Source organism: Tauraco erythrolophus, chromosome 11 (assembly GCF_009769465.1).
Source record: "Tauraco erythrolophus isolate bTauEry1 chromosome 11, bTauEry1.pri, whole genome shotgun sequence".
NCBI lineage: Eukaryota > Metazoa > Chordata > Aves > Musophagiformes > Musophagidae > Tauraco > Tauraco erythrolophus.
In genome coordinates, this window is record NC_141475.1 from 30262041 (window position 1) to 30404744 (window position 142704).

At 41.6% G+C, this 142704-nt stretch overlaps 6 protein-coding genes and 2 long non-coding RNA genes across 11 annotated transcripts; 5 read left to right on the plus strand and 3 right to left on the minus strand.

The window, feature by feature from the left end:
* Positions 1 to 437: 437 nt before the first annotated feature.
* Positions 438 to 5243, plus strand: LOC104382588 (transmembrane 4 L6 family member 1). The gene is given in 5 exon segments (XM_086618647.1): positions 438 to 614; positions 2345 to 2434; positions 2521 to 2669; positions 4064 to 4345; positions 5210 to 5243. Coding segments are annotated over 5 exon segments (732 nt in total).
* Positions 5244 to 9385: 4142 nt separating this feature from the next.
* Positions 9386 to 15123, plus strand: TM4SF18 (transmembrane 4 L six family member 18). The gene is made up of 5 exons (XM_009990570.1): positions 9386 to 9562; positions 11185 to 11274; positions 11948 to 12090; positions 13609 to 13806; positions 15006 to 15123. Exons 1-5 carry the CDS (start codon positions 9386 to 9388, stop codon positions 15121 to 15123), a joined length of 726 nt encoding a protein of 241 aa, XP_009988872.1.
* Positions 15124 to 20499: 5376 nt separating this feature from the next.
* On the plus strand, positions 20500 to 39400 carry CP (ceruloplasmin). The gene is made up of 19 exons (XM_086618354.1): positions 20500 to 20654; positions 23558 to 23802; positions 24999 to 25211; positions 25738 to 25911; positions 26507 to 26761; positions 27987 to 28152; positions 28670 to 28809; positions 29388 to 29528; positions 29653 to 29864; positions 30433 to 30583; positions 32220 to 32432; positions 32809 to 33016; positions 34255 to 34394; positions 34882 to 35007; positions 35575 to 35681; positions 36414 to 36630; positions 37267 to 37406; positions 37845 to 38023; positions 39051 to 39400. Exons 1-19 carry the CDS (start codon positions 20500 to 20502, stop codon positions 39112 to 39114), a joined length of 3246 nt encoding a protein of 1081 aa, XP_086474480.1. The 3' UTR covers positions 39115 to 39400.
* Positions 39401 to 40920: 1520 nt separating this feature from the next.
* On the minus strand, positions 40921 to 60667 carry HPS3 (HPS3 biogenesis of lysosomal organelles complex 2 subunit 1). 4 transcript variants are annotated; one of them, XM_086618356.1, is made up of 17 exons: positions 60445 to 60667; positions 59434 to 59928; positions 58171 to 58348; positions 55632 to 55717; positions 54325 to 54517; positions 53985 to 54066; positions 51710 to 51864; positions 50230 to 50338; positions 49838 to 50019; positions 49315 to 49492; positions 48467 to 48697; positions 46602 to 46787; positions 44795 to 44983; positions 44139 to 44246; positions 43576 to 43782; positions 42147 to 42237; positions 40921 to 41082 (listed from the first exon to the last, which is right to left on the minus strand). In XM_086618356.1, exons 1-17 carry the CDS (start codon positions 60665 to 60667, stop codon positions 40955 to 40957), a joined length of 3021 nt encoding a protein of 1006 aa, XP_086474482.1. In that variant the 3' UTR covers positions 40921 to 40954. The 4 variants fall into 4 exon arrangements, with proteins under 4 accessions (XP_086474482.1, XP_086474481.1, XP_086474484.1 ...); XM_086618355.1 differs by having other exon boundaries at positions 58171 to 58357; XM_086618358.1 differs by lacking the exon at positions 59434 to 59928 and having other exon boundaries at positions 58171 to 58357.
* Positions 60668 to 62112: 1445 nt separating this feature from the next.
* HLTF (helicase like transcription factor) lies at positions 62113 to 91517 on the plus strand. The gene is given in 25 exon segments (XM_086618650.1): positions 62113 to 62234; positions 62911 to 63034; positions 64566 to 64732; positions 65199 to 65332; positions 66316 to 66413; positions 67175 to 67249; positions 67463 to 67654; positions 67773 to 67868; positions 68707 to 68755; positions 69950 to 70037; positions 71101 to 71180; positions 72040 to 72126; positions 74888 to 74985; positions 76316 to 76453; positions 77258 to 77396; positions 78115 to 78250; positions 78556 to 78735; positions 79196 to 79320; positions 80543 to 80721; positions 83885 to 84013; positions 85429 to 85541; positions 85839 to 86019; positions 90221 to 90301; positions 90999 to 91020; positions 91023 to 91517. Coding segments are annotated over 25 exon segments (2961 nt in total). The 3' UTR covers positions 91151 to 91517.
* A 5056-nt stretch (positions 91518 to 96573) lies between these two features.
* GYG1 (glycogenin 1) lies at positions 96574 to 111611 on the minus strand. Its single transcript, XM_086618651.1, is given in 14 exon segments — positions 96574 to 96774; positions 96985 to 97035; positions 97691 to 97855; positions 97857 to 97886; positions 97888 to 97912; positions 101063 to 101192; positions 104935 to 105097; positions 105500 to 105522; positions 105525 to 105576; positions 105578 to 105671; positions 107559 to 107574; positions 107577 to 107600; positions 107603 to 107706; positions 111169 to 111611. Coding segments are annotated over 14 exon segments (1491 nt in total). The 3' UTR covers positions 96574 to 96603.
* A 20656-nt stretch (positions 111612 to 132267) lies between these two features.
* On the plus strand, positions 132268 to 134647 carry LOC147528143 (uncharacterized). The gene is made up of 3 exons (XR_015222407.1): positions 132268 to 132356; positions 133049 to 133100; positions 134441 to 134647. It is a non-coding gene; the product is annotated as an uncharacterized LOC147528143 (long non-coding RNA).
* A 282-nt stretch (positions 134648 to 134929) lies between these two features.
* Positions 134930 to 138189, minus strand: LOC147528144 (uncharacterized). The gene is made up of 3 exons (XR_015222406.1): positions 137290 to 138189; positions 135943 to 136186; positions 134930 to 135071 (listed from the first exon to the last, which is right to left on the minus strand). It is a non-coding gene; the product is annotated as an uncharacterized LOC147528144 (long non-coding RNA).
* Between the last annotated feature and the right edge of the window lie 4515 nt (positions 138190 to 142704).

A 142704-nucleotide genomic window follows, 5' to 3' on the forward strand; every position in this document is an offset into this window, starting at 1 on the left:
GGGTTGTCCTGAATCAGTCTATAAACCTAAAAGTCAAAGGCGCTTCTAACAAAGAAAACAAAACCTTTTTCCGTCAGTTCCTAACAGGACTTCTGTTGTGGTTTAAGCCTGTTGTTCATGTCTAATCATGTTCACTGGTGATCCATCCAAGCATCATATATTAGAGTGAAATAACCTAGTATTCAATACTTCCTTGATTGCGTTTGGTTTGTCAACAATTATTGCATTTTAAAAGGGTGTTGGCGTTCCGCCATACCCGTTCCCTCCCTCTGCAATTGGGAATGGGAGTTATGAAGAGGTGTAAATGTCATCCAGGTAGCTAGGTAGCCCTGAGTATTTAAGGAAGTGAGAATAAAGGCTGATCTTCTTTTAGGTGTGGACCGGTATGAGAGAGGTTGGTTTGGACTAGAGAAAGAAGGATTTGTAAAGCTGAGGACATGTGTTTTGGAAGGTGTGCTAGGTGTGTTGGTTATAAGTTGCTCATCCTTGCCTTGCTCAGCATCGTGGCCAACATTTTACTTTATTTTCCTAATGGTGAAACAAGATTTGCTTCGGAGCATCATCTCGGCAAATACGTGGAGTGCCTTCATGGCATTCTAGGTGGAGGCTTTTTGGTAAGTAATGAGCTAGTGGTTTCTTTCATGTTTATTTTGGAGCTACTTGGTATTACGGTTTCTTTACCAGTTTCATTAATTTGTTGATCAAATATCTCATCAGCAGGAATCTCTGGAGTTGTATATATTTTTTAAAAAGCTATATTACTCCACAGGTATTATTAGTTACTACTTGATTATCTTATCTGCAACATTATGTCACTTTAGAGCTGAGAAAATCATAGGGTTTGGGTCGCGGAATCCAAATGCAAAACTGGAATGCAAGCCTCTTGGTGGGTTGTGATTTGCATAAAGAGTTAAATCTTACATTTTTGTTATATTATTGAACTACTCTCTTTTAAATGTCCCCTAGCATTTAGTTACAATTCCTTAACTTCTATTATCTGAGATGTTGACAGTTATTTCTCTGGCTTAGTTCTTTAATCAGAGGAATCGAATGGCAGTTATCAAAGCTTTGCTTTTGAGTAACAGCAAAGGATGAAGAATTGAGTATGTTCATTATAAGATATTGTTAATCTGAAGCTACTATTTTCTAGCTTTTCAATTTTGTAGACCACATTGTAGCATATTTAAGTTTCCTGACTCCAGGCTTCCTTTTTAATTTGCTCTTAAAAGTCCTTTTAGAAATAGGCTACAGATCTCAAGGTGCCTGCAAACCACAGGTTGAAAATGATTCCGTGATAAGGCCCTCTGTCTTGTGAGAGGTGCTTGCAGCTGTGTTACAGCCCCATTGGAACCTAGAGTGGGATTTGCAAAGACTAGGCTTTACACACGGACTAATACAAGTAAAATCAGTGGAACTGCTCCTGGAACACGCTTGTACAACCTCTTCCAGAGCTGCAGCATCAGGGCTGAGCAATAGGTTTGAGTAAGGGCTGACAAGTATGTGACACTACAACTGGGTAGGGTTTTTTTTAGTGTCTTGTTAAGTAGGTCAGTGCAGTGTGAAGATAACGCTTTGCTCTTTCTTTATGGTTTTCCAAGGTACTCTTGAGTGTAGAGTCTTTGTAAGTGTGAACTATTATTGAGTCCTGTTAGTGCTGATGGGGAGGATACTCTGTTTAAATCGACTCTATTCCTTCCTGATTTCATGCTAAAATGGACGACTTATGTTTCTTACAGATAACTTCTGCTTTGTTACTTTGCATTTCCATCACTGGAAACTGGTTGTGAAAACCTAGAAAAAGCGAGGTGTTTAATGAGATGTTTGCCTGAATTGGGCAAAGTATTCCTCGGCTTTCTACTCTAGTCAGACTGGTTTGTCACGCAGTCACTGGTGACTGCTCTTCAGTAACTAGTATTTTGGTGGTAGTTGTTTGGGTTTTATTAACGAATAAAGAGACTTACCTGGTAGTCTTTATTTGGCAGAAAGTGAATACATATTTTTGCAAAGCATTTTATTTGCAGGATACAGCCTTTGACATGAACAAAAACTTTTAAAGTTGAAGTACTTTAAATAGCAGCAGCGCCACAGCCGGCTCTTGATTGACAGGCTCTTTGTGCACTTAAGTGCTGTGTATACACAAAGCAGAAATAGAAATATCCCTGTCCTGGTGTTGGTGCTGCTGCTATCAGTAGTGAGATGCCTACTGTGTTAAATAGGAGCCAAACTGACTAATCTACACAGGCTGCCCTCCGCTTCCCTGCCAAGAAGCAATATGAGGACTGTGTTTTATCTGCCCCATCCGTGCCATGATAACAGAAGTGTGGTTTGTTTGCTCCGGACCCAGGTGCTCATTCCAGCTGCAGTATTCATTGGGCTCCACAATGACGACTGCTGTGGGTGCTTCGGCCATGAGGACTGTGGGAAAGGCTGTGCGGTAAGTGAGCCTTTGTGCTCCATCCCAGATAACACCGAAGACAAGGTGATGCCTGTGCTGAAAGTTCCTGTCTGTTTGCTGTGCAGATGCTGTCCTCGGTTCTGGCAGCCCTTGTTGGGATCCTCGGTTCTGGATACTGTATAATCATTTCAGCGCTGGGCTTGTCTCATGGGCCATATTGTTTTACTCACCTAGAAAGAAACTGGATCTATCCTTTCACTGACTCCTCTGGAGGGTAAGTTTTCTGTTCGTGAGTGTGTGATATATTCCCTCATGTACACATTGCTGAAAGGTACCGGAATAAAGCCCATATCCAGTAACCATATGCTGAGATCCATTCATAAGTTTGATTCTCTCGCTGAGAACCAAACAGATGGTATCAGTTATCCATGCTGCTATAGTCTAAACCCAAAGCAATGTAAATCCTTCGCCCTACAAAAAGGGATCTGAACACCTATCCATCTGTCTTATATATGTCATAATATCTACGTGCCACATACTGTTCATGTCCATCAACATCTCTAACAAAGTGTAAAGTTGCAGGACTTCGGGGGATTTACAAACTATGAATAGCGATTGTTATGAGATTTGTCTTCTCATTTGTGTTACTCTGGTTTGTGAGGCTTGCTTCCGAAGTTGCTTTGTGTCAGTGCAAACTGGCGTGGTACCTTCATTCATGAGAACATCATAGAACCTTTGGAAATGAAACTAGAAAAGGCTTATAAGAATCTTTGTATGCTGCAAGGCAGGGAGGGCCAGAAGCTCTTAATTATTCCTAATTAGGGTTCTCCAGCAAACCAAGCCTATTTAGCTGACTTGTGTGCTATTCCCTATTAATCCTCACAAATCCTGTACGTTGAAAGAGGATTTGCTTTGGATCATGACATGCTTTTACGTTGTCTGTATGATTGGCAACCTCGAGGCTGTTTCTAGTAACAGTTGATGGCTGTTGCCAGACTAGAGGCACTTTGAGTACTGAGAAGCCACATAGAGCTCCTGTGCAGCAGTGTTCGAATTTTCTGTTTTGGTTACATCTCTCTGAAGAGGGGGTGTTCCTCCACCCCATCCCCCCAACTGTGGCTGAATACAGAACCACTGAGTTAAGGCCTTACGGAGGGCTCATCGGTGCTGGTGTTCTGAAGGTGTGGGTGAGGAGTAACAGCTGGAATACCACAGCACCCCTCTGAATTTGTTCTGTGCCTGGCTTTTCCAGAGTAGGCATGTGAGGGCCCAAAGACAGCAGTGCAAGATAGGAAGTGACTCGTTAGCTTCAGATCAGTAATTGCTGTCCTTAGAGTAAAGACCCGTCCTTAAAAGCTCTGTGGTTGTTCTGAGAAGTAGCTTTGCTCTTTCAGCTTTCTTGAGCTTGTGTCTCACTTTAATCGGTAATAGAAGATTCTGCCTTTATAGCTTAGATTTATTTTTTTTTAAAGAAATTAAGACTTAAAAATGTATGGTTGATAGTGTAACATGCTTTCAAACAGAGCGAACTTTGCACGGAATAAATCATTGCGTTTTCTATTCCCTTTATCCTCGATGCAGTTACAGACTAGGCATAGTTTGATTCTAGTGTATGGTAAGCATCCCACTCTGTCACAATGTTAATGTGCTTTTAATTGCTGTGTACAGGTACTTGTTTGAGTATAACAAGTGGTCTGAATGTCAGGAACCTCAGAACATCGTGCAGTGGAACGTCACCCTCTTTTCCATCCTCCTTGTCTTGGGAGGAATAGAGTTCATTCTGTGCTTCATACAGATAATCAATGGCATTCTTGGAGGACTCTGTGGGTTGTGCTGCAGCCACGAGGAGGTAAGCCATTTGTAGTAGTTACAACCATGCTTCTCAGATGAACATGAAATGCTATTGTTACTGATGCTACTGTGGAGTCTTACTCAGCAGCTATTTTTTAGGTATGCTTAAACAACTATTCAGTATATGACTTTTTTTATAGCCCTGTTACATTTGGCATTTTCATGTAGTATTTGACCACACGCTTTCAGCTGATGCCACAGCTGTCACAGTGACGTTAGTCTGCACAGAAGCTGGAAGGCTGCTTTTTCCCCCCCTGCTTTTTTCCTTTCGCTATGGCACATGTGGTCATCAGCACTGTATAGGTGATATAACTGAAACACAAATCTCCTGGTGGTGTTGCCACAGCCTAAACCGTTGTTGCATGGTGTGATGCAGTTCTGTGGTAAGCTGCTTGTTCTAACTATATTGCTTTGGCCTTGTTTTTTGCTCATAGCAGCTGATAGACTACTGAGAATGCACTGTATGTAGTGAAAACTGCAGCATCCTGGCCTTGCTTAGTAAAAGTAGGAGAAGAGAAGGAATTAAATTGCACATAGCTAACAAAACCTGTAGATGGATCTGAAGGGTTTTCTGAAGATGGGTTTTTTTTGAGTGAGGAAGGGGAATTTCCTCTGAACTTCTTTAGAGTCTTGTTAAATAGTTTGAGCATGTTGTTAAAATCAGAATCGTAGTGGTAGAGTTGGAATTGCAATGGCTTAAGGTATGAACCAGATATTCTTAGCCATAATGTCTGTGTGATATAAATCATGTGTTTCACACTTAATTGAAAATGAGTCCCAACATTGAACTATGTCAAAACTATTACTGTCTTCTCACTCCTGTCTTCCATGCTGTAACTGCAGTATCGGAGAGCCATGCTATGGTTGTCTCAGCATGGTCAGGTGGATTTCAGCTCTTATAGTTGGATACTGTATTACCATTCTTCCCCTTAATACGTGTTTTTCTTTTTGTTCTCCTTACAGACGTATGCTTGCTAGAAACCTGACAATGCATTGACGTTGGTGCATGTGTGGTATATTGAGTGTTCTGTGGGTTTTTTATATTCCATGCATACTAAAGTATACAGTTTGTTGTCAAACCGTGGTGTTGCCGTCAATTTAACTGACCTGGGGACAGCCTTTGTTGGAGTCACACGCAGGTTTTCCACTCACCTGCCTGTATCTAAAGGCAAAATAGATCCTGAATTTCTTTGGTTCATTTCATCTTAGTGCAGGCAACTGCCTGAACATGTCACTAAATACACTTTTTCTTTCTGACACAAAAGCTCTGTAATTTATGTGGCTTTCCCAATAAAGTTGCACTTTCATTCTGGTGTTGGAATGAACACGAACCAAATCTAGTCTGGCCTGGATATAAATGAATACTCAGCTGGAAACAAAGCAGCAGTAAAATGTGGATGATCAAGGTGATATGTGCACTTCACCTTTTCAGGATTTTTCTGGACTTCTCCTGTATTTCACAAATAAAGATTTGTATTAAAAACACCCAGCAGGTGTCAGCGATTCTTTCCCTGCCTGTGCTGAAACACTGCTTGCCTGGCCTTAGCGTAAAGGGCAGTGGTGGAAGGAGAATGTGGACATAAAGCAGTCAGGTTATAACCTGCTCTGTCGCAGTGGGATCTGCTTCACTCTTCACGTTTACCTAAGCCAGACAATCGTGCATCAACAAGGGTGTGATAGTTCAATGACAGCGCTGACAGATACAGCTGCGTACGTGGAGTCTCAGCCCTGCGTCTTGGCTCGTGCTTTGCTGCTGGCGGCTGCTCCAGGGCCTGGGGGAGGTTCCTGCAGAGATGAGCCACAGCTCTGTCCCTTCTGCGGTTCTCCTGAGGAGAGCTGCCCTCCTGGCTGCTTAGTTTCAAAACAAATAAAAATGTGAGTCTGGGTCCTGTTTTCACCTCACCCGGCAGACCCTCAGGTGTAGCAGTGTTCAGAAAATGTAGTGGAACCTCAAGTCAGCAGGGATAGATTGATCTGAAATATTCGGCCTCACCAGTAAGTGGCCAGAGGTAGTGTTCTTAGGTCCTGTGCAAGAACCTCTGAAGTGTAGCTTGTAGCATAAGACAGTGAACTTTTTTAGCAGAAGGTAAAGTAAATCTGAATGATGTGCTGCCAACGGCATTGCTGGCAAGGTCGGTATGCTATGACAATGCCATGTTTCAGGTGAAAAGTGAAATGCGATGTGCTGTTTATCTCAAAGAAATGAGGCTGATTACTATTATTGCTCAGTTTTGAATCTGATGGTTACTGTTGTCTTTGAAAACGGGCAAGTAATTTTCTGTTTATGGGAGGAAAAGAATTTCCCCTGGGTGCTAGTGTGTACTTAGTACTACTTGTAACTAGGAGGGTGGTCTTAGAAGTAGCCAGAAACTTGAGGTGTACCTCAGGCTCTCCTCACAGCCAAATCCTCCCAGTACAAACACATATCTGAAAAAAAAAAAACAACCAACCACACCTGTGAAAATGAAATTGCACGCACACATCCACAGCAGCAAAAGAATTCACAGATGGGAAGAGTTTATTAGGATGTCTGCTTCTTGTAATACCATTTATTCATACGTAAATACATAGATGTAGTGGAAGGCAGTCTTTAACACTGTTTCTGCTGGTTGTGTTTATCTTTGTCTTACCCTGCTATGGGAGGGAAGAGAATATGTGTGTGCATGTGTATATACATGCACAAAATTCCTTGCTGCTGTGCAATATGGTGCCTTTGTATGTGAAAAAGCACTGTTAGAAAAAAAGGATCTGCAAGTTTAAATTAAGTGGGGAGTGAGAAGAGGAGGAAAGAAGAGTCTCGATGGAACAGGGTATAATTCCCATGCAGCTTACAGATTTTTGCTTTTACGCTTGTGTAACTGTTGCTTGTCTTTCTGGTACACCCAACTAACCGAAGAACTGAAGCAATTTTAGAAATTCCAATGGACAGAATGATTCGGCTAGAGACTCGAATTAAAACTTTAGCTCAGATCCATGTAGCACTAAGGCATAGCATTACTTCTCACTGTTTGTGTTGTCATTTAAAAAAAGACAGTTTGAATTCCTTTGTTGCCTGATGTGTAAGGTAGTGTTTTGGGAGTTTTTTTCAGTTACATTGCAAAGAAGCAGTTGTTTTAGGTTAAATTCATTTCAGCTAACAGAGGAATTTTACTGATGGGCATGGCATCAACTTGTGGATATCAACAGAAACAGGAAAGCGGTTCTTGCAACACTTGGTAAGATATTTGAGAAACTGGTTGCCAGGTTTGCTTAATGCTTAGTATAAAATGATTTCTTCCTGTTCTAGCAGTACAGTGTGCCAGCAAGTAAAGCACACCTTGATTTGGTACTTGCAGAACTTAGTTTAAATACAAAATAAGTAATGATGCAGACTGCTGTACTGCAGAATGAATGCTGTTTCCGATGTTTCCCAGGTAAGTTTCTTCTAATCAGAACAGGTTACTATGGGAAGTAGCAGCAAATTTTATTATAAACTAAGCTGCTCACTAATAATTTGGTACTTTGCTTTTAGAAAAAATATATTTCAGCCTATTACATGATCTGAGTTTTGTAACCAAAAATGAGTCCTGGGGATGTGATGTGCCTGCTTGTGATTCAGCTGTTCTCTGAGCTGTAAGGCGCAGCGGTGACGATAGGAGCTCTCTCCGTGCCTGGAAGCCTGTGAAGGGAGGTTTGCTGCTAATCTTGGTTAGAGGGAGGCCTGAAAAAAGTGTCTGTAGTGATTAGGGAGTAAAACAGGAAACACGGGAAGATTCTCAGCATAAAGTCTGAGGACTTCACAATGAAACTTCTTAGAAAAAGAAGGGGAGAGTCACAGCAGAGAACGGTAGAAGAATGGTGTAACCATGTGAGTGCCCGTTTCCCTGGGTGATCTCGTTCAAAAAAACAGGAAGGAATCAGTTACAACAGGCAACACAAACAGCTTTTATGAGATCATGAGAGAAGCCTCATGTGTGCAGAGCCTAAAACAGCTGATGAGGAGACAGAAGGATATGTAATGACATCATTGCTTCTAAAATCAGCCTTTTCGTTTTTGATAGAGCCCCCAATTTTTTGTTCTCTGACTACGACTTTCCTGTTGAGTAAACCCTGAGCTCGTTCTTGGGTTACTTTTCTGATGACTCACAGGGGCATGGGAAGAAGGCTTGGGTCGTGCTGTGAGCATTCAAACGACTCCAGCTCTGTTACTGGCACGGATGTTTAGTTGCTCAGGGCTTAGGGAATGATGACACATGAGAATGGAGAACTGTCTGGCTTTGGCTTTGCACAATGCAAAACGGCAGGCATTTCAAAAAAAAAGGCCAGACCTTTTGTCCACTAGAAGAAGTCACGTGTACTTAGATCGGATCTGTAGCTGTGCACACTCAGCTGTAAGCACAGAATAAAACAAGTGGAGAAGTAGCAGGATTTAATTTGTGAAACAGTTGAGCTGCATAGTGCTGCAGAAAAGAGTAATGAATTAAGGCGTGACAGTTAGTCTGCCTGGCAGTTTCTAACCGATGTCGTTGGGGCTTCTGCACTCCCTGCGAGGTGGCTGAGATCAGCTCGGTGCTCCTGCGAGGCTGCCGCAAGCCAGCAGCGACTGCTGGTTCGCCCTTAGGGCTGTGCGTGCCAAAGCTCTGCTGTTAATTCTCTGTGGCGGGAGGTAACGGGTGGCCTTCGGTACCGGGACTGGACATATTTGTCATTTGACAGCCTCCTTCCCCGTGTAAGGTAGAAAAAACGTTGAGCTGCAACAAGGCTGAGCAACCTGCCTTGTGTCGCACAATATCTGCATCGCGACCCGTGTCCTCGGGAGGAGTGTATTTCTAAACAGTCACTAGGAAATGAGATTTTTGAACTTCCTTCCTGAGTCTGGCTTCTAGCCTTATTTCATTCGGAAGATCTCAAAGGAGGATCTTTTAGAAGGGAAACTGCTACTTAAAGACATACGCCTAGAAAGGACAATGCGTTCAGAAAGCAATATTCATCTGTTGTTCTGCTGTTAAGCACTCCTCTCCCTGCACTCGTACCCCGTCACCAGCTCCTGTGAATATGAAATGACTGAATCAAACTGAGGCGGCCAAAACATTTTTCATGTTTAAAACCTTGTAACCTTTTGTTAGCTTAGAAGAGCAAAACTTCTGAAGTTCTTGAGAGATGGCTTTAGAGACATGTGGAAGCTGTCTGAGTTGTCTGCTGATACCTCTTGCACTTTGGAGTATTGTTGTTAACGTTCTATTATATTTCCCAAATGGAAAAGCTTCACATGCTGCCAGTTACCAGCTTCCCAACTACGTGTGGTATTTTGAAGGGATCTGTTTCTCAGGTGTGATGGTAAGTGCTGATTCTATAGATTTTGAATTAATTGCATTCTACTGCAAATAATATCGGGTTCCTGTGCAGCAACGTAATTCTGCTAATTGCGCTTTTAAAGAGAATATGGAGTACTTTGGCAAAAATATTGCAGGCAGAAAAACTCGATCAAACTGAAAAAATATGAATGTACTGAATGATATGCTATGTATACTATTTAATTTCATTTAACTGATTTTTGTAGGATTGATTTTTTTTTTTTTTCTGCTGGCTTTTTGTTCATGTGTCATTGATGCTTATATTAGGGAGGCAGGCACTATGTTGATTTAATCCTCTACAGAGGATTGAATTAGAGTTCTTTTAGCAAAATGAAACAAAAATTGAAAAACTTCTCATAACTGTTTAGATGTTTTGAAGAGCTGTATGCAGGCCCGTATTTAGAGGACTGGTTACAGTTCACAATGCATCGAGTACCACTGTTGTTAGGCTAACTATGGAAGATTGTCTCACTGTGGTTGGCATGGTAGGATTTTCTCCTTTACATTTGTAATGTGCTCATCTGTGGTAATAAACTAACAGAGTTGGCCACTGCTCATAATCTTCACCATGCTCACAAAGAACTGTAGCCTCGGGGACAGAAAGCAGTCGTGTAATAAAGGTGCGCACACAATCAGTGTTTAAAAAGGTCTCATCTGCATAACTAAGATGTTTTTATTAAGGTGCTGAACAGAGAGTTGTTAAAACATGAGACATTCTTTTGAAATTGTGTATTCTTTCTAAAGCAGTAAAACCTAGTCTTTTCTAGCAGAAGAAAAAACTATCAGGCAGAGAATTTGAACAGAAAAACGTAGTTGAAAATTTGGGGAAAAGTTAACTGCAACAATGACATTTGTATTATGAAGCATTTTCAGCCTTAGGAGCATTACTGATTTATTAAAAACATATATATTATCCTGTTACAAACAGAGCAGCAGCATGTGAGAGGATCGTTCTGTGATTCAGAAACATTCCCTTTTCATATTTCCCCTTTCAAAGCAATGCCTTTCTGAGTGGCAGTTTGCGGTCCTGGAGTCCAAACCTTATTTATTGAAATTGTTCTAGTACTAGTATCAGGTTTAAATGATCCAATAGTCTGAGAAAAACAGTATGGATACTTGGCAGAGGAAGTAAACGAAAGTCCAGGTGAATTTAATGAAAAGCTGGTACTACTGGCGACTTCTAGCATAACTGCATTGGTGAGGAAGATGACACCCTGATCGGTGTAACTGTGTCAGCAAGAAGCTGTTGAACTGATGTGGCTATATCAATAAAATATCTTTCCTTTCATTGATATTGATTCTTTTCCTTGTGAGCTTGGTCTTACTCCTTCAGCTTCACTGGTATAGCTGTGTCCGTGCTGGTAACACTTTGCTGTGGCAGGAGACACCGTACTCTTGTCTTTCAAGTACAGGAAACTGCTCCCCCGACAGCCTGATGAAAACAGTCCCGGTCCATGGCGCACCTTGAGTGACGGTGCTGTCCTACTGCGCGGCTTTAACATCTCAGCAGAGCATAACAGATGCAGTCACCACCTTCCACAGGCAGAGGAGACCTTGGCTGAATACCTGCAGTCATTTCACTGACCTTATCATGTCCCCTTATAGATCCTTCTGCTGGCAGTAGTTCTAATAACACTGGAGCGCAGCGTGTTCTATCGGTGCTGCCAGAGCGAGAGCTGCAACAGCACCTACAGGGTGAGTCTGTGGTTTATTTTTGTGCATCTCCTTAGCATTTGTTCGGAGTGCCTTCCTGCTCCTGTGTTTCCAGCACATCCTTCTGCCCTCTCTGCTGCTCTGTTTCCGCGTCCTTTCACAGAGGAGGACTCTAGGTCAGGTTCAGAGGTCACAGAAAGTGTAGCTCCTTCCTTCTGATGCATAAACAGGATGAAAGAAACAAACAAACAAACAAAAACTATTAAAAAATCCTTGTAAAATAAAATAAGAACATAGATGGCCTGAGAATTTCAAGAAAGTGCCTGAACTAAATACCCCAATCCCCTTGCTTGTATTATTTGGAAGTTGTTGTTTCCAGTAACAGCTCAATACACACTATCTGGGTTGCACACGTTTAATGCATTCCTCTAGCATTCTGGGAAACAATTTTGCAAAACTGCCAGTTTAAAAGAAAAAAAAAATCCCCAAACAATATTTAGCTGAGACTTGTGAAGCTGTCTTAAACTCTGTCTTAATCTTTATTTTGTGTGTGTATGCTCACTATTCTTTACCTGGAATTTTTCTTCCTGAATTTTGAATATTGGGACAATCAAATGTGAAATTCAACCCAAAGGAGGTAGCTAGGCAGCCTGAGTAACTCTATTTGCTGCACACACTGTCTCCACACAGTAACAGTTTTCTCTCTTTAATTCAGAGTTTTATTTCAATTGTGCTATCCCTGCTTGGAGTTGCTTTCTCTGGATACAGCTGCATCATTTTTACCTTGGGGTTGATCCAAGGCCCTTTCTGCAATTCAGCAGGCGGATGGGATTATATCTTCAAAGACACTGCTGGAGGGTAAGAAACGTCAGTGTAACTCTACAGGAATAAACTGTTCATCAAAACGATAGTCAGACGGGTTCTCTCAGAGTTTTACACAAAATGGCACAGTCTCCTGAACACAGACCTATGTTGACGAGAGAGGTTTTTCAACTTCTTGAATGAGCATCAGAATCCTCAAAGAAAGATATTTGCCTCCTTTTAAGGAACGATTAAATGTAAGACTCTTTGTACGGACCAGCCCTGGAGGTCCATCTAGCTAAGTGCCCCTTACCTGGTGGCGGTCACAATCGCATGTGTAGTAAAGAATGTAAGATTAGGGTGAGTGCAGGTGGGTGCTTTCTCAGAATAGTCTGTCATACTCCTCAAGTTTTTAGTTCAAAGGTTATAGATGACATTTTTATTTTTAATAACTCAGCAGGCTTAACTTTAACTCCTAACGCTCAATGAAGCCTGTGGTTTGATCGCTGGTGGTTTTTGCATACGGCGAGGTAGACAAAGCGTTGTCTGTGTCCCAGCCTCCCAGAGGCAGGAAAGGTTTGATTCAGATCTGTAACCTGAGGCTGCTTTTGCAAGATTTTACATTCTCTCTTTAAAAGATCAAAGTTTTATGAGACTCGAATATTTCAAGTCACGTAATGCCAAGCTCTTCCAGCTACATTTGAATGCACCAAGGATTAAATTTGTCAGAGGATCACAAGTTCCTTCAGCATCCAACAGGAATAGTTCCTAAACCATGGGGCCTTCTCTGACTTAAGTCAGCTTATTTTAAAACACTGAAGTGCATCCTGCAATCTCTGCTACGTATCACCAGCATTGCCATCCGATTTGGAAATATGGAAATGAGCATTTCAGTTCAACAGAAAGGGCCAGATGCTGAATAATGTGCTCCAGATTTGGCTCAAAGCATTTCAGTTATGAATATTTAGAAAAAAAGCAACTGACACTGAGCGAGTGAGTCTAACCAAGGTTCTTGCAATTAACTTCCAGGCTATAGCATGTCTCACAGTTAAAAGGGCACAGCTGGCACACGTCAGTTGTGCACATTGTGATCCTCAAGGACGCAAAGCATGGCTCTGGAACCACTGGAAACTGCATGCAGTGACACCTGTGTTCTGCCATTTAGGTTGCATGCACTGGCTAGAATGACGGTGTTGGGGTGTTCCTGCTCGCTGCACGGTACTGATGTCAGCTGGATTTAACCTAAGCTGAAATTAAATCAATAAAAGGAAAAATCCCATTTTAAATTTAGCTTCTGCCATTTGAAAAAATGTCTTTCTAGTGCTTGGGTGTCTAACAGAGAAACTAATGAAGCAGATGTATTTGAGAAAAATGAGTCTTTTCACTCTACTGAGTTTTGCAAACCTATGCAGGAGTTATGCTGCTGTAAAGAAAAACTAGTCTGGCTCCCAAACTTGAAGCATATAAAGCCCAATATGGCTTTTCTATATATTATAGATAAAACGATATGTATTTAAATTGAATTGCACCCACCCACCACATTTCATTTACTTCACATTACTCTTTCTCTGACAGGTACCTCACAGATTACTCTGCTTGGTCTCGGTGCACCGAACCTGTTAACATAGTGGAGTGGAACATCATTTTACTCTCTGTTCTGATAGCTCTGAGCGGACTGCAGTTGATCATCTGTTTTCTCAAAGTGGCTGCTGTGTTGAAGCGGACACTCTGTGGGACCTATTCTGTTTTTGTCCAGGTAACAAAATATCTGAGGTAATTTCTTCAGCATCCCCAAGTCAGTTTAGCTTCAGCAGTTTCTCTCAATTGAGGACCTACCCTTTTGGCTTATGCATTCTCTACACTACTGCATTTTTATTACCAGAGGATATGTACTGGTAATAAAGCTATGTGTTCGATTCATACACTAATCCCTTGTGTTATATAGGGACTGGTGACCGCACACTCTGAACCTTAAGGCTAGGATTGAGAAGAAAAAAAGTGCAGCTGGGAATTCGACACCAATGCTGAGTCCATTACTCCTATGTCAGCAGAGGTTTCTGAACACCTTCTAGCATTAAGTTTAAAGTCGTTCTTATCAATGTGTGTGTTTCACAGCGAAAGGATGTGAGAGGTAATATGCAGCGATTGTGATCAAGGCATCAGTTTTTACCACGTTTTCAGTAGGTTATTGAAACAATAACTGAGAGGGCTCTGCTTTGGGCAGAAGAATTAGTTGGAACCCCAGAGCTCAAGTGACCAGTGCTGCTAACCTGCACGCTGGTGTGAAGTGGTGCAGTTGAGTGTGGCGTTCAGTTTCCCCAGCTTTGGAAGCAGGGTGAAATCACACACGCTTACCTTCCTGTCCATCTGCACTGGGATCAAGCACCCCTCAGGGCTGGTCTCAGTAATGACAGTACGTTTGAGAGCGATTTCTAATTAGGAGAGGCATGCGTGCACACCCACGTGCATGTACGCACATGTATGTATATGTGCACCTGCGCGCACGCACACAGTAGGGTTAGTTCTGTCAGGTACTTGGGAAACATTGGGAGGGAAGAGCAGGTAGGATGGCAGTGCCTCTGCAGCACAAAGTCTCCTGACCAGTGCTGGCCAGCCAGGGCAGGGGAGCTGCAGTGCTGCGGAGGGCCCTGGGCAAACAGGCAAGGGGGCACTTCTGTAGGAATCTGCTGTTACAGCAGCCTGCGATAAGGTCAAGGCCCGAGGCAATTTCTCTCAAAAATACGTTCTGCTTGACAGTGAAAGAGCCTCATCAGCCTGGGACCCTGCCCAGCTTCCAGTGGAGTCAAAAGCGATACCATCAGCTTGTCCCTGGGCACGGGCAGGGTCACCTCTGGAGCTCTCAGTGTGTGCTGGATTCAGACTGGGCATGGATATTGAACAGTTGAACAACTTCCATATCAACTCGAGTTTAAATACGGAGGGCAATTCCTTCCTTCCTTTTTTATTTGCAGGCTGGGATTCTTTGACAACGGCAAGGAAATCTTCACGGCTGCTCCTCCACCACAGAAAAAGAGAAGTGGCTCCTCTGACACTTACGATGGTAGATTTGGGTGCTGCAAAGACAAATGAAACCCTTGTCTTACATCTTTGTCTCTCACACCTCTCTATTCTGGATGAAGTTATTTGAACTGTTTGACATCAACATCTTTCTAGTTGATTTCTAATGGTTGTCCTTGGCAGTGATTCTTCATTTTTTTAAACCCTCCAGCTCGTTCTGACAATAGGGAGGTTTGAATACCATGGAACTGCTTTTGTATTGAAATCACCTTTTTTTTAAATAAATTACTGTAAAACTGCTATCGAGCTGCTTTTAAACTCCCCTCTCTCTAGAACATAGGAGTGTTTGTTGTTCCAAAAGGGTCTGGTTCAAAGCCCAGTGTGTCAGAAGGTGCTGTTCCCTTGAGAGTTAGCCCACTGGATGAAGCCATGGTTTCTAAATGAAAAAATTTTAGTTACAGACAGACCATGAGGGTCACGAAAGGCAGCAGCCTGTCCTGCTCATACTGGCTTGGAAGTTCTTAACTGCACAAAGCAATTACTGAAAAAAGTCTGTCGAGTCTTCCTGTGGTAAAGCTTTTAGAGAGGCATCCAGGCCTGATTGAAAGATTAGATACACAGCTCTGAAGTCAGCTGTGCTAATTAGTACACGTTAATAGCTGCACTGGATTCCTTCTTATTTTATACTCAGAGGAATGTTTTTTTTTTTTAAATTGAGTATCATACGACTTGGGGGAATATATGAGGGAACCTTGTGAGCACCCAGTGCTGGCTTATTAATACTCTTCTAAATTCCCTGACCTTGCTGCAATGGAAGACTCACTTTCTTGGCAATAATAATCAGATGAAAAAGAATTATCTGTTTTAAATTAGCAGGTAAAAGTCCTTTTAATTTCATAAAGAATTATTATTTCATTCCCAGTGGAAATTCAGGGATTCACAATAAAGTGGACATATGGCTCATTTCCAGCTGCGTGGGCAACATCTGGCTGTATTCAGCTCTCTGGCTTTGAGAGAATGAACACCTAGAAGAAAGCAAAAAATATGTACTTCAGCCTTGCAGTAATGCAGATAACCCTATTACGTCAGAAATAGTGGGATTCAGCTGTATCAACATCTAATATTAGACACTGTTAGAACTGCAAAACCATACAACAAGTGGCAGCTGTGGGCTGGATATTTAGAAAAAATACAGTGTATCAGTCATTTAATTCTGTTTCAAGACAGTATTGAGATTTTGTCTTGATATTCCTTTATCAGATTGTTTTGAAAAGCTGATGTCTTCCTGTAGGATTTCAAGAATGCATCTAAATTTTTAATTGCTTAGTTTCTATTAAGTTGCAAGAAGTACTAAAGAAATTAATGATGTTTAAGAATGGGGCTAGTCATTTGGGAGATGGGTGGCATGGATGTTAGAGATGCATGACAAACATGCATGATAGTAAAATGGGGACTGTTTGCAACTGCACACTTGTTTCTCCCTGCGCTTAAATACACATCACATCGTATGTCAGCTTAAATTATAATCCTGCATTCTTATGGATTTGTGGATATTCTTTGCAGATAGAAGGAAAAGTAAGAAAACTTAACATCAATTGCTCCTACCAAATATCTTCAAGAATCTTGCTAACTTAATGCCTGCAACCCATGGAGTTATTTTGAAAATGTTAGAAATTTTTGAAAAAAGGTTTTTGTTATTTGGATGAAAAATAGGATGTGTGCGGTAGACATTCAAAGCAGAAATCTCCTAGAACTGCTAAATATTCCTAAAGTGAATGGCACCATTTCACTGGGGAAGGCAAACAAACAGGGTATTCTATTCAGATTCCAGCTCAGCCATAGGGAAAATACAGGCTTATCTTTAGGCTGACAGGGTCTATTGAGATAGATTTTGCTATGCTGGATGAGAGCAATGAAATACTTCAAAGTTGCACCTGGAAACTCTTAACCCTTTATCTTGCTGCTGTATGTGTCCTTTCCACTTTACAGTAACTTCTGTCTCTGATCTTGGAAAATCTTGAGCTTGGCAGGCAGGAGACACGGAGAACAGTATCTAGTTTGACAGCTTTTGCCATAGTAATCTTGTTAGTGTCTGTACCCAACTGCTGGCAAGGCTTGGCTGTCTTTAATGAGTCCTTTTTTTTGACAATTATGTTTTGTGAATTTACATTTACGCTATACCACGGGCTTATATCTCCTATTTTAGTGGCTTAAATCAGAGAAAGAGGTGTGTAATTTAGTTCTTGTTGGACATACTGGTTCTGCAACCCCCTTTATCCATAATCCAGATACTGGCATCTCCATTGCCAGACAACTGTGACTTGAAGACTCAGTTTTTAAACGGACAATTTATTAATTTGACATTAGTGGTAGGAATACTAAAGGCTAAGAGCGGGTTCCATTTACAAATTGTTTCACACGGGGCTTTTGGATGTAAGGCAAAGATAAACTTCATCTAATCAGCTTAAGTCCTGATCCAATCCTAAATACTGTGTCTCTAACAAGAGGTGCTATGAACTGTGTCTGGTATGTCTGGTAGCAAAACCAAGACTCCTGTAAGGAACATTGACTGCCTTGAAGTCTAGACATAACCAGCAATTCTGATGGTGGTCTTGGAGGCAACGTGTCCGTTTGGGTCTCCAGCTGCAGAACACAGCCCTTGTTCCGGTGACAGCAGGGAGAAGTGGGCCGCAGAGCCAGGACTGAGCTCACACCGCTCTGGCATATGAGAAACCTTCTTTTGAGGAAGTGTTCCTGAACCCAAAGTGCATGTGCTGCCTGCTGAAATCCACCTGTAAAATGCACTGGGCACACCTGGAAGAAAGCTGCAGATTTGAGTGTAAGTGAGGTGTTAATGCTGAAATCTAAAAGTAAGAGTTCCAGCATTATTTGTGCTGAACAGCCAATGCGTTTTGCCAGAGTATTATGAAGCTGTGCCTGGAACAGGAATGCCATTAATTTGAAACACTGCAACTGGAAGCAGCTGTAGAGACTCCATTTTGACCACAAGTAATTGTAGGCAGAGATTTGTAGTAAAATACTGTGGAGCCCCATCCACGTTTGCGTTTTGGGGTGTATTATTCCTTGCGTAGGTAAAAGTGAGTCTGACTGAAATACAATCTCCTGATTGCTAATTCTTCACATATTGGATGGAGTTTTTTTCCACATTGAAAAAGAAAAGGGTGGCAGAGGACAAATGGAGCTCCTGAGAACTTTACAGAGTGTTGACATGCGAAGGTTTGCAGGAGGTTAGAACAGTTCCTTAAGAGAAAGATAACGGGAGTGTGAGCAGGTACATGAAATATCTTATTGTTTGAGTGAGGCACAATTAAAAGTGGTAATGGAAAAATGGTGTATGTCAGAAGTTTTCTCAAGAAAACAACAAGAAATACATTGCATTTCTTTTACAAATCAAGAAAGAGTAATTTAGACAAGTCAAGGGACTAAGGCAAAGAAATACCCGTGGTTTTACTCTCAAATAAATGTGGATATTTCAAAGATACTGCTTGTGTGGGTTTTTTCTCTTCCTCAGTCCAATGGAAATGTGAATGAAAATAAACCAAGCAGTCTACATATACAATATTAAGGAATGACTTTGAGTTTAAGTAGTATAAAAGGAGGTAAACATTTTCTCATTTTTACCTCAGCTAATTTACAGATGGACTATATGCAACCCGTACAAGCTGATCTTTCCACTGAACTGCTGACCTTCATCCATGGCAAAGAAAAAAAATCTCTACAGAAATCATTTGAGCATGTGACACCAACCTGGGAAACTCCAGAATTTCATCATAGGTTCGGTCGGATTTCGAAAACTTGGCTTTGGCCACAGTCATTTAGACAGAGGCAGAATTCTCCATTTAATGTAGCTATGTAGAAGGTTCCAAAAGGCGGGATTATGAACTTCACTACTCTGGCAATGCCTGAAATTTTTGATATGAATAGTGATTAAAATCGATAATTTATCTATATACCACAGATATGTCCTGGTAAATAGAGTTTACATTTGTATGTCATTAAAGGAAACTTGTCGTACTTCATTTATGTTCTGAATCTTAGTCTTCCATCCAAAATAGTCATAATTTTTCTGACCATTGAGAAAATAGCTTCAAAGAAGATTGTAGTGATTACAGGTATTTTTAAGTTGCCATACAATGAAAAATGTCATTTAGAATGGGTGTGGCTGTCAGTGCTGAGAGCGCAGAAGTGATTTTTTTTAAGAATTCCCAAGTGACTGAAGATATAATTGTTTAATAGAAGGTCTTTACAATTTGCAAGTTTACAGGTGGCTGTGTATGTCGAAAGCATCAGACACCACCACGATGTAATGTATGCTTGAAAAAAAAAAGTGATTACAAACCTTAGCTAGATGTTTTTTAAACACCCCATGTTTAACCTCCAATTTTGTTCTTCTTTTTCAGTGAGACTAAGATACAAAATGCTTACAGAACTTGAATAAAGCAAAAATATAGCTCTCTGCACTGGGTAGTACCTTTAGGTAATCTATTAAGATTATCTGGAGCTTTATACATCTATTATGCTTTTAATCATTGAAGAATGTGGCTTATCCTGTCTGGTGATAGACTCGGAGGAAGATAACTCGGGGAGTTCATTCTGTGGAATTTTTGACCCTTATTTCCATTTGGGCGATACTGAAACTGCTTGGAAATGAGATGCAAGCATCCCTTCCCCTCTTCATCCATGAACAGCCAGTCCTTTCCATTTCTGGCTATACACGCCACGCTTTGTGCTGAAATCCCATTTCCAAGGGAGCAGTGGTGGGTTGGCAGAGCTTGCCCACCCGTGCATCGGTGCGTAAGTGCTGCCCCGGTTCCAGCGACCTCAGTCCTCCCTCCTCGGCTGGTGTCACACCAGTCCCACAGCTGCTGTGCCGGGGGCAGCAGCGGACCCGCGGACCCCTCCCTCACCCAGAGAGCCCTCCGGCCTTCCCTTCCCTTCCGGCAGAGACACGGGGAAAACGGGCATCTCAGGAGCTTTTCACAGCGTGCCTGAGAAGTTGTGTTCTGGTGCTGCATGTCACAGCAATTGTTTTCTCAGTAGGATGCAAGCCATAGAGAGAGTCCTAAAGATAGTGAAGAACATGATTAAGCATAAGTCTGCAAATCCATTTAAATCTACTTTTGCTTCAGCTACAAGATTAGCGACCCCATAACAGTCTGAATGGTAATTTGCGTGATAGTGGGTTGGCAGAAATTGAAAAAATTTCTTTGAAGATTATCTGAACTGACGAGGTTACCAGAATCTTTTGTTTACTCTTAACACACAGAGACATTGTGCAACGTTTATTGTGTTCACCAAAGCAAACAGCAGCAGGAGGGGGGAGGTAAGGAGGGGGGGGCGGGAGAGACAAGAACATATAAGGGGAAATTACACGCGCCTGTCCTGAGGTTTTATTTCACGTTTTCCACGACATTCACGAATGGAAAAATGAAGCTGTTCTTCTTAAGTTGCTTGCTGGTTTCTTGCTGTTGCAGAGTCGGGGCGGTGAACAGGGAGTACTACATCGGCATCGTAGAGACAGTGTGGAACTATGCGCCGGGCAATACCAATATCCTGTCTGGGCAGCTTTTTGCAGAAGAAGAGTAAGTAAAACAGTTTACACTGGTTGAGTTTGATTTTGCAGCATTGCTTGCTTTAGATACGAGGTCCAGACTGAAAACCTGGAAGTGAAGGCAGTGAAATGAATTATGTTGGTATCAGTAGAATTTCTGTCAGACATGTAAGAGAATTTTGATTTTTTTTCTTGGTTTGCTTGAGAGTTGTATTCCAATGCACTGCTGATTAAAATCATAGGAATACATAGGGTTTTTTGTGAATTTGTTGCAATGACATGTTTGCTAAGTAGAGACTAGAGAAAGACCCTGCATGTCTAATGATGTTTAATTTTGAATGGCTAAGGTGCCAGTGCTGAAGAGAAGGCTTCTGCTGTTCTATTTTTAAGCGCAGAAGTTTGACACTTTTAACACTTTTCTATCGGGCACAGGTTTCCTTTTTAGATATTCATTGTTGGCAGTGGTCATTTTCACCAGTGCAGCAGCACAGCTGGGTCCTTCCACCCACGGTGCAGCAGCTGCATTTCTTGTTTACAAGGCAAAGAGTGTCCTGTGCAGAGTGAGAGCGTATAGGATGAGGATAAGTATGGCGAGGAGAAGGGGAACACCCTGAAGATATAAATAATCAATAAAGAAAGCTCAGATATAAAAGGCATCAGAAAAATATTTGAGATAGAAAAAATGTTCCTTCCTGTTTTTTTCAGTGCCTTTAAAAGGTAGTAGGACTATACTAAAATAAAAACAGTAAAGAGAGAAACCACAAATTAGAAAAAAAAATCTCAAAAATATATTTCTCATTTAGTGTGTAGATGAGGGGTTAGAAGATTTCCTGTGGTTTGTTTTCTCTAGTGAGAGCCAACAATATCTCAGCCATAATCTGCCACTTCATCAGGCATGAGAAGCAGTCAACATTTTTTTTTTTGTCTCATAAACTGAGTGACGTGTAAGACGCTGCCAGTGATTCAGCAGGCCTGTGGTTCTGGCACACGGTGGGAGCAGGGCATCTGGTCTGAAAATTGCAGAGCAGTGTGTAATACAACGAGCCACCACCATTCACTGCAGTCACTGCTTTTCTCTGCTCTGTGACAACCTGCAGCATGCTAAATTAGTTCCAGTTTTTCAGTGGCTGTATTTTCAGTGTCTCTCATTCTTCTTCTCCTCCTGAACCCTTCAACTATGAGGCTGTGTTTGTACGGAGATTGCTATTTATAGAGGCAGGGAAGAGCTGGAGAAGGGAAGAGTGCAGTGTACTCGCTAGGTGGAATACTGTACAATTACATGGTGGCTGTTTAAACAGTGCAGGAAGAGCCATACCATATTTGTTTGATTTAACTTGTGGCTAAAATCTTCATGCACTCAGATTTCCAGTAAGTGAGCCTTTACAATGAAGTTTGTGCTCTCCAAGTTTCCTGGAGCTCTGAATTGGCATTTTAATTACGCTTCAGATTTGTGCTTGCCAGAGTACAAACAATTCCTTCTCCACATGCTCAAACAACACTCAGCCTTGTGGGAAATACTTTGCATTTTTGGGCAGTATTAACTTGCTTCACAGTATGGCCTGCTGGGAGCATGGAACTAAGTTGGCTTGCTTGCTCATCACATGAGACGAGAAATCAGGAGGCTGTTGAACTTCAGGCAGTGTTGCCCTGTCTCCCGGAATTGCCTCCTCCTGGAGTAGGTTTACTTTCACAGCTAGTCCTCCCTAAATGGGCAGGGAAATGTGCAGGAGGATTTGTTGTTAAAGAGACTCTAGAGTTTGGGCCAACAGTATTGGCCAACAGTAGCACTACTGGTTTGAGCAGCCAGCACTGGCAGTTTCTCTCACCACTGTAGTTAGTGAACATAAGCACTTTTTCCACAAACGTAACTCTTCTCGGAGACTGAAATATTTCACAAAAGATACCTGACTCAGCACAGGTGAAGGCTGCTCCAAAGCCCTTCCCACCTGATAGTTCTCAGAGACATGTGCTGACCCCTCGGCTGCAGCTGGTGGTGCTTGGGCAGCGTATTCGTGATGGCTACACGGTTCAGAGGTACCGATACCATGTGTAGGAAACACCATCTCCATCGGTCTTGGTTTAGCTCATGGACTAGACTCTTTCCTTGCTAATCAATCTCTCATTTTTTAATGTGTTTCATTAATTGAGAGGAGCAATGCTCCAATAGTCAAGGCATTTACTTAGTGACTGAGGAGGTCATTGCTAATTCCCTGCTCTCATATAACCTGTTTGTATAGTCTTGGACTGAATCTGTAAAACTTATTAGGGTAAATAATAGGTAATAATATTAGGGTAAATAAATAGGACTCTATTCAGGTAAATCCATATCAAGTTCCTAGGCTGTGATGCTTCTTCATCTATGACTGGTGAGCAAGCTGAGGTCTCGGTCTCACTCGTTTCAGCACTCTGCATACCCCTGCTTTCTCCATGCACATACTGCATGTTATCAGCACCTTGTAGTTTCACTGAAGTCTGGGCATCTTAAACGTATTTTACAGCTGAAATATCTGCTCCTCATTGCAACGGAGCAAGGACTATGCAGTCAGCATAACAGCATGATGATGGAAATTATTATTTTTAACATGCCATGGAAAATTACGCAGCAATTGAAGCATGCAAGTACAAAAGTTTTGAGCAATAGGAACTATTATTTGCCTTGTCCACATGGTCTCAAATTTGCCTGAAATTGTATCAAATACCCTTATCTTCAGTCTACAAAATAGGTAGAAAAAAAATCCAGTTTGATGCATAATATTTAATCTCTGTATTGGTGCCTAACTCTTTATGATAAGAGAGAGATTTGCTCTTAAACAGATAAAGCTGTGCACAGTGCCACGGAGGCCTGGTCTTTATTTGAGACCCTACTAGTCAACACCATTCGGATGTGAAACGAGTATCTGGCCCTACAGATGTGTGTGTGTGTTTTCTTTACAGGCAGGCTGGAGTCTTTCTCAAAAGAGGCCCACATAGGGTAGGAAGCACTTACAAGAAGGCTGTCTACGTTCAGTACACCAATCATTTCTATGATGTGGTAGTTGACAAACCTTCCTGGCTGGGTTTCTTAGGCCCTATCATTAAGGGAGAAGTTGGAGATTCCATTATTATTCACTTGAAAAACTTTGCTTCCAAAAGCTACACGCTGCATCCACACGGTGTGAGATACACAAAGGAGAATGAAGGTAAGCTTGAGTCCATTCTGTGCCAGAGTGTATCAAAAGTTAATCACTCCTCTGAGCGTAAGATTCTCTTGTCAAAGAGAGGACTGGTCAAGCAAATAAAGATTTAAAACAGGAGCTAAGAAGTTTGAATACTTTTTCAAGAGCGAAATACAAATCCAAAAATGGAATTCATAAACAAGGTGATTTTTGATCAACTTTTCACCTGAAATAAGGGTATTTATATTTCACTTGAAATACGTGTGTAAAGGTATATAAGAGATGCAGATATTGAGGATATCTAAAGGAAAAAATTATGCTGTTGTGAAGAAGATATTGTTAACAGTGATAACTTACGGTTCCAAATTCTTAACACTGAATTTGTATATGTTGTATATAAGATTCACAAGAATTTCTTAAAATGGAGAAACAGCTACTGCTTAGTAATAAATCAGTGAGATAAAAGTCTGATGTTTTAAGATGTGTTGTAGGGATGCTGTTGGGATTAGCGATGATGTGCGCTTGCAACACTGGTCTTGCCACACTCAGGCGACGGGATTTTCTGCACCAGGCGGCACCAGAATACGGCTGTTGAAAGCTTGTTAGTGGGCCTCACAAACAGTGTGACAGTTGTTGAGAATACGATGTTGTCTCAAAAGCAGTCTTTAAACATTTTTCATTGGAATGATTTAGGAAGTATCAGCCTAACTTCTAATATTTTGTGAAGTTTTCCGTTGCAACCAATATATGGCTTGATACAGACACGTTCTGTGGGAGCAGAACAGTGTGTCACATAGCAGTATATGCACTTTTTGGAACAGTGTTTAAATTATTCTTTTCTGTTGCTCTAATTCTAGCAACACCTATATTCCTTGAGGACATATGCAATATTTTAGAACATTTCCAAGATTAATATTTAACAAATATTTGAATTGTTTTCTTTTAAGCAGAAGTACATAGTGTGCTCCTAATAAATTAAGGACTAAATTTGATGTGCCATTAATTGAAGCGCTCCCATGGAATTCAAAGGCAAATGAAGAGTATCCTAAAGAGAAGGAAAAGATGTACTCACCTAATTTTAAAGATTTTTTTTTAACCTGTACAGAGATGTTCGGTCTGTGTTGCTGCAACATGTAGTCAACTTTAAAGCATGGCAGGTGCGACCCTGACACCGTATCGTGAATGTGTTGTCTTAATGGTGGCTGCATGGCATTCTTCAGGTGCTTTCTATCCTGACAACACCAAAGATTTGCAAAAGAGAGATGATGCTGTGGAGCCTGGAGGCCAGTACACTTATACATGGGACGTGACAGAAGATCAAGGTCCAGCTAAGGGAGATGCAGACTGCATAACCAGGGTTTACCACTCCCACGTAGATGCTCCAAGAGATGTTGCCTCGGGGCTTGTTGGGCCTTTAATAATTTGCAGGAAAGGTAAACCATAAATAATTAAGTAAACAAATACATAGGCAAGGTGATTGATAATAGTTGTTGATAAATAGCAGTGAAATAATTTACTGGAAGAGGAGAAGGTTACAGTTAATTCTGAAATAGCAGCTTTTTGTCTCCTCAACTAGCTCCTTTTATAGCATAGGAAGTAGTTTGATTTTGTATATATGAGAGCGAATATAGTTTGCAGAATACCTTGTCCACAAATCCATATGCGTGAGATGTGTTCATGCTAGTAATACAAAAGGATGTGTAAATACTGATATGAGAAACAGGTTTACTGTAATCTTATCACATGCAATATTTACTCTTAGCAGAGTTATTTTGCAGTATCTATCGAAACCGATTTTGTTTTCTGAGCGTGTCTGTATGTTTATGTGTACACTCACACTCAAGAAAAGTTGCAAAATATGAAGCAAATAGTGACCAGCCCTACTCATTCTGTACTTAAAACTGATGAAAAGATAATGTCAGTTGCCAAAGACTTTGAATATACCGCTTTCTTTTTCAGATACAATGAATAAGAGCAGTGATAAACACTTTGATGATGAATTTATCCTTATGTTTTCTGTGATGGATGAAAATCTCAGTTGGTATCTAGAGGATAATATCAGGACCTACTGTTCTGAGCCTTCTGAAGTTGACAAAGATGACGAGGACTTCCAGGAAAGCAATAAAATGCATTGTGAGAGAACATTATATTAATGTTGCTTGTCATTGGTATGGTGCAGTAATATTTTTATATTACTCTCTTTTTAAAGATGAACTGTAGATAATTTCTTTTTTTAAGCAGAGCTTTCTCTTGGAGGATAAAGAAAGATCTTTTAAATGAAAGGAAAAAATTTAAAAAGTGATGGCAAGTATTGTACAATGAAACCTTTGATGCTGTGATATAAAGTTCTTCGGGGCCAAGAATCTCTTTGCCAGCATAATTTCCCAGGCACATTAAACAGAGTTGTGTTACTTTGTTCTTTTTCTTAGTCCTGAGCTGTGTACTATAATACCTCAGTTTAGAAAAAGTTTTCACTGTTAGTGTCAACAAAGAAGATACCTTTGGCTCTGACATGGGTTCCAGAATCATAGCAGGAACTGCCGGCCGTGCAGGTCGTTGTGCAGAGGAAGTGTGTGTGTCTGATGTTGGCTCGCTTTCAAAGGTGCAGAGTTTTGTTTCAAGCCTCTTTCTGTTTTGAAGAATAGAGCAATGGTTGTATGACACCTGCTTTTGAAGAAAAGGTCCTAAGGTCTGTGAAGGTAACTGTAATAAATAACATTTCTTTTAGCAATCAACGGGTACATGTATGGATACCTCCCAAACCTCACAATGTGTGTGGAAGATAAGGTGAAATGGCATCTTTTTGGCATGGGTAACGAAGCTGATATCCATTCAGCCTACTTTCATGGCCAGACCTTAATAGAAAGACATCATCGAGTTGACACCATCAACCTCTTCCCAGCCACGTTTGTTGATGCTGTCATGATACCAAGGAGTCCTGGGGAGTGGCTGCTCAGCTGCCAGGTGAATGACCATATCGAAGGTACAGAATAAGTTCCAGTCATCAGAATCTTTTTGAGCTTGAGCTAACAGTTTACTGAGTCTCTTTAGCATTACTCCTGACCCGGTTATATGCCAGATGATATTCTCCTCTAGGTAACAAAACTCTCATAGTAATTGAAATGCCTGGAAGTGCATTAGATGGGCTCGAGCACGTAGCCACGGAAATCAAGGAAATTCTTGTCTGTAATGGAAATTGTTATCAGTTTTGCAAGCCTCAGTTTTAGACAAACAATGACATGATGTTTACCTCTTACTGAAGGTAATTAATCACCATTTTCTGTCTGCCAACAAAAAAATTGGGGCTCATTCCATGTTTGGGCCAGGGACACAAGTCACACAGGCTAACTTGCCTGCTGACAGACATGTTCTGAAAAGCGCATTGGCTTGTAAGCAGAGATGATCGGTATTTCTCTTCCCTGTATTTTCACGTATCTCCCGTGTTTGTTAACCATATTAAATGCTTAGAAGCTGATTCCACACTTTTTCATGCTCTATTTCCCTCTAAGTGAGTTAGAAGGGTAATTTGTCACAGGAGTAGGAAGGAATACAGAACTCAAAATCATTCTCCAAGATTTAAGAATTCTGATATAAAAAGGAGGATGTTTAACCTACAGATTTAAGTACACAGAGGTTATAAATTTTGAAATAGCTATCGTGACAAGCAGCACTCTGATGTGGTTGAAGCATCCTAGGCAAGACTTAAATCCTACAAATTTGCCTAATCCATAGCTGTAAAAGTGCTCTCTTTGTTATATTATTTGTATCTCCAGCAAGCAGATTTGCTAACAGACCTTTCTCCTAGGGTGCAGAGACCCAGGAGTTTTGCAAGTAGGCTTTTGATTAGATTTAGAGGGAAAATAGTCAGTCTGGTAGCACCTGGCCTTGACTGAAGTGCTAAGTGGCAGTACTGTTTCCACTCCACCCTAATCTTCTTTGTAACTACCTGTCAGCTGCAGCTTCACAAGCTGAATGTGCTTCACTACAGCTGTCTGCCTACTGTAAATACCATGGTCGTGTTTCTACATCCCAGCTCAGCTGGCATGCATTCCTTTGTACCATTTGTCTTCCTTTTCCTCTGTGATTTGCATATCCATCAATGGTGTGGGAATTCTCCAGGGAAGAGAAGAGCTGTTGGAAGAAGCGAAAGAGGAAACAAAAGTGTGGTTCCTTCTCCCTAGTTTTCTCTACCTTCTCATTTTTTACAGGTGGTATGCAGGCCCTCTTTCAAGTAAAAGAATGTAGGAAGGCCACAACAGATCACAATGAGAACACAAATATAAGACAGTACTTCATTGCTGCTGAAGAGATCATCTGGAATTATGGCCCATCTGCAATGAATCATTTTACAGGACAAGAATTAACCACTGACAGGTAAATGCTAATTAACGAAGTTTCACTTTCCTAGCAGAATTGATATAAACATGCTAAATAAGGTAAGCCATGTGGTAGAACTGACTTTTAAGCAGAATATTTCATTGTCCTCACCTCTGCTTAAATAATAATGCCACGATAAGTATTAAATCCAAATTAGGTCTATTGTTTTCCTTGCATTCTTACTATGGATTTTGCTGTAACTTTAGTAAATTTCACTGGGATGAAGATGAACTGTAATGTCATATGTAGGCAGTGAGCTCTGATGATTCATCATGGTTGATTATTCAGAATGAGAGAGAGAGCTAGAGAACAAAGCTAGGAATTCATGATGATCTCTTAAGGTAATGAAAACCACACCGATGGCATCTTAGCTACCAAACAACTTGCATGAGGTAGCTTTGACCTTTGCTTTCACATCATACCTCAGAAAACAGGTTTGAGGTCCTGGCTGCCTTTGTAAAGCTGAGCATTATGACTTGAACTCTTTGTATCTGTTGCAATTTCTTTTACACAGTGAATCTCGCGTATTTTTTGAACAAAGCGAGACAAGAATCGGTGGCTCTTATAAAAAAGCCGTTTATAAAGAATACACAGATGGTTCTTTCACTGAACATAAAAGAAGACTCACAGAGGAAGCACATCTTGGACTCTTAGGTAAGATATCTAAAATTATTTCATGTCAAAGGCTCAGGAGAGTAAACTGTCATTTCCACTGGCTAGCTAGCTGACAGTGCCCCTCCACCTCCAAGGAAGGGGCTCTTGGCTCTCCCTGCCTCCTGCCAATGTTAGTGCCTGTGGCTTCCTCCAAGATACACCCCAGACTGTGAGAAAGCTCTTGAAGGCAATGCTGTGGTGGTCCAAACCTGCCTGTGGGAGCACGCCAGGGTCTCTGAAGGTCAGGCTCTGAATTGCAAGGCCAGGGTAGATGGGTCTACCCTAGTCATGACCCAGCTGCTTCTGACGTGGCTCCGGACTGAGCTTGGGGTTGGCGCTAATGTCTGTGGGTCCCCAAAGGAAGGAACTGTCCCACGTGCCATTGGGCCTCCATGAGAAATTGGGAATGACGTGGTCCAGTTGCTGCCGGGCTGCCGTGTGATTCAGGCCACGCAGTCCCAGGGGCAGCTCCCCACGCAGTGGGAAGAGCGTCCAGCCGCTGCCTGCTCTAAGCTTGTGGTGATCTGTGTGTTGCTGGACAGAAATGTCTTGTCAGTAGACCTCGTGCTCCTTTCTAGGACCTGTGATCAAGGCTGAAGTGGGCGAGAGCATCAGGGTGACCTTCCGAAACAATGCCAGCCGCCCGTTCAGCATCCAGGCCCACGGCGTGCGCTACCGCAAGAGCGACGAGGGAGCGTCCTACGGCGCGGCCTCCGGAGGTGCGTCTGTGGATAGGGATCCTGCCAGCGCCAGGAAACCCGCTGCCACGCGTGTTGGTGCGCTAAAGGGGACAAAATAACCAGCCTTCACCAGGCGCAATTCCTACCGTTGATTCTATCGTAGGTACTGAGTCTCCAGCCTCTCATGTGAGTCCTGGTGCTACGTTTACATACGAGTGGAACGTGCCAGAAGATGTGGGCCCCACAGACCAAGATCCGGACTGTTTAACCTGGCTGTATTACTCGGCCGTGGATGCCGTCAGGGACACCAGCTCTGGCCTTGTGGGTCCTCTCCTGGTGTGCAGGAAAGGAGCTCTGCTTCCTTCGGGGAAACAGGTCAGTCGAAGAAGAAAAACGAAAGCGTTCGCATCGCTGTAGCTGGATCTGCTTTCCCTTGCTGGGCTGTGCCCCCAGGGCCTGCTGCCTGCCACAGTACCCACTGCTCAGCACCACCTCCTCTCCACATCAGTCTCACCTGTGTGCCGAGGGGAATAAAAAAAGTGGGTTGTGGGTTTTTTTGGGGTTTTTTGGGTTTTTTTATAAAGCAAAACCAGTCTGACTAGATAAACAGACACTGTATTGTGAAATCGCCAACCCAGTGAGCAACCACTGCCATTCAAGTCTCAGCTGGGATGAGAACGACTGGAAAAATGTAGAGACTTTAAAGGCCAAAACATACATTCGTATCTGGAGGTGGTTCCTGCTGGTAGAAAGAGCATTAGCTGCAGGTATCTAGTCACCATATACAGCAATTAGAGAACTCTGAGATTATCAGAATGAAGTATCAATGTATACACCTCTCCTACTTTGTGAATTATACTCATAAATTATGATGCCCATTTTTTTTCCTCATGTTTTCTGTTCACTCATTTCTACTTTCCTTTGTGCTATTTCTTCTCAACAGAAATATGTGAACATGGAGTTTTTTCTACTTGCCACAGTATTTGATGAGAATCTGAGCTGGTACTTGGATGACAATATTTTGATGTTTACACTAAACCCTAATAAAATTGACAAAGATGACGAGGACTTCCAAGAATCTAACAAAATGCACTGTAAGAAAATTATTAGTTAGCCAAATATTCATTCCTACATTAAGGTTTTTACTTTCATGTTCTTATGTTGGAGACTGGGAAACTGTGGAGCAGCAGAGATGTTTCATTCCTTTCCAATGGAAACAAACCCATGTTTGAATGCAATTCAATTTCAGCTAAATGTCAAATGCCAGCTGTTGTGGCTTGCATGGCAGTTGCACATTTAGCACTATTATGTACCGGGAGGAATTACATCTGTAGCCCATGTGTAACCCCTATGAAGGCAACCAAGCAGCAAGAAAAAAATTACCTCTGGCCTACAGATGTTGTAGTTGAAAGGAGGTTTTTCACAGAATCATGGACTGGTTGAGGTTGGGAGGGACCTCTGGAGGCCGTCTGGTCCAACCCCTGCCCAAGCAGGGCCACTCAGTGCTGGTTGCCCAGGACTGTGTCCAGAGGGCTCCTGTATAGGATGGTGAGTCCACCCCCTCCCTGGGCAACCTGTGCCCATGCTCAGTCACCCTCACAGTGAAAAAGTGTTTCTGGATGTTCAGAGGGAACCCCCTGTGTCCTGTTGCCTCTGGCTTTGTCCTTGAGCACCAGGAAAGAACCCAGCTCCATCTTCTTCGTGCTCTCCCTTCAGGAATTTGTATGCACTGATGAGATCCCTCTGAGCCTTCTCTTCGCTGGGCTGAACAGTCCCAGCACTCTCAGCCTTTCCTTACAGCAGTGACGCTTTCTTGTCCCTTCATCGCCCTCGTGGTGCTTTGTTGGACTCTCTCCAGTATGTCCCTTGCTCTCTTGTACTGGGGAGGCCGTCACCAGACACAGCCCTCCAGGTGTGGCCTCCCCAGTGCTGCTAGTGGGGCAGGATCCCTCCCCTACCTGCTGGCGATGCTTTGCCTGATGCAGCCCAGGATACCATTCACCTTCTTTTCCACGAGGCCACGTTGCTGGCTGGTGTTCAACTCAGTGTTTACCAGGACTCCCAGGTCCTTTCCTGACGAGCTGCTTTCCAGCTCAATTTGTCTGAAGCACTTTCCCAACAGCAGCTGCAATCTCCCTCCATAACCTGCCCTGCGGCATCACTCTGGATGCAGCCCAAGAATAGCAGCGCTGCCTTTGTGGCACAGGCGCGTTGTGTGCCCGTGGCTGAGTCTGGACTCCTTTACCAGCACTGTGGCCCCCTTAGAATGAAAATCTTTGCTTCTCTAATAGGGTACGGCTGAGGTCCAGCCTTTGGAAGTTTTGCACAGGAGTAGCTAGAAAGGACTAGTAATTCAAACAACAAAACACTTCAGACATTGTCTCCGCAGCGAGGCTGGAGAGTCTCGCAGGGTATAAAGCAGGATGCTTCATGCATCCTGCATATGTGATAGGCATAAAGCAGTGGAAGTTCTAGTTGGTCAAGTCAACTACCTGTGCTTTAGACATTGGAAAGGAGAACAGTTAGAAATTGTTTTAAACACTGGGTTTTAAAAGTTGTTTTGCCTGAACTGCTTGTCTAGTTTTGCTGATGTGATAAACTATTTTATTACTGATATTTCTGTCAGTCTAAGGCATCACATTAGATCTGATGTGTGTATATTTAATTTGTATTGCAGAATTAAGTAATATGTTAATCAAGGTGGGTTTTGCTTCCTCAAATCTTCTACAGCCATTAATGGTTATATGTATGGAAATCAACCTGGTCTTGAGATGTGTAAAGGAAGTGTGGTTTCCTGGCATTTGATGGGCTTGGGGTCAGAAGTCGATGTTCATGGGATATACTTTTCAGAAAACACATTCGTAACTAAAGGAACAAGAAAGGATACGGCAAATCTGTTTCCACATACGTTTCTTACAGCCGTTATGAAGCCTGATTCTGAAGGTAAAAATCTTGTGTAAAAATACTGTTACTAGTTTAGAAACTGATTACCTGTGAACATTTCATGCCTAGAGACAGGCCTTAAATAGCTGTTTTGATCCTTCGGGTGCTAACACTGTGTACAGGTGTGTTTGAAGGGCAGCAAGCTCATGGTCATAGGATGTAAGCGCTTAATGCTAAAGCCTCGATTTTTCTAGCTTCTATGTATACTGAGTTTTATTACTACAAGTAGCCATACTACACAAATAATTTGGATCTTATACAAGCAGCAGCCTGTGTCTCAGTCTCTCAACACTAAATCAACAGAGATAATACATTCTCAGGATCTACTAGTAACAGATTTTTGTCCTCAAGTCTTTGTTTCTTGTGTGACCTCTAGGAGTTTTTGAAGTGTCGTGCCTGACAACAGATCACTACACAGCGGGCATGAAACAGAATTACAAAGTGAAACAATGCCACTGGTGGAACGTGGATCTGTCTATGTATTTGCATGAAAAGACTTACTACATTGCTGCAGTGGAAGTTGAATGGGACTATTCGCCTTACAGGACATGGGAATTTGAGCGGCATCAATATCATGAGGAAAGGTACTTGGGAATATACACAAGGGAAAAAATGCAAAAAAGCAAAGGTGCAACTCACTTATTCTCTGAACTCTTTCCTTCTCGGGGCATATCTAGACATGCTTCTTTGCATGTGTATTTTCAGGGCTCACTTGGATTTGTGGTCTTTCTCCAGTAACATTGCCATGTAACTGTGAGCCAGACAGCATGATGTTCGTGAAATGGTCCAGCACAGAGCTTCTGTGAGGCAGCTGCAGATTTTCGTGAATCTGGGATAGTGCATGTGCATTTATTATTTACTGATGTTGGTACAGTCCTTGATGTGGAAAGTTTAAAATGTTCATTAAATTGTAGGTACGATGACTACTTTGTCCTGATATTTGATAACTTACAATATGGAAGATGTCTTTGTCTCGTGTTCATCTGTACTCTGAGTAATGTTCTTTTTTTCACTCCTCTCAGTTTCATTAACTTACACAAGTCCATGACCGAATCCATTCACTCGGAAGCTTGTTGCCTTGGTGTTTTATTCCCTGTGTTTGGATCTCAATGAGAGAGAACTGATTGGATCAAATAACTCATGTCAATTAGCAGAAGAGGCTAAACAATGAACTGATGAATTTCTATGTGTTCCAACCATGCAACTTCATTTGAGGTTAAAGCAGTAGATTGTAACTGCCTATCTTTTTTTACTGACTTAATTTCATTTTCTTCTTTTTCCTCAGCTTGATAGCACATTCCCTTGCCCTGCACACCACAGTGGATTCTGTCATAGTCCTAAGCACAAGTAATACGGACTACGCTGTTATCAGACTTTTTTTCCCCCACTGCCTCCAGCCCCCATGAACTCAGCAGAGAATCAGTCCCTCATGTTTTATTTCAGCAAGGCACTTAAGCTTTATAAGTTTTAGGCTTCATTTCAGATCTACAGAAATCACTGAGGGCTCTCTTTTTCAGTATGCAAGTTGCTGGATGACTTCTTGCAATTTGAAATATCTGCCAGGCCGAGCACTCAGCATTCTCTCAAACACTATATAGACTTGATCTAATTATAGTGGGTTTTTAAACTTCCAGGTTAAGAGAAACCTCCCAGCTTAACAAGAACGTTTTCATGTTGAAGATATCAGTGGTCTATGATGTTACTGTTTCACTGAACTGTTTTTTGTTTGATGGTTAATCGACATTCCTTGAAATAGAAGTTTTAAAATACATGAAGAAATGTACAACATATTCTTATCTCTTTTTTTTTTTTTTCCCTGCAGCCCTGGCAATCCATTTTTAAATAAAGATCACAAATTCATTGGCTCAAAATACAAAAAGGTAGTATATCGTGAGTATACTGATCAGACATTCAGTACTCCCAAAAACAGAGCAGAGGAGCAGCAGCACCTGGAAATTCAAGGTATAGACACCACAAAGTTCGGTTTTGAAACCGGGAAAAATGCAGTGAAACAAAACGAGAAGATACTATCTGAATAATACTGAGTATAGTCCTACCCATACAAAGTGCCTAAGCCTACATGGAATTGATATTCTTATTGTGGGGCTTTCCTTGCAAGACTACATTGCTTGCTTTACAAGAAAAAAAACCCACCTTCTGGTTTGCTGCCTGATCACCGATCAGTATTTTCAAAGTCAGCATCAAACTGGGCAGCAACATCCAAACTGACTTCAAACACAAAGCAGGTGCTCAGAGCTTTGGAAACTTAGGCCTCTACTTACATGCCCAACTTCAGCTGCTCACGCTGGCGTCTTGTCGTGAGTGACGTTATCCGCGTGTAGTTCTTAGTTGAATTACTACCCAATGTTGTTGTGTATTTGAACACAAAGAACTCTCTCTGCTCTGATCTTTTGTAATACCAAGTTAATCTTTCTTTTCAATCCAACAGGGCCACTGCTTACGTCAAATATTGGAGATAAAATTATAATAGTTTTTAAGAACTTGGCATCAAGACCTTATTCTATACACGCCCACGGAGTGAAAACAGACAGTCCTGTTGCTGTAACTAACCCAGGTATCAAAGCATCCTTGTTTTTTTCTGGCAGGCAACACCAAGCCTTCTAGTAAGGTTTAACAAGCTTTCATTTTAGGATAGCAGGAAAGACTTCATTTTTGTTTTTACCTCAGAGTTCTTAAATTTTTGATGCTATGACAAATATTTCTACAATTCAAATTACTCTACTAACTATTGTTATGTATCTTAGCCCATAACAAATGAGTAATTTTTTGATGCAGCGTGGCTGCACCTTTCATGACAGCAAACAGATTTGGCTATACAGGGAGAGCATAGCTTATGCTAGCCATTATTTCAGAAGTTCCTCTGTGATCCTTACAAAAGATACAATTGTTTTTATTAAGTATGGTAAACTGGACAGTGCAGCCACACAAAAAAAAACACTGGCAAGAAGAATCAGGGATTCGCAGAAGGGAAATAACAATAAGCTAGCCAGTGCAGTAATTGGGAAGAGGAAGTTCAAGACAAATATAAGCTGTAAATGGAGACAACATCTGTTTCAGGAAGACCTCTTATAGGTCAGCACACAGACAACAACTAAAATTCATCTATATTTATTTAATTCAGGTGAAACAAAAACGTATGTCTGGAAAATCCCAGAAAGATCTAGTTCTGAGAGAGGAGGTCCACATTGTATTGCATGGGCATACCATTCAACAGTGGACATCGTTAAGGTATGTTATCAGTACCCATCTTAAGGGTTTTGTCCATGACTTCAACACAGATACACGTATAGCAAAAGGGAGATGAGTTTGAAACTCTTTCTGCTTTCTCTGTCAAATCATTTGCCCCAGTATGATACCTTTTGAGTTTAAATGTCTCCTGAACGCAGAATTTGAGAGTCACAGACCTTCATGATCTTGCGCTCTGGTTCTTTGGCTGCATAGATCACCTCATTCAGATTTAATTCTTAAAGCTGACACTTTATAGCTTGCTCAAGACCTAATCAGTCATGTGTGGGAAAACTAATATGCAACTGTGGAACACAAATCTGCCATTTTTGTACAAGTACTCATTAACTTAACATGACTAATCATTTTTAATGGAAATTAATGTATTCTTTCCTTCATGTCTCAGCAAACACAAATAAAAAAGTGTCAAGAAGTATATTTTGAATACAAACCAAGCTCAAAATCCTAAAAAGAATTTGGAAAAAAGACGACGAGTAAGAAATTAAAATGGAATACATGTTTATTTATAGCAAGAGATGAAAAAGAGGCAGTTACTCTTCATAGTCCATTGAACTTGATCCATGGGTAGCATGTAACTTGTTTGCCTGACACTGGCTGCCTTTATCCCCAGATACTGACAGCTGTGAAAACAGTAAGAGCATTCATGTCTGGTATTAAAAGTGCTTCAGCTTAGTCACATCTTGTAATTATATGATTTTTCATTTGTAATTTCAGGACACTTACAGTGGATTAATAGGCACACTTGTTGTGTGTCATAGACATTATTTGCCATCATTTCATACTAAAAAGAAAGTTCAGTTTGCTCTTCTTTTTATGGTTTTTGATGAAAATGAGTCATGGTACTTGGATGAAAACATTAAAACCTATTCTACCAACCCGCACCTTGTTGACAAAGAGGATGAAGAATTCCTTGAAAGTAATAAAATGCATGGTATGTTTCCCAATTTAGTTAATGTAAATCTGGAAATTCTAAAAAATTATGTACTTGAAAGTAACGCATATAAATTTGACTTTCTCATGCCCTCTGAATTTCCAGTTCCAGGGCAGAAGGCCTGAAAAATTTCACTCAAATTATTTGAAAATACTGTTAATGTCACTGAATGACTTTTTTTTTTCTTTAAAAAAACAAAACCAAAACCAAAACCAAACACTATGAAAAAATGATCCCACTTTGACATTTTGAGGAGAGAAAGAAAAAAACGAAATTTGAAATTTTCATTTGATGTCAGCAAACAACTGTTCTGGATAAGTCGGAAAGACAATGTGCATCCTGAAAGCATGCCCTGGTAAAGCTTACCAAGTGCTGCAAGAAATGCAGATCTTTAAGAACTGCAATATTAGCAATGGTGTACAGTAAAGAACTTTTAACTACATCTTACTTTCTAGTTAAATATAGAATATAATGAGACCTATTCACAATATGCTGTCCTATTGTTTTATTTTTATATACCATTCAAAGCTGTTCCTTTTGCCTGGCATTGTGTTCTTGTATTCTATTAAAGTTTAGAGAATAGCGATACACAAAATCTAATTTGTTTCCTGTGTCTTGCTCTTTCCCTCTTTCTAGCCATTAATGGAAAGGTGTTTGGAAATTTACATGGTCTGACTATGCATGTTGGAGATAAAGTAAGCTGGTATTTGATGGGAATGGGCAACGAAATAGACATTCACACAGCACACTTCCATGGCCACAGCTTTGAGTACAAGGTAACATGTCCTTTCCACTCGTTCTCGCTGTGTTAAGAATGAGCGGTAGATCAAATACCAAGGACTGTAATCTCTAATGAAAAGTCAGATGTTACAATATTAAGCAGGACTAGTAATTTGACTGCAAAGTTTTTATGCCCCAAACCTGTACTTGATCAACATACAAGAGACAGAGACTATCTGCCAGTAGCATCTGCTCACTGGTTACCTCACAAGTTGCTTTGACAAGGTGTCTGGGAATTTTCATGGCTTTGTTAAAACAACAGCTATAGTCTTCCTTCATTTCCACTGAGTTGCTAGTTTATTTATCTTTCAAGCATGAAGTGGATGTACAGTTCCAGAGCTTCTGTTTGGTGGGAATATGCATAAAAGGCACCTTAAATTACTGCCATCTGGTAGTGCCAGACTCTTTAACCACTGTTTCTTTTTGTCCTGAAGCAAACAGAGGTTTATCGGGCAGATGTCTTCGATCTGTTCCCTGGGACGTTTCAGACTGTGGAAATGACCCCACAGAACCCTGGAACCTGGCTGTTACACTGTCATGTCACTGACCACATCCATGCAGGCATGGAAGCAACCTACACAGTGCTCCCAAAGGAAGGTAGGAGCTTATCTATGTTCATTATGTTTAAAGATGCAGAATAGGGCTCACAGCCAGGCCAGCATACTCGGAACCAGGTCAGGCAGCCGGCAATATGTCATGGCTTTAATACTGATGTCTGGAGGGCAGAATGTTGCAAGCCACCAGTCATACTTGCCTCTGCACTGCTGTTCAGAAAACAGAAATAGCTAAAGGACTGGATGTTAACTGTTGCTTCAGCTTCCTATGAATGAAATTAAAATGACAGATTTAATTTAAAAAGAATTCTTCATGAGACAGAGTATTTCTGCAGCCAAGAAGTGCCAGTAGTGTCAGACTCTCTCTCAATCTTCATTTAAAGCAAAAAGAACAGTTGGTAAATAAAGCTGAAGTCATCATACCTAACAGCTAAAGTACTGAAAAACTAAAATGGTGTTTTCTTTCTAAAGGACATGTTTTAGCTTTACAGACACTATTACCTTGCTTCAGCAATATTGCCTATGAAAAAACCTGAATCTTGAATAATTTTGAAAGTTCTTGTTTCTGCAAAGTTAATATAATTTTAAAACAACACTTTCCTGTTCTCAAAAAACAGAGCAGAATAGGTATGCTTTATAGTCAATTGTCAGAAAGAGAACAATAGGAACATTCCAAAATGTGTTTATGTATATAGAGATATACAACTATATAATGTACATGTGTATTTATACTAAAAACACAGACTGGAATATCAAACACAATCTAGTCCTATTTTATAAACCATTCTGATTTACAGAATACATTGGGCCAAACTTGCACAGATAGTAAAAAAGTTGACTAGAGTACACAGCGAGAGATGTAGAAACAGACCTGTAACTTGTAGAAGCAGTTATGTTGGATTTCTCATAATCAGTCATCTGAAGTGCATTAAAACGTACCCTTCAGTTCATTTTAAAACTGTTTTTAAACTCATGATGTCTAGAAGGTACTGGGATTGGTTGCTCTCATTTTGGACTCTGTTGTCCATATGCATAGACCATTCTTTTGATGAAATGAGTGTAACAAAAGCTTTTTCCCCCTTACAGATTGTTCCCAAGATTATTCTACCAGTTCAAGTGTAAAGGTACAGCAGGCACACTAGAACGATGAAAACGTTTTACCACAGTGATTCTCCAAGGTCTACCTTCAGTGAAGCATTTCTTAAGAAATACTATCTCCTGGATAATTCATCCTCACATATGTTTTGAAAGATTTCGTGTCGTGGCTCACAGCTAACAAAAGGGCCACAGACTAAGACAGCTGAATGGATATAATTGCTTATAAATATCTTTTTCTCTAAATAAAAATGGTATCTTGCAAGATAAACATACTCTAGGTGACACCTAATGCATGTTCTTTAACTACTGAGGAACATAGAAGAGCCAATAAACATACTTTCCTTCCTTTCTTTTTTTAAGTTTATAAATTACACTGTGTAACAGCAAAATTTGTTTTAGATATCTGCTGTCACAGTTTACTGGTCAGATATGTTAATAGTTATTGCTTGGAAAACATTAATTCAATTATCACTTTGCCCATAGGTTCACACTTAAAATATATATACTATCATACAATTGAACAGCTAATAAAATAATTCCATTATTTCCGTTGAATTATTTTGTAATTTTATCTGGTAACATCTTTCAAGATAGTGAATTTAAAAGATGCAATGGCTGAGAGACCATAGTTGACCAAGGCGGTTTTGTTTTTCTGTTATGAAAATTACAAGACAGACAAAGTGATGCTGAAATAAGCCTGATGAAATTCAGACAGTGAAGGGCAAAATTTGTAACTACTGTACTCAAGAGCTTTGTTCTGATAAGTCTTGGTTTAAGTAACATTACAGCTTCAGTGAAAATGGATTTGATAGAGTCAATGTCAGTTAATTAGACCTTTAGATGGTTATGGCATCATGGAGTCATTGTTTTATTTGTGGTAGACTCTCAAAAAAAAACCAAACTGCATTCATAAGGTCATAAACATTGTGACAGTTTATTATGACTGAATTCCAACAGAAGGAACAGAAGGATGTTTTCTGCCCAAAAGACAGACAAACATCAGCACATACATGCACAAGTACCTGACACGCTTACCAAAAAAAACTAGAAAACATTAAGAGTTTTCAGCTGGATTTGTGACCTAGCGATACCTCAAATACATGTTTGCTGACCGACTGAGTACGACAGGAGAAGAAAGAGAACAAAACCAGCAAGCAAGCAGTAGTCCGTACCTTCACTCCCCTTGGGAATACTTCTGCTTCTCTTTGATTTATGGCCTTTTTGTCTTGTGCATTGCTAAACGAAAACTTTTTCAGTGTAACACTTGTACTGGTCTGCAATTAAGATGACAAAGCGGGTGACTGGTTTTGCCAGCTGGAATTCAAGGGAATGTCTATGTTGCAAAATGAAGTAAGTGGAGCCCAATTCTACTTGGACGAGTAAGGTACTTACTTTTACTCATACAGTTAAGACACACGCCTGAGCTTGAAACTCCTCCCATTGGTCAGTGATCCAACTAACAGAAAACTGACTCCCCACTTTACTTTCAGTGAACATTGTCCTGTCCAATTGTACAGACATTTTCTAGCTGCTTTGGCCCTAAGTTCACCCTCACTCAGAAGATGGGTGATCTTGCCTCACAGTTGAACAGCTAAGTTTTTTCTAGTCCAACCACCATTCAGTTCTACCTGGCAAGAATCCTGAGGTTTTTTTAATAGAATAAAAGGTTTGCTGACTTTTGTCAGAGTGCACTAGTATTAGCTTCAAAACAGGTGTTTTGTCTCAGACAATAGCTGTCATTCAATACTTGTCATAGGGTTCAACTGAGAAATTAGGCAATTTACGTGAGGTGAGTCCCACAGTACCTTATAGGTAGTTCTACTGTTTGTTGCATTTACTTTTCTATTCCAGCACATTCTTTGTATTTGAGTGCACAGTAGACTTCCATTGTTTTAGGTCAGCTGCTTCCTCTGGCTGCAGTGAAGTAGATGTGGCAGGAAAAATGCTGCAGTTCCATCCTCTGGTAGAAGACTGAGGAAATCCCTTAGTTCCAGTTCCATTGCAACGACTGATAAAGTTTCTGCTCAGAGCAGGAGAGAAAATCTTGTTTAGGTATTTTGGTTTTAGAGCAAAGAAATGAAAAGACATTAATGATGTAATTACTAATTGAAGTCATCAAATTATCTAAATATCACAACTGGAATTAAATTTGAGACACGTCCATGTGGCACTAATGCGTATGGAAGTCTAATCCAGTACTTCACGTGCTTTGTATCAAACACAAAGGAAGCCCCAAAAACCTATACTAGTACTCTAACTCAGCACTATCTGTAAAATGGGATATTCTGCCAGCAGCCTCTCAGACTGAGCTGCATAACATTATGTTCTTAAGCAATTGTATCAGTTACGGCATGAAAACAATGTTCCAAAAGAAAAACGGCTAGCACTAGAAAGTAGAACTTTATGATGGAGCACAGCAACCTGTGCTGCAAAATGCAACCTTGTCATGCTGTTTTTCTGCTCTCAGGCATTACACTGGCATTTAAATAAAAAAAAAAAAGGTGCTTTATTCAATCTTCTCATTCTACCAAATCAAACACACTCAGCTATACACAACATTGACTTTCTACAAACATTTAACAGCAGGATTACATCAACTACCAGGGTTGGTTTCTCTACTTCTAGTAGTAACACATTGTGTTTTTTTCAGTCTATGACCTAATCATCAACACAAAATTAAACACCCACTGGGTTATCAACAGTAGCCTGTTAGCTGTCATTGCTTAGAGCCATAGAGCTACTTAGCCTAGAAAAAAAAAACGAATTACTATCTATTAGTTCTATTTAGTAACTTTTTTTAATGGTGTCTCTTCTTAATCTATATAGAAACAATATAATTCCCACAATATACTGTTTTCAATATCAAACAAATGCCACGATTTTTACATGAGGCAATACACTGTATGTTGCAGAATCCTGTGCTAATGACTAGAAAGGTTCTTGACCTCTATTAGCTTTAACTGTAGAAAAAGGTCCCCTTTTCCTTCCAAATTATCACATCAGTAGTCCTTAGCCTGAACAGTATTTAGAATGTCAGATGATGTACAAAGGCTTCTGGAGCTGAGTTGCAATCAACTGACTTACCTTTCAGTGATGAAGTAAGAACAGGGCAATCATTTCCCATAAGTCTGGTTCTCTTGCAAAGTTCAGGAAGCAGCTTGTTCCACCACACAGCCTAATCCATGAAAACCCACAGCAAAAGTGTAAATTAACATGAATTGCAATTAAGAGTATAAAAGACCTGCTAAAAATACACTGAACTAAGCTCAGATGTGTACAAATACATGTAGGTTATGATTAACTCAATAATTAATTTATATAATGCTTTGAAATGCAGTGGTTTTGCACATATTGTATTTTCAATTTTCAGTGCAATCATTTTATACTTGAAAATTTTTACATAGTGCCCTCTAGTGCCTCTATAGATAAAAGTTTGTAAAAGAATGAAGTCATATAATTAGCAAGACCAATGCAGTCAGAACATTAAGGTTTTTTTCCCTCCAAACAGCTCCATACAAAGTGGTGAATAGCATTACCATAGGAACACTGCTCTGTCCTAATCTGTCTGCTTCCAACAGCTGTAGTAGTGAATTATGCTTTGTGTATAATTTTGTTGACAAGACTGGAGAGAGGGGAATGGATTTCTCTCCTCCTTTTTTAAGTGCGGCAACTCTTTTCTTCCACCTTTGTTCAGATTCAGTACTTCAACCTCACATTCAACCCTATAGCTAACGTGGAAACAATCAAAGAAACAATTTTCAGATCTGAATAAAAAGCACAAACCTAGTTTTGAATAGAGCTCTAGTACATCCATCCTCTTCCATCTGGAAGAGGATCCGCTTTGCTGACTCTGGCCAGCAAAACTGTGTACTATTAATTGATCAACTGTGATGGGCAATGGAACTCCTGTACTCCTGGAACACTGGAATAAAATCAGTTCCAAAATTAAAACTGTAGAGAGGCTTAAGGGGAAAATGGGACAAAAAGAACATAGTCTTTCCACTAGTGCATCAGTATCATTCTGATGTTATAAGGTCAGATGATGTCACAAGACCATAGGAAGAAGATATTTAAGTGTGATTTAATCTGAAGGACCATGTTCTCTTAGCGGTTAGCTTGTCACTAAAATTTCACGTTATGCAACACCGTAAAACAATTCAGAGCACCGACTAGTGAGAAACTAGCTAGTTTTTCATTTACAGTAGTAAAAGAACATATTACGGTCCCTTTTCTGAGGCACTCTGCCATCTGAAAAGACTATGCCTTAAATTTACTAGAACGAATACAAGAAGTCACAGAAGAAACCGGAGGAATAAAAAAATCTATTAAAATTAGCAGGGACTGAGTTACGGAATTTAAATGCCAAGCAAGAGGTTCAAAGCAAGCTAAGCAATTTATTTGTCTGAAAGCTGGGATATTTGATCCATCCGGAGTCCATCTGTAAACAACAGCATTTCAGTTAGAAAAGAAACAAAACAAAAAATACGGAACAACTTTAACAAAAGTAGCTCACCCGATGGTCGTCTTTCAGCTCGTGGTGCGCGTATAAGACAGCTGCATCGGGACGCCCCTTGAGAAGCTGGTCAACGGCTTCCTCGTACTTGCCTAGACGGGTGCTGCAGAGAACACGGACAGCGAGGCCGACACTGCCAGCCTCTGTTAGAGGCTCCAGCACAGGCAGAGCCGAAGCTATATTGATTGACCGACCACATAAAAGAGACTGAAGACAAGAAGAAAGAGTATTGTTCAGATCTAAGACAAACTTTGCAAAAGAATGCTAACCATAACCCTAGAACAAAAGCCCTTACTTATCAGAATAATTTTGAAATAATATTTTAATTAATAAATGTTTCTGAAAACTGAGAAAGCACATTTAGAGTGGACTGCAAATTAAATTGTTATTGATATATCTCTTCAGAGTTTTTTTCTTCCATCATTTTAATGGGCCTTTTAGTTCAACCTGGATAGCCTAGGGGAAAGGAGGAGGGAAGTCTGCTAGAGAAAATTGTTCATACATGCAAGAACATTTGCAGAATGGATCTAAGCTGTAAACAGTAAGATTTAAGGGCTTCATACCTGTAGTTTTGAGATATCTTCACAGTAATCTTTATCAGATGGAGATCCCACTGACATTATGGAAGTTACCCATGGGAAAATTAACCCAAAATGATTACAGGAGTTTATCTACACAAGAAAGAATCAAGTTGTAATGAAAGAAATATTTCTGTTAGTGACAGTTTCATGTCAACTCAGCATCAGTGAAGAAAATTTTACTCTCAAATAGCATAATTTACAATAGCAGCTACTCTTTCTTCTGGTTCATACAAGTTATAACAAATATACTGGAAACTTCTATTTAATTCTGTATTTCAGACTTCCCATTCAGAATCCTTTAAAATTCATCATTCACACATTTTTCTCATTTAGTCAGCTTTGTAAAATCACAAACAAACTGACAAACCTGACAAACTCTCATTGTTCCATTTTAGCCCTTATTTCTGTCCAGAGCTGAGATTCTTGTTGGAAGTATATTTGCAAACGTCCCCAAAGAACAAGACTCCCCAGAGCCAGCGATACCTATTTGGTAACTGCACACTACCTTATTTGCTTTCAGTCTTGCTTCTTTTAAGAGAGAAACCATCCAGAATTAAAATCACTAAGGATAGTATTTGTATAGATTTTGGAGGGATAATGCAGTCAGTCATAAAATTTCCTCTGAGTGGTACACCTACCAGATCCTCTGTTGTTTTCAACGGCTTAGTCTCAGGAAGCTGCTTCTTTGATATTCTCCAAACATACTGAGAAGTTACCCTCAACAAAAGCTCCTGAAGTGTTTCTTCCTGAGAGCAGACTACAAGAAGAGCTTCCCAGAAATCCACCAAGAGCTGAGGAATAGTGCTTTCACCATTACTACACAACATCTAAGAACAAAAACATTAGAAGACAGCACGTTAGCTACAGTAGTTGTATTACAGTAGTACTACAATTATTAGTAGTACTACAATAACTACAGAAATTTTTAGTAGCAGAAGTCAGAAGAGACAGGAGGAAAAGTTTTTCACTTTTAGTCGAAGCATAACTTTGGTTCCTTTTTTGTCTTGATGTATTTCTAATGGATGTGATTCTACATAATACAGTGCTAGGCAAAGTAAAAAGTTCACAGAATGACTTTAAGGTCATCAATTCTAAACAATAGATTTGATTTCTTCTTCAAGATTACTGCACTGTCAGAAACGTCAGCAGACTGTCAAGTATTTACAGACTGGTAATTTGGAGGATTTAATATATGCCAATAGTCAAGCACGTGACTTAGAAAAAAAGAAACTAAAGGCCATGATAAGAGATGCTGTGTAGCTCAGTTGGGTATAATGACAGGATGCACAAGAGAGATGCTTTAAGGTCTGGTATGTCAGCGAAAAGGACTTTTATTTGCTTTCCAACTGGCTTTAAAAAACATTTGTTCTAAATTGAGTTTCATGACTTGGTATTTATGATACAGGTCTTTCACAGTAACAGAAAGGACAGTCCTATGAGGACAGGCTGAAAGAGTTGGGGCTGTTCAGCCTGGAGAAGAGGAGGCTCCGGGGTGACCTTATAGCGGTCTTCCAGTACCTCAGGGGGGCCTACAAGAAAGATGGGGAGAGGCTGTTCAGGAGGGCCAGTTGTGATAGGACAAGGGGTAATGGTTTTAAAATAGAGGGAAGTAGATTCAGGTTGGATATTAGGAAAAAATTTTTTACCATAAGAGTTGTAGAACACTGGAACAGGTTGCCCAGAGAGGTGGTGGATGCTCCATCCCTGGAGACGTTCAAGGCCCGGTTGGATGAGGCCCTGAGCAACCTGATCTAGTTGGAGATATCCCTGTTCCTTGCAGGGGGGTTGGACTAGATGACCTTTGAAGGTCCCTTCCAGCCCTAACCATTCTATGATTCTATGATTCTATATCACTGCAACATTGGGTTAAATCCGAACAATTTTATTCATTGTAGAGGAAAGAAAAAAGGTTTGTCTACTCCCAATCTAAATAAAGAAAACTTCAGTGACACCAGAAAGACTATTCTATTTATCTATCTTCTCATAAACTGCAGGACCCGTTCTTCTTTCAGAAATTTACAGAGAACGTCAGAACATTATATACCTTCATATTTAAGCCTGATTCTTTAGAAGTATGTTTCAATCCCAGTGATTTATTCAAAAGGAGCTTATAGAAGTGATTTATCTAAATTCAGTTCAATTTCAGCAGCCTTAGGAAGCCATTGAAATATCTCTAAGATCAGGTTATTCTCCATAAAAATGACAGGGTCAAAACAAAGAACGTGATGGAATATATTTTCTTCTTGATTTAATCAGCATTTCTTTCCAGAAGGTTCAGTTTCTGACTCTGTAGTCATCTATCATGACTGAAATATATCCAACCCTCATCTCTTTCTTTCTGAAGAAATGCTGAAATGTGAGTGAAGGAGCAACTGAGGCTGCTTTGCTTACCCGTAACACCACCACTATGAGAAAAATAGAAGCAAAAAATGATCACAGGCCAACCTTGAAAAAGGAATCTGCTTCTTTCAGTTCAATTTTACTGTTCTCATGTAAAGCCACAGTGGCAGCCACCAGTAAACCAGGCTGCATCTCCTTCAGGTGAACAGCAAACTCAGTTGGACTAACAATTCCTTCCTTATGCTGCATCAAGAGTTTTGGTTGCTCAATGAAGCCGCAAGCCAGTAATGTCTACAAAGATAAATCAGGTAAAGAATTCACTCCATGTATGAGTCAACTCAGCAAACTCAGTGCTTCCTCCAGCAGTGACGCTTAGACAGATGAAATGAAGGAAAGGCAAGGGAAGGAAACAAATCCTTTCTACAATTTATAGAACAGCTCTCCAGAGACCGAGCTCCAAACTGTGCTGAGCAACAGGCCATTTGCCTGAACATTGAAAGTAAAGCGCTGTTGAAATCTGGAGTTATTGTGCATGTAGGATAGATTTCACTAGGAAATCAAAGACATTCAATACACAAAAGTATTTTTAAAAATCACTGGCTGAAATTTCAATAGACTACATTGCAGGAGTATGATTTTTATTTTGAAAATACCCTTGAAGCAATGGTCAAAATAAGCTGCAATATGTGCAACAGTAAGTTGTTTCTGGATATCTAAGTGCTTTTGAATGTGAAGTGTGACAAGATACTATTTCCACTTTAAAGACAGTGGGGAAACAATGCCTAAGCAAATTAAATTAATTACACAGGAAATATAAGGCAGACCTAGGAGGAAAATTCATATTTCACCTGCTATGCACACAAACTATCTTTCCTTTCTTTATCTTTCTGAAAGTGTTATTTTTTTTCTACTTTGCAACAAAATGCTTTTTAAAGCAATAGAAGATTTATAAAATAGCTCAGATTAAAAGAAAAAAAAACCCAACCCACCCAACACCCAAACCCAGCCGCCTTATTCTCTAAATAACACCCAGGCAGTGAAACGTGTGTTTGCTTTCAACATGGCAATTTCATTTGATCGTGCTGCAAACGGTTGGAAAGCAGATGGTGCTGAGTAACATTGTCGAAACACCTCTCCACAGTTCCCACCTTGCAATTCAAAATCTGCCAACTTTGAAAGCTCTCCAGGACTTCTCCTACTGAAGTATAATATTTAACCTTGGCACAGTTATCAGTTTATTTTTAAATTTTTTAGACTTCTCTCCGTCTCAGAAAGGAATAATCAACAGTCCTGATCAACCTTAACAAGAATTAATTTATGGCTGGTCTCAGTCTAAAATCACATGCGAATATCTATGACAGAGACTGCTTCACTAACATTTTTCCCCCACTGATGTGGAATTCTTACTTTGACAGCACTGCAGTAGGTTCGGATCTGATCTTAATAAGGGTTAACTGCTTTGATTCCACATAAGGAAAACAAGAAATTGCATACAGAAACTTTAGTCTGTGTGCACCATGGACATTCTGCTTCAAGAGCAATTTTATAAGGGCTGTCTGCATACAGATGGTGTTTTCATGGGCATATCACATACTAATTACAGGTAGAGGAGTGTAAGAATGCTACTATTCAACCCTGCCATACTGCTGAAGAGCACTAGCTCTGCAGAGTTTGTTACACCCCAGTAAACAGCATTTAATTTGTCAAGAATTAAGTTTCAAAACTTTTGCTTATTTGGTAAGGCTTTGCCAAGATAAGACTACCCTACCTGCAGGGTAAACAGTACAGTCTCAGCGTATGGCAGCCCTCGATTCTACTGTTACTGCAGACGTTCAGTGGAGCCTATGCAGCATATCAGGAGGAAGAGGAGTGACTGAAAGTTTCTTTCACTATAAAGTACAGCTACAAGCCAAACCTACTGACTTGGGCTTTGCAAAACGTGAATAGCTCTTGCTTCCAGCATACTTTACCTCCTTATAGGAGTCCATCTCATGTTCATACAACGTCAGGTCTCCCATTTTCAAAGCCATGAAAGCTTTAGTGAGTGTCAGGACCACTGATGGCATAAACTTTTCTACTTTCTGGAGATACTTCACAGCTGTCAAAGGACATACGTTTCTCATGCAGGGGCTGCAGAGGATATGAGGCAGCTGCGCAGGGTCAGCAAGATAAAATATTTGGAGAACTTTATTTGCTGATTCCTGTTAAAATAAAAGCCATTTGACAGTTTAGACCTTTCCAGATATAGCGTCTTCTATGACATATTTAAGAATTGCGGTTTTGGTGGTTGTTCTTTTTATAAAACAGACAAGTACAGCTTAGCTACCAAATTACAGTGTCTTTCCTGCCTCTTTCCTCCTACTGGTAAAAGCAGAGGATCTCTAACCGGCAGCGATTCAACCCATATTCTGGGGTGCTAAGAGAACATCCACCACCACAGTGAACTGGTTTTACAATTTGGCGATGTTCAGAGAAACAGTTTGTTTTGTCACAGAAATGGGAGATGAAAGAAATTTGAGGCAGAGCTCTCCTAAAATGGAAATGTCTCCATGTGCAAGTGGGAACCAGATCATTAGTGATACACACCACTACAGCCAAATCCATACATAATATTTTGCTTGAAAGCAGCCCAAAGCATCACAGGTGCTGTCTGCTATTTTGTCAACAAAAATGGGAAAATAAAGACCATTTGAAAAAGAACTGTAAAACCAAGTAAGCAGCTCAGCATTTTCAAAGGGAATTTCATTAAAATTTGACATACACTTCTTAAAATCAGAACTAAATCAATAGATTAAGAAAAAAAAACATTTGTTTCTACCTTACTTAATTCTTCATCTAAGTCTTCATTAAGAGAGTGAGTTAAGTAAAATATGAATCCTCTCTCATACGTTTGTATTTCACCACCTTCTGAAACTAGTCTCTTTAAAACTTCAGTCATGGATAAACCTGACATTCTGTAGTATGGCAAAGCAAGGTGGTAATCCTTGGTGTCAAACCTGAAGGCAACAGAAAGGAAGGAAAAAAAGAACAAAACAACTAAGGGCAACACTTTCACCATCACTGTAAGAACTGAAATAATACATCAAACAAAGTTGCAGACACACCAGTATCTGCAAAAACACAGCTCATGTTCAACGTAACGTTGTGTTCTGTGTTCGATGACAATAAAGACAACCAGACGCTGAAGAGATGACTAGATTAAGCTGGTTTTGTACAACGTAAAGATTTACGTTACATATGCAATGCTAACATAAAATGGCAAAGATCGATAGATTTTCGTTTTAAGGTTACGTTATTGGAAACAAAAGTTCACCTATATCACTTTGATATCTAAAACATACCTGGTGTAGCAGTCTCCTAAGAAGGCACAACTTTCTCTGAACGCTCTTAGAAGTTCTTCCTTCTCATCTGAGTTAAGGAAACTAGGGTCCATTATAGCTGCTCTGACCAGCAAGTGAGCCTCACTTAGAAGATGGATGCAACTTTCAGTTCTTACATTTTCATAAGTTCTACTATAATCTACCTAGAACAGAAACAGGATATACTTAGGCTGCTGGCAAAAATTAAGACTATAAAGGAACAATTCCAATGAGGGCAGCAGCCACCTGAAATACGATTATGGGTTATTCATGAGAAATACATTACATTATATTCAGCAATTGCATGCATCAGAGACTAATTAGCAGTACTTCTTTTTAATCATTAAAGAACAAAAGCAGGAGTTGGGCAATACCATTTCTCTGTAAAGCTGAATGGTTGAAACAGTGTTTATAATATACAAATTCCAACCAGGCTCTGACTCAGAATTTGCTCTGGTTTTGCTGCTGTCAGCCTTTCTGGACCTAGAGAGAAGGAAAAGAGTTCAGTTGTCAGTGTCCAAATAAACACTATGCAGCCAAAAGAAACCCACTCACTTGATAATTTAAATGCATAAATAGGTATGTTTGCAGGCTAGTAAATGCTTGAAAGTTAAGTTGTGAACTTAAGTCATATTGGCTAATAACAAAACAGGAACAGGCATGTTCATACACCAGGAAAATCATCAAAACTATCTACTACATCTTCTCCCAGGCTTAACACTAGATACTTACATGAAGTTAAGTAATTCAAATTAGCTAAGATGTTTACTTACTTTCTGTAAGGACTTACTGCACGTTTGCCCCTGCCAAGACATGGCATAAAAAAAAATATTTAAATGCTTTTACTTTAACACATTGGCTAGGTCTGCAATGCCCTAAGGTTAAAACATTGTAGGAAAATACAGGCTTTTTTTGTTCTGGGTTTTTGGTTTTAACTGTTCTGAGATATTTACATCTTTATTTTCAAATGATGGTGTTAAGTAGACTAGTATTTGTTCAACTTATGTTCTTTATAGAAGGCAAAAAGTGTTATCTTCCTCAAATGCCAAACATAATCTTTGAAACAACACAAATGGCAGAAGAAACTGTACTTTATACACAGAAAACTACAGTATTTTGAACTGCTGTTCTCCTTGATCGGCTTATGCTCATCTTCTCCTAAATAATGTTTGTTCAAGGCTTTAAGAAATACTGGTTCAAATATCTCTTCAATCAACTATAGCTGTCCCACTTTTTTACCGAACTTGAACTGACTTTAATAAACATGATTTCTGAATAGCTGTTTTATGAAAAACCCTCAAAAAAGAACAGGAACAGCAGTTCTCACAGAAATAGGCAAGAAGTTACAACTACCTCTGGCTACACACATGCTACAAGAGTATCTTGGTCCAAAGTTCAAGTCTTCTTTTGTCATGGATTACGATAGTAACTTTCATAACTTTTCTTGGAAAGAACCCTTAGCCAAATGTAAGACACTCATTTTGTGCTACAACATATTTTGTTAGCCTGTAGCTTTGTACTCCTACATATTTTTGTTTCTCAAGATAAATATATTTTCTCCTCAGTAGCAGATGTTTTTAGCAATGTTAACATTACTTACAAAAGTTAAGTCTTTTACAATCTTGAGTAATTTATTTTGTTGATTTCAAGCATTTGTGACCCTACTCTCATTTCTTCTATGTCAATTAATATAGTAGAATTTAAAAAAAGAAATGCTTGATTTCTGTTCTCATGCACTAACTAGGGAATTATTTCCAAGTAGTTTTTCCACAGAAGGACCTCTCCAACACCCACTAATTCAGTACTGTACACAGAGCTATAAATACCATCTCCCCAAAAGACACAAATCCTTACAGCATCCTTCTTGTAGGCTTTCTTCTTTCAGTAATGTCTTCTGTGTCCGCCTTAGTCAAAAGAATTATGTGGTTTTTGAAATGACAGATAGCTCTTGGTCCTATAAAAAGCTGCATTCTTAATGTGCAGACATCCAGTGCGACAGGTGGGCAAGCCTATTAAGGTAAGCGATCATTTTGCAATTTCAGTTAGTATGTACTTTGAGTCTTTAAATTTAAAAAAAAAAAAAAAAAAAAATGTCCAAAGATCTGATAGTAAAAACATCCACTGGCTTTCCTAACTTCAAGTGCTTCACTTAAGCAAGAATAAAAATATTCATAAAATTACATCACAATTCAATTAACAACAAGTAAAAAACCCAAACCTTTCACTCATCAAAGCAACTACACAATTTTAGCTGTGTGTCTGAGGGAGATGACTCACATGGAAAACTTAAATCCAAATAGTTTGAATTTGGCCAAGTTGTAAAAGATTACCTGACATGGTTATAAAAGTCTTGATTTCAGTTGCTTACAAAAGGTGATTATAGACAGAAGTATTATATTTGCTTGCCTATTGTTACATTACATACCCTGTGTTACATCCCTGCTTTGTTCGATACGCACCTTTCAGGTAAAACTTACATCATCTATACTGAAATGAAGAAATGCTACCTCATTTGCCCAGAAATATTCTAAATTTATAGCTTTAAGAAGATAAACCACCATATTTACAAATTAACGTACACAGTGAAGCAAAGTAACACAGCATCATAGGAGCATCCCGCTTTTTGAAGAAACCTCAAAATTTCTTGTAAAGAGGCCGAGGGCTGCAGTGGTGACCAAGAGGCCCTGAACTGCCCCGGGCTAGTCCCAACCAGAACCAGCTCTGAAACTGATGTAAAAAAAGCAGCAGGAAAAGTAACAACAACAAATAACAACAATAACCGCCATCGCACTTCAAACTCCTGACTGGGGCAGGAACGCCCCCGAGGGAGTGCAGCCTGTGGGCACCCCACGGCAGAGCACGGGCACCCCAGAGGGACCGCAGCCCGCACACAGCCCTGCCAGGGCAGGGACACGGCGGAGGGAACGCAGCCCACGCGGGGCTCACGCCGGCGTGGTGCCCCTGAGGGCCGCAGCCATAGAGGGGCCAGAGCGGGTCTGCAGACCGTGTCTGGAAAAGGGACAGGGCAGATTGTGTCAAGTGTTTGTATTCTTTATCTCAGTAGCTCCACAGAGAGTAGAGAATATATGTTTGGCTCTTGAAAACGTTATAATACTTCTACTGTCCTGTAGTTTCTGTTGTGGTTTAACCCCAGCCAGCAACTAAGCACCACGCGGCCACTCACTCGTTCCCCCGCCGGCGGGGTAGGAGAGACAATCGGAAGGGTGGAAGAGAGAAAACTCATGGGTTGAGATAAAACCAGTTTAACATGTAAAGAAAAAGCTGCAGGTGCCAGCAAAGCCCCAGCTCTGCCCCCTCCCAACTCCTCCTGCCCCACCAGCCCACTCGCTGGTGGGGTGGTGCGAGACGCAGAAAGGGCTCTGACTCCGTGTAAGCACCGCTCAGCAGCAACTGAAACATCCCGGTATTATCAACACCGTTCCCAGCACAAATGCAAAACACAGCCTCACCTTAGCTACTATGAAGAAAATTAACTCTATCCCCACCAAAACCAGCACAGTTTAGGTCTCCTGTCTACATGCTCAAAAGAAATCCTTAAATGCTAACTTGAAATACACTTCAGACTATCTTTACTGGTATTTTTATGAACATATATCCAAATCTTTACAAATCAAGAGATTTTTAGCAATAAGCAATTTAAGGAAAGGGAAAAGTCTAGACCTCCAAGGATCAAAAGCCCTCCTCCCAAAAAACATGCACTAAGTATATGGTAGCAAACTTGAACAAGTGTCTAGAATCCTCTTACAGAACTGTTTTTACAAGGGCATCTAAGAGAAAGAAATACCATCAGCTGCAATAAGGGAAAATTCTGCACCCTTCATTCAGATTTACACAGGAAAGCATGGAATTTAGTTTAAAATGTAAGTGATACCATAGCTTTTGATGGTTTTGAAAATATTTTACTTATGGTCTAGAATCTTAAACAGCAGTAATAGATTGTTTCATTGAGACATCTGTAGACCATTAAAATACAATATGCCATAGATTGAAGGAAAACATTAATTTTGGACGTTATTTTATTGATTCAGCCAACAGAAACTAACAGGCCTTCAGAAGGAAGCATAAGGATACTTAAGTGCCATACTACTACCCCCATTCTTTTGTGCACCTTCACAGTTGTATCAATATATGGATCCTCATCACGAGCTGCTGATGCACTGCATCGCACTGTGAAACACTGCAGGTTCTCACTAGAGGGAAAGAAGAAACCACAACGATGAAGGAAAAAAATGAAGACTTGCAAAAATCAACTAGCCCAGACTACAGAGAATCAGATCTTTTTCCTTCATAGAAACAGTCCTTGAAGCCTAAGCAGGAGGACATGCTGCACTAGCACATGAGCCTACCCAGAGAGTTCCAGGAGGCTATGAAGGACACATTGGCAAGGGGGGGGAAGGCAGCAGCGTAGAGAAACATAGTAAAACTATCAGCAGAAATAAACGTACTACCTTGTAATGACGTGCAGGAACTGTGGAGTGAGAACTGCCTGCTCTGACTTCTCTGAATACTGGTAAGTAGAAATCAGTTCTACTAACTTCCCAACAGAGTAGAGATATCCAACGTGAGGTAAAGAGAAAAAGCAAAAGAGACTCAGTAGTTCTCTCTTGTTCTCAGTTTCCTCATGGGCTGTCACAGAACTTCCTAGAGGTAACAATAAGAAAGTCATTTTACATACCTCATAAATCAAAATCTGGCAATTCCTTTGCAAGCCTAATGCCTAAAAGATACTATCAAACCTGCCCAGGTTGCAGACTGGTTTTGTTACTAGCTAGTGAAGAGAAAAAGAAGTATATGAAGATCAGTGTACAGGTCAAAAATTTGTATGTCTTGCTATCTCTTTTGGAGGCATTTTTAACAGAAGTGCGGATGTGCCACGGAGTGAAGAAATTCTGTAGATGTAACAGCATCTGAGAGTCCTGGCAGATTCATGGCAACTAAGCATCCACAGATTGAATGATAAGCCTGAGCTTAGACAACTGCTTATGAGCTGGGATGAACACTCACCCAGAGCTGCAGTGCACCAAAATACTGGTCCTCACTTAAGAGAAAGAAAGGCTGGGAAGGGCAGTATTTATTTACAAAGCCACTTTGGCAGGTAAATGCCGTGTTCAGATTCTACAGACCCTCTTGCCGAAGACTGTAAATCACAAGAGAACATAACATCACCGGGGTTAAATGGCAAGCAGCTCATTCTCTTGAGCCAGTTGCAACCTAAACAAGGCTTTGCTACTCAGCAGACAGATAACTACCACAAACTGGATGAGCAGTCAGTAAAGCTGATTGATAATATACAGCATTAAATTTTTGCATGGGTCTGCTGGGGCTTGAGCCAGTGAACCTCTAAAATCTGCATGCATCCCTTGCAGTTTTAATTGAAGCCTCACAGAAAGGTAAGCTGTATCTCAATGATTGTTAAGGTTTACTACTCCAATTTCCATCGTTGACTAATGAGAAGCAGCCTAGTATTTTGTAACACTGATGATAATTTTATTAATGCAGTGTAAAGTGTGACTGTTTTGCAATGTAAAATTTATCAGTAAAAAAGCTGATTTAGTCTTCCTCTTTTGGTGTGGTGAATTGATATTTTAGTTCAAGGTTTACACAGAACTTAGAGAAACTTCAAGACTTTTGTTAATAAAAGTTCAGTTTAAGTCATTGAAAAGGGAGGAAAGACCTTAATGTCACCAATCATACAGGAACAGTGTACAGGTGTCCTGTGACACAGGCCATAATGCATCCATGCATATCCAAATACCTGTCTGGTATAGAGGAAGCAGCTGAACAGAGTGCAACTTTGTCTCTTCACAAAACCCAAAAGGCGACTGGTCAGGTGTAAAACGTCTAGAGAAAAAAATCCGAAACAACATGGGACCTCAGTGAGAAATTATTATGAGCTACTTTGGACAAGTAAACAGCACTAGCTAGAACAGGCATAGCTGACGTATTCATACTCAGCAACAATGTGCTCTCCTACTACTAACATAATTAGCATGGCAATGCCAAGAAGCATGTGGCACAGCTAGAGACAACTATCCTGACTTCTTGTAACCAAAAATCCTCTTTCTCTGCTTGTCTACAAGATATGTGTTCGACATCACTGGAAGACATGTTGCATTTTATTTGAACCTCAATTTAACCTTCTCCTTCCCCCCCCCCTTTTTATTCAACTGAGCTACAAGTAATATGGTGCCATCTGCAATCCTACTTTTCTTTCCTATTATGTGTCATTCTTTTTCCTGCTTTGCCTTGGACTGTGACAACAATTATTCCTCAGTTTTGGCCAAAAGCTTAATGGCTTTGATCACCAACAAAGTAAAAAGTACAGTTTCTTAGTCCTTAACATACTTGGTAAATTCCCTTTGCCAGCTGGAGAGAGAGAGAGAATTATTATTTTTCTAGAGGTACTCAAATAAGTATCATTTCATTACTCAAATAAGTATCACTTCAGCTGGAGCTGATAAAAGCTGCAGAATACACGAACAGAAGGCAGTATCTAGATCAAGGTCACACAGACAGGACTGCTGATCAGCCCGGTGTGTAACCCTTTAAAGTAGACCTCTCTAAACAAGTAACAGATTTTGACACAAGCTGCTTCAGAATAACGTGTAAAACTTGGGTTTATACATAAAAGTATAAAAACTGTGAGTGGTCAGACACTGGAACAGGTTGCCCAGAGAGGCTGTGGAGTCTTGGTCTGTGGAGATAATCCAACTCTGACTAGACAGGGTCCTGGAAAACCTGTTCTAGCTGACCCTGCTTGAGAACAGAGGGGCTGGTGTATTGGACTTGATAATCTCAGGAGGTCCCTTCCAATCTAAATGATTCTGTCATTCTGTATGCTGAGAAAAGACCATCTCTTCTCATGCATCACAAGAGAAGCTGCCACGCACACTCTTCACAGCATACACGATGTACAATGAAAGAAGACATTAAACATCACTAGATCTGCAAAACTGCTGAAGTTCTATTCTAATTGTAACAACTAATCACATTCCCCAAATAAAATGAAACTTAAGTTTTGCAAGGCTAAAAGTTGTCCAACTGTGAGATAAGCAGGTTCGCGGTGCTCTGGATGAAGGACTGGCTGGACGGCAGAGCTCAAAGGGTTGTAGTGAATGGGGCTACATCTGGCTGGTGTCCAGTCACCAGCAGCGTTCCTCAGGGCTCAATCCTAGGGTCACTGCTGTTGAGCATTTTGATCAATCATCAGGATGCGGGAGTTGAATGCATCATTAACAAATTTGCTAACGATATCAAAGTGTGAGGTGTTGTTGACTCTCGTGAGGGACAAGAGGCCTTGCTGAGACATCTAGAGAGACTGGAGCATTTCGCAATCATCAATGGCATGAAATGGAACAAGTCCAAGTGCCAGATTCTGCACTTAAGACAGAGTAATTCCAGGCACAAGTACAAAGTGGGAGAGGAGCAGCTGGAGAGCATCCCTGCAGAACGGGACCTGGAGGTGCTGGTGAGCAGCAGCTCAACAGGAGCCCGCAGTGTGCCCTGGCAGCCAAGGGGGCAAACCGCATCCCAGGAGGCATCCAACACAGCAAAACCAGCCAGTCAAGGGAGGGGATTATCCCACTGTACTCAGCGTTCATGTGGCCTCACCCTGAGTACTGTGGGCAGTTCTGGGCCCCAACACTGGAATGCGTCCAGAGGAGGGCAATAAAACTGGTGAAGGAGATGGAAGGCATGTCCTGTGACAGGCGGCTGAGGATTCTGGGTTTGTCTAGTTCGGAGACAAAGAGGCTGAGGGATGACCTCATTGCTCTCTACAGCTTCCTGAGGAGGGGATGTGGAGAGGGAGGCACTCAGCTCTTCCTCCTGGGATCCAGGATCAGAACGCCTGGGAACGGTTCACAGCTGCACCATCAGGGGCAGTTCAGACTTGACATTAGGAAACTTTTCTTTACCAAGAGGGTGGTCAAACACTGGAACAGGCTTCCTAGAGAGGTGGTCAATGCCTCGTGCCTGTCAGCGTTTAAGAGGCATTTGGACAATGCCCTTAACAACATGCTTTGACTTTTGGTCAGCCATGAAGTGGTCAGGCAGTTGGACTAGATGATTGTTGCAGATCCCTTCCAACTGAAATATTCTATTCTATTACAAAATGGGCTTTCTTTGGTATCACATTATTTCCTCAGTGGAAAAAACAAAACAAGACAAAAATCCTGTATAAAAACCTCCTAAGTCAAAATACCAGAATTTTCTTTCAACAAGACATGAGCCACAGCTCGTTTTGGTTCCTTGTAGTAAATTAACCCATAAAGGGGAAAATACATTTGTAATACCTGAAAAGCAGATATCGCACTTGAAAGTGCTTTGTGTCTTCGGTAGGTAACTCTGTGGATTCCAGCGTGATGGGTATCTCACATAGCTTACTTTCTTCCCCAAGCAGTTCTACTGGCTTCTGACATATGATGAACTCATCTAATTCAAGCTGCAAAGTATGTGTTGAAGGGCCATCATCTTTTACACCTTAACAATGAAAGTGCTGTATTAATTGTTCAAACCATTTTATTTAGCAGTAAGAAAATGATACGATACAAGTTAAGTACTCCAATTACAGCTACCTAGCTAGCATTGGCTTTCTCAAATGATAAGATTTTCAAAACACCTATGCTAGAAGATGAGAACAATCCTTCATTAAAGCCTCAACAGTCTGAATAGCTACGAGGCAAGATAAAAATAAAATCAACTGGGACAGGATGCCATTATCTGAGTTAAGATCCATCTCCACTCAATGAAGAACAATCCAGTTTATATTTTCTCCACCTGCTAAGTCTTATTTATCTTTGATTTTTTTTTCTAGGCAGTTTCCAGTTTTAAAAGACCATTCTTTTCTGTTTTAAGTTCATCCTAAGGTTTGTTGGTGTGCATCTGATACTTTCGGAAAGGTGGAAATTGATTACACGTGGATTGATTTCTTGCAATACATGGGAATTAAACCTAGTGAGTAAATCTATTTCTGGGATTTCTAGGATTCTAAAGCAAACCCTTGAACAAGACAGAGGGCTTTAAAAGGAGAATTTGCTGACACCTTGTTTATACAAGTTGTGAGCCTACTAACAGTTACAAAAGTGCACGTGCATCACCACAGAAGCACTCTTAAATGCGTAAGCCAGTGTGCATGAACCCTTTCAAGGTTCATGAGATGCTTCTTCCATTTGGCCTCCTGCTTATCCCTTAGAAGAGACACAGTTATTAGTGCAGTGACACTGGTGGAATAATTTTCCTGAACACAGCGCAGTGAACTACTATCGCTTTGATCTGGCTCATGGTGACACCCCAAAACAGGGACCTATTTCTACATCTGTAGAGGCCGCAGTATCCTGAAAGCGTCTGCAGAACGATGGCATATTTGTTCTAAGTGTTACTTCCAACTGCAGGTGGTACAACTTTTCATGCACTAGAATATTCAGCTGACAGTCCTAAAATGATCTGGAAATATTTTCTGAGAGGCAATGACCTTGTTTGAGCCCACTCTGAGAATAAAAGGAATCAGTTTGCAGATTCTTGGAAACAAAAAAAAAAAAAAAATTTTCTGTACTTACCTCTATCCACAGGCTTTTCTAGTGTACTAACTTTACGGGTGCATTGCTCTGTCCTGTCTGCACTTTGCTGGACCAGTTCCAGTTTCAAGATCAGAACATCCAGCTCTGTTGTTATGGCTATATGTCTGGCACAAAATGCAATTTCAGCAGGAATGAAGTTATCAATGTGTAAAATTAAGGAGCGTTCGAAGTCTAACACAGTCAAATTCTGGTTTATGACCAGATATTTCAAACAGAACATGACTAGTTTATTTTTGCAGCCCACAAGAAGATCTCCATTTACAGGACAACATGAAATGCACAGTGGAGGATCTGAAAGTGGCATTTCCACAATTGACATCTGTTCTTTTAAGGTTTCACTGTACGACTCTTCCATCTTGTGACCAACCATCCGAACACAAACACGAGAACTCCCTGCAGACATGCATCTCCAATTCACATATGCTCTTAGGAAAGTTGCCTTGCTTTTTTCTTCAATCGTCACCAGATAGTCTCCTTAAAAGAATGGAGCAGTACTGATATATCACTAAAGAACAGATGACAGTTTTTGAGCTCTTTACTTGCTGTAGTGCATTGCAAAGGACCTCTTAAATTCTCAACTCTTACTTCAAATTCCAAAACCAGTTTTCACCAGTTTCTCTCTAACAAAATCCAAAGCGCAATTTTCTTTGCTGGGGGGGAACACACTTCACATGCCATTAAAGAAACGGACTTAGAGCTCTAGGTCCAGACTAACTTCTAAGTGAACCCGCTTTACGAGCTGGTTGCAGGCAAGGTGAGAACAAGACAAGAACCCGCGACGTGTCCCGGCAGAGGCCGAGCGCCTCCGCCCGCCTCACCCCGCTCCGCGTCCCGCCGCCCGGGCCCAGCGCAGCCCCAGCGCCTCCGCTCGCCGCCCTTCCGGCCCGCCCCGGCCCGCCCCTCCCGCCGCAGCTCGCAGGCCTCCGCCCGCACTTCGGCCGGACACGTCCCAGCCGAGCGCTCCCGAGCCCGGCGGCGAACGCCACTGACCTGCCTGGCTGTGCGCCATTCGCAGCACAGGACCCAGCGTGGCGAAGGAGCCCAGGGGCTCGCAGCGGCCCTGGTCGCGCAGCGCGAACACCTCCACCCTGCAGCTGGCCGCCGTGCCGGCCACGAACAGCACGTCGCGGCCGCAGCAGAAGTGCGCCGGCTCCTGCTTGCAGGGCACTACTCGCTGCGACCCGAACGGGTGCAAGTTGTAAAGCTGCACCATGGCCCTCAGAAACCTCCGCCCCAGCAGCGCAGCGCGCACCCGCCACGGCGGTCCCCGCTTCCGCAGCGCGCGCGTCCGGGGGGCGGGCGGAGCGGAGCGCGCCGTGCCGCTGGGCGGGGCCGCGCTCCCTCGGCTCCCGGGGCGCGGGGGCGTTCGTGTGCGGTGTGGCGTTGTCTTCGCCGTCAGGGTGCGTCTCGTCCCGTTGCAGGCGCTTCGCACGAACTTCTGTGTAACGTCAGCGTGACTTCATTACTGTGTTAGCGCTTCCAGGCACCCTCTGCAGTTTCAGCGTCCGGCACTGGCCTCGGCTGGTAGCTCCGTGCGCCGAGGGGCAAGAGAAGAGAAGCTGTGGCTGCCCCATCCCTAGCAGTGTTCAAGGCCAGGCTGGACGGGGCTTTGGGCAACCTGGTGTAGTAGAGGGTGTCCCTGCCCATGGCAGGGGGGTTGGAACTGGGTGGTCTTTGAGGTCCTTTCCAACCCAAACCGTTCTGTGATTCTATGACTTCTTCATAATCTTTCTCAAGGGCAGGCAGATATTCCCGGGTTTCAGAAAATTCTCCTTCTGATAAAGTTCATGTGGTGCGCCGGCAGGGCCGGGCAGAGCGCTGCGGAACGCGCCTGCCGCGCGCCGCAAGGCCGCTGGCGCGCGGAGAGGCGGGAGAGGAGCGTCCTCTTCCTGTGCGCAGTGTGCTCATTGGCCAGCGCCCGCGCGGCCTCTGGCGGGGATTGGTGGGTGTCGCTGTGGGGTCTGGGGCGCGCGCGCGCGGCCGGGGAGCGGAGCGCGGGCGGTGCTCGCTGCGCGCGGCGGCCGCGGGAGCCGTCCTGCCGCCATGTCGTGGAGGCGGCTCAAGTGAGACGGGGCGGGGGCGGCGGGCGCCGTGCCGTGCGCTGGGCGCGCCGGTGCTGATCCGCATCGCGGCGGGTCTGGGGGGCGCCGCGGGCGGCGCGGTGCTGGTGGGCGGCGGAGCGTGCCGAGGTCGGCTGGCGCGGAAACGGAGCCTCCGCAGCCTTATTCTTATCCGCATCGGGGCCGGGCGCCACGGCCGTTCGCGTGGCTTCCGCGTCCCGGCGGGGCTCCCGGAGAGGTCTTCGGCGGGGCCGTGACGCGGCGGCTTCTGATTAAGCTGTCGCCGGCTCGTCTGAGCGAGCTCGGAGCAGAGCCTCTTCAGGCTCCTTCTGCCGGGAGAACGGAGCGCCGGCTGTGCGGTAGCTTCGGATATCGTTTGCAAAACAACCCAAAGCTTCCTACGCCAAGCTCCGAATAACTAGCATGTGGCAACTAGTTCTTTTAATTGGCAGTAAATTAATCCTGCAACACAGTAGGGTAGTTTTGGCATATACCAGATGTCATGAGTGTTACGGATCAGTTGAAACTTGTGTTGAGATTTTATTGTAACGTATTACTTGATTAAAGCAGTGGTTAGTGTGTCGATCTTCACTCAAGCATGCACGAAGTGCGCAGCCACAGATGTTTCCATCTCTTAGCGTGCAGTAGCGGGAGTTACCGGGTGTATCGCTGCGCCAGGAGGGGAACCTGGCTGGGTGAAGTTTGTGTGAGAGACATAGCGTGAGTACCTGAGTTAGGTTGGAGTGGCTGATCAAAGTTTATTATAAAGTATGAAGGTAAGCTTAAATATGTAGGGAACAGTTGTTTTAGCGTTTCAACTTTTGTGAATATAGGCATGAAGTTCTACAGAGTTAGTCAGCTACAAACAGATTTTTTAAATCTTTTTCTTAGAGGAGAAAAATTGATGTTGGGAAAATACATGGAAATTTTGCTGTGCTCGGTATAGTTAGAAATGTAACTAAATCTGTAGAATTCTCAATGTTGTTGACGAGGATAGTCCTGTGAGGGAAGGTAGGGCAGAATGCAGTTACCATAGTTTAGTCAATTGAGTTGTCAGCTCTTCACTGTAATTGGCTTAAACTAGTTTATTGGGGATTAAAAAATGGTGGACAAAATTTTCATCTAATATAAAACCTTTTTTTAATGTTTCCGGGTAAATATTATCTGAATATAGTTGTAAAAGTGGGGTTTATAGGGAGGGGTGTGTATATATATAGCCCTATATAAAGGAGTGAAATAGATTACGAGGAAATAATTCTTCGATTTATTAAAGTCATTGTCAAATATTTCACACTTTATCTTTCTGCAGAGACTCTGCAAGAGGATGCTCTCAGTATAACATCTGCAGAGGAGAGAGAAGCTCTTCCTATTTTTCCTCTTCTGACTTTTACTCCAGTCTTGGGTTGGAAGATTTCCTCTCTGTAGGTGACACTTCTGGAACAGAGGAGGATACAGACTTAGCTATCTTATATGGAACTTTGCGAGGAAGCGTTGTTGGATTACGATACTACACGGGGATTGTAAGTGCATGATAAATTATAAAGCAGAAGAAAAAGTTGTTGTCAGCTTCAGAAAAAAAACATGTTTAATTAAAGTTCAAAAATTCCTAGAACTTTTGACCCAGTATAATTTTAAGATTTTTTTTTTCCCCCTAAGTTGCTGTATTGAATATTCTTCAAGGAAGTATTTAATCTAAAACTTAAATTCAAAATTTAATTAAATAAAAAAAAATCATAGAATGATTTGGGTTGGAAGGGACCTTAAAGATCACGTAGCTTCAACCCCCCCTGCCACAGACAGGGACACCTTCCACTACATCAGGTTGCTCAAAAGTCCCATCCAACCTGGCCTTGAAAACTTCCAGGGACACGGCAGTCACAGCTTCTCTGGACAAACTGTTCCAGAGCTTCACCACCCTCAGAGTGAAGAATTTCTTCCTTAGATCTGATCAAGGCCAGGTTGAATGAGGCTTTGGGCAACCTGGTGTAGTGGAGAGTTTCCCTGCCCATGGCAGGGGGGTTGGAACTAGATGAGCTTTGAGGTCCCTTCCCACCCTAACCATTCTATGATTCTAATCTAAATCTCCCCTCTTTCAGTTTAAAGCCATTGCCCCTTGTCCTATCACTACATGCCCTTGTAAAAAGTCCCTCCTCAGCTTTCCTGTAGGCCCCCTTTAAGTACTGGAAGGCTGCAATAAGATCACCCTGGAGCCTTCTCTTCTCCAGGCTGAACACCCCCAACCCTCCCAGCCTGTCTTCATAGCAGAGGTGCTCCAGCCCTCGGATCATCTTCGTGGGCCTTCTCTGGGCTTGCTCCAACAGCTCCATGTCCTTTCTATGTTGGGAGCCCCAGAGCTGAATGCAGTACCACAGGTGGGGTCTCACAAGAGCACAATAGTGGGGCAGAATCACCTTCCTTGACTGAATGAGCTATGAAATAATTTGATGAAATTAGCAACATTCAATCAAAATCAAATTAAATTCTATTTTCTCTTGACTTACATTGCCTTGTCAAATCTTTTGAAATTGTCCTGATTTTGGCTGGGATAGAATCAATTTTTCTTCCCAATAGCTGGCACAGTGCTGTGTTTTGGACTTAGGATGAGAATAAGGTCGATAACACACTGATGTTTTAGCTGTTGCCAAGCAATGAAGGTAGCAATATTTCAAATCTGGTTTAGTTATTTGGTAGCTCTGCTTGCCCACATAAGGCAAATGAAAGTGACTGAAAACAAGAAATTAGATAGGTCTCTGAACTGTTTACATGGTCAGAAAGGGATGTTTATTCCCTTACAAAATATATTAGCAGTGGAAGGGTGGGTCTTGCTCTCAGGAATACTTTTGAAATTGCTGATATCTATCAGGTAGCTCTTCTGTAATGCTTTTGGTATTTTGAATAAGTAGTAGGTTATTAGAGTGAACAGAATGCTATACTAAATTAATCTTTTAAGCTTCACAATATCGAAGTAAATGTGCATTTAGATATTTCTGCAAATAATTTAGAGTTAAATGAATGTGTTCAGGCATTTGTTTGTTTGTTTTGCTTTGTTAGGTTAATAACAATGAAATGGTTGCACTTCAGAGGGAGCCCAATAATCCTTATGATAAAAATGCAGTGAAAGTAAATAATGTGAATGGAGACCAGGTAGGCCATATAAAAAAAGAACTAGCGGCAGCATTGGCAGGCATTATGGACAACAAACTAGCAGTAGTTGAAGGGTAAGTGTGACGATTATGGTTTTGGTTCCATTAATATAAATAATTGAAACGTTTTTTTTGTTGTTGTTGCTACACTAGCAAATTCTGAAAACTGTAAGTGTTCTCTTTTGACAGAAGTGACAGCTCTTGGTAATACAATTAAAGCTTCATGTTTTCAGATTCTTTATTCTTCTGTTGAACTACTTGCATACAGTTCATTCTTTCCCATATATGATAAAATGTAGAGATGCTAGTGAGAGCAAATTCCTTAAAAGATTCTTGTGGAGCTCTTAAAAACTGTATGTGGTGGTTTGTATAAAAGATTTACATGGTGTGACTACTAACACCTAGATGGAACATTCTGGGTTTTGATGAAAACAAGCACTTTAGAGTACCTCTTGCTGAAGAAATAATGAAGTTTATTTTTTTAAAAAATAAGCAATTAAAGATTTCTGCTGTGGGGTTTTTTTTTCTTGCTTTTTATCAGAGTTGTGCCTTACGGAGCAAAAAATGCCTTTACCATGCCTGTACAAATGAGCTTTTGGGGAAGAGAAGAAAACAAGGAAGCAGTGCTGCATCAGCTAAAAAGGCATGGATTTAAATTGGCTCCTCCTCTGAAAGGTAAGTCTTGAAGTTTTGGAGTTTTTTCCTTTTTAAAATATTCAGATTGAACTTGCCACTGGTTGGAAGAAATGATTAAGGGCTTAATCCTCGCCATAGTCTTGTCATTCACAAAATTATTTTTTCAGCTTCATTGGGGAGTAATGCAGAGCCCACAGCTATTAATTTTAAACTTCATAGGAAGTACGCTTTTGTGCCTTATCTTTTATGTTACCTGCCAGCAATTGGAGAGGCATTTGAGCAACCTCAGAAATATACTTGATTCTATAAGTTCCTGAAAAATCCATAATGATTTCCTGCATATCTCCAGACTCGAAAACCATTTTTTTTTAAGAAACAGTTTAGATCCTTTCATAGAGTGAGGGTTTCAGGGACAATGCTGCTTTTTAGCAGAGTACTGGGACATGTATCGTGCTAGTGAGATGTGAGCAAATGGAGATGAGATGTCTCTGAACAAATAAGCTTAGCAGACCTGATGCTCTGCAGAGTGAGACTCGCACAAAAAGCACCTGTGCTCCTTTGTGGAAGCAGTGGTAGTCAGGAGTAAGAATGCAGAAATAAACAATTGGTGAGGGACAGGTCTGTTTTACGTGTAACAAGGTTTCAGTTTTTATCTTATAGGTTCTGTTGCACATAGTTAATGGAAAAAGAGCTTGGGGTAAACAAGCATTTTGTGTTATCAGTCATCATACTGTAACCAAGTCAAGTTTCATGTAACATAACAATTTTTAAGAAACACAGTTGCCATCTGGAAGGATCCCAACCCATACCTGGTTGCCTGTGAGTCTTACAAAGCTTTGTGGAAAGCCTTTGTGGCCCATTGAAAGTAAAGGATAAATTGAGGCTGAAAGACAAATGGTGAAAAATACTGTCTTATAGCCCACAGTCTGATCAGTGTTGTTACTTATGAGCCAGTGAAGGCTGAGATTGGGAAGGCAACATACCGTTGTGTTTCAAAATACTGTCTTTTCAATGGCAAGTAGGTTCAGAAGGTGGTTTTGGATCAAAGCGGATTTCTGGGAGAGCTGGTCCAAGTTACAGTGCTCCAGTTCATGCTGCTGTGCAGTTGACAACTGAACAGGTTTGCATTTCGTACTTAAACACCTGAAAGTTGGAGTTTTAACAGTGGGGGCCTTCAACTTTTTCATTAATAAAACGGTACTTTTGAAGTGGAAGTCTGTCGTGCTGTTTTTTTTTGTTTTTTTTTGTTTTTTTTTTTCCCTGAACCACAGATTTGCTTTGATGTCATCTTGCACTTCTGAACTTTCTAATTTTTATAGTATAAGCAGACATTTTAGCTGTGACAGCCTTGAGTCCCATGTAATTTTGGGAGGCTTTGGTTGTTCAGTAATTTTTTCACATTGTTGTGGTGGTGTGTTTTCTGTTCTCTGTCCTAATGCTTTACCAGATAACAAGTATGTTATGTTCTCAAATGAAAATAAAATCAGACTTTCCACCTTTATCTTCAGATTCAGATTTGGCCCAGGGTGATACGTGAAGGGTTAGGTGGTGGTTTGGTTTTGGTTTTGCTTTTTGTTTGCTCTTTCAAATTAGAGTGAATTAGTTACTTCAGTGAGCGTTGTACAAGGATGTGAATATATTTAGCCATCCTTCTCAAGCTCTTGCTTGTATTGGCATGTGTTTGTCTTGGTAAAACTGAACTGAATTTTTACATAGCAGTAGCTAATAAACATATTCCACCAAACTAGGTCTAAAGTGGTACACCTATCTATGCTAATTACCATAGGACAGATAATTGTAGTTTAAGAGTCACTGATTATTTAGTGATGTTATTTTTAATTACAATAATTTTAGTTGCAATTTTTGTGTTCATTTATGCAGCTTAAAAGTGAATTTGACAAATTGTTTGAGGATCTGAAGGAAGATGATCAGACTTGTGAAATGGAAGGAGCAGAGGTATATCTTAACCTTGACACTGTTTTCTATAAAAATATAAATACTTAAACATCTAGATGCATATTTAGCTTTGTGGTCTGGGAACAGGAGATGCTTGAATCAGAAAAAAAATTAGTAGATGTAAAGGACTTTATTAAAAAAAATTTTTCTTCAAAAAATGGAATGTCAAATTTAGTATGCGAAATGTGCATAACATATCTTTTTAATTTGCAGGCTGTTGGCACACTCTTGCTTCCCCATCAGAAGCAGGCTTTAGCTTGGATGGTTTCACGTGAGAACAGTAATGATTTACCACCATTTTGGGAAGAGAGAAGTAACTTCTATTACAATACACTTACAAATTTTGCAGAAAAACAGCGACCTAAAAATGTTCTTGGAGGAATACTGGCTGATGATATGGGACTGGTAATAGTACTTACTGAGCTTAAAATTTTTTTACAAGACGTGTGTGTGTTTCTTAATTTGCTTTTCCTTTGGTTCATTTTAATCTGTGGAAAATATGACATTCTTTTCTGTTATGCAGGGTAAAACGCTTACTACTATTGCATTGATTCTCACAAATTTTCAAGATGGCAAGCCTCTTCCTGTTGAAAAGATCACAAGTGATAAGTTTTATGAGGTGAGATGAAAGAAAAAGATTGTTTTAACTGAGTTAATATAGCAGTTACTGAAAAAAAAACGGTGACTAGTAACTTTCTGTATGGTGAACTTTGTATGCATTTTGTAGAAAAAGTTATTCAAGTACATCAAATAAGAGGAAGAATAGAGTGGATTAGTTGAAGGTAGATGGACTATGTTACTTCAGAGTGTATAATTGAGCTGTAGACTGTGTTATCTTAGGAGTATATGCTTAAGTATACTCCAAGGAAGAGTTTATGAAGGCATAAACATTTGCAATGTTAAGTTTTATAAAATCTTAAGTTTCCTGTAAATTTCTCTTCTAGGCAAGTTGTGACTGCACAAACAGAAGTGGTGTTTTTTCTAGAGGTGTGCATGCATAGTTCCTGGGTGGTTTGGAGGAAGTGCCTGAAATGACCTAAATAGCAAGCAGAGGGTCTTGGTATAAAGTACATAAATAAGTAAATACTGGTTTATGTTTTTGCCAAATACTTGAAATGAAGAGAGGAGGGGGAACTCCAGTTGGTGAACTAACACCAGTGTGCAAACTCTTCTTAGGTAGTGTAGTTCAAGTGCTTTTTGCTTTCATTGTGATACGATTTTCAAGACAATGAAGTAAACTAAATGGTAGGATTGGGTGATTTATTATGCAACATTCCCTGTCAATATTAAGGCTGGGAGTTTTGTTTCATTTTACTGTACTTGTCTAAATTTAACAAAATAACTCTGTGTTTGACCTCAGAATGTTAGCTGGGAAATGTTATGATTCGTATAATAAATGTTACTAGCATTTTTTCCAGTTGCTACATTAAAGAATAAAAGTTTACATTTCTCAATAGGAATCTGGTTCTAACAGCATGAACAACGTTGGACGCAGACCATGTAAAGGTGACAGCAAACTATGAAAAGTCCAGTAATGTTTGCATGATAATTAATGCTCTTACCTGGGACGCTCTTAGTCTGTGGTCAGTGCTAGTCTTCACAAACTCTTGACAAACTGAGTATCTCAGAGAAGTATTTAAAACATATCTTTAAAGATGTTTCAGTTGACATATAAGAAGATTAAGTGCCTTGTGAGAAAGTTGCACCCTGCCAGGGAAGTTGCCACATCCAGGAAATGGCTTGTGGGTTACTTTTGCTTTCCTTTTTCCTTCCTTGTAGATAAAACAGGAGCACTTATGCATGTGTTAGAGTCTTGTTTATTTAAACAGTAAACATTAGAAGTTAAATTGTAATTAGGTTCTGTATTAAGTAACTTTTTTTTTTTAAATAAAGTAATGAGCAAACGACAACTATTTAGAAGGATTTTATCACAACTGTAGTTTTCAGGTTGTATTGGGAGAATTTAAAGATGTATATGAAAAATTATACTTGCTATTAGTATGTTTTGTAACTCATGCTCTTGAAAATGGCCAAAGAAATGTATCGGGCTTGAAGTTTTCTTGCAGTAACTTTCTCTTGCTCCTCTCCCATGCAAGGAATTTTAATACGGGCGGCCTAACTTGTTGCATAAGAGAAATGAAAGGGACTGATAAGGAGAGAACACATCAGTATGAGCTGCCTCTGGTGAAAGTTATTTTTATTGTTACTCTGGAAGGGAGAAAATGCAGACTTTTATGGAGGTCAATACGAGTGTCGCTAGAAAATCAGAACCTTTACAAAAGCTGAATTGCCTAGCAGCATCCAAGATACTGATTTTTTTCCAGAGCATTAAGCATTTTAACAGGATACTATAAAAACCCTTTATCATTTAGCGTTATTTAAAACTTCTTGATAGAACTTTACCCTTACTGTTTAACAGTACAATGCTTACATTTTTTTTTCCCTTTTCTTGATAGTTTGTTTTTGACCACCTGCAAACTCAGTACACTTTTTTGACTTTGTAAATATTTAAGATTGTTTTAAGAGTATTTTTATTTTTTATTTGTGATCACGATATCAGTAGTACTTGTTCCATGCAGAACTAAGGTTGTTTTAAAGGAAGTTTGTACTTGTTTTTGATCAAGTTATGCTAAAGTTGGTTTGATAACCAATCTGGAGACTATGTATATTTCTCATAAATACAATTTCTTCTTTATGAAGACTCTAGCAATGTGATGGAGCCTGGTGTTTCTAACGTTAAAAAGTTTGAAACTACTCCGTTGAAATACTCAAGTTGTCTTCCAAAAAGGTAGATAGCTGGAATAATATTTTTCTTTTTATTAGTTTGCTACATAGATTCTGAGTAAAAATAAAGTGGTACTTGGTTGTGATTTACCTTAGCCTAACACATACTCCTGCTTTCTCCTCACCTTTCAGTATGCTATACTTCTGTTTAAATTTATCATAAGTATTCTGTTTTGCACTTTGGAATATATCAAAAAGCATTAACTCATTCTATGTGACTTGTGTGATTGCATGCTTGAGTGTCTCCTTCAGTAGTAAGGATGTCTAATAACGTAGAATCATAGAATGGTTTGGGTTGGAAGGGACCTTAAAGCTTATCTAGTTCCAAACCCCCTGCTATGGGCAGGGACAACTTTCCCTAGACCAGGTTGCTCAAAGCCTCATCCCACCTGGCCTTGAAAACTGCCAGGGATGGGACATCCACAGCTTTTCTGAGCAACCTGTTCCAGTACCTCACCACCCACGTAGTGAAGAATTTCTTCCTTATATCTAATTTAAATCTCCCCTCTTTCGGTTTAAATCCATTGCCTCGTGTCCTTTCATTACAAATCTTTGCAAAAAGTCCTTCTCCAGCTTCCTTGTAGCCCCTTTAGGTACTGGACGGCTGTTATAAGGTCTCTCTGGATCCTTCTCTTCTCCAGACTGAACAGCCCCAACTCTCTCAGCCTGTCTCTGTAGGAGAGTGTGGCGTCTAAAAAACTGGCTGTGAAGTAATCTTTTTTCCTAGTATTAACTGCGTTTTTAAGTGGTTAAATGTTTTGCAGGCATGCTTCTGACAGAGACACAGCTTTGAGCTGATGAAGTTGTGAAGCTAGCATCCTCTTGTAATTGGTGTGAACTTCAGTGATAATCTGTACTGAATTTTTTGAGCATTATTCAACTTGCAGCTCTGTTCTGTGCTTTCCCTTTTTCTAACCCTTCTAAAGAGAAAATTTTCAAATCACAATGGTGTCTTATTTGCAATATCAAGTTAATTCACTTTATGCTGTTGAGATTTAATATATAAATTGAAGTAGTGTTAGAGTTATGTGATTTTTTTTTTTTTTTTCTTAATGGTGATATCTTAGAGATAAAGCCAAGAAACCCAGATACTCAGGAAGCAGTGACTTGGGAGAGTCTGAAGAATGGCTACTGCAACAAACAGAAAGTAAGTTGCAAGGATTTTTTTTTTTTAATTGGTTACTGTGATATCTGATGTCTCTTCCCTTTCTGAAGCCAAACTGAATAGGCTTTCTAATTGATTGGGAAAGGAATTAACTAAACTACTTGGATTTTTTTTATTCAACCAGAACTTTAAGCAGTAAATTGTAGAAATTGCTGAATGGGAAGGCAGTTTAGTCCTAAGTGTTGTATTTTGTTTCCTTAGCTGAACAAGTGATGGTGTAACAAGCTATGAGCAGGGTCAACCAGGTGGTGAAAAACAGAATTGCTAAGATTTTTAGAATTTGGCATAGGCTTGTCAGGGCACTAAGGTTGGAAAAACAAATTGAAAAAATTAAGTCCATCTTTTATGGTAAATATCTGAAATATGATCATGAAGAGGCAAGAATGTGTCATTTGTTGAACTAAGTATCTTGCATGGAAAAAAAAATGAAGGGCTATGGGTATTCTGGAGTAAGCAGTTAGGTTTAGATTTAAAGTACTTGAAGTGAAACCTGTGCTAAACTTTTTTTTTAATGACTGGTAAACTGTATTCCTCTGAAGTTCATAACCTGAAATAGATGTATAAGATACTATATTTCTGCACACATGCCTGCCAGAGTCAGGAAGCATCTGGACAGTGCTCTTAGCTGTATGGTTTAGTTTTAGGTAGTCCTGCGAGGACGAAGGAGTTGGACTTGGTGATCCTTACGGGTCCCTTCTAACTCAAGATACTCTATGTTATTGTATTGGAGAGAAGTAGTAATTTGATTAACAGGTTTGACTTTTATGAAACGTCATAAAAATAAATGCATGCGTATGCTCTGCACGGTGTGAAAAATCTATGTTTGTCTCACTTTTTGCAGCAACTTCCTATGTTATCCAAGAAGATACAGGCTTTGCATCTGCTCTACCTTCATCTGCTTGTTTAAAAAGACAAACAAAGAGAAAAGGTAATGAAAGGATAAAAAGATAATATTAGTTTCTGAGTTTTTTTAAGCTGAAGTATGGTACATATTTGACTTCATAGAATCATAGAAGGGTTTGGATTGGAAGGGACATTTAATGATCATATAGTCCAACCTCTCTGCAGTAAGCAGGGACATCTTCAACTAGAGCAACCCCTTCAACCTGACCTTGAACGTTTCCAGGGATGAGGCATCTACCACCTCTCTGGGCAACCTGTGCCAATGTTTCACCACCCTCATTGTAAAAAATTTCTTCCTTATATCTAGTCTAAACCTACCCTCTTTTAGCTTAAAACCATTACCCCATGTCTATCGCAACAAGCCCTGTTCAAAAGTTTGTCCCCATCTTTCTTATAAGCCCCCTTGAAGTACTGAAAGGCTGCAATAGGGTCTCCCTGGAGCCTTCTCTTCTCCATTCTGAAAAACCCCAACTCTCTCAGCCCTTCTTCATAGGAGAGGTGCTCCAGCCCTCTATAGTTGTCTGTGGCTCTCCTCTGGACCCAGTCCATGTCTTTCCTGTGCTGAGCGCCCCAGAGCTGGACACAGTACTGCAGGTGGGGTCTCATGAGAGCAGAGTAGAGGGGGAGGATCCCCTCCCCTCGACCTGCTGGCCACGCTTCTTTTGATGCAGCCCAGGATGTGGTTGGTCTTCTGGGCTGTAAGCGCACATTGCTGACTACCCCCAAGTCCCGCTCCACAGGGCTGCTCTCATCCCTTCATCCCCCCACCTGTATTGATACCAGGGATTACCCTGACCCAGGTGCAGAACCTTGCACTTGGCCTTGTTGAACCTCATGAGGTTCACATGGACCCCCTTCTTGAGCTTGTCTAGGTCCTCTGGATGGCATCCCATCTCTCAGGCATGTCAACTGCACCACTCAGCTTGGTGTTATCTGCAAACTGGCTGAGGGTGTACTTGATCCCACTGTCTATGTCACTGATGAAGATTATTAAACAGTACTGGTCCCAGTATGGACCCCTGAGGGACACTACTTATCACCGATATCCATCTGGGCATTGAGCCGTTGACATTGACCACTACCCTGTGGATGTGACCATCCAACCAATTCTTCATTCACTGAACAGTCTACACATCAGATCCATATCTCTCCAATTTAGAGAGAAGGATGTTGTGGAGGACTGTGTCAAAGGCTGTACAGAAGTCCAGATAGACAACATCTGTAGCTCTTCCCTTGTTGGCTGATGTAGTCACTCCATCATAGAAGGCCACTAGATTGGTCAGGCAGGACTTGTCCTTGGTGAAGCCATGCTGGCTGTCTCACATCACCTCCCTGTCCTCCATGTGTCTTAGCATAGCTTCTAAGAGGATCTGTTCCAGGATCGTCCCAGGCACAGAGGTGAGGCTGACAGGTTGGTAGTTCCCAGGGTTCTTCTCTCTACCCTTTTTGAAAAATGATGTAATGTTTCCCTTTTTCCAGTCACCAAGGACTTCACCTATCTGCTGTAACTTTTCAGATATCATGGAGGGCAGCTTGGCAACTACATCAGCCAGTTCCCTCAGGACTCTGGGATGCATCTCATCAAATCCCATGGACTTTTGTATGTTCAGGTTCCTCAGGTGGTGTCAAACCTGATCTTCTCTTACAGTAGGAGGGATTTTGCTCCCCTCGTCCCCTCAAGAGGTGTGGGAAGGAAGGTTGCCAGTGAAGACTGAGGCAAAAACATTGTTGAGTACCTCAGCCTTTTCCTCATCTGTTGTTACCAGTTTGCCACTCTTGCTCATTGGGGAGGGTACACTTTCCTTGACCTTCCTTTTCTGGCTGACACAACTGTAGAAGCTCTTCTAATTATTCTTTGCATCCCTTGCAAAGTTCAGCTCCATCTGCACTTTGGCTTTCCTGACCCCACCCCTGCACAACTGGGCGGCATCCCTGTGTTCTTCCCAGGATACCTGTCCCTGCTTCCACTGCCTGTGCATGTCCTTCTTGCTCTTTAGTTTGACTAGCAGGTCTTGACTCAGCTATGCTGATCTCTTGCCTTCCGTGCCTGATTTCTTACATGTGAGGATTGAGGGCTCTTGGGCGATGTGGAAAGTGTCGTTAAAGATCTGCCAGCTCTATTCTGATCCCTTTTCCGTGAGGGCAGTTTCCCAGGGCATCCTATTGACTAATTCCTTGAACAGCTGGAAATTTGTTTTCCTTAAGTTCAGGGTCCTGGCTTTACTTTTTGCCTGACCCATATCCCTCAGGGCTGTGACCTCCACCAGCACATGATCACTGCGGCCCAGGCTGCCTCCAATCTTGATGGCACCAATTAGCTCATTTGTGTTGGTGACCATCAGATCAAGTAACACATCCATTCTGGTAGGGCTATCTGTTACCTGGCTTAAGAAGTTATCCTCAATTCATGGCAGGAGTCTCCTGGATTGCTCCTTTTCCATCAGATGTTGGGGTGTTTGAAGTCCCCCAGCAGGATGAGAGCCTGCGAGTGCGATGCCTCTTGTAGCTGGAGTAAGAGGCTCCCCTTGATCGGGTGGCCTGTAGTAGACACCAACCACAAGGTTCCCTTTGTTGCCTCAGTCTCTAGTTCTTGCCCATGAGCTTTCAGCCTGCTTGTGGCTGTTAATAATGACTTAATAAATGAAGCTTCGATCTTTATAAATTCCTTTGATGCTGTTCAGGTGAAGAAATTTAGAAAGGACTTCAGGGAACCATAAATTTATTGAACTTCTACTTTGCTTTAAAGTGAACTGTTATACCACTAAATAGGACTTCTGTTTTGTCAGGTGCTGCTAGCAGTCAGTCAGTTGAGACGAAGTACTCTGGTGATGGCCCAAGAGCAACACTGATTGTATGTCCACTGTCTGTCCTAAGCAACTGGATTGTAAGTACTAAGCTGTTTCAATGTGTAAATGTGATGTATGTTGATTATGGTGCTGTAGAAATAGTACTCCCTGTTGTCGCTCGTGCTAGTAAAAGGTCATGGTTTTCCTTTTTTATGAAAGAAAGCTGCTTTCACAATGGAGGTTTATTACAGAAATTTAAAAACTGGAGTAATAGTGTAATGAGAGTACGGTTCCGTGAGTAGTGAGCTCATCACTATCAAAAAGAGCAAGCTTGCTTTCCATTCCTTGCTTTTGAGTGGGCGGGTTCACTTTGGCCCTTCTGGAATTGATGTGATTTAACTCCTTAAACCAGATGAGGTGGGTGGAGGAGACAGGTTCTTCTTGCAAGCTTAGAATAAAATATTGCTGTACTTTATTGATAATGCATGTGACATTTCATTTACTAGATGTGTTCAGTAATTTGGTGATCCTGTAGATGATTTGTAGGAGTAGATCATCTAGGGTGAACAGGTGGGAGGGCCTTTCTAGCTCTGTCCCTTCATTAGTTGAGTTTTTTTGTTTTCATGACATTTTGAATACAAATACTAAGGGGATATCTTTAACTTTCAAGTTATGTTTTATTTGGAAGTTTTTGCTCTCTGTGGTTAGAACATTAATAAGAAAAGGATACAATTTAATCTTAAACTGTAGGTAAAACGTGACAGTCATAAAACTGAGAAACATCAAAGAGTGTAAAAAAGAAGTACTCTTCGTCAATTTAAGACCGAATATTTAAAAAGAAAACTTGTGAGTCTGGTGCTTCAAAAATCAAATTGTTGATTTTTATTGGCTGTTGAGATTACTGTATGCTGAATGCTTCGCAGGACAAATGTAGAGAATATAAACACTGGTTTTAAAATGAATACTTGGACAACTGTGCTGTCATTTATGTTAAAACTTAGGTGGTTAACCCAGTAAGGGGAAGAAGCTGTAAATGAACAGTGAAAGAAGAAACAAAGAGAAGATGAAGGTAGAAAGTGAAAAAGAACATAAAAGCTCTTCAGTTACAGTTTGGGAGGAACAGTGGATGTTGAAGTGCATATACCATCAGGATGTGAATTAATACTGTGCAAGAAGTAGAGCTAGAGTTACCAGAATGTTATACTGTGTCTATTACTAAAGCCTGAGGTGACTACTTCAGGTCCCTCTTCTCACCTGGGTGGAGTGGTGAAAAGAAAGCCAAATTCAAATTGCTTTTGTTGTGTCAGTGGATGTAGAATGTCACAGAGCTAGAGGAAGTGGGTTTTAGTTACGGCAACTTGCAAGAACTGTATTCTCGTAATCATATAGTAACAGTATCTTTTGAATGATTTTTGACTTTTCTTTCAGGACCAGTTTGAACAACATGTCCGCCAAGATTTTCATGTAAATATTTATGTTTATTATGGTTCTGACCGCAGCAAAGACCCATCAGTTCTTTCAGAACAAGACATTGTACTGACAACATACAACATCTTAGCTACTGATGTAAGTAAATGAGAAAAATTGTTCTTTGAAGATCTCTTACTGTTCGACTCCCAGTGTTTGGGCTAATGATGGCAGTATATTCAAGTGCTACTCTGGTAGACAATCAAAAGGTTATAGCTGTAGTTTTATTTTACATACCTTCTTACGAGTTTGCTGTGGTAGTGAAGGGAGTTTTTATTGAGTGCTCCTGTAGAGAAAATTATTTAGCTGCAATTATGACAGCTTAAAGAAGAGACTTTTTAAGGATAGAAAAGAAAGGCAAGTATGTAAATATCCCCAAATCCCAGTGTCATGAGGCTCCCATTTTTGCCTTCCCCTATCAGATTCAAAGAATATGGAGCATATAAAAACATAATTCCACAGTTCTTGTTGCACATGTGCTGCAACCCAGTAGGCCATTGAATGAGATGTATTTGTAAAGTGATGCTTTCATAGAAATTCCAGCCATTTTAAAAGCCTGAAGATTACATCTTTACATACAATATAAACTTTTAATTTGCTCTCTGATGTGTTTTCCATATCTCTGTGTCTTTGACACCTTTCTTCTTTTCAGGCTTAGCTTCTTTTTGCTGTAGCTCATTTCTCATATAGAAGTATGACAAGACTGGTAACGTTTTCCAGGAATCATTAAATCTAAAAGAAGGAACGCCTCACTCTTAGTTTTACTCTTCTGTGCTGATAAGGTGCAAATAAATACTATCCATTATTAATTGTGGAATTGATATGGTAATAGCTTGCTTAATCCAAATTGCAAAAAAGTATTTTAATTTGAATCAAAGGTGGAAAAAAAATACTCTGTTTCAGGTTAGAGGTGACAGCCCTTTACATAAAGTCAAGTGGCTGAGAATTGTGTTGGATGAGGGGCACACTATACGAAATCCAAATGCTCAGCAAACTAAAGCTGCCTTAAATCTGGAGGGACAAAGAAGATGGGTACTGACAGGTAAAATATTTGACACCAGAGTAAATGCAATGCAAATCATCTTAGTATAACACCATCTTGTGTTTCCTACTTGGTGTTTACACTTTGGGAGGTTTGTCTGCATGAGAATCATTTGAAATGTTTTTAAGGCTTGTCTTTGAGCAGTGATTTAGATGTGTCGTCTTTAAGTTGTTTTTGATTTTCTTTACTTGGTTTGGTGGTGGGTTGTTTTTTTTAGTTTTTGTTTCTACTCAGTTCAGACACAAATTTAAAAATAACTTCTGATACACAAGTTTGTTGGAAGTACAAGTAAAAAGAGATCTGTTTATGAACTGGCATGTTAGGTCTGGTTAGAAGCTCACACTCTTACTTACTTATCTGAACCTCAGAAGCTTTTTGAAATGTAATAATTGTCCTAGAAACTGCCAGAGACCATGCAAGCATATGATCCATAACTTAAAGATGGTCGTGATGTAACTACTGCTGGTGAACCTGAAATGGAAGGATGAACATCCAAGTCTTGCCAGCACTGAGAACTGCAGTTTCTCACTCTTATATATTTAAGTGTTTCGTAGTGTGTTAATTAAAAGTATTATATTTGATGACATGTCAGCCTAGTTATGAGAGACCTTGTCCATAATATATGGTTTGGAGAGAGCACAGAACTTTCACTTTGACTAAAAAGTTGTATTTTTTAGTTTCTTTGAGACTTTACAGTTTTTGTTTGTTTTCTGTTTAGGCACTCCTATTCAGAATTCTGTAAAGGATTTGTGGTCTCTTATTTCCTTCTTAAAACTGAAACCTTTTACTGATCGAGAGTGGTGGCACAGAACAATTCAACGTCCGGTCACAATGGGAGTTCCAGGAGGACTTGAGTACGAAGTGTTTCCAAAGGGTTTGTGAAAGAGTATGACTGGCATTGTTTGGGCAATGTGACAGATTAGTGTTTCATGTTTTAAAATTAAAATGCATGTGTAATCAGTTCTTATTTCAATTTTTTAGTTCAAAATAATAAATATTAAATAGTACATATTATTTAGTATTTCAGATTAATAGATTATATTGTACGACTGGGCTTGGATTTTTTACAGAACATGTATTTGTGCAATAAACTGAAAAAAAAAACCAACAACAAACCAATCCCAGCTGGATAATATATTGTTTATATATGTATTTTTAGGCGTTTACAATCTCTGATTAGGAGGATTACCCTTAGAAGAACTAAAACAAGTAAAGTTGAAGGAAAACCCATTTTGGACTTACCAGAACGTAAAGTACTTATTCAGCATGTTACGCTTGCAGAGGAAGAGAGACAAATCTATCAGTCTGTGAAGAAGGAGGGCAAAGCTGTTATTAGCAGGTGAGTAGGAGACTTTCTTAATCCGGAAGGTTGAAGTTTGATATCACAAACTTGTGTTTCGGAAGTTTGATTACGTTAGCTCTAGTAGCCTAGTGTGTCAGTTTGTGTGCTGTAAGGTAATAATTGCAAATTAGCATAGCATCTTCTCAGCTCTTAAAAGGGAAGTAGAGACTATTGCAGAACTATGTATTAGAAGTTCTGTCTTAAAAGAGACAGAAAGGGATACCAGGTACGTAAAGAATGGCCTTAAAATTTTTGTTACCACGTGTTAGCATTTCTTGTAGTAGAACGTGCTACTGGTAGCGTTTTGTACCTCATTTCAGAAGAGTATTTGAGAAAATATATTCAAACAGGAAAGTGAAAAATCAGAACATCATTCTAACAGCTACACTTGATCACTTAATGTCATCTGTTACTTCAGGTTGTAGTGTTTCGCACTAACGATAAAACTCTTGTTCAGATTTTTCAGTGAAGGGACTGTACTAGCTCACTATGCTGACATCCTTGGTGTCCTGCTCAGATTGAGGCAGCTTTGTTGTCATCCTCATCTTTGTATAAATACGTCTTCTTCTAGTTTTCCAGCTGGTGAGTGAACACTTTTGGTTCCTGTGTTTCTAAAAACAGGACTTGCACTTTTCCCAAGCTTTCTAGCTTCAGCCTTCTTCTTTCAGCTTGGATTGTTGAAATTTTAGCTTTGATACCTTTATTTTTTTTGTACCATAAGATGTTTGAATATGTTTGAGAAGTGGGTACTGGAGCATATATTCAATGAAAGCAATGAAATACGAGTAGTTATGAAGGCTAAAAGCAGGAGTTAATAAGCTTTGACAGCCTGTACAGAAACGACTGAAGAGGACCTCTGCAGAGCCAAATGCAGAAGGCCTGTTAAAAAGCAGTGTATCTATTGTTTTAATAATTTACAGAAGTGCTTTTGCAGCAAATTTTTTTCTTTGCCTCAGGAGAGAAGATGTAGAGGCGCTTTGGGGAATGGCTTGTAGATTGGTAGCCGTGTCAGCAGAACCATTGCCTCTTCAGCAGAATAGGAAACTGTTGACTTTGTTATGGTTGTAAGGAAGGGTGAACACAGAGGACTGAAAGGAGAGTGAAATTTTGACAGGCCAGAACTGTACAGCTGTGTAGTGTTCAAAATAGACGCATTTATTTCAGAAGAAAGCATAGTCTGCTTCAAATACTCTAAATTTGAGAATTCTCACATTTAATATTTTGAAAAATCCTGGTTTGAGATACCATTGGTATGGGTGTGATTTTTCAGGAATCCAAAAGACCAATGAGATACCGTCAGAACCTTTTTTAGAAGGTCGTCATTTATCTTCCTGAAAAATACAGGATGGAGAAATGATTGGATAATTGTTCAATAATTATTTAGAAATTAATTAGTAACTAGTAAGTGTCATTTGAATCACTTTACTAAAAAAATAAAGCAATCTTGACTACAGTGTCATCTGTGTAGTATTGTTACTTCTTGAACAGCTGCCATATGAAAATTGCTTCTTCTCATTAGGCATGGTGTTACACATGTACTTACCACTGAGCATGCAGTCAATGTTCTTGGAATTCGAATTACCATTTTTCCATGTAAGATTACTCTGAATGTGTTTTGAAATAGTAGGTCAGAATTTTCAGTAGTATTTGGCAGTGTGTGTTTTTATACGTTGCTGGCTAAATCCTCATTGTGTATAAACAGTCCTAATCGCATTTTGATCAATGGAGCTGTGTCAGTGTGTGCCAACTCAGAGTGTTTCCTGTGTGGAAATCTCTGTTTCCAAGTATCTTTCTATATTTGCAGGTAATAAAACTCCTGAAGAACTGCGTGAGACATTAGTGAGTAAAATGAAGTTGGTTCTGAGCTCTGGTTCAGATGAAGAATGTGCAGTTTGCTTGGAATCACTGACTTTTCCTGTGATAACACGCTGTGCACATGTGTTTTGTAAGCCTTGTATTTTTGAAGTCATCAGAAGTGAACAGGTTTGTTGTTTCTGTAGTTACCATTAGTTGTTATAGCTATTCAAAAGCAATGAATTGGTATCACCGGAAGGCCATCTAGCTATTGTTCTTTTAAATGATAAATGGTGAACAGTAAAGACCTAGTTATCAGCTGAGTTATAAAACTATTGGCCTGAAGTCAAAGTATGGAGAGAGTAGCTGTCAAACTGAACGGTGTTAAGGTCCATCACTATTTTCAAAGACCTTTTTCCTAGTTCTCACCTTACTTTGTTCCTAGAGTAGAAGTGATGGCATCCAGTACAGCATTGTATACCTCCATCTGGCTGGATGCCTCTCCACTGCTTTCGTGTGATGTGATTCATGTTTATATTGTGCTTAAAAGAGACCAAAGCTGTGTACTGGAAGTTGACTGTTGAACTAAAATCACGTCTAGTCTTGTTATTCCAATCTGGTAACCTTCTACGGTGAAATAGCCATCTTGCTAGAGGGCCGTCTTTATGGCCTTTCTCTGGACTCTCTCCAGAATAAGCCTATGGATGAGCGTCTGATACGAGTATTTATTTTTCTTGTGCGCTTCTAAGCTACACTCTTCCTTCTTGTTTGCCCTTTCCTTTCTAGGGCAGTCTGATAGCATGGTAGTCTCACCACTTGTATGTAGTGCTGCTGCGCTTCCTTTCTGGAATGTTGTGCCTCCTGCTCAGCTGCAGTAGAACTGCAAATGCCAGGCTAAACCTAGGCGCTGCTCTTTATAGGAGGCAGCAGGGGACAAGTTAGTCCCTGCTTGTGCATAATCAGTCAACCTAACAAGACAAAGGTAGGAAGTGTTGTCTGTCTGGTGTGTAGATTGACTTTATTTCATTGATAGACTTGCAAGGTTCTGATGCAGATATCCCAAACAAGAGTTTCTGAGAATTTTGAGGGAAACAAGTGATGTGAAATTATTCTCTAAGGAAAGAGCACTTGCAGAGGCCTTTTCCAGTGCAGAGGTTCTTGATATGTCTGTAGGAGAGTCAGTGCCCCTGCCCAACCTTCGGGTGTATTTAGACATGCAGAGAAATAAATCAGATTATGATGTGATGGAACCTGTATTACTTGACTGTACACTCATTATTTACTGTGCTTTGCCTAGAAAGGACCTTGGAATCTGCAGAACTAGGGCCGTTGTCCAATCCCATATTGTTCCATAGATTGCTTTCATAGTAGTGAAGTCTGAACAGAGGTGGATGTAAATTCTGATCTTTTGAAGTTGAACTATCGTGAGCTTATAAAGCAGTGAGTGAGTAAGCCTTTCTTATGTTCAGAATGATTCCTGATTTAAATTAATTCCCATTAACGTTTTTGCAGCTTCCAGCCAAAACACTGACAGAATCTGAATTCCAGAGTTGGGGAATTCACTGTTTCCGCATGATAGGTATTTGTCCTAGCGCTGCGTCTCACCTGGGCAGTTCCTGTGCCTGGATGGTTACACGGCAACTCTTTCCTAGTAAATAGCTCGGGAAAGTACATACCACCTTAAAACCAAAGCAAACCAACAAACACATACCCCCTCCCCCAAAACAGCTTGGATTCCAACAGGATTCTTCCAGGTTTCCATTATTAATACAAATGAGAGCGTTAAGCCATCAGGACGTGAAGCTGTCAGCACAAAACTGCTGAGTGAAAAGTTTGACCTTTCATTGTATTACAGACTTGGAGACCGTTTTATCTTTCTAATGTTAACCTAAAAGTATTTACTGAAATTGGAAAAACTTTCTAGTAGTTAACACAGTCTTTCATCAAGGCTAGCTTCAGAGTTGTGCAAGTAAGTAAAGATCCTATGCAGAAGTCCCAATAAAGCTGTAAAATATCTACAATAATCTAATATCTTAGTGTGTTAAACGTGTTCTTATAAAAGCTTGCCAGATATGCATTAAAACTTTCTTTTTTTTCCTTCTATTTGTTGATTGCAAGACACTTCTCATCACTTTCATATGCTTTCACTGCAGGTCTTCAGTGCCTTTGTTGGCATCATTCAGCTGTGCTTTGGGTTTTCTTTTGCTTTTAATTACAGTACTAAATTGGAGAAGGGATGCAGAAAGATGTGAGCTGTTTATTAAAAAAAAACCCGTCTTTATGAGCACTGCTATGATTTTTTTTTCCAGAAAACTTTTTCAGATTTATTAGAACTCATTTATTTTGTCTCATCATTGGGATTTTTGGATTGCTGCCAGCTCAGGAATGGTTCATTTGTAACTACATTTTGGAGAGTATTATTTCAGATTTGTTTGTGTTAATATTCTGTCTCTTGAAAGGATATTTTTGTTGCTGCAGTATATTCATGTACACAGACCATGACTGCCAGTCTCTTTGATTGGCTAGAGGTTCATTCCAGATTAGCAGCACCCAGAATTCATCTGCTTTGTGAGGTCTGCTTTGCAGCCTGTCTAAAGATGCCTTGGTTCTGTGGCCAGGTTGCTGTATAAACTGACTAAGCGAATTTTAAAGGGTTGCTCTGTTAGGCAAAAGCTTTTCATGTCTGTCATTTTTGCTTCACAAACTCGTGTGTTTGTATAGTGCACAGAGTCTTTTTTCAAATTTTGAGAGTAGTCCTATGGAAGTGTTGTTGTATGAATTCTAAACTTTGCCTTATCTGGCGTAGGCTTCTGAGAAAAAAAAGCTTTTGGTGTTAGATTATGTCTCTCGTTTCTCATGTCCATTGGGGAAAAAGAGAAGATACCCTGACAAAGCATATTTCATCAGACTGCTATTATTTCTGTGCAGGCTTTGAAGAAAAAGTTTAAAAGGTCATTCTTTGTTTGTAACTAAGAAAGATCTTGTCTTTGAAAGATGGTTTATTTTTCTGATATTTTAAATAGTCTTCTTCCCATAGGTCAAGTATTTGCTTGCTTTTAAATCTTGAGCTGCTTATTTCAAGTATAAACATGCTCAGAATAAAGACCACTTCTAAGGAAGGCTGAGTGTTTTTAAAACACATAGCATTTACGTCACCTTGATGTTCTCACAAAATATTTCAGTTGTTATATCAGAAATGACAAAGCAGTGTATTACAAGAATGAATGTACTCCTTGAGGATTTTTTTGTATGAACACCAATATAATAATTTCATAAAAGGTGATCTTTAGTACTCGCTATGAAGATTTTGATTTAGTATGTTTCTTCTAATGTTGTTTGGACTTTTTCGTAGCCAAATGCCAAATGCCCTCTCTGTAGGAATGAGCTTCGAGTAGAGCATTTGGTGGAATGTCCCCTAGAAGAGGAAATGGACTCCAGTAGCGGAAAGAAGTCTGATCAGAAGTGGATATCCAGTTCAAAGGTATATTCAGTTGTGTTTTACTTGGCTTTCATTATGGTTTTGTAGAGCACTCTCTAGAATTTTTGTGTAAATATGCTGAACATACTTTACATATACATAACATACTTTAATTTATTAATTAAAAAATCTGCACAATGTGTCTAGCCAGCACAGGATAAAATGCATAATAAGAATCTCGTCATAAATTTTGCAGTAGGAAAACAAGACAAAAAGAGCAACAGTTGTAATCTGATGCTGGTCATTGTGCAGTGCATAGATCTGTATTAATTAAATAAAACTTTGAGTAAAAGAGCTGTTGCTTTGCATTTTGTTTCTGTTTCTGAAGACAGAGTAGTTCTATAACCAATGAAACTATTCAGCTTTTAATTTACTTTTGGAAACTAAAAATCTAAATAAATCCATGTTTCTTAAAACTTGTCTAAAGAATATATATCTGCTTTAGAGGGGAAAACTAAATGGACATCATATGTTCAATGTAACACTTGTCAGATAAAAAGTGAAAGATTTTTATTTTACTTTGCAGACCTGTTTCTCAAGGTCTGCCACATTGTTTTTTGCCTCACCTTCATTGTGCATTCACTGCCAAAAATTAAATATTCCTGCTTGTCCTTCGACCTTTTTGTTTTGAGATTGCTTTTCTGAAACATTAAATTTTTAATTTTAATTTGTAATTATTGAAGTTATTGTTCTTTCAAAAGTTGGTTATAAATTTGTTCCCTAAAAATCTTTCTGTGAAGACTTAAGAACTAATTTAGGATATTGTGCTCTAGAATAAATTTTTTAAATTTTTTTTTCTATTCTACCCGGTGTAGATACTTGCATTCTCTAGTTAGTGGTTCTTTACCACATCATAGCTAAACCTTACTTGAGAAAACGGGCAATGTTGTTCTGCCTCAGATCCAATTCCTTGCTCCTTTTGCTCTCATGTTGCTCCTCAGAGTGCTTCTGGTGCCTCCTTATCCTCTGTCATAGCTAGCCAAGAGTCTTGCATGGCTTATTTGCCTGAATATTTCTGGGGGAAACCTTTCTGGATCCTTTAGTATTGCTCCAATAGAGCATTTGCCTGGTTGCTTAAGCCTTGCTTTTCAGAGTTCCAGTACTCTCTCCCATATGCCCTGGAGGTAGGGGACTTGCTGACTCCTGACAGTGGGAAGTATGTCTGGAAAACAGGTTTGTGAATCCTCTTTCCCAAAGCACCATCAATCATCCTGTAGTTCATGACCATTAAAAGTGCTCAAACCTTAGTTTCCTTTGGAGACTAAAAGAAACCCTACCCACAGAATTTAAGATTAGTTCCTTTAAAAGGTACTACTGAATAGTGATTTCTCAATTGATGTGAACTTTATCAAAGCACCTGTAGGAGTGGAACGTAACTGATTCAGAATAAGCTGCATTAAGTCTTTGTTTGATTTCAGATAAATGCTCTCATGCATGCTTTGATAGAACTACGGAGGGATAATCCAACTGCTAAATGTCTGGTTGTTTCTCAGTTCACAACTTTCCTGTCACTGATAGAAAATCCCTTGAAGTAAGTAGAACTACTGTCATTTTTAGTAAACAGGTGCTTTTATGGTGTTTTAGAAAGATCTCTCAAAGAATATAGTATCCTTTTGATTTTTAAAACTTCAGAAGAGGAACAAATTACTTAAATACTTTGTTTAGTGGAATAAAGCCATGAATCTCATTCTTGTTATTTTTAATGTATCACCTGTTAAATACAATTTTAAATATGCATTTCAAAGTAGAGGTTAGGATTTTAATGTATTTATTTCCTCTTGTCACAGAAAATGGATTGTTAAACTGAACATTTTTGCTTTCTCTTCAGAGAGTCGGGGTTTGCCTTTACTCGTTTGGATGGGTCAATGGCACAGAAGAAAAGAGTAGAAGCAATTCAGTGTTTCCAAAGCAGCCAAGCAGGATCCCCAACTGTAATGCTTTTGTCTCTGAAAGCAGGTGGAGTTGGATTAAATCTGACAGCAGCTTCCCGAGTGTTTTTAATGGACCCTGTGAGTAATGGGTTGTTCATAATGATCTGGCTTAATCTAAGTGAAGCTCCTTTGGTGTTTTCCTAAGAGGTACAAGGAAAGCCCCCCCTGAGAATTAACAACAGTGATGAGTATCTGTTAAAGGGCAAATACAGCTTTTCTTCATTTGTTTCTCTGGCATGTTTTTGTTTTAACATAGTATTTTTGTGCTGTCCATTTCTTTACTGTGAATGGAAAGAAAGCTGGTAGTACTTTTAACCAAGTGTTGTGACACCTTAGAGCATAGCATTTGATATCTGTTCTTTCTTTATTTCTTTCTCTTTTTTTTTCTGATACTTTTGAATGTGGTTTTCTGTTCTATTTAATAACTTCAAAAGCCATAGAGTGGAATTTCAGGAACAGTATATTTTTTTCTGTGTTATAATGCAGTGCTTCTCTGCTCTAGTCTCTTATGTTATTTTTTGTGAATTTATTTATAAATAAAGATACTAATCTGAGGTTACTTTTTGTGGTTGTAGGAGACAGAAAGAAGGTGATATCTAAATTTAGGAATTTTTTCCTTTCATTAAAGCATTCAGGAATGCAAAATTATTTGTAAGGAATAAAAACGTAAATTACATTTATTGATAGCAAAATGGTATTCTTAACAGAATTGGTTCATGTTTTGTGTCATTGTATAAGATTGAAGTTTTTCTGTTCACTTCCTCCCTCCCCACTACTTACTCCTCTGCTCTGATGTCCTAGTTTTTTGGCAGTTGGATACACACAAATTCTACAGTTTATGCAATTGAAAACAAAACCAAAGTAGATGAAAATAATAGTGTAGCTTTGGACTTGGCCATCTGGTAACACCAATAGTAAAGAAAAGTACTAATGTGGACATTGGGTTAGTGATAATACAGCATGAAGACAAAAGCTATTTACTTAATAAACTAAAGTAATTAAATATGAGTGAGAGTATGGAAAAGTTGCCTTGGAACAAGATTTTTCATTAATTGCAATACATTTTCACAAGTAATGTTTCTGTATGTGTTGCATTGAATAGTTCAGTTGGAAGGGACCTACAACACCATCTAGTCAAAGTGCTTTTTTTAAAAAAAAAAACAATCACATTCTCACAATAAGAAAACTTTTGGAAAGTCCAGGAGAATTTTCATTTTCTGTGAAGATAATTAATGAGGTATAATGCATACACTGTCCTACGGCAAACAGTTGTAAGAAAATAAGCTAGGCATTGTTAACACTGAGTCAACTACAGTATGTAATTATACCTCACAAACTAGAGCCAAATATGATTGCAGCCTTTATACAGCATTGCACAACTTCTCATCCTGCTGGCAACCATCCTGTGATGGTAACCATCCCAAGTGGCAGGGGTTGACTACTTGTATTTGATGAAGAGGCATAATATTTATGATCTCACTTTTGAATGTTTAGTGCTCAATGAGATTCGGTCATGCGTTAGCATTCCTTGAAGTGAATTAGCAGCAATAATAGGATTTAAGAAGCAGAAATACCTCTGGAGCCAGCAGAGTAACCAGTTTTTCTACTCAAATTCTGTGGATTTGTTGTAGAACTGTAGCTTAGAGGTCTGCATTCTTTCTCTGAGAGGTGTTATACCACAATCCAAGGGAGGAACATTTATCCAATCATAGACTACTTCACTTTTTTTAATATTATTATTTGTTTGTTTAAATACAATCAACAACATGTTGTTCAACATCTTTGTCAGCAACATGGATGACGGCATTGAGTGCACCCTCAGTAAGTTTGGCGACAACACCAAGCTGTGTGGTGCCGTGGACTCACTTGAGGGGAAGAGATGCCATCCAGAGGGACCTTGATAGGCTTGAGAATTGGGCCAGTGCAAACCGCATGAGCTTCAACAAGTCAAAATGCAAGGTCCTTCACCTGGGTCGGGCCAATCCTAGGCACAAATACAAACTGGGTACAGAGTGGGTTGAGAGTAGCCCTGAAGAGAAGGATTTGGGGGTGTTTATAGATGAGAAGCTCAACATGAGCCAGCAGTGCGCTCATGTGGCCCACAAGGCCAACCGCATCCTGGGATGTATCAAGAGAAGCGTGGTCAGCAGGTCAAGAGAGGTGATTCTCCCCCTTTACTCTGCTCTTGTGAGACCCTACCTCGAATACTGCGTCCAGTTCTGGTGTCCCCACCATAAGAGAGACATAGATCTGTTGGGGCGTGTTCAGAGGAGGGCCACAAAGATGATCCAGAGGCTGGAGCACCTCTGCTACGAGGACAGTTGCAGGAGCTGGGATTGTTCAGCCTTGAAAAGAGAAGACTTCAGGAGGACCTAATAGCTGCCTTCCAATACCTGAAGGGAACCTACAGGAAGGCTGGGGAGGGAGTTTTTACAAGAATGTCCACTGATGGGACAAGGGGAAATGGGTTTAAGTTGAAGGAGAACAGATTTAGATTAGATCTTAGGAAGAAATTCTTCAGTACGAGGGTGGGAAGACTTTGGAATAAATTGCCCAGAGAAGTTGTGGATGCCCCCTCCCTGGGGGTGTTCAAGGCCAGGTTGGACGGAGCCTTGAGTAGCCTGGTGTAGTTGAGAGGCGTCCCTGCCCATGACAGGGAGGCTGGATTAGATGATCTCTAAGGTCCCTTCCAGCCTGTGCCATTCTATGATTCAATCATGTCTGCTGAATTCTCACCTTTAGCAAGAAATGTGAACCTTTAGTGTGAGAATATCACAAGTATACAGATGCTTCTCTGAGGCTCAAGTTTCTTCATATTTTCCCATGGAAAAATAGTATCCTTTGTATGAGATACTGCAGAATGGCATAGAGGTATTGCAATTCAGTTTTCCTTTGCTGGACTGATGGGAGAGAAGAGTGAGAGTAGTACACTTTGGTCCTCCTTGACTATGGCAAAAATAGAACGGAACATGCTTGTGGACATCACAACAACCCCATGCAACGCTACTGGCTTGGGAAACAGTGGCTGGAAAGCAGCCTGCCGGGAAAGAACCTGGGGGTGTTGGTTGAGAGCTGGCTGAGTACGAGCCAGCAGTGTGTCCAGGTGGCCACAAAGGCCCATAGCATCCTGGCTTGTATTAGCAGTAGTGTGGCCAGCAGCACTAGGGAAGTGATCATTCCCCTGTACTCTGCATTGTTGAGTCCACACCTTGAACACTGTGTTCAGTTTTGGGCCCCTCGCTACAAGAAAGACATGGAGGTGCTTGAGTGTGTCCAGAGAAGGGCAACGGAGCTGGTGAAGGGTCTGGAGCACACGTCTTATGAGGAGCGGCTGAGGGAACTGGGTTGTTCAGCCTGGAGGTCTCAGGGAGACCTTATTGCTCTCCACAACTACCTGAAAAGAGGTTGTAGTGAGGTGGCTGTCAGTCTCTTCTCCCAAGTAACAAGCAATAGGACAAGACGAAACAGCCTCAAGTTGTGCCAGGGGAGGTTTACACTGGATATGAGGAAAAGTTTCTTCACCGAAAGGGTTGTCAAGCATTGGAACAGGCTGCCCAAGGATGTGGTTGGGTCACCATCCCTGGAGGTACATGTAGATGTGGTGCTTAGGGAAATGGTTTAGTGGTGGACTTAGCAGTGCTGGGTTAACAGTTGGACTCATGATCTTAAAGGTCTTTTTCAACCTAAACAATTCTATGATTCTATAGAAGAAACATGCTGGAAAAATGCAGAGTACAGACTTGGCATTTCACAAGTCCTTATATTTACTGTTATATCCAAACCGTAAGTAGGAACAGCTACACTACCATTTTATGTTCAGCAAGTTTCTTGTTTACCTAACTTGGCGATTATTAGCATACACTAATCATACCTGGGCTTTCTGAACAGCCAGGAGACTTTGTCTACTGATAAATAACCGGCTGTGTTCAGCTGGTTTAGATTTTGCTATCAGGAAAAAGGTACTGAGGCAGTTAGTATATGCAGTGTTTATTTCAGAACTGAAATGATAATGAGATTGTTTTGATGTCTTCTAGACTCCTGATAAACTTGTTTTTTAAAGCACTTACCTGAAGTTCCTGCTTGTTGTGAATATAAAACCAGTAGTTCTCAAAAGCTTTACAGCGGGATACTTGAATGAGTGAGACATTAGGTTGGAAGTGATAAATCTACAAGCAGTATTTGTTCAAGAGCTGATGGTACAAGACCTTCTTTGTGATTCTGTATGCATGTTACTGTGCATTTTGAAGGGAAGTAACTTGTTCATTGCTGCTACTGATAGGCTTGGAATCCTGCTGCAGAAGACCAGTGTTTTGACAGGTGTCACAGGCTGGGTCAGAAGCATACTGTTGTTATTACTAAGGTGAGTTGAGAGATGATCTGTTTGAACAGTTTTCTGGTTATGAATAAATATTTTCCAAAAAGCTTTACTCTTTATTTTTAAAAGAATTGTGACATCATATGTCTCACCAGCAAACTTAAAATTGCGGTGTGATTTTTGAAGTGTCAGCTTTGGATTATAAGCTATTACTAAATGTGAACTATTTCCTGTGAAATAACAATTTTAGAAATTAGAAGTATCTGTTGAGCTATTTGGAGTGACCAGGATGGGGTAGTATTGCTGTTGCCTAGCCCGGTTCTTACAGCTTATTGTCTTGAAGGTATGTAGGACGCTTTTGCTTTTGGCACAGCAGCTTGTTTAGCTGCAGAAGAGAAACTGGTCTGTCTCATTTAATACCCAGTCACCAAAAAATTACTTGGGAAATTGAAGACAGGTTCTCCTCTATAAAGTAGCAAAGAAGAGATAGATATTATTTCAGTAAGTGTTTGCTGTTGGGTTTTTTTTAAAGCAAAAAAAATAATATGCTAACCTTTTCCTCCAGCTGCTTTTATAACCTTCCCTCTTGTGTATTCTTTACAAAGTAGTAACAAAATAATGTGCTTAGGGTACTCAGCTTTTTAACTTTTTTTCCCAAAGTACCTAAATTTCTCATCCTAAACATTTAATTTAAAACAAAATAATTTCTTCATTTCAGTGGGGCTTAATTTTTGTTTTTCAGTTCATTGTGAAGGATTCAGTAGAAGAAATATGCTGAAAATTCAAAACAAGAAGAGAGAACTTGCAGCAGGAGCCTTTGCTACCAAAAAGCCTTCAGCAAGTGAAGTAAAGCAAAACAAAATTAGTGAAATTAAGGCTCTAATTGATTTATAGCTTGAAACTGTCTTATTTTGAGTAAATAATACGTTTAATGTTTTAGTTAACATTGCTGTTCAAGTTACATATCTTATGCTAACTTTTAGTTTTGCTGTCTTTGTGGTCAAAACATAAATGCTTCAAATAAATTATGAAAACTAATTTGCTCCTAAATGTTAATTTAGAAATGTACAAACTTGTTTTGCACTCCTGAAATTTTTCCATTATTCATTTTTTTGAAATGTTGCTTATTACGTACAATGCTTAAGAATACCTAAAAATCCCTCCAAACAGAAATGCGTGTTCAAAGTCTTGCATTCTGACTTGCAAGAATTTGATCTCTTTTAGAGGTGAAAAGATAGGAAAAGTTAAATAAGAATAATTAGAAATAAATAATAAGAAAGGAATTAGCTTCATGTTTCAATCTCAGTGTTTCTTGATAACAAAACAGATCATCTGGATTATTTGTTTCAGAACAGGTGGTGAGTGATCACTTCGTAAGGAATTCTTATTTTTGCAGATGCTGTTCAAAGATGGTATTTAATTCAAAATTTAAATTTTTTTTTTACTATTTCTGAATAATACACAAGTGTAGCAAGGAGTTCCTCCATTGATTACTTCCCAGGAGCTAGTAAAAATGAAGTACTTAAATTTGTAAAACATTTTATTTTAATATTTTACTTCCATAAACAGAATTCCACTGATTTCTGTAAAAGTAAAGGTTTTGTAATTTGGATAAAACACTAGAATCATAGAATGGTTTGGGTTGGAAGGGACTTTAAAGATCATCTAGTTCCAACCCCCCTGCCATGGGCAGGGACACCCTCCACTACACCAGGTTGCTCAAAGCCCCATCCAACCTGGCCTTGAACACTTCCAGGGATGGGGCAGCCACAGCTTCTCTGGGCAACCTGTGCCAGTACCTCACCACCCTCAGAGGGAAGAATTTCTTCCTTAGATCTAATCTAAATCTCCCCTCTTTCGGTTTAAATCCATTGCCCCTTGTCCTATCACTACACACCCTTGTAAAATGTCCCTCTCCAGCTTTCCTGTAGGCCCCCTTTAGGTACTGGAAGGCTGCAATAAGATCACCCCGGAGCCTTCTCTTCTCCAGGCTGAACAACCCCAACTCTCTCAGCCTGTCTCCATAGCAGAGGTGCTCCAGCCCTCGGAGCATTTTTGTGGCCTCTGGACCCGCTCCAGCAGCTCCGTGTCGTTCTGATGTTGGGGACCCCAGAGCTGAACGCAGCACTGCAGGGGGGGTCTCCCGAGAGCAGAGCAGAGGGGCAGAATCCCCTCCCTGACCTGCTGCCCACGCTGCTCTGGATGCAGCCCAGGACACGGTTGGCTTTCTGGGCTGCCAGCGCACGGTGCCGGCTCATGGTGAGCTTCTCACCCACCAGCACTCCCAAGTCCTTTTCCTCAGGGCTGCTCTGCATCCATTCTCTGCCCAGCCTGTATTTATGCCTGTATTGATAACACACTTTGTAATAATTTGTGTACAGGCTTTGAACCTGACTGTGCTATATGCAAACTAGAATATGACCCACTCATTTGTCAATGAATCAGTTAGCCCTTGCAAAATAAATTAAACAAATAAAATTATTTTAATAGCTGCCAGCTTTCTAACAGTTTTCTTGCACTGCTAAGTGTTTTTCCAGTCCCGTACATATCTCCTAGTGGAATGCTGATCTGCATGCATCTCGATTTGTAGAGGAAGAATTTGGTAAACTACTCCTATTCATGTACTGCAAAGTAATAAATAGCACTGAATAATCTCAGTTGAGTATTAGTTGAATATTCTGTCTCTTTCCATTTGATTCTGGTCTTCCTTTATGTGTTTTCTTAACACTATGCTGCCTTCCCTGTAACACTCAGAACTGGAGGCAGAAATTGCTATATTTAGGTCCTGTTTAAATTCAGGAAGTATATTTGGCAGCAGAGAAATGGAATCTGATTTGCTTCTAATGCTTTTCACCTCTTCTTATGTCTTAGAATACCAGCCAGCTAATTATAAGATGGAGCAACAAACATAGGAAATAGAAAAGGACTGAGAAATAAAGGGAAGATGTCTGATATTTGGAGAAAGAGTGAGCCAGAGCAAAGGGTGAGAAAGGAATTTGAAATACATAACCTAACAAGCTGACGCAGTTTCTGGGGAGCCAGCTTCTTAGCTATGGAGAAGGTATGCTTTAAGGCTGTTTGAGAAAGAATTTAAATGACATGATTGACAGAAGACAGCTTGAACCCCAGTAACTGGTTTTCACTGGAAAGTTGACAAAAGAAGAAGAAAACGCAACTACACGATTGAAAATATTTTTTTTGCCTAGAGTTTATGTAAGTTATACTTTCTTTGGCTTTGTGGTTCAGATTCTCTCATGTTTAGAGATAAGCTGGAGAAATAATTCCCTGATTATGAATGAGAGATTGGCTTCGTGTTGTTCTTTCTATTTTCCAGGTTAAAATTCCATGAGGAAGAGACCAATTTCAAGGGCTAGTCAAGCTACATCCTTACTGTGTTAAAATATGCTGACATTTTGCACAACAGCTGAGTAATGATTATGAAAACAATTACTAGTATTATTTTTCCTCTACTAAATGATGATTTCCATATTCCAAAGCCAAATAAAAACTTACTGGAGTTAGTACTAAGCTGTATGCCTAGTTAAGGTCTCTCCCAAGAATCCCATTAATGTACCTGAGAGAAAAGTGAAAGGTCAAAGCTGAGAGCAGAAAGTCCTCTCCGATTTAATGGAAATGTTCTGTTATTCAGGTGGTTAAAAAGCACAGTGTTCTGGTTGTTTGGGGTTTCTTTTTACTTTTCATGAGCTGTAAGTAATCTTTGGCTCTTGGTATTCTCTTCATCAGAGTTCTAACAGTATGTTCTGTGGCATGTTCTAGAAATGAGCTTTTGGAATTAAAAAAATGTTATGCTTATAATTCCAAAGACTGAGTTAGTCTCAGTCTAACTCAGTTATTCTGTTTTTTTTTTTCACCCCCTACATAAAATAAAGATACAAATGAAAAACAAAACAGAACCAGGCTTCTCAACTTCTAAGAGTCATGCTGAGTGGTCACCATCTAAGGAACACCTTAGATAATATGCTTTTTAAAGGCACATGAAGTTCCAACACACATAGCAGGGCTATGATTCTTCTTAATAACGATGTTTTGAGTATAGTGCTTTAGTTCAGTTACTGCTTTGAGTACCTACAGTTTAGAGCAGAAAATTGTTTAAGGTATCAAGCGATACTACTACAAGGAAAAAAAGGGATCTGTATTTTTCTGCAAACGCTGCCTGCAGTAATTATGAAGGAAATAGTGGCAGATAATGACATAAAGGTCATTTTATTGAAAATAAGCTGCATAGAGTTTGGTATCGATGTCATACCTTTAGTTTTCCTGAGGCTGTGGGTAAACACTTGACCGTAGTATGAATCACAGAGGCTAGGACAGAATAGTTATATAAATTTCTTTCTTTACTAACTGTATTTGTTAACCCAAAACATGCAGGTTTCCATCTTACTCAGCATCTCTCCTTATCTTCTTGTATTAACGTAACAAAACTTACATGCTGAACCAAACTGTCAGGTTGGTATAGTCTCATGCTTCTAGACTTTCAGTTCTCTCCAGCTAAGCTTAAAAAGAAGTAATGTGCCTGTTCTCTAGTACAAATACAGACAAGGGAAGCAAAATGAAGGACTGTTTAGCTGTCTTCAAAAAAGTATTTACGTTTTCCATATAGTATTTTGTGAGCATGCAGAACTCCAATATTTTGTACTTGCTGGATAAAGTATGCTTTTGTCACTACAGATGTAACTAGTAATCCCTTCTGCTTTCACCACAACTTCAATTAATAAAACCCCAACACAGCAAAAGAAAAACCACCACAGGAAAGAGCTAGTCTACAACTGTATTTCAGATGCTATGTACTTTAACTGGCTACAAGCTACTTTTGGTTTGGACCTCATCCTTAGCATTTTGCTAAATGGTAACCAAGGAATCTAGAGCAATTAAATAATGAAAACAAGTTAAACAAACTAACTCTCATTACCCCAATCATGTCTTCTGCTTTACCAGCAAATGGTGAGAGCTTGCTGATTGTTTATTTTATCTCTAGGCTAAAAGTTTAACACCCTCACTAGCTTCCTGCTGAAATTCTCCTTTATTAGGAATTAATGAAGTAATATTTTCTTAGTGTTTCTGGACTATTACAGAGTATAGCTGTCAAAGGCAGAACACTAAGCAATTTGATTCTGTTTAGACTTTTGGCTGAAGGATGGATCTGAAACTTAGTACAGATAACAGCCAATCTCTCTCTCAAGAACATGCTTTTCTTAGTGTGGTATTTTTACTTCTTTTCTACATGTCTTAGAATACATGTAGCCTGAGTGTGGCAAAAAACCTCTTTTACACTCTGCACACGTGGAAAGAGTAGTTTCCTAATATGGTAGGTACAGTTACTTAAGCAGCTATTTAGTCTTTCTTTGCCAAAATAGCATCACCATTGTGTTTAAAAACAAGTTCACAGTGTACAGGACTTAAGTTAGGGATGATGTTTCTTTAGTCACCAAAAGATTCCCTCTTCCCAAACTCCATGTTGCTCATGTGAGTAGCTTCAGCAGGTACTTCCTCCACTGCCCTGTCCTGTACTTAAGGGAAGCTAATAAGGGGATTGGCCCTAAACAGCTCACTGGCAAATGACTATATACTCTGTAAATAATTACAGAACTAAAAGCTGGACATTTGCTAATGGTAGCTATAGTTGAATATTTTAGTTAGACTACTTCAGAGCTCCCTTTTTTTTTTTTTAATTGCTCAAAAGTTTAGGGAAGCCAGAAATGCATGACAACTTTTTATTTTTGTATCAAGTGCAACATTGCAAGTAACAGATAAAACTTAAGTTTACTAGTCCCGTAGTATACAGAACTGAAAAATGCATTCTGCCATGCTGTAGGCACTGTGCGTAAGAACCTGGTCAAAACTTCAGTGCAATTGTGACTGGCAGAGCAAAGCAGTGCTATTACTGTTAATCTGTATGTATCCAGTGTCATTAATACATTTATGGTACAAAGCAGAATGGCTACCACTCTAGTGTATGAGCAATCCCATGAATTAGATTTTACATCTAAAACAGCAAGCAAAGGAATCAATGCTAATCACCTTAATGAGGTGAGGTAACAAACTCAGTTTCAAGGAATATGTTGAGCCAATTGATCACAACAGAAGAAAATTTAAGCTGAAATACCTGGTTTATCTAGTAGGGAGAATTGGAAATCGGGCAGTTATAGGTGGCCCAAGGAATTCTGCTTCCTAGCTTTTGCTCAGTCTTCATCTGTAGCACTGCAGAGGCCTTCAGCCAAGAAGTTTTTCATCAAGCTACTAGCAAGTGTAACTGACCACCATCTACACCTTTCTAGCTGTTAGTTCTGGAACAAGTCCTTGCATCACCACTGTTTGAGAAGGCATTTCTACTGAAGGTAGGTATCAAGTTTCTTCTTGATGTTGTCAAAGGAATCCACTCCCATATAGTCAGCTTGGCCCTGTTCCCACCGTTCCTTGCGTTCTTCTGAAGATACAGTTGGTAATACTGGTGATGGTGCTGATATTGATATGTGGGACACTGCCTCTGTAACCTCTGCCTAAAAGGAAACGCAGAGTAAAAACATAGAAATACTTTGCACAGCTAAAGTGAGCAATAGGCCATAGAATGAGACAACGAAGTAGATGTTCTCATGCACAGCAGCAAGCATTGCCAATGGGAAGGGATTCTGCAGCCTTCCTAACAAAATAACAAAGCAGAGCTACAGAAGATAACAGGGAGTTAAAAAAAAAGTTTAAGTTCTTCATACCTCTCTACAGAAGCCACAAGAGAAAGCCAGAGTATAGACCAAGCCCGATAGCTGCAAACAGTTTGTTAGAAAGATGCAAGATTAACAAGAGAAAGCACATCTTAAGAGATCAGTAACTTTGGTCTTAGAAAGGTCAAGAACTTAAACCGGCCCATGTACTAACCTGAGACAATAAAGTCCCCAGTCAGATGCAAGCTACTAAACTCAGTGAATGAGAACTAGTTAGAAGCATTACTTTGGCTTTGATAAGAACTGGGATTCATCACTGCCAGTCTACGTAAGAATTCATTCTCTAGTTCCTACGCTTACCTAGATTTGTTTCACCATGCAAGATCTGTATGTACATATTGCATACTGAACTGGGGTTCTTCTGCTTGAGAACCCTTAGCTGCAACACATTCAGAGTTAGGGGCCTTCTCTGTATATATTAAAGAAGTTGCTACGGTATGACTTCTGGTGCACCATTAACTACTTACATAGTTTGTTTTAGGCAAGCAGACAGCTACATTCAAGACCCCTATAGCATGCTTCTCTTCTGTGGCTGTATTTATTCCAAGCTTAAAAGAACAAAACTAAGAAACCCTGCATCCCCACAAACACCACCACCCATGCTTCGGGTTGGACAGAGGGAAGGGAAATCAGTGGAATGGTGAAGAACCTGTGATCCATACTTAGGTAGTTTCTACAAGAATACTAAAGCACGTACCATGTTTACACCTGTAGTAATATCTTTAACGATTCCATGCTGTTCTAGTAACGGTAAAACATTAGCCGTATAGGTATCCCACCACATGTTGAGGAATTCTGGGTGAACTATTTTAGGGTCATCCATGTTGCCTTTTATGCTTTTTGTTCTGGAGTCATATGTATAGGTTCCATGGCTTTGTGCTTCCCAGGAAATGCCACCACTTTAGTATTTGCACCAAACCTGTTGGACAGAAAAAGTTAGAACTCACAGTTTGTGCAGCTGTCTAGAAAACAAGATTTTTGACTGGCAGATTTTTTCTTTAAGCTGCAGTTTCTGTAGGTGTCCAAAACAGAAATATGAATATATTTGGGAGGCTAAACACTAAATGATCGAACTGCCCAATGCCTACTGGAACTGAAAGCATTGCTATACAGCAGAAAAAATGCAACGGATTCTACATTACGCTAATCAGAATACAGCCAAAACCTAATGGTCTGGGCTATTTAAGTACTTACAGCCAACTCAAGTCTTTAGGTAGAGTGATGTCCATAGCTCAGGAAAGAGCAGTCTCAAGCAGCCGTTGCAATCTGAACTGGTTTTAAAAGTGAAAAAGATTCTACTCCAAAGTCAGTGATCCAGATAGTTAGGCATTACAAGCATTATGTAGAGAAGGGTCAGTGTTAGATTTACCCTTTCAGTTTACAGCCCTGTAGAAAAGGATCATTGGAAGGCTGTGCTGCAGGAAGACTGTGTCTCTGCAAAAGAATAGCTCTGTATAACCTCGGCATTTCAGAGGACTTCTCATCTTGGTGCAGCAAGGTCTTGCTAGACAACCAACCATTTTTATTAAATAACCTTAGTTTAGCCATAGGTGGGTTTTGTGGTGGTGGCTTTTTTGTTTGTTTCTTTTTGAAGCTATTTTAACTCAATTTTCAATATGGACTTTTAGTTTTGTCCCAAATGTTATCAGTATGTTCTTTTGCATTAAGAGGGTGGATGAGGTGCACCTCTTTTGAGGAACTTAACACTAAAAGAGACAGCATTCATTCCATTCTTCTATGGTTCCAGAACTAGAGTTCAGCTTGAGTCAGTTTTGTGAACAAGCAATACCAGCCTCTAGTAACAGAGACTCTCATCTAGTTCAGTTTCCATCATGTTAGGATTTCTTATCAACATAATATGATTTAAATGGATAATAATGCCAAACTAGTTTGTCTAACATTTTGTTAAGCACACCCTGGTCATTTTGACCAGGACTCAAGATATTTAAGGAGTTTTACATACGGAGACTATGTAGGTGTGTTTCAAAAACTTCAGAATACTCAAAACAAGACAGCATGCATTTGCATAGGGGGGTTTGTACTATTGTAAGATCCTTGACTGTATTTCAATATTCATGTTCAGTGTTTTGAACACAATTGATCTTGTTGCAGAATGAAAACCTATGCATGTGTGAAACAAGGTCAAGTATTTTCACTAATTGCAAGAAAAAAAAATTCTGTCTTCAAGAGGTCAGTTCCTGGGCTTTAACTTTAAACTCAGTACGTCAAGATTTGCATAGAGGACTATCTTAGTTTTACTAGCTGTCACAGCACTAAACAGTCTGAGTTTTCTTCATCTTAGACCGCTGCTGTTCTGAGGAGACTTGTCATTGTTTAAGCTAGAGAATGCCTAAGAAGTGTTATGTTACGCTTGCTGCAAATGGAGAAGCGTATCTTAGCCTTCTGTCCACTTAAGACCTGTACAACAGTGACAAGATGCCGAACTTCTACAATGTTTTCAGTATCTGCTTTCTAGATCCTTTCTAGATCTGCAATACTTTCTTTTGAAATTTAAGCTCGTTAGGAAGCTTTATGTCCACACTGGCCTCAGCAACTAATCCATCTTTCCCCATCTCCCAGAAAAGTCCTTCATCAATGTTTTGAAGTTAGAGAGCATTTGTCATGAATTGGCATTTTCTTTTAGAAAAGGATTACTGAGACTGCTGGTGAAATCTAGTCTCACTGTACAAAGCTGCGAAAAACTTAGCTATTGATGTCAGTAGGTTTAAATTTCACTTTATTCCAACTGCTGATTATCAGGAGTGTACCTGCTGATCTAACCAAGGGAAATTGTTCCACCTATTGAGCAGGGCATTCTACTTCAAAGGGCTGCACCTCTAGCATTCTACTTTTGAAGGTCGCTAAATTCAGTTAGGCAATTGATTCAACCAGTTAAATTGAATTTTTGTCAGAAGCCCCCAAATGCAATTAGTCTTTTGTGGCAACAAGGTCATTTGTAAATTTAAGGTCATGTGACTAACAACCAGCCAGCCATGGAAAGATGACATACTTTACAATAGATTATAGCTTATCAAATGCTATCCAACTACTTAGTCATTCTTAAGCTTGCATATATTTCTTTAAATAAGTGTTCCACTTTTAGCATGACAGGATTTCAAATGGCATTCTGATCACAAGACATAGTTTGATCTTGAGCCAGCAACAATCCTGCTTATGCTAGCTGCTGCTTTAGACACTAGTAACCTGATGTCATTCAGAGATCAGATTGTTTTTATGCAATTGGTACTTTCCTTCCCTCCCCCTGCCCTCACCAAACTTTTGCAGCTCTTAATGAATAAGAGTTTGTGTAACACTTCAGATTCCCTTGCTTCCCCACCTTCCCCCAGTGTTTATTGTAAAGACTCTTGAGTCACCCTGCCACTGACATGGTTTACTCACATGCCAAATCTAATACTAACTAGGGAGGATACAGCTGGTTTCCTTAAACAGGAAACATGCAATGGTGGTTGGCTGTAGTCTTTGCTCCATCTTGGTATTACTTAAGGAACTGTCCGAAATCTAGACAGACTGTTGGAATAGAATTCTAGCTTACACAAGTCTTTGTTCACCATGTTTATTTGAAAGGCATAGGTTGATTAGATGAACTGTAACAACTGGTTGTTAAATACCCTAAGTAATATGAGTAAGGAAAGGGCAAGTTATCTAGGTGGGAACAATACCACCAGTGACACGCTAAAGTTGAGTTCAAGCTGATTGAAGAGCTACTGCCTTTGGTTAGAGCTGTAACAGACAGTGTCCCATACTGCAGTAGTGGTTCTTCCTTTTGCCAGTGACCTCTCAGATGTGCTTGCTCTGTATCAACTTTAATGTTACCACCAGGGATGAGCAGTGTAAGCTACAGCTTTCTCTCTGCATTTATCATGAGATGATTCATTTAAACTAATATTAATCAATGTCTGTTGTTTTTTTTCAGAGTGGAAACTATTATACCTTCTTTTAATGACAATAATGGTCTCCCTTTAGAAAACTGTGCAAGTTCACATTGTGACTGTTCATTCTGTACAAGAAATTAGTTTATATAAGCATTGAAAGTTCTTAGAATTCAAACTTACGCTTTAAATGCGGAAGGTAGGAATATACAGAAGTGCTGCTCAAGTTATAAATAAATGGTAGATGTTTGCTCATGTCTGTTGTTGCCCAGCTGCTGAAGAAGGTGTTTAATAACCCCTGATCTGCACCTGAAAGATAAAGTATTAATAGGCTACAAGCATCAGACAGCTGTTTTAGGATCTTTTTTAATCCATTCACTAATTAAGATTTGGTAATGCAGTTGTCATATCCCATAGGAGTTTGACACAGAGCACTAGAGTTCTATTTGTGAAGAACCCTGTAAACCTTGCAGCCTTTGAAAATCTGAAAGGTGCAGAGGATGAAAAAGGTAGTATGTGTGAGGTTACTTTTGCTAAAACATAGCAAGCTGCTCACAAATCCTGCCATTCAGTTTCTTATACAGCTTGAACTTAAGCTGTAAAAGGCAGCAAAAAACCAAGACTTGACAACTAGGTATTGTTCAGCTTTAGGAAAGCTGTAGCTCAGAAGGTCAAGTGCCAAGAACTAGTTTTACTACTTATGCTTACAGATGCATGACCATCATCTCTCAACACCAGAGTTGAGGTACGAGTGATCTGTTAGACCTGCAGCGCTGGATGTATCTGCCTACACTGTGATCTGATAAGGAAGCACATTTAGTCTTGGTGACAACTCTAGTAAAACTTCATTAAATCCCTTAACAGGCAATAGGTGTTCCTAGTTCTGCACTAAAAAGCTGCTGTCTACTCACTAAGTGAGGATAACAATCTAAGTTATGGCCAGACCTACTGTGTTAGGAGGAGTCACATCTTAGTTCCCAAGTAGACATTGTAATGAGGTCAATGAGTCTGAAATTGTTTGGTATGTCAGTAGTAGAGTAGTTATAGCCTCTGGCCCAAAGGAAACTAGTTTATAAGTAGCTACTGAGAAGTAAAAACGACTTATTTATATCCATTCATTCTTTATTGCAGTGGATATACTTGGTCTTTAAGAGTTAATAGGTCTTACGAAGGAGATGAAAGTTGAGGGACTGCCTTCAATTTGCTGTTTTGTTTTCCTTCACCTGTAACTGCATTCACAAGTAGCATTGCTGAACAGTAGGTAAATGCATAGCTTAGGAAAGGGACAAATGTTTTATTTTAATCTTTAATTTTCTAAAGCATTCAGTGTCTGCTGACTCAGGAAAGGGTTGTTTTTTTTTTTTATAGGCCTATGATTAGATTTAGGGCAGTGCTAAGGTTTACACCTCACTGCTGTTTGAGCAGAATCCACTTTTTGCAACTGAAGCATCTAGACACTGGGCATAAGCTTAAATGTACAGACAGTACACTGACAAATATAAGTTCTAAGTATCCTGTTACAGCTGTCAGCACACATGCAGATCGCAGAGTGAGAAATCCCAAAGAGATTCAGTCCAGTTATTTCAATCCTCTGACTTGCCTCTCAAACCATAAAGGAAGGAAAAACACTTCTGACCACAAGAGAACAGAGTCAAAGAAACCAGACAAGTCCCCTGGTCTTTACTTAGCTATGTTTCACTTTGACTTGTAACTTAATGCTGTGTTAAGAACACGTCATTAACAGTAAGATCATCTAAAAGAGAAGAAAGTCTGGGATACCCTCTCCAGAACGGATAGCCTTGTAACTGAAGGGGCAGCAGCAATGTATTTGATTTATTCTACAGGACAATTCTCTCACTCGGACTGTTTTACATACTCGGCTTTTTCCAAATTGCATGCATTTCGGTTGCAAAGCAGCCACTGAAAGCGCATTTAGCTGTCTAGTCAGACTCAACAGTAGTTTGGCTGTATAAACTGGACCTTAGACATAAGGTGAAAGTTACACCTTATGTCTAGTTACTGCCTAGAGAGGCAGTAGTTAGTTACATTAGCTACTATCTACAGATACAGTCTGCTGCATTATATCTTTATATGTAAAAGCAATCATTTTTAGGTCCCAGGCTAAGAGCCAGAGGATTGTTGAGCAATAGCAACATTCTTAAGGTATCAGTACTACCAGATTCTTTTACAAAACAAACTTCCCCTCCACTGCTTTAGATAGTACTACAATTATGTAGACATATTCCTTATACCTAGAAAGGTGAAGTCAAGCAAACAAAGTAGTTGTCTACGTAAGTAGGCAGCACTCTACCATTTCTGGACAACAGCACAACATAGGAGCATCTGTCTGCTGTTATAAACATGAAATACTCTGGACAGTCTTGCAGTCCCTAGTTACTACTACTGCAGATAGGGTGCTTAGAGCTTGACTTCAGTTATGCATAGCTTGGTAGCTTGTGTCTTATTAAGGGCAGTGACCCTTCACAGGTGTTCTCTTATACAAAGTTTCCTAGGAACGTTTCTTACGTCTAGATGAATTTAAGTTTAAACTCCTTTCTCCCACCAAGTTTATGAGCTCAGCAGCAGCTTACGCAGGTAGTATGTGCTGCTAGTCTCACTGCTCAGAAACAGTGCTACCATTTAATAAAAATGAATAATTTTAAAATTTATTACAGTTCTAGAAGTTTGATACCTAAACCATTAACCCACCAGATTTGCTGTAAGAGCTGCAACAATGCTTCCTGTTTAGGACATTGAGGAAGTTTCACCATTGCGTGGCTTTAGCTTTCAAGTCAGAAAATATATTGTGGAAGCAGTTCTGTTTCTTTTAAAGGGACCAAGGGCCTCAGACCTAGAAGATGGGGTCTGCTAGCAGTCAAGCACAAAGCTCAGAGGAAGTAAATCACCAAGTCTCAGATGTTCCTGAAGTTACTCAAGCCAGTTTGCACAAAGATGTGAGGTTTGGGATTTTCTGTTTGTTTGGGTTTTGTTGTTTTAAATGCAACAATTCAGTACTGTGCTACAGCTTCACCCAACATCTGAGCTCCCAGACAGACCTTCATTACATTGCAGTACTCATTTTCACTGGAGTTTATTCGTATGGCAGCATTAAGCATCCAACTGCAACTAATGTTCTTTAGGAGGCCACACATAGGAATTCACACAGTACAGAGATTATTCTGCACACTAGCAGTGACATCTAGAATTTTTTACAAAGTACTAAAAGGTAAGTCGACAGGCTGGCTAATTACCTTCTGTTAAGAGTTCCATTTTATGGTCTTATTTATATAGTTTTCTGTAGCTTTTTTGGTTAGATTTTGTTTTGTACCACAGTACTTACATATTGGAATTTAGTGACAGGAGGATGATCATTCAGAAGCCTTAACTATAGCAGTCTTCAAACAACATGTGCGTTTACTGCAATGGTAATAGATTTAGGAGGACTTACAGGACAGCAGAACTTGTCAAGCTTAAATCTGGCACAGTGGCCAATCTCAAGTGACCTATAGTGGGAAGCAGCCAAGGCTACTGCACTTGATACTGAGGAAAAGATAGTCACCAACCCTATAATGACAGGAAGCTATCACATAGAATATGAAGAGATAGTTGCATCTTCAAACGTTTGTTCTCTATGAAGCGGCCCTCAAGTTGATCAGTAATATTTTTTCCCCACAGCAACTTGAGTTAGCATAGAACACTCACACTTTGAATGTTAGGAATGCACGAGGCATAGTACTGCAGTTTCATTTGCTAATGCATGCACTGTGCTTGCTACATCTTAAGATTTCTTGTTATATGATTCTACATTGCTAATGCTTGCAGCTGCTAGCTTAAAGGCCAAACTCTTAGCTTTTGTGGTTTTGTGAAGACTGAAAAAGGTAGTTTTACTACATATTTAATGTTAGCCTCTTGTGAGAAGGATATCGTTTTGTGTAGTCACACTGAGTTCACAATTCTATCATACAGAGTCCCCAGACACATGTAGTTACTGAGCCTCCCAACTGCTATTACCACTTTGGTCTAACATATTGAAATACAAATTAATACGTACCATCAAAGCTGCCTTTCTCCGTGGCAAACTGTAACAGCTGATTGTATGTTTCAATGGAAGGTTGGAAAACAAAAACTCCAGAATTGAAACAGTCAGGCCACCCTGGATCTGGTGCTGCAGAGAGCTCTTCTCTCTCAAAAAGCTCATCAATATTTGACAAGACCTAGTTGTAAAGGGGGTAAAGACAATTGTTTTCTTTTTTTTTTTGGTTGGGAATTGGGGTATCATGTTTTAATGTATTTTGACATCCACCTTAAGACATGAAACAAAGTTCTCATATCGATGCTCTTGTCTGATGGAACACAATACTTTATGGCGATAGTCCCCACAGACTATGTTACAATTAATTGAGACAAAGGCATGTACTACTTAGAGGCTTTCTTGCTATTTGCCCTATTACTCCTCCTCTTAAAAAAAAAAAGAGACCAACAACAACAACCACCACCAAAAACACCAAGCCCCTGCCACCCAAAAACCCCAAACACCACCAAAAACAACCCAGAGAAAAAATCCAGCAACCACCATACCACATCCTTAAGAGGTACCATGAAACATGACCACTTACCATTGTGTCTGCATCCATGAAAAACATTTTGAATACTGTGTCAGTTCCCAGCAGTGAAGCTTTGTTAGTGTGACACCAGATCAGGTCTTTCATTAACGCCAAGTGTGCTGAGTCCCCACTATCCAAGACATTTACCAATATGACTTCATCAAAGACTTTTTCTAGCACTCTCCTGGGGAAAGAGTCAATTGCCAAGATTTAGTTCTATTGTAATTCCAGCACCAGACTACATGAACAGATTCCATAAAGAGAAGTGGAGTAAAAGGAAACTGGCAGTATTTATGCCATCAGTAATAGCTGACTGCATGCGTTAAAATGCACAAGTACACCTGTCTGCCTCAAGGTTTCTAGTTTGTAATGGGCACATTTTGGGGAACAAAGAAGTTTCTTTGTTTGTTTTTTTTTTTTAATTCCACAAACAGGGCTTTAGTTAGCATTGCTACTAAGTCCAGTAAGTCATGGCTATGTAGTACAAGCTTTCCACACAGTTTTTTTTTCATCTAGACTCTGATTTTGGCTAGTTAAGTCTACTCTGAGCAGGCAATTAAGAAACGGGAAGCTACTGGAGTAGCTCGAGTAGGAAGTAGCTGAATCCAAAACAGAAGTTTCTGCAATAGTTACAATAACACCGTTCTGGATTTGTGACTGTTAGGACATCTGACCAGACCCAGTTGCTAAGACTTTCTTTATCCTACAAAGTTTTTAAAGACTCATTTAATCATGGCTGTGGGTACAGCAGTGTTTTGACCCAGTATCATGTTCACCTAAGGGTGACATTTAAACTTTCAGTGTAGTGAAATTTTGTGGCAGATACTCAACTTTTGCTTTACCATCAGTAAAGGATTACCATTAGTTCCAAGAGAGCTTAAGGAGTTCACGCTGCTTAAAATACGAAGCATCTGTAAAGTTCTCGCTATTCTTCCATTATCTTGAATGCTCAGCAATTATGAGTATAATTTGAGCCACAGAGCTTATAAATGAGTTTTAGAACTCTGCCTTGCAAAGCAGTCTTTATACCGACAGTTTGGTGTGGACCGTTGCTTCTGAACTTAAGGCATACTTGTTTGTGGATACAGAGTGAGAAATGCAAGTTCCATTTATACCACTAGCTCAGGTAGATATCACTGTTCTTAGGGCATAGTATAGTGGCTTGCACTAGCACTATGACCACACTTATGATTCATCTTAAAAGAGCACACTCACCTACATAGGATAGAATGGATGTTCCTATATGTAACATCTTTATAGTGATAAGGGCATTAGCTGCCAAGAGACTCCAGGGAGAGTCACTCCATTTATTATTGAGCCACTTCTTCTTAAAAGATGTCTCAAATTACCGAAACAGTAGAGAACTCCCTGTGGAAAGAATCTTGACCTATCATCTGTAGTTCATGTAGCTATTAAGTTAATTGATTTTGTTACCCTCCTCTTACGTGTGGAAAGAGCACCCAGTCCACTCCATACTGAGACTATTCTAGAGAGGCTGTAGGAAGCAGTTGCCTGTTAATTTCGTTTGTTGTACTGTGGTGACCTTGTTAGATGCCTCTGTTGATCTGCTGATTTGACGTACTTGGTGCTACTTTAGTTCTGCTCATTTTCTCTCTCATGATAAAATTTGATTTGAAGTGTCTGCCTAGATTTCAAGAGAGCTTGTGTTACATCAACTCAATCTGGAATGCTTCTGCAAGACAAATAAATACCAATCCCCTACTCCCACCTCCACAGCATACACACAGCACTAATGAACACACAGGCAGTATCTTATGTTGGACAGTTCTAAGTAGGACTATGAAAAAGCAAGATCCAGTTGAAATGTCAGTACCAAGTCACAATTTAGTGCTTCAACTACAGACTATTTGTTAACTCATCATATGCAAGGAAAAAAAAAAGGCACAACAAACAGTTCATCTTTGAGAACTTAGAGTTCCAGATAGTATAAGTTGAATTCTGCCAAGCTTAGCTGTTAAGCTTCCAGAGTATTGGAAGGTTACTATTAAGGAATTTAACTTCCATTTTTCAACCTTCACTGTGGCAGTTTGAAGTATATAAGTGACCTTACCTCATGAGATCTGAGACTGAGGAGTTATGAGTGCAGTCAGCTCCTTGTTGTTCTGTACTGTTGCAAGGACGAACCAAGTACCAGTGCTCCTTTCACATAGGAGTCATTTGTGGCTAGAGTCACAAAAGACTGGTCTGGAAGAAATGAACTTGGTCAAGTTAGCATGATCCACTACTTATTCTGAGACAGATACACATAGAACCTAGTATTGTTAGGTAACCATGTTGTGAGACCTCTAAGATGTGTGCTTTAACTCTGTGTGTTGGGCCCTGCCTTACATGGCTGAACAAAGCAGATTATACTTGCATAGCTATACTTGCTATTTGTAACCTGAGACATGGCAAGTGCAGTAAAAAAACCCAAACAACACAAACCACAAAAATGAAGACTATGCAAGAGAAAACCAGTTCCACTTTGCCCACAGGTTAAAGTTATGCCAAATGTTAGAGACAATCCAAAAGGTCTAAAGAGCCTTATTTTGGCCACTAATATACTATTTTTAAGCTAAAAGTACTGAGAGTCAGTCAGCTTGCATTTGGTCTAAAGTAGTAGAGTTTATAGAGTAACCTAGGTTCAGCTCTGAACTCTGAAGCTAGGGCAGCATAAAACTTACATTTCACTTTCAAATGAAAGTAAACATTGAATTAGATCTTGGACAACAGTATTAAGTTTTGCCAGCTCAGATTTTTGCAGATAAGTTGTTCTGCAACCCATGGTTGCAGGTCTAACACAAGGAATGCAAGATTTAAATGGGAAGTAACCAGTAACATAAGCGATTTAAGACTTGCAAGCAACAGTTTTTGCTCTCCAGTAAAAAGACAAAGTTGAATTGTTACTATAATCTGCTCCAGCTGTATCTTAAAATAGATTAAGATGTATCACTTTGCCATGTAGTGGTTATTGAGGCCGTATAATACAAGCTTCGCATTCTTTTGGTTGTCACATTGCTTTAAACTGCCAGGGTGCGACTGACAAAAGCAAACAACTTCTAAACTTCTTCAGTTCACTGTAAGCTATCATCACGTAGGCTGTTAACTTCATCAGGTAGCACTCCTTTCCCAAGCTACAGGGCTTTATGAAGAAGCATGCTCTTTTGTACCAAGCCATTTTTTACACCACCAACAAAATAGTTTCTTCCTAAGAATTTCAAGAGTAGATTTTCACATTCAAATTTATTTTAGCAACTGTGATTCATTTTCTTTACAAAAGTTGCTAACTAGGTTAGATCAGGATGAGAGTGAGGGTTCTGGGCACTTAATCTACTACTAGTCTTGATAGTAAGACTTTTAAAATACTGACTGCCTTCATTTTCGGATGAGATTGTTGTTTGGTACAACTCCTCAGCCTATGAGACAGTCATCATCAATATCTTTTAACTTAATACCATCTTAACAGTTGAGAGCAAAAAAGTCATGTACCATAATGGGCTTAAGCTCTGCAAACATGGTTTGCAAGCTCTACAAGACCAGCTACAAAACCTTCTATCTTTGCTTAGCAGCAAAACCAACTAGTACCCCAAGGGATTTAGATATAGTAGTCAATTACAAAGTTAAAAAAAGCTTCTACAATACAGGAATAAAGACTTTTTTTTTCAATTTACTTTAGCTACCAATTTCTAATAGGTCATATAATTCAGCAAATCTACAGAACACACTTTGTGTTTTCTTTGAAGCTTTACAATGGCAAGTGTGTAGCATTTAAAATTGTGTGAAAATCCTCCTAACAGGGCAGCATTTTCATCACTTATTTGCATGTTACTCCTCAGCTACTCAATAAAGAGAAGTCCGCCACTATGCTGACAGACAGCTCACTAAAGATCCAGTGTAGACAAAGTCGAATTGTGCCCAACATTCATCTGGATGTTGGTTTGGGTTTTTTTCCAGCAGTATAAGACTATTTCTTAAACGCAACCTTGCCACTGAAGACTAGTCTGTCTTTTTCACTGAACTGTTAGTGAGTGTACTTCTACCAGATCTCCTCATCTTGCTGAAACTGAGTATTCACACAAAGGTCTTGGAGAAATAAAGTCAATTTAATGATGGAGTAAAGGCTAAGAAGGCCCCAATTACATCCAACTGCAATAGGAATATTATGACTGCTTGACAGGAGGATATTGATAACTTGTGGAGTATCTAAGTCAGTACAGCTTTCTGAAGTTTGAATTAACTATGTTCTGTTTTGTTCTTCTCTAAAGTACATTCACGACTACGTTGCAACGTGTTATGTATGAGTCCATATGATGGTTTGAGCAAGACCAGTTGCTGCTTAATACAGAAGTTACATCTGCAAGACTAGTCCATTCTACCATAACCCACAATTATTTCAGTTGTGTGTTTCCCTTCCCATCCTCTCCCCCTTCTCTGTAAACATTTCCTCCACAGTAGGTTATGTTCACACAGCAGTCACTGTTATGCCCGAACATACTGAACTACTGGGAATAATAGCATGGCTGCAAAACACAGAGAACATGAGACAGTTGCACAGCTTCACAATCGATTTATCAGGCAAAACCGAGCTACTTCAGAAGACATCTTTGGCTGCATAGTTCATAGGCAGTAGCATCTGCACACGCTGGTGCTTGCACTAGCTAGCCCTTACACACCTAAAAGCATTCTGAAGTCTGAGCTAGGAGCAGCTTTCCATTTGACAGCATACAGGAGGAGACCAGAGTGCTTGCCCAGAGGTTTTAAAACCTTCCCCGGAAGCACTTTCCTAGGCACCGCCAGAGTTCACAGGTGTTAGTTATTCCCAGTTCTTTCAATTAGGTACACCTGACTTTTTTTTTTTTTTTAGTACAGGATTCCTGAAGAGACAGGAGCGTCTAATCAAGACGTGCACCGTGAGGCTGAGCACCAGACTTTCTGCAACCTTCCAGACCTGAATGTGAAACCAACTTCGCTGACAACTTCAGGTAAGATACGACTCGGGGAAAAAAAAAATCGGAAGAAAAAAGTCAGGCATACTTTGAGAGACGGTAAGGAATTGCTCACTGTAAGGCATCAAAACGCGCACAAGTTACACGCTCTCTTGAGCGTTTCAGGAGAGCGGGGGTTTTCCCTACAGCAAGCCCCTCCAGATCTCCTGCCCCCGCCACGCTACCCGCATCCCTGACAGTGGAGGACAGAGCCCGGTGCCGGGTGCCGAGGCAGGCGGCGCAGAGCAAGGCTGATTGATAAGCGCCCCGTCGAACCGCACGGGGATGCCCGGTGGGACGCCTCTAACCCCCCCGCGGGCAAGTCCCAGCCCCCACCAGCTACGGCACCGGCTCGTCGCGTGCTCGGGGCGGCAGCCCCCCCCCGCCCGCCCCGGGAGCTCTCCGCTGGCAGAGACCGCCGCCTAAAAATAGGCACCGCCGCGACCCGCCCAGCTCCCGCGCCGCCGCCCGGGCGCGACCGGGAAGCGCGGGGCGGCTCCACGAGGGCGGCCCGGCCCGCACCGCCAGCGGCCCTCACGAATCACGGCGCGCGTGTCGGGCGCCCGCGGGGAGGTGTGGCCGCGCTCACTGACCTGCCATGGCGCCGGCTCCGCGAAACAGCTGAAGCAGAGGCAGCGGCCGCGCTCCCGGAGCTACGCTAAGGCCGCCCCTTATATAGGGGCGGGGCCCACGCGCGGTACGTCTTTGGCCGGAGGCGAGACCCCGCCCCGCGGGGACTCCTTAGGCGGGGCCTCCGCCATGGTGTGCGGCGGCGGCGGCACGTCATCCCTCCTTCGGCCACGGGTGGGCCCGCGCAGGGGGCGCGGTGCTCGGCGGTGAGGGGGCGGGCCCGGCGGCGGCGCGGGAGGGGGTCCGGGCCGCGCTGTGAGGGCCTGTGACCCGCTGGTGCCTCCTCGGTCAAGCAGCGCTCGGAGATAACTTCGCCGTGCTGAGGGAGGGTGGGTGTCCGTGTCAGGACGCTGTGGCGTAGGCTGGCAGCGCTCGTGGCGCGGGAGACCGTCGCTCCCGTGGCCGCTACGCCCTGGCGGAAGGAGTGAGACCGCACCTGGCCCGAAGCCGCCTGTAGCTGCGGGGAGTGCGTTTGCAGTATATTGGGCAGCGTGACTGCTGCCAGCCATCCTCAGCGCTGCTGCGAAATGGCCGCTGGGGATGGTGTTCCCGTGGGGAGCGCCTGGGGCCGGGGGCAGGCAGGTGCACGCACGGCTGGGGTCACCGCTGGCCTTGGAAATGCAGGTGTTGGTACATGCGGTATTGTAGGCGGCTCGGTGGGCACTGCAGGGGGCTGCGGGTGGCAGAACGAGCCCTAGAAAAGGTGCGAGGCAAATGCTTTCATTTGAAGGCTTACATCGTCGTGCCTCTGTTAAGATAGCGTAACTGGTACTGCTGGCAATGTGTGGCATCTCTGGGGAGTGTGTGTCAGTAGGTGAGATGAGGTGATATGCCCATGCTTAGATATCTTTATGCTTCAGTTTCAGCCCTTGAAAGAACCCAGCTCCATCTTCTTCGTGCTCTCCCGTCAGGAATTTGTATACACTGATGAGATCCCCTTGAGCCTTCTCTTCGCCGGGCTGAACAGTCCCAGCGCTCTCAGCCTTTCCTTATAGCGGTGACGCTTTCTTGTCCCTTCATCGCCCTCGTGGCGCTCTGTTGAACTCTCTCCAGTATGTCCCTGTCTCTCTTGTACTGGGGAGGCCTTCACTGACACAGTCCTCCAGGTGTGGCCTCCCCAGTGCTGCTAGTGGAGCAGGATCCCTCCCCTACCTGCTGGCGATGCTTTGCTTGGTGCAGCCCAGGATACCATTCACCTTCTTTTCCACGAGGCCACGTTGCTGACTGGTGTTCAACTCATGTTTAACAGGACCCCCAGGTCCTTTTCTGCAATTCATTATCTTCCTCAGACAATGACCTATACCTACTCTTTCACTAGAATAAACTGAAGAAAGTCTGTTAGGAAGGGGATTCCTTTCTAAACTGAAATGGCAAATGGATTTTGTCATGAAAGGATTTAAAAGCTAAACAAACCCTCAAACTGCAAAACTGAAGAACAAAGAACATTCTACCTCCAAGTTTCCCCAATACAGGAAATTATGTTTGAGCTGAGACAATTTTTGTAGGCCTGTATAAAATCAAATTGCTTACTTTTAAAATATGAAAATCAGAGAAGTGTTCCTTGACCAACAACAAAAGAGAAGCTTTTAGAGCATACCAGTAATTTATAAAACATCACATACGTGAAAATGTGTGAATCATAATTACACGCAACGCTGGTAATGTATGTGAGCAGGGATTACTACTATTTTTTGGTATGCTCCCTTTTTTCAGGTATCTATGGCTTTGATAGACTCTCTGTGATGGTGTTGGGCATGGTTGGTGTCTGTCTCAAATGAAAGTTTTGAGAAATTTTTAGCCAGCACATTTCAGCTGCGTCTAGCTTGTTGCTTTGCCAAGTTTTTGAGAGAAAACAATAGAATAGCCACTGTTGGTGATTGCCCTCCCCCCCGCTCCCACCCCCCCACCCCTGGCTCCTTTGTATTATGTTAGAGTGGAGCAAAAGAGCATCATTCCTTCTGGTTTCCATGTTAAAAACAATCAATCAATCAAATCAAAAAAACCTAGGTTTGTCAGTTTTAAGCTTGAAAGTGTGACAGAGAGATACTCCCCCCCACCCCCGATGCACACACCTGTTTGCACCATGCTTGCTTGACACTTTTTCAATGTTTGTGATTGAACAGGCTGTAAATTCTATGGTTCCCTTGTGTGTCTGGATTGCACATACATCCATGCCCCTGTTCTGACTGATTACACTCCTTTCCCCAAACCTGGAGAGTAAAGTCACAGGAAGAACCTGAGAGATAATCAGATGTCCTACTGGCTTGCAGATCAAATGGAAGAAAAGATTGTGTGACATAAGGATAGAAGGAAAAAAGCTGAGAAAAAAGAGAAGAATGCTTGTGACAAGCTGTCCAGAGATGAGGCTAAGATGAGAAAGCATCTAAGTCTAGGACAAGCTAAGCCAAAAAAAAAAAAAAGCTTGTCCTCAATTTTGATGGAAGAGGACAATTTAAGACTAGGTGAAAGATACGTATATGAGGATGGGAACTAGCCAGGGAAACTGCTGCTTGTCAGCACACCATAGGACTTGATAAAAATCTGGTGAAGGGGAAGAAGGAATAGATTTTGCTGGATAAATAGACAGCATTCAGAAAGAATGAACAAAGTGCTGCGTAGCAGCTCATTAGGTGAATGCTGGCACACTGAATGAGGTGCAAGTCCTATGGAAAATGAGCCTGTGACCAGTAATTAAAAAGTTATATCACAATGCATGTCACAGAAGGCAACTTACCATTGCACATTATAGAACTCTCTACTTTTAATCACTGAGTAATAGTGTTATTTAGTAGGAGCTTGTCTATAACTTAAGTAAAAAGACATTTCAAAACACCAAATACTAAGAAGCAGCTTTGAGATATAGTCAGGATTTACATAGCAGTAACAGAAACTGCAACCCATGTAACTGGACTGTGTTGAGTGTAAACTTCTAAAGCACATAATTAGCCATTTACCCTTAAGCTATATAATAATTTGCAAATGTGCACAGTGAGTCCAACCATTAATTAATAAAACATTGTAGGGAAAGTTTCAGACTAAAACATTACATCTGCCTCTGCAAAAACTGAAGAAAAAAAAAAAGAAAAATGCTCGACTCCATGCATTCAGTCCAAATTTAAAGGACTGGAATTCAGTTTTTACAACACTGTAACAGAAATGGTAATCTGTCTGATTAGGAAAGAGAATTCCACTGCGTGGAGCACATAGCTGGATATATAAAAGTATATATCCCAATTCAAGGCTGTACTGAGAAGTTTAATTCCATTTTGTCCTGCCCTGTCATAAACTCCCTGATGACAAAAGCTGTTCTGGGTCATCCCCTCTGTTTTTTGAAGCCCTTCTCACCTTGACCTTACTGTGAAGCTAGACTGGACATTTATTATTTGAGAATTAGAATAGCCTGCACAGAATTTTAAAATTTGGCACAAAGTTTTCCTAGTGCTAGGATTTCAGTATAATGTAACTTATTCCAACACAACTGAAAAGGGCTTTGGTGTTCTGTTTGAATAATCAAATATTATTATGCTGTCGCTCTAGCTTATTTCAGCCTTTCACATTCTTGTTTCTTAATGGGCATTCTCTTTGCCTGTCCCAAAGCCAGTTACAGCTTTGGCCTGTTTCCTCCACCTGTTACATAAATGTGATAGTCTTCTGAAAAGCTAGGCTCTATCTTGTAAATCTTGCATTTGCTTGGTGTGTTACTTAACATATGGCAGTGAGCACATGCTTAGCCCATAAGGAAATCTTACGATTTCTTCTATCTAACATGATAAAATAATGCTCTTACAAACAGTGAAGCAAATGGGTCTCAGTTTCTTTTGATTTATATCCTCTTTTGATTTGATTCTCAGTGGTCTATAATGCAAGTCCAATAGAGCCTTCCTCCTGGCTGCATGAATAACCTAGCATCTATTAAGAAGTAAATTGATGCTGAGCCTTTTATTTCATTGGAGAAACAGTTACCTCTCTCATAAATCTTTACAAAACTGCTAAAAAGTAGTAATACTGAGACCTCTTTCCCTTTCTTAAACTTAATGAAAAGGATTAAATGTTATTGGAGAACACAGAACCATGTATGAATGATTTCACAAGCCTCTTCTTCAGCAAATAGGCTAAACAAGGTCGTGTACGTGTGTTTTTTCTCCTAACGTGCCCGCTGCTCCATCTGTTTGCTCCTGCTTACTAGTGATTCTTTTGGGATGGGAGGCCATAAACCTACTGATTAGGGCGTGTGGCTGGGGACTAGAAAGGAGAGATTTGTCACCAGTTCCACTCCCCATTTGCCATGATGCTAAGGGCAGTCAATGCACCTATGTATTTGTTTCCTTTTTTATCACTTTACCACTTGACTAAAACAGCCAATCTGTCCCTTGCTCGTATTTGTACAGGGGAGTCCCAGTCATGTATCCAAGCTGTAAGTGCTACGGCCTCAGTAGGTAACAACCAGTCTTACAGTTTCTTTCTGCACAGATGTGCTGACCAGAATCTTAAACTCTCCAAAATAAAAGACTTTTAGTACCTCATCTTAATATGCATTTCATTCCTTACTACAGGAAGCACAAAACTCATAATACTTGAACAAACAAACTAGCAGATGATAAAATTTCTGGAGATGCAAAGTTCTCAAGATGTAGGGATTCTAGCAGGGATTTGGGAAGAAGCAGTGGGAATTCTTCCACCAAGTTATTCAGACTTAAAACAATGCTCTAGTTCCATGCTACAGTTGTGCTGAATTTCAAGTACTTCCTCCAGTTTAGGCCATGTAATTAACTTTAGTCTCATGTGAAAAAAAAAAAAAAAAAAAGAGAGGATGACATTCTGAGAATGCCATTTCTGATAATATTAAGTGAATTAAATTATTTTCTTTGGGAAAACTGTAGTATCAAAGGTCAGGTGCTTCACACCCTTTTCATAGCTAAAGAAGTTATAATAGCATCAATATAAGACAAAGGAAGGGGAAGGGAAGGGAAGAGGAAAAAGAAGGGAAGAGGGTTAGAGAAGGGAAGGGTATTGAATTCACTTGGAAGTGATCATCTAGTCTAGGGCTAGTCCACTTCAGGGCTGACCCAATTAAACACTGACAGGACATGGGGCATTGAACACCTCTCTAGGAAGCCTGTTCCAGTGTTTGACCACCCTCTCAGTAAAGAAATGCTTCCTAATGTCCAGTCTAAACTTGCCTAACTGGATGCAGCTTTCAACCATTCCCATTGTGTCCTGTCTCGGATCTCACGGAGAAGAGCTCAGCACCTCCCTCTCCACGTCCCCTCCTCAGGAAGCCGTAGAGAGCAAATGACATCACCCTCAGCCTTCTTGTCTCGGAACTAGACAAACCGAGTCCTTGTCTAGGACCAGAATGTTACTAGAGAAGTGATACATTAAGAATAATGCTCAGCAATTATAGTTGTCAAAAAACTATGTAAGCATTAATCCCACATCTCCGAGCAGTTAACTATTACCACATCTGTTTTTACTGAAGAAAATTATAGTGGTCTTTAGGTTAAATGGGAAGATAGTTTGCAGTTTGTACTAGCGTGAAAGCAACAGCAGTGTTGCTTGGGAGGTCATTTTAATTGACCTCAAAGGAACTGTTTCAGCATGACCATCAGTTCAGGCAACACTGGTCTTTCTTACATGACTTCCTCAGGATGGCACAGAACATAGCAAATACAGATCTGTGTGGTGTAACGGCTTCTATGCCTGATCTCACTGACAAGATCTTGTACTCATCAGAGCAGAATGATGAGCCTAGAGGTACACAGTCCTGGGTTTTGACCTAAGTGTGCCAGGTGTGCTCGAGGGCTAATTAGCAACGTCAATATTAAGTGGAGTTTATCTCAGGATGTTCAGGTTTGCGCAAGAAAAAGATCATTAGTCAAGGTTACAAGATGTTGATCACAAGTCCTTATTATCGAAACCATCACAGCACAAAATGGTCTGTAGGTCTTAAACTCCATCTCTGCTAAAATCAGTGTCATACATGCTGAAGGACAGAGGTCTTGTCACAGTGCTGAAAAATACTTTCGGCTGGACATAAACAGTATCTAGTGAACAGTTAAAGGAGTGCTGAGTCAGCCTTACAAATTCCTTGTTTACACTGATTGACATGTTCTGTAGTGCTGTAAATTCCACTTAAGAGATGGGTGATTGTTTTGCTTTTGAAAGTCTGCAGAAAAGAACTTCTTGCTGTGTTATATTTACAGCATCCCTGTTGGCTGTGCTGGGTACGTTTGCTGTCTCAGGTGTATCACTACAAGTAAGTATCCTCATGTTAAAAGGTTGATCCTTAAGTTTACTCTCTGTCATAGTTCCAATAGCTGTCAAATGTAGCTACCTTGCAGTATATGCCATATGAAGTGGGTTTCTTAAAAATGTTTTTGGGCTGTATTAGGAAAGCAGGACATAATTAGTTTGACAATGCCTTGTCTTATGCATTGGTCCCCATGTATCGGGTGTGGCTCAGTGATGATTTTCTAGCTGCATAGTTCACACAGACTATAGCATTATTTATCCTGTGCAAACATTGAAACAACATCTCATGCTTTTCTCACTGTACAGTCTGGTTATTTTTTCATTGTCTTTTATCAGGATTTTCATCAATGTTTCCCCACAGCTTCCAGATTGTTCACAATGCAGATGCAGCAGTCTGTTCACTGGGCTGGGCAACAGCAATCACGTTACCCATGCCCTGCATTCTTTACATTAGTTGTTCATAGGAAGACAAATTTAATTATAGCTGGTACTAATTGGAGACGGAACGGACAACTTGGGTGTTTGTTTTAAAAGCTACGATTGACATAATAAGAAAGCCTAAGCTCCTCTTGCTTGTTTCTGATGCTTTTGCTAGTGATTGTTTATATTTCAATGCAGCCTATCGCCCATGAAGGTCGGTTTGTTATAGCAGTTTACACTGACGTAGCTGTTGTGGCTCACACTTAAGATCTGAAGCAGGCAAGTTCAAGTGAGTTTTGAGCCTTAAGAGTTTTTCAGTACTATTTTTGCGGACGTATTTTTATTTTTCATAAATATGTAAAACATTTAGAAGCCCTGCAGTCCTTCTGCCTATAACATCTCATGAAATTGACTCCACTGGTTAACTTCAACATTTTGTCAGCGCAAGTAGAGGCTACAGATCGTTCCCATTACGTGTTCCCTGGTATCTACTGAAGAAGTCCTGCTTAAAGTGAGGGGTTTAGTGTTTCAGGAAAGGTTTAAGGCATCTTTTTTGTTATTTGAAGGGCCTTATATGTTCTTCTAATAATCATTATTTACAAGGGATGTTTTGAATAATTTAGATCACATAGGGATGACTGCTATGAAGTTTCTGGATTTTGTTGCTGTCCTCTCTGCTACAAGAGGCATAAAAATGTAGGTAGGAATTTTCAGCCATTATTTTTCTTCTAAATATATATTTTATAGCTTTTATAAAAGCTATAGTACAGAATTATTTGTGACATGATTTTAACTTTAAAAAAAAAAAAAAAACAACCACCCCACTTGTACATAAGTTGAAAATTGTTTTATTTAAATGTTTAATAGGTATAATGGTCCAGCTGAGAGATCATAGGATTTAGCCTGTAGTTATTAAGCACTTAACATTGATATGGCTAATGTTCAGGAGGCCCATTTGGATAAAGCACAGTATTACTTCTGTGAATATATGTTGAGGAAATGGGTTTCATTTAGGAAAAGGTACAGTAGAGAGTAAACCTCTCTTTATGAAGCCACAAACAATTATGAAAAGCATAGTAGAAATATTTGGTTCCAGCGTCTCCTTCAGCCCTGGCACATTTAATGTCCATAGCTTCACTTAAATTAATGTGCTTTTCCTTCTAGCATTTCAGGTATATTTAAAGCCACTGCTAGGCTTCAAATATTATATGGAAATCTTTAATGAGACCCTTTTGCAATTACTTGTATTAGCAAGGACAGTTTTGTTCTGGAGTAATAGAAATGAAGGAGAGAGTGCTACGTTTTCCTAATGATTACTATTTATACACTGTTTTTCCGTTCAGTTTTGTATTGCTGACTTGGAGAGTTAAGACAGATCAAAGTTGTGCGTTGGTCCAGATAAGAAGTGAAAAAAGATCAAGAAGTGAGACAGCAGCAGGAGAAGCTATTTGGAGCATCTGTGATAGCAGAAAGGAATGAGAGAAGTCAGATAACTGGGAGGAGAGCTCTTATGCACTGCAGAGTCATGCTAGAGAATGTGTCATTAAACCATAAAGATGATAAATGGAGATGGACAGGACCAGAAGCTATAGATTATAGTAGGCTTCTTTAAATTTTTAATGAAGCTTTTTAAAAGCTGCTCATATTAAACAACTCTGATAGAGAAATCTGTGTAATGCTTGTCTTGTAACTGCTCATCACATCTTTCAAAGACGTCGGTGTCCAAGTGTACCTTCAGAGCTAATCATGGTTGGTACAAAGAGAGTTTTGTGCTGGTTGCACTGTAACAGGGACTGAGCTGTGGAATTCCACTTACTTAAATATGACATCTGTTATAGTGAAACATGACTATGAGCAGGACATAAGAAACAGAATTTGTAGGTTGAGGTCTTTCACTAGATCAGCTGATTTAGTAGGAGAAAGTAGACAAGCTTTTGGACACGTGAGCCCTTCTTTAGTCTCAAATAAAACCACAAACTCAATAATTGCCTTACTGGTTTTATGGCATATCATAATATACCGCCTCACTAGCCTCTGTTCTGTAGGCAACAAACTGCCTGTTTCTCTTCCCTAACATTGTCTCCTCTCTTATCCCCTTAATAACTTCTATTTCAAAGCTGTCAGCTATCTTGTCTTTCAGAGACGATCTAACTGATATGCACCTAGCTAAACTCTGAGCAATTGCTTTCTAGTTGTATTTAGCTCAGCTAATTTTATTTAGGTCTGCCACATCTATTTTGGACCTGATGAAGGCCTTTGAGTGTTCAAAAGCTTGTCTGGCTTTTTACAGCTATAGCAACTCGTTTAATGCAGCATAATACCTCTATCTGCAAATCTAATGATTAATTTTTTAGGGATGAGAAAATGAATTAAGAAAAACTTGAATGCATACTGGACCCACCAGATTGAAAACAGCAGTGACAGGAGTTTTAGTCCTGTAAGAACTATTACATTTTACCTTGGTCTTTAAGCCTTGCAATTGTACTGGCTACCATACAAGGAAGCAGTCCAGAAATGCTGATTTTCATAATCCCTAGTATAGGTATGTCTTACTTTGAACATTGTGAAGGCAAAAACATTTCCAGGGTCCGGTAATATTTGTGAGAGATCTTGATGCCATTTTCTGGTTTAAGTGCGTTTCTCACCCTTTTCTTGCCTCCTTAGGCATATTCATTGATACTTAAACCTTTGGCTGTACTCTGGTGAGTTTAGTGGGGCCAAAACTTATATTTGTTGCATTCCAGTGTTCAGTCTTATGAAATGTTCTAAGATACAGGGGGAGTAATTAGTGCAACTTCTACAGCTTTGCTTTTTCTCTTTTGCAAACAGGTAATGGACCATCCCAGATTTCCTAAAGCTAAGTACTGTTTATTCAGTCACACCATTCATAGGAGTAAACCTCTTGTAAAACAACAAACTGTTGTCCCATCCAACCAGGTGGGCTCTCAGTATTTGTATAGATCAGCTGGTACCACCTCCTGGCACCACTAGGTGACCCTAGTTCCGTTCTGGAGTAGACTATGAAATACACCTGGACAAGCAAACATGCATACTCACGTGAAGGCCACCACTGAGGTTGTTCCCAGCCCTTCTTTGTTGCCAGACCTTTAGTATCAGATCAAACCAGTAAAGTGATACTCCCCCATCCCCTTGGGATGAATCTTTAAAGAGTGTAAGTCATGCACATTTCCAGTGTTGTTTTTCCTCTCTCTGCTTTTCCAACTTTCTGTTGGGATTCCACTTCAGAACTTCTAGTTCTTTGAAAATATGTTTCACATGGCTGAGTTTGATACGAATGCATTCAGTGACAAACAATAATAAATGTGTCCTTTATAACATCATAGCAGAAGTGTTTGAATATTTGTGCCTTGTCAGCATCTGTTATGTTGCAAGTTGCAGTCTTTGAATGACCCAAGATGTTAGGACATTGCAACAGGAGTATTTTTATTCTCGGTTTCAAGGTTGCCCCAGTTGTAATTAAATCTCGCTCTACTTTGCCCTCACAGTGCCAGCTGAAACTGTCTATTTAGATTTCTGAGAGTTCCTTTTCAGCAAAGACAGAGAACATATAGTAGATAATAGTTTCTTTAGGCTGTGGTCTAGCTCCCTGGCTTCTTTTATTATGGAATGGAATGGAAGAGAGTAGCCAGACCAAACAATGATGCAGCTCATCTGAACTGAATTGGCGTGAGACTCACTTGGTTGCCAGGCTTGCAGTGGAGTAAAAAAAAAAAATTCTGCATCTATACAGCGAGTGGGAATGCAGGAAAAGCTGTAAAGGAAAGGAAAATGGTTGAGAGAACGAAAAATGTGGGTAGGCCTGGGAAATGGAGAGGATTTATGGAAACTGAGGAGAGGCTGGAGGGGACATAGCATAAATGAGAATAAGTGAAACTGAAAGAGAAGAAAGGCTGAAAAGAATTTCAGCTCTAAGGAGTTTTCAGAATTGGAAAAGGAGGACACCTGTAAGAATAAAAAATAGTTTCTTTTGGGGTTCTTAGAGATGAGGTGACAATGATGTAGTGAAGAGGGGAGAGACAAAATCAGGCTGGGACACTGAGTGTGTGAGCTGTGACCCTAAGGCTTTGGTGCTGAGGGTAAGAGAATAGGGAAGCTAAAGACTTGTACAGGAGAGAAGTCTGAAGACAGGCGGGAGTGCTTTGTTACGTAGGGACGTTTGGCAGGATCTCCTGAAACCATTGCCCAGAAGGACTTGTGGAAAATAAGAGAGGCACTAGCCAAGCTTCTTTATAGCAAGAGCTCCCTAGGAAACCAGCGGATTGTGACATTAAGAGTGAGATACAGTCAGCAGGTTCACTGGGTCTGGCATATAGCTACTAATGCTGTAGGATACATTGCATCCCACTTTGCTTCAATTAGAGCTTTTCTGCTCTCTCTTTCCTTAACAGAGCTACTACTCTGTTCACTTTCCAATAACGGAATGGAATTAGCTGGAACAATTCATGGTAGGTCTATATGCAGCATGTGTGTAATTGTACTTGCATTTAGTATGATGAGTAAAACCTCAATACTTAGATAACATTACCTTTCTTGTTACTAGTGGCTGAAATAGCAAGAAACAAGTATGCAACTTATCTGGCTGTAAATAATTTTTTTAAAATCTGAAAATTCAGCTTAAATTTTCATAAATGTTCATTTTCCCAGCCAAGCTATGGGTCTGAAAACTTGAGATGCACAGACAGAGTCACTTTTGAAATTGTACTTTTACTGAGGACTGAATCTTTCATTTTGGTGGAGAGCCCATCCTGTAACAAAAAGAGTGCTGCCTGCAGAACAGTAAGTCTTCAAGAAAGAAGTGCTTTTAAGCCACCCTGTGTTTACCTATGCGGTATAAAATGTACCCCATAAAGACAGGGAATTCTTGTCCATCAGCATGGAGGAGAAGGAGATCCAACTCTGGACACACATTTAACCACTTCAGAACTTCCTCAGTCAGTGCTCCTTGTAGGAACTGAAGCATTTGCTTTGAGAGACTTAGAGTTTAAACTTCTCTTCCACTTTAATTCATGTGTCTTGGATTCGGTGTATAATGTTGACGGATTTCGTTACCTGGGTTCAGATGATATATGTTGTCAAAGCTCCATTCGTATTAAAGGCCATATATGATTCTGATGCTAGGCCTGTACAGTCAGTCTCTCCTCATAAATACTTCTCATTACATGAGCAAAGATTTGAGTGCAACTATGTTTAAGAATGGATTGGGAAAGCACTGTTAATGAAGATGAATTATCTTTGGAGTCCTTCTTTCTATGTTGCTGTGTGAAATTTTTGTCAAAAAAAGGTTTTCATTTTGCCTTGAAGAGCATTCAGTTGTTCTTGCTTTTCTTTTAAATACTGACCACTGTAAATTGTTTATTGAGCAAGATTTGGTTAAAGTATCTGATACAACTTAAAGATGTTTTCTCTGCTCATGGCAGGGGGGTTGGAACTAGATGATCTTGAAGATCCCTTCCAACCCAAACCATTCTATGATTCTATGATTCTATGTTAGATTCGCAAAGTACTGCACAGAAGAGGAACTGTGCTAAAACCACATGCTGTAGTGTACTTTCAGTCTCAACTTTCTCTGCCTACTGTATAGATTTGGGAAAAAAATATAACTCTTAGATCAAAGTAACATATTCCTTAGCCTTCTCTTCATGGTTAACACAGTTATTTAGTTTGCATGTGCTATATTCAGACTGGCAAGTAGAAGACAGAGGAGGCTGCCTTAATCCTTGAGGAATCTTGTACAAGACAGAAAAAAAGACGACTGAGGTCTCAGTTTACCTCCCAGTGCCCAGGAACATGTTCTCCTCCTCGGTTTGTGGCCAGCTTGTGCGCAGTGCCTGGGAGCGCATGGCAGAGGGCAGGGCCCCTTTCTCTGCGGCAGGGGCCGGTGAGGGTCTGGGACACCAGCCAGGTGAGCGAGACCTTCGGCAGTCGTAGGCTCGGGGATGGCTCCTGCCCACTGTGGCTGCCTGGGAACGGAGGGGTGGGCTGGGGGGTCGCAGCCCTGGCCCACTCGGTGCAGGGACGTGTGCGGCAGGTTCTGCTGAGAGTGCAGATCTGACTTTCCCCTTTCTTGTCTCGGTTTTAAGGCCCCGATTCCTCCACAGCACCGGCCAGGGTGGATGCAGAGAGCCCGGAGCTGTGGGCAGGAAGGCAGGCCCCGGAGCAGGACAGCAATGGGGTGGCTCTCAGGGCGGATGGCCCTGCTGTTGGCAGCACTGCCCGGGAGTTCGCTGGTAAGTGACCAGACAGTTTAAAATCAGCTGGTGGTTTTCAGTGGCACTGCCTCTGGATGTTGGACTATGGAGCTGAAGGGACCAAGAATACTATGTTAATTGTCTCTAATGGAGAAAATCCAAAACACAGCACTATTCTAGCTACTAAAATCAACTCTATTTGGTTTCTTGTGCTTTTCTACAGGGCCTTCAGGTTTTGCATTGTTTTGCAATTTATGCAGATTTATGTTTGCTTTATGCTTTTATAGGACGATGCCTTTTATTATGTCTGTCAGCAAGCAGCAGATCACAAATTATTGTCACAATGGATACCAAGGCAGTGGACTTGATGTGTGCTGGAGAGTGCCTGCTAGCCTTGAGCACTAGGCATCAGTGCATACAGCTCATTTGGCTGGACGAGGTTTTCTGCAGCTGCAGAAGTTCTTTCTCCATCCCTCTGTCTAGCTCCTTGTCCCTCTGTTTCTATCCCTCTGCCTGACCATCCTTCCCACCAACTCTAGCCCTAGCATTTATTGAAGCTTACACCAGCAGGGAAAAGAGCATAGTATAATCTTACATTCCTTCAGATGCTGGGAACATTACATTTTGCAGAATCAGAGAGACCTCTAATCGAGGCACAGCCCACAGTGCAGCTTCTGTCTGTGGGGAGGTTCTGTTGACACCTTGGTCTTTAGAGCACTTACAGGATTTTCTTGTAAGAAAATAATTCTATTAATCCTTTTACTGTCAAACAAGAGAGTGTTCACTTGAGACCTGCTGCTTCAATGTAAAATAAAGACCAATACATGTAACCACCAGTGCCAAGTAGGAACTGCCTACAGGCTCCTTTGTCACAATTAGTCAGCTAAGTTTATCCTGTGACCAAGGTGTATGCGCAGGCCAACCTATACCTGCAGCATAGCACAGCAGGGATGTGTGCCTTCTCAACTCTTATGTCAATAAGGAACTCCTCAACTGTACCTTAGTCTTCTGGTTAGGATCAACAGTAACCTTCCCCTGTGCCACCCAGTGTTTCCCTCTGTGCTCTCAGATCGGAGGTCTCGGTTTGATACTGTGCGGGCATGACACACTGCCACTGCTGAGATGGTGGATGAGTTGAGAGCTGTCGAAGTTTCTTGTAGAGCTCTAGTCTAGGTTTAGGGCAGAAGCACAGACAGGTGAGATCAAGGTTATACCTTAAATAACAGAACTGAGTCCTATCCTTAAAGTAAAAAGCAGGCTGATAGTTACACCTCTTGTTGAGCTTCGTGAGGTTCACGTCAGCTCGCTTCTCCAGCCTGTCCAGGTCCCTCTGGATGGCAGCATGATACTCTGGCTTATCAGCCACTCCTCCCAGTTTTGTGTCGTCTGTAAACTTGCTGAGGGCACTCTGCCTCATCATCACTGCTTTTTGGTGTGCTTCAAGGTCATATGTTTCTCTTTCTGTGTGCGCCAGGGCTCTCCCTTTGTCTGTGCTTCCACAATCTGTTTGCCCTTGTCATCCCCGGTCGGCGGGCTCGGGGGCGCAGGGGGACGGCGCCGTGGCGGCGGCGGCTGCCCGGAGCCACGCTGGGGAACGCGCGCCCCTGCCGCAGAAGGTGGTACTGCAGCTCGTCGTCCCCTTCCCCCCGCGACAGCGGGTACTCGCTGCAGCCGTTTGGCGAGCGAGACTCCATACTGCAGGTGGAGCACCGCGCTCCACGTTGCCGTCCACCGGCAGCAGCGAGGCGTTACTGCGGTGCCGGCGAGGTGATGCTGCCGCGCTCCTTTGCCGCCTCCCGGTGAGGAAGCGCCGCTGCCGCCCCACGTGCGCGACGTCAGCGGGCGCTCGGCGCGCAAAGCGCGAAACTGCTCGCTGCTGCTGCCGCCTCGTGGCCGAAATGTGGTGCTGCAGGCCGGCCTTCGCTCGCCGGGTCTGGAGTGCTGTCGACGGGAGGCGCATGCGCAGTGCTCGGGAGCAGAGTGGCGGCGGTCCGGGCACGTTCCGGGGCGGCGGCGGGTGTGGGTTGAGGCTACCGGCGAGGCGAGTGACGGGTGCAGGGGTGTCTCCTGCCTGTTGGATGCCTAAGGGTGGCGGAACGGGAAGCTTTAAACCGCCCGTTGCGGCAGGCTCCCGTTCTGCCGGAGGCGAGCTCGGTCAGGGCAGCCCCAGAGAGCTCCCCGGGAGCTGACGGAAGGGAAGAGGGGAAGAAGGCAGACAGCTCCCCCGGGCGCAGACGCTGGGCACCTCCCCAACTCGCCAGACCTCCCCGGGAGTGAGCTTCCCCTGGCCCCGCTGGCCCCACTGGCCCCATGCAGCAGCCCCCAGCTCCAGCACCTCCCCTGAAGGCCAGGCCACCCCGAAGCCCTGCTGTGAAGGCGGCAAGCTAGCCCTTGATGCACTTGACTCTCCCTTGACACGGATGCCATTAGCAGTAGTGCGGGGAAAGGGCTGCATCTCCAGAAGCCGCTGAGGAAGGAGGGGCTCTGGTCAGGGATGATCTATGGTAATGGTCACTGCTGCTTCTTTCTCTCTCCCAGAGGCCACGCTGAGGACATGATTGTCTGTGCCTCTGCTGGGGATGTGTTTGACTGCACCTGCCTCAGGCTTGCTTGAATTGTCTCTGCCCGGCCTCGCTCTCCTCACAGTGTGGGGTTGAAAGGCAGAGCGCTTACTGGCTGTGGACAGGAGCTGATGTGGCTGAAGTTGGAGGAGCTAGAGAAAGGTAAAGAAGAAAATAAGCTCAAGAAGCTCAATATGAGCCGGCAATGTGCTCTTGCGGCCCAGAAGGCCAACCGCGTCCTGGGCTGCATCAAGAGGAGTGTGGCCAGCAGGTCGAGGGAGGTGATTCTCCCCCTCTACTCTGCCCTCGTGAGACCTCACTTGGAGTATTGCATCCACTTCTGGAGTCCCCAACATAAGAAGGACATGGACCAGTTGGAGAGGGTCCAGAGGAGGGCCACGAAGATGATAAGAGGGCTGGAGCACCTTTCCTATGAGGACAGGCTGAAAGAGTTGGGGCTGTTCAGCCTGGAGAAGAGGAGGCTCCGGAGTGACCTTATAGCGGTCTTCCAGTACCTCAAGGGGGCCTACAAGAAAGATGGGGAGAGGCTGTTCAGGAGGGCCAGTTGTGATAGGACAAGGGGTAATGGTTTTAAAATAGAGGGAGGTAGATTCAGGTTGGATATCAGGAAAAAATTTTTTACCATGAGAGTTGTAGAACACTGGAACAGGTTGCCCAGAGAGGTGGTGGATGCTCCATCCCTGGAGACGTTCAAGGCCAGATTGGATGAGGCCCTGAGCAACCTGATCTAGTTGGAGATATCCCTGTTCCTTGCAGGGGGGTTGGACTAGATGACCTTTGAAGGTCCCTTCCAGCCCTAACAATTCTAAGATTCTAAAATGAAGGCCATATGGCTGGCAGCCTCCTGCTGCATGCAAGAGAGGGCCTGCCTCTCTGGATGAGAATGGATTCCTTTCTGTAATCTGCAGCATGCGAGGCTGCCAATGTGCGCCGCGGGGTCTGTGTGCATCACCAACAGCGTGATGCGGCCGTGTAGTGCATGAGCGAGCAAGACTAGTCTAGTGTCTAGTAAGCCTTGCCTCATAAGAGCTGTGAGACAAGTATTCTTTTAGGTGGAGGACAGCCAAGTGGCTGGAGTACAGATGGACCTTGGTGGGACCTTGCAAGTGAGACTGGAAGGGATTGAGTGCTGATCGAACTCCAGCCGGCGCCGAGGAATTCTTGGGGAGGACCGTCACCCTTGACCCATAAAGCTCCTTGCAACGTTCCTCAGAGAAGGGTAAGGCACTTCTTTCAGAACTGGGTTGCACAGCCTGCCCGTAAGGCACGGCAAAAGCTGCACAGGGTTGGGCTCAGAGGGTACCCGCTGGGCTGCATTTGAAGCCCCAGCTCTGCCCATAATTCAAAGGCGAAAGCTATTGCTGGGTCGGACTTTGTTTGGTGACTCAATTTTGAGCACTTGGATTGTTAACTCCTTGGAGTATTTGGTCTTGGTATTTGTTTGTCCTGCTTTGTGTATCCTGTCTGGTATCTGTCTTTTGAGTACTTTGTTCGGTATTTGTTTATTGTGTATTCTGCCTATTTGTTTTATGAATATTCTCTGTAATATTTGCTTATAGAGTATTTTGCTTGGTGTTTGTCTTTTGGGTAATCTGCTTGGTATTTCTTTTAAGTGTTTTGTTTGATAATTGTCTTTTAAATATTTTGTTGTGACGTGGCATCAGAACTTGTAGAATTGTTTAAGAGCAAAAGTTCGTGCAGTGATTTACAGGTAATATTGGGGAACTTATTAGACAGTATTAAAGAGCAGATGGTGTTAAAACCGGAAAAGCACAGACAGAGGCAGTACTAATGATTAATATGCTTTATGGAACTTTGAAACAGAATTTTCCTTCAGGAAACCCTCAGTGGGACCCAAATGAAACAGAACATAGGGGAAGATTAACTCGATACCAAAAATGAGTGTTATATGGAATAAAACACGCAATACCAAAAGCTTTGAATTGATCTAAACTATATGAAATAAAACAAGATAAGAATAAATCTCCTTCTGTGTTCTTAAAAAAAAAGTTGAAAGAGACTGCTAAAATAAATAAATAAATAAATACACTGACTTGAAATTGGAGACAGAGGCAGAACAACAACAATGGGCTCCAATTTTTATGGAGCAGTTGGCTCCTGATATAAGGAGAATGCTCCCAAAATTAAAAGGATTGCCCTAGATTGAAAACAAGTCAGTGAGAAGCTGCAAGAATGATGACTTTAGATGAATGAAGGGGACCGGAGGGAAACCCAGCTGAGCCTCTGGTTACAATTAAATTGAGAGGTAATAAAGTTGAATTTTTAGTAGATAGTGGAGCAACATATTCTGTTTTGAACACTTCTAAAGGAAAATTGGGGAAATAAAATGGTTAATATGATTGAAGCGAGTGGGAAACAGAAAAATAAGCCATTTCTTCAACCAATAGATTTAAAATTCAGAAATAAAGTGATTGCACATGAATTTTTGTACATGCCAGAATGTCCAATATCTTTGTTGAGATGAGACCTGTTATCCAAATTAAATGCACAAATAGTTTTTGAAGAAAAGGAAACACTTTTAAAAATTCCAGAATCCAAAACAGGGGAAATATTAATGAATTATGATCTGACAGCTAAACCCTTGTACGAGGCCCAGAAGGCATACATTTGTATGGGGCCCAGAACAACAAAGGGCCTTTTGGAACTTAAAACAGGCCTTGATGACGGCACCAGTGTTGGGACTCCCAGACTGAACCAAAGATTTCCAGTTGTTTGTTCATGAAAGGCAACGTCTTGCCCTCTGAGTGTTCACCCAGAAGACGGGAAGCTGGAAAAGACTGGTTGGATATTTCTCCAAACCACTGGACACCATAAGCAGGGAGTGCCCTACTCGCCTCCGAGCAGTTGCTGCCACAGTGATGCTCATGCCAGAGGCTGGAAACTGACTGTGGGAAGAACAAGAATGGTGTATATGCCACAGACGGTAATGACTGTGTTAGAACAAAAGGGGGCCATTGGCTATCCCCTAATAAAATGATGAAACACCAAGTAGTCCTGACAGAGCAGGATGATGTAATTTTGAAAACAACTAACCTGATTAACCCTGCAGTCTTTTTAAGTTCTACACAGGAAGAAGGAAACATAGAACATGACTGTCTGGTGACTATCGAACACGTGTATTCCAGTCGAGAGGACTTAAGGGACACACCGCTGGAAAATCCTGATTGGGACCTGTACACAGATGGCAGCAGCTTTGTGGAAAATGAAATTAACTACACAGGATATGTGGTGACAACTGAAAATTCTGTTATAGAGCAAATTCTTTACCTTGCACAACTTCAGCTCAAAAAGCAGAGCTGATAGCCTTGACCAGAGCGTTAGAACTAAGCAAGAAAAAGAAAGTAAATATTTGGACTGATCGAAATACTTTGGTATAGTACATGTCCATGCAATGCTATGGAAAGAAAGAGGATTACTATCCTCTCAAAGAACAAACATCAAATATAAGGATTTCAAATATAAGCAGTTCAGAAGCCAACTGAGATAGCAATCATGCACGGTAAAGCACATCAGTCAAAAAAACCCACAAACAAAATTATTGTAAGAAATAATTTGGCAGATAGAACTGCAAGGGAAATTGCAAAAAAGAAATGCTTTACAAATGGCATTAATTCCTACTAAAACTATTACATTACCGAGAGATAAACCTAAATACTCAGAAGAAAATGAAAAATTAGGAAAGTTACTAAATACCAATGCAAATTTGGCAATATTGGGTACTGCAGCTCGGCAGACGCACTGGCGCACTCTGCCCAGCCCGCTGCTGCCACCCGCTGGCCAATGTTCGGTACTGCAGCTCGGCAGACGCGCTGTCTGCTTCTGTCCGGTCACCAATATTCGGCTCTGCGGCCCTGGCGCCGCGCGTGCGCGGTGGCGTCTCCCTGCTCCGCGCTGCCTCGCGTCGGTGCTGGTGCTGCAAAATGGCGGTTCTCGCGCGGTGCTGCTGGCGCGCTCGCTGCTGCCTCCGGGTAAGGAAAGGCCGTTGCTGCCCCGCGTGCCCCGTGTCGGCGGCCGGTCGCCTCGCGGCCGAAAGGCGGTGCTGGAGCGGCGCGCCGGCTGTGGCCTCTGCGGCGGTCCGGCGGCGGCCGCGCGCATGCGCGGTGCCCGGGCGCAACGAGGCGGGGAGCCCGGCGCGGGTCTCGGCGCGGCGGCGGTGGGTGAGGGCCGAGGGCACCGGGGCGTGAGGGAGCCCCTTTGGCGGGTGCGGGGTGGCTCCCGCCCGCTGAGTCCCGGGGAGGCGGGACGGGCAGCCGGACACCGCCCGCTGCGGCAGGCTGCGGGTCTGCGGAGCCCTCCGCCCCGGCGCGCTCGGAACGGCAGCGAGCGGCCCGCGGGGCGCCCGCAGAACCCTGCGGAAGGAGCGGGCTCGGCCGGGGCACGCTGCCGGGATAACGGTTGCCGCTGCTGCTTTCCCTCCCGCAGGGCTGCGCCGGGGCGCGGCGGCCCGTTCCTGCCCTTGGGGGCGCCGCCGGCTGCACCCTCAGCCCGCGCGGCGGGCTCGGTGTTCGCGCTGGGGGAGCGCGGCCGAGCGACCAGAGCTGCAGAAGAGGAAGGGGGGAGAGGAAGAAGCGTCTGACCCGTCACATTCTCCTGGCAGCGCCGGGAGCGAGAGCTGCGGTGAGTCCCGGGATTTTGGGGCACTGCCCCCGCTGTGTGCCTTGGCCCCTCACCCGTCCCTGGACCCCTCTCTTTCCCATGCTTCCCAGAATTTCTTTTGGCTTCTCTGTCCCTCTCCTCTCTATCCTTGTGTCCTGCTCCCTCTCCTTCTCTTTTTGTCCTCTCCCTCTGTCCTGCAGTCTGTCCCTTTTTTTCCCCCCCCCCCTTTTCCATCTCTTTGTCCTGATCTGCATCCGCTTCTTTTTCCCCTGCTACAATGTTTCTGGCTTGTTATCTGGCATTCTTTTCCTTGCTGCGCGTGTCCGTGCCACGCGGTTGCCCCTGCCTTCCTCTCTCTTTCTCTCCTTACTTCTCTTTTGCTGTCTTTCTGTCCTGCTCCTTGTCCTGCTTTTTGTCTCTCTCTCTGTCCTGTGCTCTGTCTCCATCTTTGTCTCTCTCTGTCCAAGCGTGCCCACCTCAGCATCAAAATCCATAGGTTTTTTATACACTCGTTTTGTTGAATCGTCCTTCCCTAAGGTCTTTTACATAAAGTTGCATATTAAAATGCTTGCTTTTAAATTTGACCTTTAAAGTGATTGGTTTTACTAGTTGTTACCCAACAATAAAGGGGTTAAAGTTTTTGTGTAAAAGTTTCATGAAGGGTTCAGTCGGCAGTAGGTGATGCACACACACCTAAGAAACTAATGAGATGTCCGTCCTTGAAGCTGTCAGGAGTCATTAAAAAGGAGACTCTTTATCAAGAACTGTCTGCCCTTGGAGGGAACATCCCAGAAGCTGCATAAACTTTGTTCTCATGTTTTTCTGAGCTGTGAACGTGCAGTGACTTGGGGGAAAAGGGAATTGTGGCAGGGGGAGATCGTGACCACTGACTCCTGGACCACCTGCCCTGAATACACCCCAGACCCAAAAGAAAGGGGTAGAGGAGGAAAACTGAGCATGTGAAGTAATTTACATGTAAAGCGAGAGAAAATTAACCAATTGTTTCAGAATATGTAAATATGTTACAAATTATGCATGACTGTAGTGTATAACTAATTTTCTGTCCAGAAGCTGGGTGTGCCAGCTCGGAGGAGGAGTCCCCGTGCATCCAGCGCTGTGATAAAGAATATCTGCTTTCTAAAATGAGTCTTGGAAAGTTCAGTTTCCTTTTCAGGTATCAGTTATATAACCTTATCAATATTCTATAACAGTCACTGGTTGAATTTATTTAATTTTACTGATGAGAATCCTTGATATTCAAATCCAAATGGGAAGGGGGAAGGGGGTTTTCAAGCAGCGTAACTGGTGTCCTTGACGGTTTCCTGAGTTTCTTAAAACAAAACAGAAAAATGCAGTAGCTGGGGGATGAGGTATCCGTGGTTCCTTGGTTTAAAACAATCCACAGAAAGATCCAGTAATTTCTTAGTGAGGTGTCTAGAGTTGCTTATTAAACTTAACAATCCCCTACACATTTTGCTTTTCAGTTTTCTATCTAACTTTTCTACTTGATTAAATCTTAATTATTTTGTCAAAGTTTTGTCACATTTCCCCCCTTTGAAAGTTTCAAAATCATTTCAGTACTTTCGTCTTAATGCTAAAAGGTGAATATTCTCTACATTATTGGGACTTCATTCACTATATCCTGGTGAGAGCCTTGGGATTGATTCCGTTTCAGCCTGCTGTCTGGCCACTGCCTGGATAATCATCCGATTAAATGCAGTTTTGTTATTTATTTGTCTCTTCAAACAATAATACATCAAAAGAATCACCAAAAAGATTATTAACAAGACAGCTGCAGTGCTAGTTAGTGATTTTTCCCAAGAAGTCAACTTCCATCCTAATCCATTATAAATTTTGTCTCCCCAGCTCTCTTGCATGTTCTGCTGAAGTTCTTGAGTGCTTTCTTCTGCTTTCTCTGGTAAGTCTAAGTCACATTTTACATCTGGAGTCACATCTGGAATGTGTCTATAACAACGGTTAATTCTGTTTTTTTTTTAGGTATCCACAGGCACCATGTTCTTTAAGCCAGAGCATATTTCAAGCTGTTCCCTTTTGTAAAGTTATTCTGGAAGCGGCTCGTAATCGTATATTTGCATCTTTCAGTCCCTTTCTGGTCACGGTTGCCGGCTCCTTACCTGACCTGTTAGATGATACATCAATTCCTTGGTCATATATATTGCTACAAGAGGATTCTAGTGTTCAACTAATTTTTATCTCTGAGGAAGATTTATTCAATTCTTATTTCTGATTTTTTTGTTCGTTTTAATTTTAGATTTTTCAAAGTTCCTCTGAAAGGAGCTGTTTACAAACTGGCCATAATGTTGGCTTGCCGAAAGTTATTTGCTTTCCTTTGCTCTCTAAAGGTAAATGTGTTGTCCAGGTTTTATCGCTTCTTGCTCAAACTGAGTGCCCTGGACTCTGAATTGAAGATTTTTTATAACTCAATATTGTTCCTCTGTTAGGAGTGTATGTTTCAGTCAATACGAGGCTATTTTTAAGGCCTCGACAAAGACATCCATATTTTAAAGCAGCAGTTGGAGGAGGAATATCTTGGATTATTCTGTCAGCAATACTGCAATTTTGTTTCTTTTCACATTTCCACTGTGACACTGGATTTTCCTTCTTTCGTGTTGAGTTTCCTTTATCCTGCACCGATGGCCAACTTGCAAAAATTGACCCGTCCCAAGTAAAATACCAAGTGGCCTTTGCTGTGTACTGCAATTGTGATAAAATGGTCATTGACCAAACAGAGTTTTAACTTGTCACTTTATTTGATGTTTGATTAGTTTTTTCACATTTCCATTCCATGATCATTTTGCTTACATTTTTCTATATCGGTTGATTATGAGAACACCATCCTACATTTCAAACCCTTCTTGACTTGGTAAAAACATGATGTAGTAGTTTTTCACAATCCGCTGGATTTGCTGGAGATTTCCACTTTTTTTTAATAATTTCCACTTTTTATTGCTATTTAACAACTGAGTTTTGTTAACATTGTGTAGTTTCATTTTCATGTTTTAATTTATTCAAATTCATGGTTAGAATTCTCCATGGAATTGATTCACCTACTGCTTTTGGTGTGGGTAAACAAGCAGTGATTTGTGACGTGTTTTGCAGTTTCACAAACTCTTTGATTAATCTTAACGTTATATATTTGGGGGGGGGGGGGGGGGAATGTTCTTGGGAGGTATATTAAGTTTTCTGCTTCTATTTGTCTTTTATTTTTTATCTTTCTTTCCTTTTTCGCCTGCGTAGGAACTTGAACTTTTACTGTAAAGACTTTATGGTCTGATTCTCCATCTCTTAACTAACAACAATATTGACCTTCATTTTTCAAGGTAATATTAACTACCTCGAACAAGTTCTGTTTTGTTTGTGTGTGTTATTTTTATAGTCAGGGTGCACTATTACTTCATTTATTTCTACACCTAACTTTAAATATAATTTTTTCTTTATTTTTTTTCTAATTCACCTGCAACTTGTCAAGATTTAAGTCGGGGATTTGAGTAAAATTACATCTCGGTTTTAATTGATTTTCATACTTCACTGATACTTCTTGTTGTTCAATTTTTACCTCAAACCAGGTTCCCACTAACATTAATCTCCACCACAGTATCCATTTTCCAAAAATTTCAGAATGATACACAAAATTAAACATGTTTCAAAGTCAATTTTGAAGTTTCAGGATCCCTATTTACAGTTTTCCACAATGGTGGGGCTTTCTTTACCCTTCTGTCGTGTATCCAAGCATCCGATTCAGCAGTCTTGATGGCGGTGAAGTCAGTCAGCAATACCTGAAAAGGTCTTTCCAGCCTTCCTGAAGAGGCTCAGAAGTCCACATCTTGACACAGATGTAGTCTCCTGGTTGGAAGTCGTGCACCGGATTCTGCAAAGACAGAGGTTTGCTCTGTACAGCCGCACCCCGAAGCGCAGTTAGAGTTTTTCCTAAAGCAAGCAGATAGTTCTATACAGCTTGTTTTCCTCCCCAGTGCATATTCAGATTTGGCTCGGGAGACTCCTAAGGCTTTCCATACAATAACTCATATGGACTGACCAATGTTCCACTTTTTGGTTGAACTTGAATTCGTTAAAGGGTTAGTGGGAGTGCCTGAGGCCATCTCAAATTAGTTTCCTGGCATATTTTACTAATTTGTCTCTCCAGTGTTTGATTCATTCTTTCTACCTTCCCGCTAGATTGCAGTCTCCAAGGTGTATGTAAATCCCATGTGATTCCCAGAATTTTACTAGCACCTTGTACTATTTCTGCAATGAAATGTGAACCTCTATCCGAGGAAATTCCAATGGGTGCCCCAAATCTCGGGATAGTTTCTTGCAGTGCTGTTTAATGACTTCCTTTGCTTGATTGGTTTGACAGGGAGAAGCTTCCAGCCATCCTGTAGAAGTGTCAGCCCCTACCAGAATGTATTGATACCCGCGTTGCTGGGGTAATTCTGAAAAATGTACTTGCCAGTAATCTCTTGGTTCCATTCCTGATTTCAGTATTTCTATTTATAACTAGATTGTTTGGGTTTTTTTTTTAAATGCATCCCACATTTTCCAATTGTCATTTTAGCTATTTCTAGCATTTTCAATGAGAATATGTGTCTCCTTAGGAGAGCTACCAATGCTTCTGCTCCCCAGTGACATTCCTTATGTTTTGTTTGTATTATTTCCTTCATTAAAAGTGGTGGGATTACTACTTGACTTGTTATGGTCACTCACCATCCTCTAAATTCTTCTTTGCATTACTAACTTACCTAAGTTACTGCAACCACCCCTCACTGAACATGCGCCACAAAATTCTTCGAGTCTATACTTTTAAATCGAAGCGAGAAAAATTCACACCAATCCTGACCAAGACAGGCATGACCAGAGTCACTCGAGCTCCACCTGAAAGTATAAAAATGGCTAAAGAGAAGGGGGTGCTGGGGGAAGACGTCCATCGGAACATCTGGGATCAGCCAACGGACTGGACCTCTCTTCTCCCGCGCACAGGGACGCCTGTTGGGTAAGAGCTCTGTGTTACGCACGCTTAGTTACCAACACCTTGCAGCTATTTAGAATTATCACTGATCAGTTCTGGTTTTTGCAGTCAGTACCCATCACTGGCTATCTTTGAATCTGTATCCTGTCAAAAGCACATGTAATAAAATTTGTCATATATAAATACAAATTTCCAGAAACTTTAACAATTGATACTGGGGATAAAAGGCATCTGGCCTGGTGCGCTGCGCACAGGGTCCCTGAACAGGTCAGACAATCACCCTCTGAGTCAGCGGGCTGCCCAGAGGGATCTGTCCCAGTGACGCTGTCAGTGTGAGCCTGACAGACCGGTCCCATTGAGGAGGGCTCAGGGTAACCCCTGTCTCTGTCTTCTGTCGACCCAACGTCGCGCCGTACCGCAACAGCAGCGTTACCCCTCCCTGACAGAGGATCCGGTGCTCGGGCTCATTCTGTTTCACGCTGCTGTTTCCACCCAACGCTCCAGTCTCCCCAGACCCTCCGCAGGGCCGCCTGTCCCTCGGGAGTCAGCAGCACCCCCCAGGTGAGCACCATTGGCACGTTCTGCTCCTGCACCCCAGCCGCTGATCGGAATGCCGAAAGGCACTGACTTGGCTTCACGGTCTCTGGTGTCACCTCGCGGGTGGGCAGCTGCTCTCATGCGGGCGTAGAGGCTGAGGGCACGTTGACGGGCACAGTCATGGCAGTGTCGTGAGAAGAGCTGTGCAGATGCTGAGGACGGCCATCTGCCTCGCGCAGAATAAAACTATGCTGCATGTGCACGACTCAGCACGGTGTTTCATCGTACCCGTCACCTGTCCTCACCGCAGCGCTCCTCTGTCTCCATCGAGCACCCACAGGCGGTCTCAGTGCCACCAGTTCCATCAGAATCTTTTAGCCAAGAGGGCGGCAGTCGCTCGGGCTCCAGCGGGTGGTTTCTGGTGGGACTGGAACCCACAATCAAAACCGATTCGATACCCAAAGCGCACCTTTCAGGCGCTGGGCTGCCCGGTACACGCTGTCCTGCGCAAGCCTCACCTTACGACTTACGGAGAGCTCCCTAACGGACCGCTCCCCAACCCAAAAAGAACCAAAAAGAATACCTTTTCTAAGACGGTCCTTGTCTGTTCCCGCAGTGATCCGACTGAGGCGAGGAGTCCCGCCGGAGAAATGCCTGGGGGTACCCAAGGGAGTCCTGTTCTCAGCGGGTCCTGCAGCCCAACAGAGAGGGTCCCAGCTGGGTCGCCGGATCTGACACCTGAAAAGGAAAACTGAACCTTCCCAGACTCCTTTTGGAGACTTAGAAAGCGCCACTCTTGATCGCAGCGCTGGGTGCACGGGGGATTCCTCCTCCGAGCCGGCACACCCGGCTTCTGGGCAGAAAACTAGTTACACGCTACGGTCACGCATCATTCATAACATATTTACGCATTCTTAAATATCGGTTCATTTTCTCTCGCTTTACATGGAAATTCCTTCGCACGCTCAGTTCTCTCCTCCGCCCCTGTTTTTGGGGTCTGGGGCGTATTCGGGGCAGGTGGTCCGTGAGTCGGTGGTCGTCATCTCCCCCTGCCGCAATTCCCTTTTCCCCCAAGTCACGGCACGTTCACAGCTCAGAAAAACATGAGAATAAAGTTTATCCCTGCTCCGGGATGTTCCCTTCAAGGGCAGACAGTTCTGCATAAAGAATCTCCCTTCTAATCGTTCCTGACCGCTTCAAGGACGCTCTTCTCCTTAGTGTCTTTAGGAGCGTGTAGATCACCTACTGCACCGGCACCCGAGCCCCGCGCGCCGCCTGTGTGTCTCGGGCCTCCCCCCGCCTCGCGCTTCCCAAAATTTCTTTTGGCTTCTCCGTCCCTCTCCTCTCTATCCTTGTGTCCTGCTCCCTCTCCTTCTCTTTGTTATCCTCTGCCTCTGTCCTGCAGCCCGTTCCCTTTTTTTTTTTCCTCCTTTTCCATCTCTTTGTGTTTCAGTGCTGCGCTTCATGCCCGTCACCTGTCCTCACCGCAACGCTCCTCTGTCTCCATCGGGCACCCACAGGCGGTCTCAGTGCCACCAGTTCCATCAGAACCTATTAGCCAAGAGGGCGGCAGTCGCTCGGGCTCCGGCGGGTGCAGCAGCATTAACAGGGCGCAGCGGGTGGCAGCGGCACAGCCGGCACTCCAACGCTGCTGCCTATCTGCTGTGCGTGTGTCTGCTCCCCCAGCAATTCGGGGTTCCTGGAAAAAAAGGGCTGCTGGAGTCAAAGTGCCAAATCCTGGAGCGACCGAGCGGGCCTGAAGCGCTCGTCTGACCTCCGCTCACACCACGGTGCTCCTGCTGTTCTCCCTGGGATTTCCAATGTTCCTGTTACTTTAATTTTTACTACTTGTTATTTACTTTAAAGCATTTAGAATAAAAACTTAAAGAACAGTAACGAGAACAGTCTTTAAAAGTAAAGAATGCGCAGTCTCCAGCTACTCTGCAAAACTTTACAGACAGTAATTGCTCCCAGTTTATATCATAAAACCACAAGCAGCAAAATACAAGTTAACAGAGCACTAATTGGGATTAGCATCTGGAGAGAAACAACTCTAGTCGGTATTAAAAAATTTAAAAAAATCACAGGCACTAGTGAATGCCACTTAGTGGTAAAGTGACAAAACCTTAGAGTGCAAATAAAGAAAGGACAAGTTATTGAGGGATGAATCACGGTTAAATTTAATCGTAGCTACTACTTCACAAACCAGGTAGTTCAGATTCCCGGTCTCCATTGTAATTTTAATAAAAAAGTTTAGCAGTCTTTTTTGAAGCCATATAGAAAACTGGTTGACAGCCATTAATACGCTAATGTTAAATAGAGCCATTATTAAATAAATTGCAGTCATTAATGACTCCATCGGAAACAAAATAAGACAGTTTTGGAATTTAAAATGCAAATAGAATTGGAGAGCTAATGGAGAGTGTTTAATACTTAAATTATAACACAGCTGTAAGTTCACAACCGATAACTGACTCCTGCCCAGAACCAAAACAATAATCAAAGCTTTAGATTAAATAAAGGGAAATAAAAACGAGTCACTAATTAACAGCTGTGTTTAAATGTAGGTATTAAGAAAATTCGCAGGTGGTGATGATTCTTAACCAGAACTAACAACATTAAAAGAGTTAGTTTTAAAATAAAATTAGAAAACTGTTAACAGAGTATTACGACCACTTCAATGTAAACGTGGCCATTTTGGGGGACAGCTGCCCCCCCCACCCCACAGATTTCTTTCAAGTAGAACTCAAATAAAAGTAAAACCAGTGCAAAACGAATATGATTAGTAAACAGTAACACTGAATTTTGAAAACTGAGAACACTAGTTGGGCATCATTAATGCCTCTCACTCACCGAGCAGCAGAAAAAGGGACAGAAAAAAAACTGGGGAGAAGTGGCGGGGGGGGCAGAGGGGTTGCTCGCTCACCGCACCGGCAGCCGCCGCCCGCAGCCGCTGCCGTTCCCGACACCCGAGCCCCGCGCGCCGCCATCTTGCTCGAAGCGGCTTCTCGACGACTGACGGACGCTCCCGCCCTCCCACAGCACAGACCTCTCCGCCCGGCACCGAAACCGGCCATCGGCGCTCCGGTACCGGCCCCTACCGCGCCCCAGGGCGGCCCGGAAGCGCCCTTCAGTCCTCCGGACTCACACTCTATTGGCCGGCAGTCCTCCGGCACGACGGAAGTGCCCGGTCAGTCATCCGAACTCACTCTCTATGGGCCGAAAGTCCTCCAAGAAGTCCCGCCCACCCACGCCTCTGCGATTGGCCCGCTGCTCCTGACATCTGCATAGCCACGCCCCCCCCGCGAACGCCTCTGCGATTGGCCCGCTGCTGCGTAGACTGAAGCCGCCGCCGCCGCGCATGCGCAGTGTAGAGACTGGCATCGCCTGCTCATGCGGGGGGGGCGGCCCTCAGCGGTGCTCACTGCTGCCGCCTGGCGGACGGATCGCGGTACTGCATGTGGGCGCCGCCGAGGCGCCTCCGTGCTCCGCCTTGCCGTCTGCCGGTAACGGCAATGCGGTGCTGCAGAGCTTGCGCGGTGTCGCCACCCCACGTGCTCGGTGCCGGCGGGCTTAAGGCAGCGAACCGCCGAACGGCAGCGCCGGCGCCTCCTCCGGGTGAGCGCCGCCCCCGCTCGCCGCTTCTGTGCCCCCCCACCCGCCGCTTCTGCCCCCCCCACCTCCCGCCGCTTCCGCCGGGGAGGCGCCGGCGCTGCCGTTCGGCGGTTCGCTGCCGAAAGCCCGCCGGCACCGAGCACGTGGGGCGGCGGCAGCGAGCGGGGCGGCGGCATCGCGCAAGCACTGCGGCACCGCATTGCCGTTACCGGCAGACGGCAACGCCGAGCACGGAGGCGCCTCCGCGGCGCCCACATGCAGTACCGCGATCGGTCCGCCAGGCGGCAGCAGTGAGCACCGCGTCAGTCTTTACTACTGCGCATGCGCGAGAGGGGCGATGCCAGTCTCTACACTGCGCATGCGCGGCGGCGGCGGCTTCAGTCTCCACAGCAGCTGGCCAATCGCAGAGGCGTTTGCGGGGAGGGGGCGCGGCTATGCAGATGTCAGGAGCAGCGGGCCAATCGCAGAGGCGTTCGCGGGGGGCGTGGCTATGCAGATGTCAGGAGCAGCGGGCCAATCGCAGAGGCGTGGGTGGGCGGGACTCCTTGGAGGACTTTCGGCCCATAGAGAGTGAGTTCGGATGACTGACCGGGCACTTCCGTCGTGCCGGAGGACTGCCGGCCAATAGAGTGTGAGTCCGGAGGACTGAAGGGCGCTTCCGGGCCGCCCTGGGGCGCGGTAGGGGCCGGTACCGGAGCGCCGATGGCCGGTTTCGGTGCCGGGCGGAGAGGTCTGTGCTGCGGGAGGGCGGGAGCGTCCGTCCGTCGTTGAGAAGCCGCTTCGAGCAAGATGGCGGGGCTCGGGTGTCGGGAACGGCAGCGGCTGCGGCTGCCGGTGCGGTGAGCGAGCAACCCCTCTGCCCCCCCCGCTGCTTCTCTCCCTCCCCCCCCCGCCACTTCTCCCCAGTTTTTTTCTGTCCCTTTTTCTGCTGCTCGGTGAGTGAGAGGCATTAATGATGCCCAACTAGTGTTCTCAGTTTTCAAAATTCAGTGTTACTGTTTACTAATCATATTCGTTTTGCACTGGTTTTACTTTTATTTGAGTTCTACTTGAAAGAAATCTGTGGGGTGGGGGGGCAGCTGTCCCCCAAAATGGCCACGTTTACATTGAAGTGGTCATAATACTCTGTTAACAGTTTTCTAAAGTCAAAGCGACTTATTTGCCCCAAAGTGACTTATTTGCCCAGAAGTGACTTATTTGCCCCAAAGTGACTTATTTGATTTCAAGTACTAGTGAGAGATGTGCTGACTTCTCACGCACTGGAGATGCGCTTGCCGTCCCTGCTGACGTGCTTGTCAGCAGCTTCAAGTAGTTGTACTTGAAAGAAATCTGTGGGGTGGGGGGGGCAGCTGTCCCCCAAAATGGCCACGTTTACATTGAAGTGGTCATAATACTCTGTTAACAGTTTTCTAATTTTATTTTAAAAGTAACTCTTTTAATGTTGTTAGTTCTGGTTAAGAATCATCACCACCTGCGAATTTTCTTAATAGCTACATTTAAACACAGCTGTTAATTAGTGACTCATTTTTATTTCTCTTTATTTAATCTAAAGCTTTGATTATTGTTTTGGTTCTGGGCAGGTGTCATTATCGGTTGTGAACTTACAGCTGTGTTATAATTTAAGTATTAAACACTCTCCATGAGCTTTCCAATTCTATTTGCATTTTAAATCCCGAAAACTGTCTTATTTTGTTTCCGATGGAGTCATTAGTGACTGCAATTTATTTAATAACGGCTCTATTTAAGTTTAGATGTTTATGGCCTGTCAACCAGTTTTCTATATGGCTTCAAAAAAGACTGCTAAACTTTTGTATTAAAATTACAATGAAGACCGGGAGTCTGAACTACCTGGTTTGTGAAGTAGTAGCTACGATTAAATTTAACCAGTGACTCATCCCTCAATAACTTGTCCTTTCTTTATTTGCGCTCTAAGGTTTTGTCACTTTACCACTAAGTGGCATTATTAATTCATTTTTCTAATTCATTATTAATAATAATTTTTTCTAATTATTTGCCAAAGTGACTTATTTGCCAAAGTGACTTATTTGCCAAAGTGACTTATTTGCCAAAGTGACTTATTTGCCAAAGTGACTTATTTGCCAAAGTGACTTATTTGCCAAAGTGACTTATTTGCCAAAGTGACTTATTTGCCAAAGTGACTTATTTGCCAAAGTGACTTATTTGCCAAAGTGACTTATTATTATATTAAGCTGAATTCTGATACACAAGAAAATAAGGGGAATTATTTTGCCCAAAAGTGACTTATTTGCCCAAAAGTGACTGATTTGATTTCAAGTACTAGTGAGAGATGTGCTGACTTCTCCCGCACTGGAGATGCGCTTGCCGTCCCTGCTGACGTGCTTTGCAGTGGCTGTGATGAGGT

Bases quoted from the DNA above. Each gene is read 5' to 3' on its own strand.
- CP (XM_086618354.1), top strand. From the start codon at position 20,500: ATGAAGCTGTTCTTCTTAAGTTGCTTGCTGGTTTCTTGCTGTTGCAGA. The intron at 25,212-25,737 runs GTAAACCATAAA...TTTCTTTTTCAG, and splicing joins TTTAATAATTTGCAGGAAAG to ATACAATGAATAAGAGCAGT. The intron at 35,682-36,413 runs GTATGTTATCAG...TTGTAATTTCAG, and splicing joins CAACAGTGGACATCGTTAAG to GACACTTACAGTGGATTAAT.
- TM4SF18 (XM_009990570.1), top strand. From the start codon at position 9,386: ATGGCTTTAGAGACATGTGGAAGCTGTCTGAGTTGTCTGCTGATACCT. The intron at 11,275-11,947 runs GTGAGTCTGTGG...TCTTTAATTCAG, and splicing joins GCTGCAACAGCACCTACAGG to AGTTTTATTTCAATTGTGCT. The intron at 12,091-13,608 runs GTAAGAAACGTC...TTTCTCTGACAG, and splicing joins TTCAAAGACACTGCTGGAGG to GTACCTCACAGATTACTCTG.
- HPS3 (XM_086618355.1), bottom strand. From the start codon at position 60,667: ATGGTGCAGCTTTACAACTTGCACCCGTTCGGGTCGCAGCGAGTAGTG. The intron at 46,788-48,466 runs GTAAAGTATGCT...TTATCTTTGTAG, and splicing joins AGATGGACTCCTATAAGGAG to ACATTACTGGCTTGCGGCTT. The intron at 42,238-43,575 runs GTGAGCTACTTT...TTCATGGATTAG, and splicing joins AGCTGAAAGACGACCATCGG to GCTGTGTGGTGGAACAAGCT.